This window comes from Staurois parvus, unplaced genomic scaffold, assembly GCF_062004578.1.
Source record: "Staurois parvus isolate SC_StPar_1 unplaced genomic scaffold, SC_StPar_1.0 ptg000344l, whole genome shotgun sequence".
NCBI classification, from domain to species: domain Eukaryota; kingdom Metazoa; phylum Chordata; class Amphibia; order Anura; family Ranidae; genus Staurois; species Staurois parvus.
Genome location: NW_028318140.1, coordinates 2,583,240 through 2,727,418, shown reverse-complemented (window position 1 = coordinate 2,727,418; position 144,179 = coordinate 2,583,240). Strand labels below are relative to the sequence as shown.

The window sequence follows — 144,179 nt, the reverse complement described above, 5'->3', positions numbered from 1 at the left end:
ATATGTTAACCTGTCCATGTAAAAAAATGTACATTGGTAAAACTAAAAGGCAACTTAAAGTACGCATAGAAGAACATCTTAGGGACATCAAATCTAATGAACCAGAAAGTAATTTAGATCAACACTATTCAAGGTATCATGGAGGTAAACTAGAGGGTACAAAGGTTAAAGGAATCTATGCCCTTAACTTCCCGCAGAGAAGGGGTGATTTTGATAAAGAGCTTCTAAAACGTGAAAAACACTGGATATATAAGCTTGATACTCTATATCCTAAAGGGTTAAATGTTGAACGTGATCTCCAAGTGTTTTTGCATCAATAGGGAAGTATAAGAAATTGTATTGGACTATATGGTACTTTCCCCTCTGTGAATAAGATATTTATAAAGCGGTTTCCTCTATGAGTATTGCTGAGGTATAGAATTATTATGTTTACCACTGTGACTATGGCCAGGTATTCTTACGTTTTTCTATAATGACCGCTTTTTTATCTTTTTTTCCAATGAGATGCTTTGCGTGATGTTAATTTGCGTATATGGGTGGGGATCCGCCTGACATAAATGGAGTCTCGAGATATGCATTCTGTTGGTCCTGACGAAGCTGAGTAAGATACGCCCATTGGCGAAATGCGTTGATGTCACACGTCAGTGACATCACTACCGGTCAGACGCATTGGCGCCATACTCCTGGTCCTGCAGGGAACACAGAAATACACGCTCGTGTTGGGTGTTCATCAATCTGCACGTGTACCGGGATGGAAGCGGAGCCCGTTTGTCCATAATCCCGATGCTGGCGGCTGCCTCCGGGACTCCAGGCCTGAATCCAATAACGAGAGAGACTATGCATCGTTCTTTACTCATTGAACGGGTGGTGAGTGGAACACTGCAAATACAGAAAAGGAAATACAACCTTATGGCCACCAATATCTGATACACTTAGTGACAACCATTTTGACTATCTCTTATGTCACTTATTCACTACAGGATGGGGACATCATGCTATACTCCTTAGAAGGTGCACAGCAACCTATTTTTACTATACTGCTGGATATTCCTATAATCTATATAACAGATATATAAGGGAGACATCTAGTCCGCACACTGGTGGTGAAGAATCCCTACATTATATTGTCAGGGCTCTGCCATTTCAACTACAAATGACGGATGCCATATGAAGAAGTCACCATTGTCATTAAGTTTATTCCATAGTGTTATCTCTGGACATGATTGACTATTCATCAGTCAAGAACCACTCATCCCTGCTGAAAATGCCATATATTTTTCTTACATGAAAGTGTGTGTTAACACATTCTAGCATCAGGTTACTGGTGCCTATATTATCAATTAAATTTTTTGTGCTGCATATGTCTCTCTTGGATCCTTGCCCTGAGTTGGATCTTTCACTAGCATACTAGTATTGTTTAATCGGGCTCCTCAGTCCATATTATACTGGTACTAATGTTCACATTATTGCATATTTGATGTACATATAGCCTTTGTGGTGATCATTTTTTGCATACATCCCCTATATGGTGGTGTTTCCTATGTGTCTGTGCTGTATATATACTAGACCTAGTGTCATTATATTTATAGCACAATTGTACTCATGGCCGGTCATGACGTCTTGCTTTTAATCATTTTTGTTTTAGGTCATACTTTTTTGTACTGTCTCATCTTGTGGTGATGGCTAACTGGGGTATTTACCTAAAAGTCTAATATGTGCATTCTTTGCAATAAAGCATAATTTTTGAGAAATTTTTGGGTATCGCTTTCTGTCCATGATGTAACGGCTTTTCTTGTGAATTCCTTTTCACACCTCCCTTTTTTTGAGAAATGCCTGCTGCATGAAACTTTATAATTAACATATAAACAGAATAACTAAAATTATCTCATACATCCCCTAAACCAACAGATCTTCACAATACAACTGTAAATCTACTTTGGTGTCATCTTGTATTCATAACAGTATGCTAAATTATGGGAAATTCACTCTCAGCCAATTTGCAACCTAGGTAAGCCAAGGGAGAGATAACATTATCTGGATTTATCTTACAACATACCTTTTAAGGTCTCTATAACAGAGTTGTACACCGTCAACAATCCATACAAGTGATTGCAGATGTTTGTGACACAGGGAAGCCAGGAAGCTTATATAAATCAAGTACAGGCTGACAGTTCACATGTGATCAGGGACAGATCAGTGGCCCTGGACACTGTGTTACTAAGGCTATTTTCGTGTTTTTTTTATAGCATAAATATGGAATAACATTTTAAGACCATGAATTGCTTATGTCTTGGAAATTCGCTTTAACGAATTTCTCCTTACCGTGAGTACTCGCAGTTGGATGCGCAGAAATCCCCCATAAAGCTGTGCGAATCTTGCTTACCACGACTGCAGCTAAACTACACGATTCCTGCCCATCCAACTACTTTTAGCTCTGTTGAGATGTGGGTGATGGAGCTCCGTTACCCTAGAATGATCAAACGACACTCTCAGGATGGTGTTGCAATTCACATAAGGGCTGGTTTCAGACCCAGCTCTCTGTTTTATTAAAAATACACACATGCCCCCCACATGAATAAAGTCAATCCCCTCCCACCGAACAATGCAATGGGGAGTGCCTATACACAGGATGTACATTCCAATTGGAGCATAGCCTTTCCTATTATCTATCACTGGTCCTCCCCCATGAGTCTTCTGAGGTCAGCAGACTTCCTCCCCTTCCCCCCCCATGAGCCATCTGAGGTCATATTTCCTGTCCTACTAGCTTCTATTGGTATGTCCATTCTCTGCACAAGCACTCCCTAAAAATATCAGTCTGTACCTGGATGGGCCCGATACGATCTTTATTAAAACACATCCATCCGGATACAGTTCAGATTGGTAATGGGTTGTAAGATATGCATAAGCCTACACGCGGAGTTCGTACCGCTTGGCGCCTTGCGTTATGAAGCCCACGTGGTACTATGCTGCTGATATGTGGATACAGGCCCACGGTCTACTGCCAGCAACATTCGCATCGAATGCCGTGGTGGTATACACGCCGGTCTATAAGCGCAGATCTGCCATCTCATCCATTACCAAGCTGAGTACTGTAATACATACATTGTACATGCGCATGGCCCAATTGCAGCCTTCAGAGCTTTAATTAAGCCACACGAGAGACATATGAATAACACGAATATATGACACATTTAAAGTTCGACCAACAATACAAAATTTCCATGACACTTAGAAGCTAAGATTCCCATATTTATTTGCTGCTGGACTTGTCCCTGAAGCTCAGGACAGGAAATGATGCTACAGGAAGTAAGGGCAGGGGAAAGAGGACTTGAGAAATATTTCAAAGATATCCAGGGAATAGCTGTAATCAGATATGTTTGCTAATACTCATACTTCTTCGGCAGGTGTCTCCAAAAATCACAATGTACCTAAAAAATACGGATATGTAAAAATGTACAAATACGGATATGACACCTACTATGGTTAATGCAAAAAATTTTATTAGGTTTCTACATATAAAAAATGTATATAAATTTCAATGTAACAACCTGGTGTTCTCCTTCCCTTCTCTCCCCTATCCAATTACACCCATGTCCCCCCTCCCCCTGACCTACCTATGCAACCTTAACCACTTGCCCTCCTGAGGATTTATCCCCCTTCCTGACCAGACCATTTTTTGCATTACGGCACTGCGTTACTTGAACTGAGAATTGTGCAGTCATGAAACACTGCACCCGAATGAAATTTACATCCTTTTTTCCCATGAATTGAACTTTCTTTCGGTGGTATTTGATCGCCTATCAAATACCTATGTGCTATAAGCAAAAAAACACCGACAATTTTGAGAAACAAACTATATTTTGGACTTTTTGCTATTAAACATGTCCAGTAAAAATTTTGTCATAAATTTAGAACAAAATGTATTCTGCGGCATGTCTTTGCTAATAAAAATCCAAATATATGTAAATTAATTGGTTTACGTGAAAGTTATATCATTTACAAATGGTGCCATAGATAATGGGATTTTTTTTTCTACTAGTAATGGCGGCGATCAGCAACTTTTATCAGGACTGCGGTGGACATTCTGACACTGGGGGGGAACTAACTTGGAGTCACTGACACCCCAGCGACACCAATACAGTGATCCGTGCTAGAAAAACCACTGACACTGTACTAATGGCATTGGACAGGAAGGGGTTAATGTGAGGGGCGATCAAAGGGTTAACTGTGTGCTGAGAGTGTTTTAATAGGGGGCGAGGGGTGTGTTCTTCACTGTAAGCACACTGATCGGGATAGCTGTACTGTGCACAGCCATCCCGAGCAGTGTGCTTGAGCTGACAGGGAGGAAGATTGTAAACAAAACAATCTTCCTACCTGTTGGTGATCGTCGGTAAGCACCGGGCGCCAGCGGGTAATTACCAGATGGGACCCGGTAATTGACATCCACGGTTGCGAATGGCGGCGCAGGTAGGGCACGCATCCGGCACATGCACGCCCACTGCCTGGAAATGCAAAATGGCATGTATATACATGATTCTGCGCACAGGTGCCGCCCTGTAGCAGTATATCTGCTATAGAGTGGTCCTTGAGCGGTTAAATACCCTCTAAATTGCCCCCTTCCCCTTATTTAAACCCTCCCTCGGAGGAAAAAAGATGGACCACTCACACACCCTGCAACAGAGATACTGATGGTAAGAGACTCTGGGTAGTACTATATTGCCTATGAGTTTGGCCAATAGGTAAGCACAGGAGTCCTCCTTGAGGAATTTACCACAGCAGACCGTGTGTATGGTCAGTCTAACATGTACTTGGTCTACTATACTAAGATTCAGTTGCTTGTGTGTAACGTTTGTGGTGAGTTCTGTAATAATTATTGTTACCATCCACAGGTAAGTGCAGTCCAAAGTACCACTTTATTATGCTGTACACCCCACTAGCAGTCTGGCCCAGCATGCATGTGTTGGTGATGTTATCTTGTCGGATGTAACTTATACAGTATGTCTATTAAGGCAGCTGATATGACCTGTTATTGTGTGATCTCGCACAGATCCTCATGAGTTGCTGTGTCTCCAGAGTTGTCAATCTCTCCTCTGCATCCTATAATTTGGACAGTCTTGATGTCCCGGCTGTGTATTACACCCGCTCGCTGGAGTGCACTCCAGCTTGTGATGTGGAGTTTTTGAGGACTTGACATGCTCCATGTGTGGAAAAACAAATGAGTCTGGTGGCGGAGGACTCCATAAGCAGTCTGGAAGATCCTGGATCCTGAAAGACAATTCCATCATAAAGAGGTACTAAAAATAGTTACCTGGGGATGATACTAAATTAGTTAAAATGATACTAAACACACACTATATAATTTATATTGTGCCTTCTATTTTTGTATATGGATGATGGCGCTGTAATTATTTTAATTTAAAAAAATCTAAGTACCCTTTTCTTAATCGATATACAGCTGCCACATGACCCAGATCTTTCCCAGCCTGCCTTTAGGGAAACAGTTGCAGGAGAATCTTCTAGTCCTTTGCTGCTGTTCTCATGATCCAAAAAAAAACAGCCTTTGGGATACTAATTAAAAATAAATCAATAAATAATATCAATAAACTGTTTTAAATTGGCATACAAACAGGGGCAGACTGACAACTCATGGGGCCCCCGGGCAATAGGGGATCATGGGGCCCCTGTGTCCTCATCCACTCTCAAATCACACCCAAAAAAACCTATGAAGGATACCAGGGGCATCTCATGGGGCCCCCTACTGACCCTGGGCCCTCAGGCAGTGCCCGAGTGCCTGAATGGTCACTCCGTCCCTGCATACAAATATATTTGAAAACACATCTTTGCTATTTTGTGGAAATAACGTGTGCATATATTTCTGCCAGTCACATACAACCCTCCAGCCTATGTCTTAGAAAATGTATGTACATGTATTATCCTGCCCCCATTGCGTTTAGCTGGTTATTCTCCTAGATTGTAAGCTCTAAGGAGCAGGGCCCTCTGTTTCCTTTTGTACCAAATTGTATTGTAACTGTAATGTCTACCTTCATTTTGTAAAGCGCTGTGCAAACTGTTAGCGCTATATAAATCCTGTATAATAATATTGATAGTAGGCATGTAGGTGGAGAGAGGGCTTAGGCTGTCATTTACCATTGTGTATACACCCACATGTGTGACTCTATAGTCACATGGGCTACTCAGATTTGATAGGGAGGAAATGTTCAGCATAGAAACTCACTGAAAACTGAGCATGTGCAGAGTTGCCTCTACAGCTGCAAAATCCCTAGCTGAACTGGGGACATGAACAGAAGGTGAAGATAGAGACCAACGTGAGTCTAGTGACACTTTAAGTAGCTTTTTGTGTATCACTCTTGCATATATTATCTATGCTAATTTGCTGGGAAGGATAGACAGTCTGTGCTTGTGTATATTGTATGCATGTTTTTTAATACTTTGTTGGTCTTGTATTGTTTCCTAAAGATTGTATGTAGTTTGTAGGTGCAGCATTCTTGTGTAGTAAAGCAAATTAATACACTACAGAGTGTTGAATTGCTTCCCTGGGTTTACTGCAAAGAACTGCAAAGAACCTTAAAAGACAAAGCAAAACAGACAGAGTTTGCATCCAGGACTGCTCATCTGTCCCTATCAGAGATAACTTCTAGCTATGCATTTACATGTATGCAAACAGCAACAGCACCTGTCAGTCTGTCATTGATTTGTGCAGGCTTCCTGGCCATGACTGACTGCAAACACCTGTAATCACCACTTCAGATTTATAGTTATTTTAGGGAGAAAAGCCTAAAATATAGGTCAAATATACAGAGAAAATGTTTAGAATATATGACGCATCATTATATATTTTCAGTCCAGCACTTTAATAACTATAGACAATACATTACAATTGTGCTGTTAAATACATGCAGTAGTATGATTATTTGCTATATTTTATTGGAAAAAACCTTTTTTTATCCACAGTGCCGTGGACCATTGCCCCTACACTTTTAATATATTGATTTTAAAATCAGCAACCCTATAGAAAGGAACATTGGAACCTGTGAGCAATTTATAGAAGTGCTTTCTTAGCCTCCGATGTATATATTGACCTTGAGAATTCATCAGTATTTGCACACTAAATACACATTTGTCTTTCTGTATGCAATTGGATAAAGTTATTTTGATTTCCACACATTTCCCCTTCGACATCTGTCTTATATACTATGCACATTTTAATGTTTACTTAGGAAGATGCACTTATATAAACAAATGTCAATATTCTATTCTAAGGCCCTATTATTTTCATCACGAAGAAAAAACAGGTTATTTTATGTATGAATTGTACATACCCCTGTATATGACCTCCTCATTACATAGCAAAAAGGAAAAACAAGCTATATAAAAAATAATTTAGAAAGCTCCATGAAGGGAATAAACTGCATAGGGCTGATTACAGTATTTCATCACGGTCACAGGACATTTGAGTGAATTCATAAAGGGTTTCATAAATACCCTTTAGAATTGTGCTGGAATGCAGCACCAAAAGTGTTGGTTCATGTTTCAAATTCATTTCTAGGTGCTCACCTTCCTCAGTGCTCTCCCTCTCTCCCCAGCCACTGCACCCATCACACTTACAGTTGTGTCCAAAATTATTCAACCCCCACTGAAATTGAGTGTTTTGGCCAGTTTGACATTGCTTTTGATCATTCAGTCATCTTGCTTACATTTACATTAAAGAGGCACTTGTAGGTCAGACAAATATAACATAACAGTTATAATGAAATAACCACAAATGTCTTTTCTGTGCTCACAGCATTATCAGTTTTATTCAACCCCCAAGTGACATTCAATCTTAGTACTTAGTACAGCATCCTTTTACAGTTATAACAGCTTTTAAACGTGAAGCATAGCTTGACACAAGTGTCTTGCAGCGATCTACGGGTATCTTCGCCCATTCTTCATGGGCAAAGGCCTCCAGTTCAGTCACATTCTTAGGCTTGCGCACTGCAACTGCTTTCTTTAAGTCCCACCAGAGGTTCTCAATCGGATTTAAGTCTGGTGACTGCGATGGCCACTCCAAAATGTTCCAGCCTTTCCTCTGCAACCATGCTCTAGTGGACTTGGAGGTATGCTTGGGATCATTGTCCTGTTGAAAGGTCCAACGTCTCCCAAGCCTCAGGTGTGTGACGGACTGCATCACGTTTCCATCCAATATCTCCTGGTACTGAAGAGAATTCATGGTACCTTGCACACGCTGAAGCTTCCCTGTACCTGCAGAAGCAAAACAGCCCCAAAGCATGATTGACCCTCCACCATGCTTCACAGTAGGCAAGGTGTTCTTTTCATCATAGGCCTTGTTCTTCCTCCTCCAAACATAGCGTTGATCCATGGGCCCAAACAGTTCTAATTTTGTTTCATCAGTCCACAGAACACTATCCCACAACTTTTGTGGTTTGTCCACATGGCTTTTGGCATACTGCAGTCGACTCTTCTTATTCTTTGGAGACAGCAAGGGGGTACGCCTGGGAGTTCTGGCACGGAGGCCTTCATTACGCAGTGTGCGTCTTATTGTCTGGGCTGAAACTTCTGTACCCACATCTGACAAATCTTTTCTCAGTTCCTCAGCAGTCACACGGGGACTTCTCTCCACTCTACGCTTCAGGTAGCGCACAGCAGTCGAAGTCAGCATCTTCTTTCTGCCACGACCAGGTAGCGTTTCAACAGTGCCCTTTGCCTTGAATTTGCGAATGATGCTTCCTAAGGTGTCTCTTGGTATGTTTAACATCTTTGCAATCTTCTTATAGCCATTGCCCTTCCTGTGAAGAGAAATCACCTCTTCTCTTGTCTTCCTGGACCATTCTCTTGCCTTCACCATGTTTGTAACCACACCAGTAAATGTCTAGAAGGAGCTGAGTATCACAGTCATTTTAAAGCTGCCTAATTGGTGCTTATTATGCTTGATTGCTGCTCGGTGACATCCACAGGTGTTTTCAATACCTGATGGAAAGCACCTGTATGAACCTCTGTTCTTCAGAGTGGTAGTCTTTAAGGGGTTGAATAATTGTGGCAATGAAGAAACCACATAAGAACCATTTACTACTGTATTACATAAACAATTGATGTCATTTTAGTTGCATTTGGGTAGTTACAACGTCCTTGTAGGATTTGATTCTGAATACAATTCCAAATGTACACTATAGTCCCTAAACCCCTTTACAGCATTGGGGGTTGAATAATTTTGGACACAACTGTACATTCGCATAGCCAGCCAGACCTGATGGAGAACTTGTCTCTCGATTCCTCATTAGGCACTGCCCACACAGTGACACATCATTACCCAAATATGGGCATTGTCATGTTTTGGTAATGACATCACCACTATTCCAGCCAATAGCTGAACAGGGCTGGGGATACAGCGCTGTGTGAGAAGCTGTCATGTACATGACAGCTTCCCAACACCGATATGCCCCATGCTGAGTACTGGTGTGCCTTTGTACACCAAATCAGAGCTGATCTTAATCATTACCAGTTTACCAATCTGTGATCTAGTGCTAAATCTTTAACCATCTTAATACAAGACACTTTCACCCCCTTCCTGCCCAGGCCAAGTTTCAGCTTTCAGCACTGTCACACATTGAATTACAACTACACTTTACCCAAATTAAATTTTGATCAATTATTTGAGACAGATAAAGCTTTCGTGTTCAAACAATTTTATTTTTTAACATGAAACAGTATAAAATAATAAGCAAAAGTATGGGTCATTGAAGGTGTACATTAATTGCACAGTAAGAAACCCAATAATACAAAGTCAGGCATCACTAATAAAGAGGACTATCAAATGGCAGTTAAGGCCTAACAAAATGGGGGGGGGGGGGAGACAGATAGAGCTTTCATTTGGTGGTGTTTAACCTCCCTAGTGGTCTGATTATGTCCATATTTCTGTGCTCAAAGCGGTACATTGTTTTGCATGGAAATATGTATTTTTTTTATTGTACGCCTGTAATTTTTAGGAATAACTAACTGAAATCTGTCCGAACAAGAGTCTAGTAAACATCCCGGGTATGTTAAAATTTGAAACACGAAATAATAAATTATAATTTAATAAATAATCATAAAAAATAATAATAAATAATAATAAATTTAATTCAATAATATAATCAAACCAAAAACACTGAAATTTGAAATATAGCGCCAAGTTCGCACTTTACTGAGCAAAGTCGCAGAATCGTTTTCAGTGTCTGATGACGAATTTCCCAATGAATCATTATCACTCAATTCTGCAAGTGGTTCTGATTTACTATCGCTGTTTTCTAGCTGGTCTAAAACCCGCTTTTGACATAAAGGGACGCTTTTTGGACGCCATGGACTTTTCTAAGTTTCCAGGCAGAAAGAACAGTCAAAATGCAGACAGGGGACAGGACAAAGCACTAAGAACAATATGTATGTGAAATGGTTTGAAACAGCAATGTTTTACTATGTAAAATTTGTTTAGAAAAAAATGACATTTTTTAACATTTTCAAATTTCCTGCTGGTTCCGGTGCACGCACGTCCCGATGTCACAGGGACCGGAACACAGAAGCCGGATGCCGTCATCGGCTGGAGGAGATGGCCGGGCACGCTGCAGGGGACACATCGCGGGAGCGAAGGACAAGGGAATCCCTATGCAGCGCCGCATGGTAAGCCCGAGTGTAGCTCGGGGTTACCGCTTTTGGTACTGAAATTTTACCCCGAGCTACACTCGGGAATACCGTTAGGGAGGTTAATTATAACACTGATGACCACTGTTATAAGCAATGTTTTTTTATGAATGGCATCCAATCATTGCCAGTGTGTTCTATTGTAATAGCTGTGACTGGCCACAGCTATGACATGCTACAGCTGCACTGTGATTTGCCCTGTCTGTACCATGTGATCACTGTGACCAATCACAGAGATTATCACAATAATATCACAATAGTACATAATCAATGGCTATGAATAAAAGCCATTCATTGAGTACAACTGACATGTGATTGTGGTGATTAGTCACAGCGATCACATGGAACCGGGGTTGACCCGGTACAACAATCTGTTATCTGCTGTGACCAGAGGGTGACAGATAAAGCCACAACACAGTCACTGGAGTGTGCAAAAGGTACATGGTGTCATATGACATCCACCCAGGATGGGAAAGCTCCAGATATTGTGACCGCTGTGATTGGCTATCACAGGGGTCACAAGATCGGAAGCTCCTGATCACAAATATGTATCTGGAGCTTCCTGTGAAATCTTAGCTTCTGTGCTAGGAGCACACAATGAGAGCACTCTCAGCACAGTAAAGCTGTTTCCAATGGACGCAAATATGCAGCCACCTGCCTAGTTGATGCATATAAGCGGATGGCGGATGGGAACACGGTAAGGGAGAATATGATAACCTTGTAAACTGTACATAAACTGTATTTTTTGTTGAAATGGTGCAAAGATGGTTGCTATAAAGTCTGTTGATGGGCCAAACACTCCTCTGTTTGATTCCTGTCCGCACATTCAAGCCTAATGAAAGTTCGACTGAGAACTTCGAACTGGGACAATTCACTAAGCAGTATCTTACTGCATCCGAGTATGAGGTAAGATACCACACAGAATATTTAAAAAAAAAAACTAAAATACCGCATTAGTTATTTTATTACATCAGGTGGTATTTTAGTAGAGAAAACACGCTTTAACGTTTCAGCTGTCAGTGCAATACATTGTGGGGCATAGCGGGTGAACAGCCCATCGAATGCCCTTACCATTTGTGTGTTCACCGAACAAGCAAACAGCCAATGTTCATGTCCAACTTACGTTCGACTCGAACATCAAGCCCAACACTACTTCACAGTAAGATCTGAAAATGTGTAACAGACATACGCAGATGATATTTCAAGTCAGCACTGTTGATTGTCTAAAAAAACCTGGATGTGTTTCTAAAGACACAGAATATAACTGCCTACTAATATTTATAAGTAACAATGCCACAGATTGGTGGTCCAGAGAATATCCAATTGCCTTAGAGCAGGGGTTGCAAACCTCAGCACTCCACCTGTGGTGAAATTATAAATCCCATCATGCCTCTGCCTCTGCAAGCCATGCCTGTGGCTGTCAGAGTCTTGCAAAGCCTTTTGGGATTTGACGTTTCACCAGTTTAAATGCAGTTGTTACCTACACTAGGGGATCAGGAAGGCATTCTTTCCTTGCTGAAAAAAAGCTTTTTTTTTGTTTGTCTTCCTCTGGATCAAATGTGGGTTTAGGGATCTGTATATGCAGAGGTTTTATTTATTTATTTATCCCCTTTTCTATGGCTTGAACCTGATAGACTTGTGTCTTATTTTCACCCTATGTTACTATGTAATAAAAAGTTATACTGAGTTTGTTTTTAAAGACTGCACCTAAAAGAGTCTGATGTTGCCTTGTTCACCTTTCTCCTGACAGATCTCCCTGCTTGTCAGCTGCCAATATCCTAAGTAAAGAAACTCTTACAATATCTGTAGCAAAAGGAATTAGGTGCTTCCTTTTGCTAACTTGAAGTGTGTGGGGACACATTTGGGTGCTTGCAGCCACAGGGGGATTTATATATTTTTTCATTTTGGCAGTGCATAAGAAACCTCCCTTCTTTCTTACTATATCTGGTTGCCAACTGTCAGTGATCAGTAATTTGTACAGCTGTCAGTAAATGTCTGTTAGAGAAGTTGTATATCAGTAAAAATCAGTCCTTTTTTTCAGGCAGGTTAGTGTTGGCTGAGCAAGCATAAGAAAGAGCCCCTTGGCAGCTTGATGCAACACCAGCAGCCACTTATCCAAGGCAGAGTTTGGATTATTTTTAAATAAAAGCAGGCTGGAGTCAGCAGCCTAAGTAGCAGGCGGTCGCATATGCTGATCCTGATCCTCGAGTTCCAACTGTGGAGTGATCTCAGCTGTGCTCCACCTGGCTCCTCTCTGCAAAGATAGGGAGTTGGAACCCAGTGCTTGTCTTGCGGCAAGAACTCCTGAAGCCTGTGCCCATGGGCCTCATAGCTACACTACACTCTCCTCCTTAACCTATCCTGCTCTTCTGCAGCTGCAGTTCTTTATCAGGTACTGTCAAGGAGGAGAATTTGGGGGTGGGAGTAGAGCACTGTACTGGGGAAGGGGGTGATTTTGGGGAAAAGAGGTCACCCCTGTACTTTGCACTCTGCATGCAGTGCACCCCTGAACCCTGCACTCTGTACAGTATGTAGCACACACTTGAACCCTGCACTCTGTATGTAAGGCATACTTGAACTCTGCACTTTGTATGTAGCGCATACTTGAACCCTGCACTCTGTATGTAGCGCATACTTGAACCCTGCACTCTGTACGTAGCGCACACTTGAACCCTGCACTCTGTACGTAGCGCACACTTGAACCCTGCACTCTGTACGTAGCGCACACTTAAACCCTGCACTCTGTACGTAGCGCACACTTGAACCCTGCACTCTGTACGTAGCGCACACTTGAACCCTGCACTCTGTATGTAGCGCACACTTAAACCCTGCACTCTGTACGTAGCGCACACTTGAACCCTGCACTCTGTACGTAGCGCACACTTGAACCCTGCACTCTGTACGTAGCGCACACTTGAACCCTGCACTCTGTATGTAGCGCACACTTGAACCCTGCAATCTCTAGTTAATGCATACTCCTGGTATTTAATGCCCCTTTAAGAACCACCCACTGTTAGTGTAGGAGGTGATACTGCTGCCTCTTGAATGTTTTTTTTTTCACAGTTGAATAGGAATATTGCATTGAAAGGCATGGCTGATATCTCTTCCCCAGAGCTCTGAGGCAGAGGGATTCCCTCAAAATTTGTCAGCCTTGTCCTGGTCATATGTGGCTCCTTTCAGGTGTTACAGAGTCTATTGGGTCTCAGTGAAATTACCTCATGTGGTGACACTTATTGTGTGACCATTTACTGATATGTTCGTGAGTATAATTTTATCCAGTTTTTAATAAATTGATCCTTGGATAAAGCACTAGGTTGGTGTGCTCTCTGTTTGTTTATGGTGTCGCAACTGCAAGCCAAGCATTTGACCTGTGGGTGCTGCACTGCCCCATTGAGCTCAATGGGCAAGCTTGACACACAATGCTCTCTGTGAAACTTGACATGTTGAGTTAAAATGGCCACATCATGAAGTTAAGCACCTCTTCCTCTTCTAGGCCAGTCCCACTATTAGAGGTAATCTGGTCATGCCCATTGCTCTGTTTGGCATGCATAACAGAACCTGTTTTTCAACTGTATCCCAGCTGGGTGGCTGATAATTTGTCATGTTTTGTTGACTTTTCAAATGTAAACCAGGCCAATTACCTGTTATGGTATTGTCAGACTTTACAGATTGTGTATATACTGTTTAAATATCGATTGTTTTAGTTTCTAATAGGAGTTCTGTTATTTTTTTCCGGTTGTCAGTAAAAAATGTGCTCTGTCAGTAAATGTTCTACGTCCTGTCAGTAAAAAAAGTTGCTGGAGGTTGGCAACCCTGTTTCCAGTCTTTGTTTGTTCCTTTCTTGAGGCACAACATTTGTCCTGTCGGATCTGTATCCACCCAAAGCGCAATAACATGAGTGGAGTAGCTATCATCATGCAATTAATCTTTAAATTAACCCTTCGCTTACTCAGTTTTTTAAAAAAATATATTTTTCGTAACGTTAGCACTCCTATGCTCTAAGCTACTTGCCATCAGGCTAAGGGCTCATGTACATATGGCAATTGGAAAACTGTTCTGAACGATGGAAACTGACTGCTGGTAAACGTAGGTTAAAAAAACGTCAGTTTAGCCGCTTTTGCATACCGCGTTTATGCACGTTTATGTGTGTGACGGGCGCGGCGTCAAACCCCAGCCCTTCTCACTGAACTCGTGACTGAAGGACTAGCCAATCTGAAACTGCGATGTCACGTGCGTAACAATGCCATGCCCAGCTGCACCCTGCACAATGATTTTCCAGCTAATTGGACCACAATCGGTGTGCCTGCAGCCTGGGAGCATTTGTTACTGGGTCAGGTTAATTACGCAATTAACCCTTCACACTGCCACCACCTCCTTTTTGTACAGAGAAAGAGGAAACTCACCAATACACTAGGATGATTGGTTACTCATCGGTATACCGCTATCTCCACAGACAGGTTATACAGAGAGTTATACACTCATCGTAGAGCTCTTCAGCGGCAGGGATTCCTAAGTTACATTCAAGAGCTATAGAAACAGTTCAACACTTTCAGAAAGTAAAATTTATTACTAAAAAGGTCAAAAGGGTGCAGTAGAAATATTTACAGAAAAAAAGATGTAACCAATATATATATATATATATATATATATATATATATATATATATATATATATATATATATATATATATATAAATATACAGAGCACAACAGCACAACAGCACAGCAAACAGATAACAGAGAGAAGTTTAAAGGGTTAAAGTACTTGCCAATCAACTTTGGGTTAAGCAATTTCAAGTCTTATGAGCTCCAGGATGATTTGCTTTCTTGTCTCTACTGCTAGTTTTGTTGGGACATGGCAGGAGATTCTGCTAGGTGTTAAAACGCAGAAGGTCTTCACTTCTTTGTCTACACACAAAGCATAACAGCTTCTTTTCCTACACAAAATCAACTGGTATCTTCTAATACCTTATTTGGCAAGAGGATTGTATAGACAGCCCCTTAGCAAGGTACGCTGAACCCATTCCTGAGGGAGGGGGGAAAATCGGAGGAGGGAGACTGATTTGTTTTGGGGAGAGATACCAAAATGTAGATGTTTGGAACAGAATGGATGTCCGTGCCCATCTCTGTGTGCATGATTGTGACACCTCCCCCACTCAGGTGGTTGCATGGGAGGGAACTACAATTTCCCTCCTGATGCAACCGACCTCTGTCCAGAGGTTCACCTTGGGTTGACAGGGTGCCATTGCACTGCGGAAGAACCAGGTTCCCTCTGTTGTGCCGACCAAGTGAGTGGTCACGGGGGAGCACCAGTCAGCTGTGACTATCCAGATATCGTGGCGACTGCCAGGGTGCCCACCTGTTCACATACCACTTTGACTCAGGGGGGGTCATCTCCTAACATATTGAGATGTAGCTTTTTGTCAAGGTAGAGAATGAGCTTTCCCTCTCCCATCTCCTCCCTCTGAACCAGGACTACATCTGACCCGAAGGTAGTGGCACCTATGGGTACCGGAACTGGACAGGCAAATTCTGGAGATCGCTGCCAGGATGGGTCCACAGGTACCTTCGTCCAAGATGAACAGTCCTATTTACCTGCTAACGTCCAGGACACCAGTTCTGGCAGTTTCCTGTCTGCTAGGTCAGTCACGGGTCCAGCTGAGCTATAATAGTTGCACCCAGGCATCTTACCGTAGCCAGCTGCATCCAAGACTGACAAAACCTACTTCTTGGACTGGGAGTAGGCCAGACCATAACTGTCTCAGTCTCCCCATCCTACCGGTGGTTCTCCTTCATACCCGTGGTTCCCAAAACTGAACTACTGACATGCCCCTCTGACAGTTACCATTCTCAACTGTCAGACTAGGCACGGGCAGTTTGCTCCTGACTAGTGACAGGGGCCCAAGTTGCTCTTCCCAGACAGGGCCGAACACCACAAGGCCCCTAAAGTGGGCAACTGCACCCAGTCCCATTCCACATTGTAGGCCATTCCTGATGCCTGGGGAGGTGGTTGGTGCATTCTCAACCCCAATTAGCTTTCCCAGGAATTCAGGCAAGCCACATGGGGTGGTGAAGGCTGACTCGTCCTGAGCCTCCTGGGTTAGAGATGGTGGCCCAGACCCTCTGCTCAGGTCCATGATGGTTAGACAGCGGGCCCCTTCCGGATGCTTCATTACCCCATGGCTCCTGGGCATGGGGTAGGCCACAACCACAGGGCTGGCGCTCAGTTTTCCAAGGTCCTCACAAAGTCTGGTCATCTGATTCTGTTCGGGGACCGAGACTACTGGGGATGCCCAGACTCTAGCTGACCCCTGGATTCTTGATAGCGCCATTCCCACTGTTTCTTTGGCCCATTCAGTCTGCACCTCCTATGAGAGGAGGTTGGCTGAAGGCATGGGGGAAAGATACACCCAGCCGTCCAACTCATGAACAGCACGGTGAGCTCTCCCCGGGTTTTCCTGAACTCTGACACCATCTCTCATAGGCCTTGCCAGCAGCTTCTGTACCTGAATGGAAGGGAGAGGTTATTGGAGCTGAAGGCCGCAGCCTCCTCTTGGAGATCCGCTGATCAACTCCAATGAGGCCCCTCGCACTTCCAATCCAGGTGTGCTGTCACTGCCTAGGGCACATGTTTTTCTGCCTAGTGACACACCAGGACAGGTCAGATCATATGACATGCTTTCAGTCTCCCTGTCAGGCCTTGGTTTACCCTTCTCAGCAGGGCAGCTCACAGCTATCTGGCTGCTGAGGTCCATGTGTGAACTGCTTTCCAGTGCTGCCTTATACATGGAACTACAAGTCCCAGCCGGCTGTCCAGTACCATGCCCGGACAATGGCTGACCACTTATCAAGGGAGAATCCTCGGAGACTGGGCAAGGAACAGGCCTATCCAGACCATCTCTTTGCTGAGCCCCCAGAGATTGTACCTCTGCCTCCTTCACAGCACTGTGGGTGACCCCAACAATGAAAATTCCTCATTTTTATCATCATGACCATCATCATCATTAGCATTACCAACATTATCATCAACGTGATTGACATTATCCATATCAGCATCATCGTCATCATTATCCTCATCGTTATTGACATTACCAATATCAGCATCATCGTGATCATTATCATCCTCATTATCAACTGTTACGTTTATAATATCAATGACACGCGTTCGATACCTCCCCATGCAAGGGGATTTCTTCTGCATGTGGACAAAGGTATCTGCCAAATCGGCTGCAGCTTTAGCAGAGGCTGATTCTCTTTCTAAGACAAACTGTCTGACGTCTGCCGGGCAGATATGCAGGAGTTGATCTCGTATCATGAGATCTTCTAAAGACTCGTAGGAGGCCGCTTTCAGTCCTTTAGTCCACTGTCGGAATGTGATGCGTAAGCGACTCACCACATCCGTGTAAGAGTCCCCAGGTCCCTTTTGCATGGACCTGAACCGCTTGCGGTACACTTCCGGGGTCATCTGGTACTTTGGGATGATGGCATATTTTAAAGCTTCATAATCGTCGTCCTGCGCCTCTGGCAATTCAACAAACGCATCCAGGGCCTTGCCTCGTAGCCCTGGTGTCAGGTACTGAGCCCATTGAGTTGGAGGCACATGGTACTGATGGCACGTTTTTTTTAAATGACAGTAAATACGTATCAATGTCACTATCTTTTTCCATCACTGGAAACTGGGCTGTGTCCATAGCCAGAGTGGCGTCCCTGTGCTCTAGGGACCCGGGGTTCTGCACCTGTCGCTGTGGCTGGAGCCTCGCCATCTCCAGCTCATGCTGACGATCAGCTTCCCTCTGCACCGCCTCTCTCTATGCCCAGCGTTCCGCAGCTTCTCTGTCAGCCGCTGCTTGGCGTTCCGCCACCTCTCTGTTAGCCTGGCGTTCCGCAGCCTCTCTGTCAGCCTGGTGTTCCGCAGCCTCTCTGTCAGCCTGGTGTTCTGCAGCCTCTCTGTCAGCCTGGTGTTCCGCAGCCTCTCTGTCAGCCTGGTGTTCTGCAGCCTCTCTGTCAGCCTGGTGTTCTGCAGCCTCTCTGTCAGCCTGGCGTTCTGCAGCCTCTCTGTCAGCCTGGCATTCAATGAACCGCAGGTATGCCTCAGGATCTGTCTCCTTAATGCATTTCAGGGCTTCCTGCATCTGAGGAGAGTCTCTGCTGGTTACAGGCACTCCGGTGCTGGCCTGCTCAGGTGGTGGTGTGATGATAACATTTGGTGATCCTCCAGTGTCAGTCTCTGTATGCCCATCCTGCGAGACCATCTCTGAGCCATTGGGATCAGATGTAGCAGGAACCCCGTCATGGTCAAGTTCCCCCGAGTTCTGGTCTGCTCGGATATCATACTCCAGTAGGTTCCGAATCAAATCTTCACAATTTTTGCGACCAACGACCATTCCTCGTGAGGCACATTTCGCCCTCAAATCACCTTTGCTCATTTTCTCATACTCTGCTGCACCAGGCATAATTGCAAGCAAAGATAGAATAGAAAGTAGAAAAAGGAAGGAGCTGTTGCTCTCTCTCTCTCTCTCTCTATCTCTCTCTCTAAAATATGCACCGCTTGTTTCTAAGGACTGTTTCCACAAAGGTTACAATCCTTCAGTGCAGGGCTAATTTCTAACACTGCACTGAAGCTCTTAATGCAACTATTGCATGTACGCTGCCAGCCAATATGTGACGGGCGCGGCGTCAGACCCCAGCCCTTCTCACCGAACTCGTGACCGAAGGACTAGCCAATCTGAAACCATGATGTCATGTGCGTAACAATGCCACGTCCAGCTGCACCCTGCACAACGATTTTCCAGCTAATTGGAGCACAATTGGTGTACCTGAAGCCTGGGAGTGTTTGTTACTGGGTCAGATTAATTATGCAATTAACCCTTCACACTGCCACCACCTCCTTTCTGTACAGAGAAAGAGGAAACTCACCAATACACTAGGATGATTGGTTACTCGTCAGTATAACGCTATCTCCACAGACAGGTTGTTAGGGATCCGGGTATGACCAGAAATGTGTGGACTGACACAGGGAAACGCAGGCTTCAGGTATAGTAAACAATATAATTTATTAAAGGTACAACACAAATACAAACGCACAATATAATAAAACCAACTGATAACAGAATGTACACAGACAAGGGCAGTCAGGGCTGGTGAGGTGGAGTGGTCAGGCAGGCCGAGCCCACAGCACGGATTTCCTCAGGGCGCGGGGTCTAAGTCCCAGCCTGCTGTTCACCGGGACCCCTGATGGTGGGGATGGACTTGGTGCAGACTGGAACCAGGTCGCGACCCCTGAGTGCATCCGGCTGTGGTAGAGAGTACTGGCAGGGGAGTGCGGGAACGGAGTCTGATGGGAAGAGGCAGGCAGACTTACTGAAGTGATCTGTGCGGGATGGATGGATCGTCGGGTGAAGTGAGCGTAGTCAGGCAGGCCGGGTCGGTATCGTGCGGGCAGCGAGGTACAAGGAGCAGGCGGAAGCGTAGTCAGGAATAGCCGAGGTCAGGACAGGCAGAGTTCATGCAGAATCAGGATTAAGCAGAATCAGGATCAGGCAGGAAGCAGACAGGATGCAGGTACAGGGGCTCATGGGAAACAAACACCAAGGCCCTGAACACAGGCCTGGCCATTCCTTAAATACACCTGTGTAATTAGTTTCAGGTGATGGCTCATTGTAGGAGTGAGCCTCTGGTTGCTGAGAGCACCTGCTGGCCAGCCCTGGTACTACAACCCACAAGGCAGGAGAGTCCCACCACTATTGGCGAGTCCATTCCTGACACAGGTTATACAGAGAGTTAAACACTCATAGTAGCGCTCTTCAGCAGCAGGGATTCGTAAGTTGCATTGAGGAGCTATAGAAACAGTTCAACACTTTCAGAAAGTAAAATTTATTACTAAAAGGTCAAAGGAGTGCAGTAGAAATATTTACAGAAAAAAGATGTAACCAATATATATATATATATATATATATATATATATATATAGAGCACAACAGCACAGCAAACAGATAACAGAAAGAAGCTTAAAGGGTTAAAGTACTTGCCAATGAGCCTTGGGTTAAGCAATTTCAAGTCTTATGAGCTCCAGGATGATTTGCTTTCTTGTCTCTACTATTAGTTTCGTTCGGACATGGCAGGAGATTCTGCTTTCTCTCGGTCTGCTAGATGTCAAAATGCAGACGGTCCTCACTTCTCTGTCTACACACAAAGCATGACAGCTTCTTTTCCTACACAAAATCAACTGGTATCTTCCTACCACGGACAAGCCAATACCTTATTTGGCAAGAGGATTGTATAGACAGCCCCTTAGCAAGGTACGCTGAACGCATTCCTGAGGGAGGGGGAAATCGGAGAAGGGAGACTGATTTGTTTTGGAGAGAGATACCTAAATGTAGATGTTTGGAGCAGAATGGATGACCGCGCCCATCTCTGTGTGCATGATTGTGACAATGTGCGTTTGTGTTTAGAAGCGTTTTTAAGAGATAACCTCAGGAGACCTTCCCAAATGTCCAGAATGCATTGAAAAATAGTAAAAAATGTACTATTTCAGACATTTTGAGAGGAATAGAGAGAGCAGATGGACAGAGAGCAGTATGTGTTGAGATGAGCTGTCTTTTCTAGTTGTATTCACTATGGATCCCATCATGAGCATAATGCGGCACAATTTTTTCCATGTTTTCCTTCACGCAAAACCTGGAACTGACTGCGCTGGTGTGCTAGGTCCATTTGAGTACCTGGAAAACTCTTTGCATGCATTTCTGATGATGAAAAAAGGCTCTGGACAGCATCTGGACATGGAACAGTTAAAAAAAGAGTCTAAACGCAAATGCTTATAAATGCGGTTAACCGCGTTTACATGCATTTACAAGCGTTTGGAGTTTGAAACGCCGGTAAAATCTACTCCTGAATGCAAGTTTAGTGCATTCAAAAAAACGACTGTAAACTCAACTGCCTGTAAATGACTGTAAATGAAGATGTGTACATGGACACATAGGAAAACATAAAGGAGATTTCAGGGGCTGCTGAAAAAAATGCAGAAAAGCTCCTGAACATCAGTTTATCAGCTGCAGTGTACATGAACCCTAGCTACAAAGGCAAACACAAAAGCAAATAAACTAATATAGGGAGATGTAGATATAGATACTTTTTTTTTGGATCAACACGACCAATCTTCGTGAATGTACTGGATCTTATTATCTTTTTGAAGCTTTTAGTTTGCATTAAATGTCTCTAGCTAAATGACCTGCCACATTATTTTAGGGCTAACATACAAACAACCTCTGCTATTTACTGATAAAATGATATTGCTTTCTTACATTGTCATCGAGAGCAAAGTGCTTTCTTAGAATGGTTATTATCCAGTCCGAAATACTTCATCTTCCTACAGCAAACTTTTCTTTCTGACCTATTGTTCACCATTTCAAGTATACTTTTCATTCTACGGTTTAGACGTAATGTAATTAAAATAGCTTGCAAATTCTGTAACATGTTAAAAATAACGATATCCATGAACTTTGTCTTTGTAACATTTTACTTTATATTATTTTGCTAAATGTAAATGTTCCGTTTACAAGTGATAATTCAGTATTATCTAAAGCAGGGGTTAGTAACCTCATCCACACAAGGTGTATTTTTTAGATCACACATTGATTACACAATCAGTGCTCCAGTGAACAAACAGCACGCCATAGTCGTACCATTAGATTTTAGTTTTTGTACTCATATTTGTACTGCTAATGGCAGGGTGAACTCAGTTATTATTTTTATCATCATATCATTATTAAACTGTTGCACACACAAAACATATTATATGTATAAATTGATATCTCAGATCAGCCCCAATGCATGCCCCTTCAGTGTACGTTCACACAAATGCGGTAACTGGCACTCTTTTGCACTGAAAACACCAGTCACCACTTCGACGCATAGGGTTTGACTTACTAAAACAGGATAGTGCAAAAGCTGGTGCAGCTTTGCATAGAAACCAATCAGATTCCAGTTTTTTGTCAAAGCTTAAAAGTGTTACTAAACCCACAACAGTAAAATTAGTCTGTAGTAAAGCATGCTTGTTATACTCACTGTGGAACCTAAGGGGTAATCCTTTGCATTATGTAAAAAGACTGTTTGATTCTGTCTTCTCTATGATCCGCCCCTTCTACTGTCCCCAATCCATCTGCTGATAGTACAGAGCTCTAGGATTCACTCTGCATATGCATGCTCAGTTTAGTGTGTATTGCTAGAGAGTTTGTTTTTCTTTGAGAGAGTGCATCTGATCAGCAAAGGGATAATCAGAACTGTCCAGACAGAGTGTCAGGAGTCATGCAGCCTCAAAGGACAATCAGAGCAGATGAAAACTCCTCCTACAAGCTTTAATTAGTGATCAGCTGGACACTGATAAAAGTCACGAGACTGCTTGTCACGGTATAGGGGCCCGGCCAATTATCAATTCCTGCTTACTGATCCGAAGTGTCACGATATGAGTTCTCTGCCAGCCCAGTTATTAATCCCCAGGTACTAATTCCTTGTTTCTAATCCCTCCTGGCCATAGGGAGAGCATCCTCCAATTAGTATTCACTCCTGTGTGCCAAAGGCCCCTAGCTGTAATTAACTTGCCCCTCCACAAAAGGTCCCAAATTCAATAAGTATATACACCACTAATTAGTGCCTTACCTTTGTACTAATGTATTTTCCCCCACTGTTACACTGTTTACAGCTGCAGATTGAATTATTGTGTCCATCTTGTTCAACCAGTCGTTTGCCTAATTCTAATATCCTCCCCACTAATTAGTGCCTTACTTTTGTAGTAATGTATTTCCTCTACTATTACACTGTTTACAGCTGCAAATCCAATTATCCTGTTTCAGTATCCAGCCTGTCCAACAGGACTTTTCTGTTTACAGCTGCAAATTAAATTACTGTAGTTCCATTCCTGTCTATTCTCTTCATTGTCACCTGCTAATGACACCCCTCCGCCTCTTGTCCTGCTCAGGGGGTTTAAGAGGCCAGTGCTGGTCTCTCTTGTTGTTCCAATCTGCCTACAGTCACTAAGAGGTCCCAGCTGCGGCGAGACGATAGTGGCAGACTCTGCCTAAGTCCCATTGGAGCAGGGGGACCCCAGAAGCTACATCGGCCCTGCCTGCAATGCCACCAGCATTGCCTGAGACTACCACACCGGCTCTGCCTGAGGCTACCACACCAGCTTTGCCTGAGGCTACCACATCAGCTTTGCGTGAGTGTATGTTTCCCTTGTGCTATCTGACTGCTTATGAACTGCCTCTTGGATTACAAATTGCTGTAGAGACTTTAACTTTGCCCACTGGGCTGGATTACAAGTATTTTGGACTCTCTCTCCCTGCACTACTCTGCATTGAGTGACATTGCGAGTGCAATGTCCTGGGTTTAGTAACACTTTAATTGAACAAGCTGGAGTTAGAAGCTGATTGGCTACCATGCACTGCTACACCAAATTTTGCACTCTCCAGTTTTAGTAAATCAACCCCATAGAAAACAATTGCCGTGTGCCCGGTTCTCTCTGCAATGCAGCCCTGAGGTGCAGTGCAGTGAGATACAAAGAAATGCAGACATAATGGCGTTGATTTACTAAAGTTAAATATACTGTGCACTGCAAGTGCTGCTGCTTTAGATCTGAGGGGAAGCTCTGAAATGAGGTGAAGCTCTGCTGATTTCTTTTATCCAATCATGTGCTGTTTTTTTTATTTTTCTTGCATGTTCCCCTCAGATCTAAAGCAATTGTACTTTCAGTGCACTTCCAAGTGCTCTTGGAGTGCACTTGCAGTGCACAACCTATTTGCCTTTAGTAAATCAACCACAGTGTGTGTTATCACACTTCACTGGATATAACCATCTTAGTGCAACACACCACACTGCTATTCAATTAATGACTTTGTGCATATCAAATAAAGTTGCCAAAAACATTTGTGATGTGATAAAACGCATATCACACCGCCCCCTTCCACACACAACTGCAGCCCAAAACAGACAGCTGCCCGCACAATAAGCTGCTTCAACTTAGTGTGTGGGCAAGTGTGGATGGGCCCTTAGACCTCAGATCAGCCCCAAAACCCATACATTTAGACCGCAGATCAGCCCAAAAACCCATACATTTAGACCTCAGATCAGTCCCAAAACCCATACATTTAGACCTCAGATCAGCCACAAAACCCATGCATTTAGATCTCAGATCAGCCCCAAATCCCACACATTTAGATCTCAGATAGGCCCAAAAGCATAAACGCCATACCTCAGTTCAGTTCCAATTCATGTACCTTCAAAACTCAGATGAGTCCTAATGCATGCACTGTCATGCCTCAGATTAGCCCCAAAGTATGCACCTTCACACCTCATATCAGCACCAAGGATGTCCCTTCAACTGATGTGTCCACCTGTTAACCTTAACACAAGTAAAACCACACACTAGATGGACCAGACACCTGCCTTATGCCCAGCAGGCTGAGTAGCAGCCTGGGTGCTGATAGCTAGCAGGGCCAAATTGTGGTCAGAGCCGAGAGGCTCTGCAGACCAGCTTTATGAGATTTCCCCCTGCTCTAGGACCTTAGATAAATATCTAGAAGCAGTGGCCAGAGATGAGGAGTGGCTGGTCTGTACTCTTAGAGGATCCTTTCCAATCCCCAACAGGAGGTATGGCAAGGGGCCAAGACAGCTTTTAAGAGTAAATGAGCCTGTTCAGCAGCAGGAGAATTCGGGTGGAATATGGAGAGAAAGTGAGGCTGGAGAATAGGAGCCTGGGAGGGGGACCTGGTGGGACGAGGCTCACCTCCAGGCAGGAATTTTGGAAGTAGGAAAGCTTGGAACTTGCCCATCCCTCTGAGAGAGGACTACCTGTGTGGCAGGGAAGGAGCAGCCCAGCTAGAAGGCCTGGTAGAAGTCACTGACCCACCAGCAACACAGGAGAAGGACTAACTGAGTAGACCTGCACCCCCTGGGCCAGATAGGAGAAGGAGCACTCTGGTGGGAAACCAGATTAGCAACTACCCAGGACTGCAAGTGAAAAAGTGTTGCGCTGCTCAAACAATAATGATGATGTGAAAACAAACAATGAAATAATATAAAGACAATTCCAAGGTGAATAAGTCCACTTAAAAGTGAAAAAAACTCTTCAAGAAATCCAAATGGAGAAGAGCATCTTCCTACTGGTGACTTGACCCAAAACCCCAGTTCTGTAAATCCTCAATTTGAGTGCATGAACATATAGATCCAGGTAATTAAACAGGACAGATAGGCATCTCCTCTTTTAGTGAGGGTAACACATAGCTTTCTCCTCTTTGGGTAGTCCTCCTCTTATATACCACTGCTGATCCTCCAGTAGCACCTGATAGCAATACAGCTGGCTCTATTTGGTAAAGCTCGACATCCACAAAGATGAAAATAGTGCAGCAAGCTTCTTAAGATAACATGAAGTTTATTAAAACATATATACACTCACATGGTAACCAAGATATATCACAGTAAAAGCAAAAAAATAGTCAATATAGAGCAGTATCCTGCCTGACTAAACAGCATTCCAGTGCTGACTTCACCTGGCTCCTCCCCACGCATAGCACTTGACTTAATCACCAGATTAGCAACTATCCAGGACTATCTTACTGTAATGTGGCAGGCACTGAATCCCCTGCTCAGGGATTTCCCTTGGGTAGCTGGATGAGAGGAAGATTCATCTGAGGTCTGGGATGGTACAACTGGAGACACTGGCTAGCCTTCCAAGAAGAGGATTTGTTGTCCTCGGTTTCACAGTTCCATTGGGCATCCCATACACCCCTAACCCTATCCAAGTTCTAAATCCCCTAATAAAACTCCAAAACAAGCTAAAGGACTTGTTACTGTGCTACACACGTGTTCCCTGACCTGCAGGCAAAACATACTGCTCTTTTTCAGACTTGCGGGGGGCGCCAATCATTTCTATTGGCACCCCCATGCATCGAAAAAATGCAGCACATTTTCAGATGCATGCAGCCATGTTTTTAAGAAAGTGTCAGGGACTTTTCCCTGCATTTTCCATATCTGAATGGGCTGCTGTGTGGATGTAGAACCTGAAAATTTTTTAACCTACTCTATGGGATGATTTTCCCTTACTTTGGAGAGATTTCCACTCACTTTCTATTCCAATGCCAGGTAAGAAAGAGAAATCTCTCTATGGAGACAAAGGAAGCAAAAGACCTGACATTGTTTCTACTACTTCTATTAAAACTAACTCTTTTCAGGAAAAAGTTTATAAACAATGGAAGGCACAGGCAAACCCACTCTAAAGTACACTAACACTGCCAATACTCCTACAGCCCACCTACTAAACATTACAATAAACCTGGATTGCTTGGCTATATAAGGTGTGTCCAGAAAATAATGAGAATGATATTTTAAAAATTCTTTCATTGAAACATTTTACAGTTGTACATTGTCTCCTTCAAAGTATGCACCTTGTAAGTGTACACAACGCTCTCAGTGATTTTTCCATTCTTCATAGCATTCTTCATAGCATCCCTGGAAGTCTTCAAGTGGGATGGCGTTAACAGCCTGCGTAGTGGCTCCTTGGATGTTATCCACACTACCAAATAGGGTGTCCTTTCAAACCCTTCTTCATCTTTGAAAATAGGAAAAAGTTGCAAGGAGCCAAGTCAGGTCCGTAGGATAGATTGGGAAGCAACATGATGTGTTTTATACCAAAAACTCTCTGACGGCCAAAGTACTGTGACTCGGTGCATTGTTGTGAGGGAGGATCCAAGTTGAGCCAATCTTAGGATGCGCACAAAAAATTATTTGCCTCAAGTGACCAAGAACTTCCAGGTAATATCTTTAATTCACAGTTTGCCAGTAGATACAAATTCCTTATGGCAATTCCATGTGACTAAAAAAAAATTACCTTGGATGTTTGATTTGCTCATTCAAGCTTTCTTGGGGCAAGGTGATGTGGGTGAGTGCCATTCTGAACTTTATTTCTTCATCTTGGGATCGTACTTAAACACCCATGATTCATCTACTGTGATCACTCAACTAAAAAAATCAGGCTCTCTTTCCAAATGGGCCAACAGGACTTGGAAAATGAGTTGACTGTGTTCCTTCTGATCAGGTGACAAGTTCTTTGGAACAAGTTTTGCACACACTTTTCTCATGTTTAAATTCTGAGTCACAATATCATGAACAATTGACTTGGTAATTCCCCTTTCCTCTGCAAACATTCTAATAGTGAGCCATTGGTCGCGGTTGAAACCAGACCTCACTGCATCCACATTGTGTTCCATTTTTGACGAAGAGAGGTGCCTTGATCATTGTTTGTTTTCTCACCCTTCCTTGAAGGCCTTGTGCCATTGGTACACTTGTGCAGATGATAGCCCAGCTTCTCTATAAGCTTTCTTCACTATTTCCAAAATTTGCACTTTTACCCAATTTCACACAAAATTTTGTCACGCACTACTGTTCCAAACTCGCTTGCAAATTTCTTAATACAAGGTTGAACAGGGTGTCACAAAAAAGAATGTCTCAACTCTGACAGGGCTGAAATGCAATTGATCAGTGTTCCCACCCCGAGTGTCTATGGCAAGCTTCTCACTTCACACAGGCCTTCTCGAGTGTAGAATCTTCTGTATCATTATATTTTGGACACACCTCATAGATAGGAAGGAAGGAATATACAGATAGGATGAGAGGAAGCAAAGTGCTGCAGATTGTGTCAGAGAAAGGGAAACTGGCAGGAAACAAGAGAGAAAAGTTGGGACACTGAAAGGTGAATTGTGTTTATAATGTAGAAGCGGGTGGGGATACACACTGCAACATTTTTGAGCCTTGAGTGCTAGAAGACCTTTTCCTGGCACTGTAGCAGAACATTGGATTGTTTGTATGAAATAGCAAAATAAGTTTAGCAACCTGCTAGTTAGGTGCTAGCTAGGTGGGGTAAATTTCATTCTTAGCTCCTCTGTAATCAGTGGAGCAGCTTGTGATTGCTTTATGCTGCACTGAGTTTCACAGGCTGTGGGTTTGACTGCTCCCCCTTGCGTCTAGATGATTATGAAAAGTAGTGGGCTGGGAGAGTAAAATCAAAGCCTGAATATTTCATAGTCCCAGCCAATCCCTGGGGAAGGGTGTCCAGTAGGTATCTAGGAGAGTGCATAAAAAATCTGAGCCCTGGAGGAGAGTGGTTCTGGCCCAGGAGGAGAAGATCCTAGCCTGAAAGGTTGCTACCCCTGCTAGTCCAGCTGAATTTCTTCATTTGCTCATTGAGGTCCCAGCTGTGTTAGCTATGTCTACTGAACTTTGTTGGAGCTGATTGAGGGATTTTTCTGAGGATCAGGTTTGAAGAATTCACAGGAGACATGTCTGGGTGATTTTGGAAGGAGGCATCCAAAAACTAGGACATAAGGACGTTTGTGAATACAGATCACTGTGTGAAATCCTAGTGACAGTAAGCTGCTGCTCTCTCTCTTGTAATAATGTCAGCCTGTGCTAAAAGGTTACTCTATACTCCATTCAAGTTCAAGTTTTAATAAAACATCAGAAAAAGGTTATCCCTAGACTGATCATTGAGCCAGAAGAGTGGCTGAGATTGTGTGCATGGCTGCAGATACACCAGCTTGGGAAAGAACATTGGGACCATTCAGAAGGCCCTTTTCGGGAGTGAACGCCACATAGGCAAGACTAATAAATAACCATTGATTTCTAATACTGGTAATATGGAAAATGACTGCTTTAATATCCAGGGATATTGGACACAGGTGGTGATATTTCTGCATGACACAATGGGGTTTATTTACTAAAGCTGGAGAGTGCAAAATCAGGTGCACTTCTGCATAAAAATCAATCAGCTTCCAGATTTTATTGCCAAAGCTTAACTGAACAAGCTGAGGTTAAAAAACTGATTGGCTATCATGCACAGGTGCATTCTGAATGAACCAGTTTTAGTAAATCTCACCCAATGAGTTCCCTAGTAACCCTACACCCTAAACAGTGCTTGTCAGGACTTTACCCTAACTGTGACATAGTTAAGTTCACTGAAACCTTTCTATATGAAGCCCTATTTCTATATGAAGACTGGACCCCCCCAACACACACATACACACTTGTCTTGATAGTTTGTGAGACCCTATAACCTACTAGGTCGTGTCTTATTTACTGTCATATGCATTTCGATTGGTTGGTTGATCCTGTCAGGAATATAGCTATGAGATAACAAATAATGGAATATGGTAATATGCTGTCCATTGTACTGTTATGCACTGTATCATTGGGGGATTCTTTCACTCCCTTTCCTAATTTTCATATTACTGTATGCAGTATGTACTGTGTAATCTCCTATGTTTTATACTACAATAAAGAATATGATTTTCAATGAAATTACACACTCAGTTTAAAATAGAAATGCAAGGCAAGATTTATATATATATATATATATATATATTCTAAATACCCCTTTCCCATGGAGCTGTGGAGCATGCCGGGGTGGGGGGGGGAATTTCAGCAGAAGGCAGAGAAACAGGAGTACATTGATCTTCCCAGTGAAGCGTTATATAGGGGGGCATGACAGCACAAGTCTGACAAGTGGAGTACAAGCAGACTGTGCTCCCAAGTAGAATTCATGAAAAATGAACACATTGGGATGGATGTGTTTCCATGCCTAGCATGATCACATGAACAGTTTGAAATAGAAAATCGGGGGGGGCACTGCAAAATCACCAGATAATCCAACACAAGAATCTATGCTACAAAAGTGCAAAAACATGAACAGACCTTGACACCACAAACAGAAAACACTGATAAAGCCATCAGTACATCAACCGAAGCACACAGTAGGGAATCTATAACTCACCAACCCTGTATAATCATGGGTACATACTGTAGTTGTAGAATTATTTTCTGCATGCCACATACTGTAGTTGTAGAATTATTTTCTGCATGCCACATACTGTAGTTGTAGAATTATTTTCTGCATGCTGCATACTGTAGTAGTGAACATTTCAAGGACTTTTGTAGAAGCAACTTAACAGCAGTGAGAAAAAAGCTCACTACAGCAAACTGGGCCATCCAAATTGGGATTGCATGTGCTCACATCCACATCATAATAAAGTACTATGTGCAATATATTCTGAAGATCCCTTTTCAAAGTATTTCTAATTCATCCAATATAATATTAAAACCAACTCCTATATAATAATACATACATTGTCATTGGATATGAACAACTCCAATTTGCCATGGATACATAAATAATTATGAATCCGTAGTAACTTTACCAGTGTATGCTTTGGATTTCTTTTTCTTTGTAGCAAGGACTTAATCACAGTGAGAACCAGTTCAGTATGATCTACAATCTACAGTATATTACTTCTCTGTCTTGGCCAGTGATAGGCAGTCTGCTTAGTTTTGTGAGTCTTTGAGAGTTTGTAAAATGTACAAAAGTATAAGACATTTTTATGATCACATTAGTGCTGAGCCTCATAAAAGATGTAATAGCAACAGATAAAATAGTGTCAGTGGCAATTTATAACCCCAAGTTCCTTCCATTACCTTTTTTTTCTGCAGAATTTAATAGGCTCAGTTCACAAAAACTTATAGATGGAATATATAAGCTTACTGGCCATTATTTTCTTTAATTGATTTCTCAATTCAATTCACTAAAGGCTTTGCTGGAGGAAGAAAATGAATCTACAGCATAAATATAGTACAACTGCATTATTTTTCTAGCACTACTCCAGGAGGAGCAGCTTTTATTTTTGCTTAGGTCTCCCCTTGCTTCACCCCGCAGCCAGGCACAAAGTATTTTCCACAGCCAGGCACACACACACTTTCACTCGTTGTCTCCAATGACCACTCTAGGGGATGTTTATTTTTGGAGTTTTATTGTAGAACTGGGGATAGGGATTGGGAATTCAGTAGGATACTCTAAAATTAGAACTATTCACAACTGACGTCTAGCTGATCTATTGTTTGAGCACTGTTGAAGTCCTGGCTGAAAGCAGATAGCAGACTTCACTTTAAATTATAACAACAAGTAGTTTAGGAGTGAGTAAAGTCCCTTTAGCGGTAGTAGTAGTTGCAAGGCTAAGCTACTCAGGTACAGGCCAGTTACGGCAGACTGTGGCAGTCCAAATAGAAAGTGATAGTAATAGAAACTGAGCAAAGTCCTTTGCAGTAGCCACGGTTGGACAAGCTCTTCAGAACACTAGCCAGTGTTTCCTTTTTTTCTCAGACCCATGCTGACTATCAAGCACCAGAGAGGTAAAAAAAAAGCACACTATGGTGTCCGTTTATGACACAGAGAATAGCTGCGTTTCAACAGATCTCAGCTATTCTCTGGTCATTCACAGTTTATGACACTCAGGAGATCATGTCAGCCCTTCACTGGAGATCTGTGTTCTCCCTCCAGATTCTCCAGCCCAGAGCTGGAGAATCGGAGGGACCGCAAACTAAGCAGAGATAATTTACCTCTGCTTAGTAAACTGATCTTTTACTGTAATCTCATGAGATTATAGTAAAATCAGCCGTTTTCCAGAGTTTGTAGACCGTTCTCCAGCGTTTGGAGACCGTTTTCCCTTCATTCGGAGAACTGTTTCATAAACTGCATTCACAGGAGAACTGTGTTCTCCGAGAATACTGGAGAACTGAGCAGCGATCTATTACCGCTGGTTCATAAATGGACACCAGAGTCCACAGAATATCTCAGTATCTGTACTCGCAAGTCCAAGGACTGATTGTCATCCTTCCCTTCTAGATTGTAAGCTCGAAAGAGCAGGGCCCTCGATCCCCTCATGTTTTGCATTGTATTGGTATTGTTCTGTCACATGTTCTGTCCCCCTTTGTAATGTACAGCGCTGAGTGAACTATTGGCGCTTTATAAATACTGTATAATAATAATAATAAAATCCTCCTTCTAATCTTCCAAGTGACTCTCTTTCCAGTGGTATCAGACAGATCTTTGACAGACAGCTCTCCTCAGTCAGCTTGCTGTAGAACCAGGGTCACTCTTCCTAACCTCAGGTCCTCAGGTCACCCACCTGAGGCCCTCATGACAGCAAGTGCCAGGTAGGGCAAGCCTGCCTCCAGCCTTGCTTGGTGTAATCCTCTCCAGGGAAAGATGCCGAACCCATGTGCTCACAGAACATAAATACCACTCCCAGCATGCAGTGGGGCCACCCTCTCCTTCAATTGGCCAGCACTGTATCCATATTCATGCTGCTCATTTGTCTTGTTCCCCCCCAGGTTCTGGAAGGCTCTAGTTGCTTTCAGAAGGCGGACAAAACTCAAGGCAAACTCAGCAGCACCAGAGCATCATGAGCAGACCTGACTAATTAGTTACAACACTCTGTTAAGCAGAGAACCCAATTAGATTTTCCTAACAGTCTCTTTGTTAAGTACTGTAGAGAAACACAGCTATACTTATCCTAACTACAAATCCTAGCACCTAACTTACTGATTTTAAGGATAATTTAACTGTAAAAATTAATCAGGAAATGCACATTGGTTACTATCCAAAGTGCTGTTAGCTTTCATCTGAAGATAAATGTGAGTTTCATTGAGAATTCTTTGAGGTGATCTGATAGATGAGTTTTTGGGGTGATACAATATTGATGGCTTGGAAATAGACACTGGCACTCCAAGATCCAGCTCAACCAATTTCTTGGTGAGGGCACTTTGTAATGTTCATTTGATCATTAAACATTTCGTCTGATCTCTTCTCACTAACAGACTTGCAGACATACTAACAGACATACTGTTAAGATATACTGTATATCAGGTCTTCAACAGTTGAAGCGCACTTAGGAACTGAAATGTCTTCTTGTCAATATACTGTCCTACACATTTTTCAGGTCTTAAACTTGTAAAATCCAAAAACAAATAGCACAAAGTAGAACTTGCATGATTGTGACATGCAACAAAGTCTGTCATTTTCTAATCCACTATGTGATATTGTTCCTGCAGCACCACATTCAGTTACTGAGAAATCAAGCTGCAGCAGAATAGAAAACAGAGGCACAGGAAGGAGTTAAAACCTTAACAGACTTATTTAGACAAGATAACTATCACACTTGCATAGACATAGCCTGTCACCATCAGTAGCATCCACAGAGGCACAATGTAACAATAGCCACAATATTTTATATAACACAGGAAAGAGATGCTAAGCCCTAGTTCAGGTACACTAAGGCTCCTTGTACACGGGACACTTCTGAACGATGAAAACTGACTGCATACCGCATTTAAGCACGTTTATGAGCGTTTGCATTTAGAAGCGTTTTTTAAAGATAACCTCAGGAGACCTTCCAAAATGCCCAGAATGCACTGCAAAACAGTAACAAATTAACTATTTCAGACATTTTGAGAGAAATAGAGAGAGCAGAAGCAGAGAGAGCAGTATTTGTTGAGATTAGCTTTTTTTGTGGTGTTTGGATGTGTTCCAGCTCATTTCTGTGCAGAAATTATTGTCGCAGTGTTTAACATATTTTCTTTCATGCGAAACCTCAAAGTATGGTGTACCAGGTCCATTTGAGTACCAGGAAAACGTTTTGCATGCATTTTTCATGATGAAAAAGGCTCTGGACAGCATCTGGAAATGGAAGAGTTAAAAACAATTTCAAACACAAACGGTTAGCTGCCTTTAGCCGTGTTTACATGCATTTACAAGTGTTTGGCGTTTGAAGCACTGATAAAATCTACTCCTGAACGTAAGTTTTCTGTATTCAAAAAATGACTGTAAACTCAACTGCCTGTAAACGACATAGTGTACATGGACACATAGGAAAACATTAGGGAGAGTTCAGGGGCTGCTGAAAAAAACACTGAACAGGTCCTAAACCTGAGTTTATCAGCTGCAGTGTACATGAGCCCTAAGACCCACTTCAGGAGCTCTCCGAAAGCAGCATCCGCAGCCACTTTCTGTGAACTTGTGGCAGATGTCTGTAAGTTGGGGCAAGGCAATGCATTTCAAAGGTAGCACCCTTTTTGACAAGCCTTCCTATAATTGGTGACATAGAGATTTTTTAAATCAGAATGAGGCTGATGGAGGCAGTTCCATACCTCTATAGGGCACTAGCATACTATTCAAAGTCACAGTTTTATAACTAACACAACAGAAGTGTACCGGTGATGGTGGACTATAGGGCACAACAAGACCACCATGGTATAATAACTATAACGAATAATATATATATATATATATATATATATATATATATACACACTGTATATATCTCAAGGGACAAAAATAAGTGAATGCAAAATGTTCTATATATAGGAGATATTAGAATAAATGCTATAATGGGCCGTACATACTAAAATATCAATTTGCCTAATAAAACACAATGGTGAACTACAAAGTACAGCATAACATAAAACGCTTTGTAGATACAATAATATACAGTACTTATGTGTAATAAAGGAATTATTCACTATGTAAATAAATGATATCACTAAAAATAATAACACTAAAAATAGAATATATCTCTAGAAATGAATTTCTACAGTGCTCAGGTTGGGTATCAGAAAAGGTCATAAGCATAGCATATCATTAAGCAGAATTTTTCTTTTGTTTTGGCTCATAACAAAAAAAAACATTTTTATACGAAGAAATGTTTAGATAACAAGATTCTAAAACTAATTCTATGTTGCAATTTCCCTGACTATGTAACAGAGTATAAGAGTTTCCTGTAGAGCTCTACAATTGTGCTGACATATATAACCAAATCTACTATATTAAATAATGGTAAAGATCTGGCCCCAAGATTTATATATATATACTGTATATAAACACATATATATATATACATACATTATATCGCCAAAAGTATTGGGACACCTGCCTTTACATGCACAGGAACTTTAAAGGGTATGTTCACCTTTGAGACAAAAATAATAAATGTGCTTAATTTTGTCTAAAAAGTGAACTTATCTTTTAAAGTTTGTGTGTATGTAAAAGGCAGGTGTCCCAATACTTTTGGCAATGTAATGCATTTTTTTGTAGGTAAAAAAATGTGCATTTATTATTTTTGTCTGCAGGAGCCTAAAAACCATTGCACCACTGATCAGTAGATCGCTGATGTCATGCAAGTCTCCTGCAGACCTGTCAGAATATCTGCTTGCCTTACAGGGATGTACAAGCAAGTATTCTGACAGAAAGAATGAATGAACTCCAGTGCTGAATGAAGCTACACAGCGCCGTGGTAGTTGATTGAGAACTACAAGCCCACAGCTGCTAAGACTGTCGGGACTTGTAGTCTCTCATTCATAGATGACTGTGAATGAGTGACACGGCCATGTGGGCAAAGCTCCGCATGGCCACATTTCTAAAAAATTTGACAGCTAGCGAGGGGGGAGAAGATCCCCACTAGCTGTCAAAGCAGGGATCAGGGAAGAGCAGGGGCTGGTCTGAATGTAACATGTTACGTTACACCCAGAATATGGGTGTCACACGTTACAGGTTACGAAAGCTGAACTTATCCTTCAATGGCATTCCAGTATTAGTCCGTTGGGTTCAATATTGAGTTGGCCCACCTTTTGCAGCTATAACAGCTTCAACTCTTCTGGGAAGGCTGTCCACAAGATATAGGAGTGTGTCTATGGGAATGTTTGACCATTCTTCCAGAAGTGCATTTGTGAGGTCAGGCACTGATGTCGGCCAAAAAGGCCTGGCTGGCAGTCTCCACTCTAATTCATCCTAAAGGTGTTCTGTTGGGTTTATGTCAGGTCTCTGTGCAGGTCAGTCAAGTTCCTCCACCCCAAACTCGTTCATTCATGTCAACAAAGTATTGAGCAAAGGCTGTGAATACTCATGTACATGTTTTTTTTTGTTTTTTATTTTTAATAAATTGCAAAGATTTCAAAACGAACTTCTTTCACGTTGTCATTATGGGTATTATTTGTAGAATGTTGAGGAAAAAAATTAATTTAATCCATTTTGGAATAAGGCTGTAACATAACAAAATGTGGCAAAAGTTAAGCAAAGAAAATACTTTCTGGATGCACTGTGTATATATATAAATATATATATACATATATATATAAACTGTATATAGTCAACAGTGTACATGTAGTAGATATTTTCAGAGGAAAATGCTTACCTCAAGATCCTCATTTAATCCTAATGAGTTGAGAGTGGATATCCAGAATGTTTCTCTATGGCATCATTTCTAAAACCTTTTTTTGCGAAAAATCCACACTACATATTAGTCTCAATGACCCCTACCCTTAAGCCTTCAAAATCCTCTAGAGGGCTATAAAATCAAACTAAAATCCTTTATTAATAAATCACAATCTGAAAAAGTTATTGACAGGTGAATCTGCCTTTTACAAGAAATTTATCAAAACACCATATCATCTGCTGAAAATTCATAAGGAATTCAAAAATTCCCCCAAGTATGCTTAATATAACCTCAATGAACAGCTTAACCAATGGGCTCCCACGATATATTGATCACTTTTTGCAGCTGCTTGTCCAACCCCTCCCCTTTTGCATCAGGAATTCATTACACCTTTTAGAGATCCTTCATAACTTTTCTGGTTTTATAAACTGCTGTGTCACCAAGTATGGGCAGGCTTGAAGGTGTTACCTTTGAAATGTTTTTCCTTGCCCCAATGTACAGCAGTCCACCATGAGTTCACGGAGCTGCTGCAAACGCTCCTATCTGACAGCTCCTGAAGAAGATCTAAGGCCCCTTCCAGAGGTGGACTCTGCCAGTAGGCTGCTTGTTCAGTTGGGGATCTGAGCAGACGGATGGCTGGTCCATGTCCGCTCCACTTACACAGATACAACCCGCTATCCTCTATCCGTTTACACCCAACTGCCATCCAACCTGATCCACTAGACGGAAGTGGAACAGATCCCCATCCATCTGTTTTTATTGGATCAGGTTGGATTTAGGCGGCTGTAAATGGAGACATGTCCGTTTACACCCGCTGCTCCATAGATTAGAATGGAGGGTTCGATTGGGTCTGCCTAAAAAACTGACAGGCGGACATTATCAGTGCACGTGTGTGAAAGAGGCCTAAGTGTGCCTGCATCAGGGCTTAGCAATACCATCCTGTGCTGCATAGGATCTCCTAGTTGTTGTTACAGTGTGCCTGGTAAAACAGGTCTTTCTTTCACCCATGTATGTGATAATACCTCACTAGTATTCTTGAATCTAAAATTAGGTCATGAAGACTGTGAGATTGTATCTAAAAATCATTTTAAACCATCAAATTCATACCTCCACTCACAAAGCTGTCATCATCACAAGTGGATTGGCAATACACCTAAAAGTAATTTCTGCTGTCTCAGAAAAAACTGCACTGGGGATGAAGAGTATGTAGCCCAAAGCAGAATTTTAATTGACACATTTTTAGATAAGGGTTACAAAAAAAGACTGTAGAGGATGCATACCTTAGATGCCTTGTGCCATCACCTAACCCTGATGCTTACAATGGAGAAAATGTTTCTGATATTACATTTAAAATTATTTTGAAATTAAAATATTGACAAATGGAAAACATTATTATAAAAAAACATTATTAAAATAAAACTGGAGCATACTCATACAGGATCCTAAATTAGGTTCTAGCTGATCAGCCAAACCATAATTTGTGTACCGAAAAACTCCTACCATTAAAAATAAGATAGTAAGCTAAAAGCCAAACCAAAACGTGTGTACAGAAAAGCTCCTAGCATTAAAAACAAGATAGTAAGATAAAAACCATAAGCACAAAAAAAATTTGAAAATCCCTTTACTACATTTTGTAATTTTGTGGGTATGTACCAGCGCAAAAAAGGAAATGATTGATGTGTAAATTTGTGCAACATGGGTAGAAAGTGTTTAAGGGCGACAAAGTCTTTTATTCCATGGCTTTTTAACTGCTGTTCTGAATTTTTCATCTACTGCCTTTCCTGCCCATGTGGCCTTAGATGTTGGTCAAACCAAAAGAACTGTATGATGTAGGTTTGGGAAACACTGACTGACTGATTGACTAATCGGACTGATCGAACAGAAGAATGTGCCTAGACATTTTGTACTTAAAGTTACTATACCCAGGACCCTGCATTCACTATATCTGGTCTTCACAGTACACACAACATGGAAATGCAATTATTTTAATAAATAGAAACTGCTAAATAAGTTTCCTCATCAGCAATTAGAGCAGTCTTCAGACTTCTATCAGTGTCTGGCCAAGCACTGATTAAAGCTTGTAGGAGGAGTTTTCATTCTGCTTTGACTGTCCTATGAGTTTTTTTTAGCTTTCCTCTGGATCAACTGTGGGTATAGGATTATAACTTTTTTTTTTCTATGGTTGAACTAGATAGACTTTTGTCTTTTTTCAGCCAGACTTACTATGTAACTATGTAACTATGAGGCTGCATGACCCCTTGCCCTCTGTCTGGTAAGTGCTAATTGGCCCTGTGCCAATCACATGCACTGTCCCAAAAAAACTCTCTAGCAATACACACCAAACAGAGCATGTGCATAGTGTCTTCTAGCACTCTACTATCAGCAAATGGATTGGGGACAGTAGAAGGAGATGCTCAGAGAGACAGGATCAAACAGCCTTTTTACACAATACGGAGGATTAACCCCTTAGGTTCCACAGTGAGTTTAACAATCATGCTTTACTGCATATACAGACTGATTTTACTGTTGTGGGTTTAGTAACACTTTAAATATAATAAATCTACAGAAAACTTAAGAGTATGTGTCACTGAGTCTATTCCGAAGTGTGGATCTATCGCAAAAAAGATTTTATAAACTATGCTATAAAGAAACATTTTGGATCTTAACTCTCAACTCATTGGCCCCTAAAGGGGTAAATGAAGAACTTAAAGAAAACACCATTCTCTGAATACATCTACTACATGCACACTGATATCATAGGTTACTAGTTTATATTCATATGCTGTATATGTCTTTCTGGGCCAGATCTTTATCATTATGTATTATGCTAGATTTGGTTATTTACTCTATGTCAGTGTTTGTGAAAAATTATCCTGCTCTTCAGGAAACACATTTATTGTGTTATATAATTTGAGGGAAATTGCAACATAGAATTCCCTTGTTATATAAACATCTCTTTGTATAAAAATGCTTTTTTTGTTATGAACCAGAACAAGAGGAAAATTCTGTTTATTGATACGCTACTGTATGTTTATGACCTTTTCTAATTACCCAGCATCAGCAATGTAGAGGTTTATTTATAGAGATATACTTTATTTTTAGTGATAGTATTATTTTTGGTGACATAATTTATTTACACATTAGTTCACACACATAAGCATATATTTATACACTGCTCAAAAAAAAATAAAGGAACACTTTTTAATCAGAGTATAGCATCAAGTCAAGTAAACTCCTCTGGTATTGATCTGGTCAGTTAAGTAGCAGAGGCGGTTGTTAATCAGTTTCAGCTGCTTTGGTGTTAATGAAATTAACAACAGGTGCACTAGATGGGCAACAATGAAATGACACCCAAAACAGGAATGGTTTACAGGTGGATGCCACTGACATTTTTTCCCTTCTCATCTTTTCTGACTGTTTTTCACTAGTTTTGCATTTGGCTAGGGTCAGTGTCACTACTGGTAGCATGAGGAGATACCTGGACCCTACAGAGGTTGCACAGGCAGTCCAAATACTCCAGGATGGCACATCAATACATGCCATTGCCAGGTTTGCTGTGTCTCCCAGCACAGTCTCAAAAGCATGGATGAGATTCCAGGAGACAGGAAGTTACTCTAGTAGAGGTGGACAGGGCCGTAGAAGGTCCTTAACTCATCAGCAGGACCGGTATCTCCTCTTTTGTGCAAGGAGGAACAGGATGAACACTGCCAGAGCCCTACAAAATGACCTCTAGCAGGACACTGGTAGGAAGGTCTCTGACCAACCAAACTCATAAATAGACTTCATGAGGGTGGCCTGAGGGCACCACAGAGCTCAATTGGCATTTGCCATTGAACACCAGAATTGGCAGGTCTGCCACTAGCGTCCTGTGTGTTTCACAGATGAGTGCAGGGTCATCCTGAGCAATTGTGGCAGACGTGAAAGGGTCTGGAGAATGTCATGCTGCCTGTAACATCATTCAGCATGACCGTTTTTGTGGTGGGTCATTGATGGTCTGGGGAGGCATATCCACAGAGGGACACACAGACATCTACAGGCTAGACAATGGCACCTGACTGCCATTAGGTATTGGGAAGAAATCCTTGGACCCATTGTCAGACCCTACACTGATGCAGTAGGACCTGGGTTCCTCTTGGTGCTTGACAATGCCCGGCCCCATGTGGTGAGAGTATGCAGGGCAGTTCCTGGAGGATGAAGGAATTGATACCATTGAATGGCCCCCACGCTCACCTGACTTAAATCTAATAAGAACACCTCTGGGGTATCATGTTTCATTCTATCCAACACCACCAAGTTGCACCTCAGACTGTCAAGGAGCTCAGTGAACCCCTGGTCCAGATCTGGGAGGAAATACCCCAGGACACCATCTGTCATCTCATTAGAAGCATACCCTGACATTGTCAGGCATGCATACAAGCATGTCAGGGACATACAAACTGCTGAGTACCATTTTGAGGTGCCACAATAAAATTTCAGCAAAATGGACTAGCCTGCTGCATCATTATTTTCACTTTGATTTTTGGGGTGTCTTTGAATTCAGTCCTCTGTAGGCTGATAATTTTAATTTCTATCAAACGATGGGGAATCTTTACGTTCCTAACACATTACTCAGTCCATATCAGTATAGATGTCCAGCATGATATTTTTCCCCATTGAGATCTGATTTTTTTGCAAAGTGTTCCTTTAATTTTTTGAGCAATGTATCAATTAAACTCATATTTTATGTTTCTACTGTGCTTTGGAGTTCTCCATTGTGTTTTTATTATGCCATTTATTATGTTAGTATGTTTGTCCCATTGTATTTATTCCAATATCCCCAATTTATGACAATATCTTTCTCTTTTTAGATATATTGTATATACAATATATTCATCATAGTTAGTATGCCATGGTGATCTTGTTGTGCCTTGTAGCTCACCATCTTTGGTGCTCTTCCATTGTATTGGTTCTAAACCTGTGACCCTCAATAGTATGCTAGAGCCCTGTAGTGTTATGGTACCGCCTTATTCAGCATCATTCTGATTTTAACATTCCCCTTGTAAGGCTTGACAAAGAGGGTGCTACTGTTGAAATGCATTGCCTTGCGCCAATGTACAGCCATCTACCATGAGTTTGTAGAGTGGTCACCAACTCCACTATCTGACAGCTCTTGAAGTGGGTCTAAGTGTGCCTGCACCAGAGCTTAGCCTGTACTGCATAAGATCTCCTGGCTGTTGTTACATTGTGCCTCTGAGAATTTCACTGATGGTGACAGGCTACTGTTATGTAAGTGTGATATTGTTCTTATCTCAATAAATCTGTTCATCTTTTAACTCATTCCCAGCCCCCCTGTTTGTCTTCTATTCTGCTTAAATTGGTAAAGCAGACTTGGAAACTCAAATGTCTTCAGTCCATTGTCTTTGTGATATACCTAAACAGGGGCGGACTGACCATTTGGAAACCCGGGCACTGCCCGAGGGCCCGGGGTCAGTAGGGGGCCTCATGAGATGCCCCTGGTACCTTTTTCATAGGCTTTTTTGAGTTTGGGCAAGGACACAGGGGCCCCATGATCCCCTATTGCCCTGGGGCCCCATGAGTTGTCAGTCTGCCCCTGTACCTAAATACATAATATGAATTTTCTGTTATTCACTCTCTTCCTAGAGTGACAAAACCACATGAACATGTTCAGCCTGGATCATCCTGTCAGCATTTCCATTGAGCTGAGGTTTTCCAGGAATAGTGTTTTGGACTACATGAGGTACCTCTGCCATTGCATAGCTAGACTTGCTAGGCATTCCCCACCCCAGCAGTCTTTAAAGTATTAATGATCTGTTAAAATTTTGCACTCAGCAACCTACTTTTGCATATCCCTGTTTATTGCCCTAACATGGAATTAGTAAATATGAATACAATTTCCACAAAAACTTACAACAATACCTAGCAGCTAGCATGTGTTTTTAAAACTAAAAACTTAAGTTTCTCACACAAGACTTGGGTCTTTGGGAGCCAGTTTCCTGTGACCACATCTTTTAGTCGGTGCAAACATCAACCACAGATACTTATTTTTTATGCTGTTCTGTCAGTTTCCTACAAAATTCAAGGCTTGGATCTTGAAAGAAAAGACACAGTGGTGAGCTCTGCTGATTGCAGTCCTGTAGTTCTGACAAAGCTGGCCCTGATAACCACTTAACCTCTGGAAGGTTTTAACTGGCAATTGCTCGGTCATTCAAACACTGTACCCAAATTCATATCATTTTATTTTCACACAAATTTTCTTTTAGTGGTATTTAATGGCATTTAATCACTTGCTGGGTTTTTTATTTTTTTGCTACAGAAATGCAAAAATACCCAAAATTTTGAAAAAAATGTCATCAGAGTAATTCAGAGTCGCCCTAATGAGACTGTAAACTCTGGGGGGAATGGGGGTGGGGGGGGGGCGGTGATCAAGGATGTGTGTGGTTTTTTTTTTTTCCTTTTTACACTGTAATTACTTATTACAGTGATGATCACTGTTATAAGCAATAGTTAACTGTCATGAATGGCTTTCCATTCATGACAGCTTTCTTACTGTTGACATGCTGTGATTGGCTACAGCTTATCACAAAGTACAGGGTGGCAGGTATCATGTGATTAGCTATAGCCAATCACAGCATTTCAACAATAAGCAAACTGTCATGAATGTCATGGAAAGCCATTCATGAGTTTGCCTACATAATATGATGTTATCGCTATGATTAGTACCGAGCACTGTGATATCCGATAGACAAAACAGTGGAAACAGCAGTCACAGGATTCCACTGCTGCATGGGGTCGCACCAATGCGCATGTGCTCAGCAATGTATAGATATGTCACTGAGGCTGTAGTTGCCACCCGCTCACAGTACATTTACTGAAAACAAGTTGGCAAGAGGTCAAAACCTGAAAACCCTAGTCAGAAGTGCTGGCTTGCAAGGATTGGTGTTACACAATAAGACAGCAAACTTAAAGTGGTATTAAACCCAGATACAAGCATTTATTATATTCTTATTCCAATGTTTAGATACGGTAACTGTATTAGTTTTCTTTTTTAGGCTTTCTTTCTATTATTTTCATCTGGTGATCTGGCCAGTAACTCTATAGTTATTCAAAAGAACAAGCTGTTCTAAAGATGTCGCAGATAGAGGGTTGAGGCAAAGCATTTACCACCAACAGGGGTGCTTACAATGCTCAGCTTTTATCTATGTACAACCTTAAGCACAAAACTGACAAAACTGTTGATGTAACTGCTTAAAAAGTGCTAGCTAGAATTTGGCTAGAATTTGTTAGTGTATCTACTAGTCCATCTAATACTCCCCTCCCCCAGACTGACAACGCTGTTGTCCAAAAGTACCCCTGCGCTCCTTCAGGCAGAGTGTAGGCTCTCTAAGGAGGTCTGTTACTGTGTTACCTCTACAGGAGGTGTGTTACTGGCCAGATCACCAGGTGAAAGCAGAGGGAAAAAAGCCTAAAAAAAGTAAACTAATGTAGTCATCACATCTGAGGATTGGTAAAGTGCAATATATTACATTATTGGTTCTGGGTTTAAACATTGCTTGAGGTGATTGTAGCCGTATTAGTGCATTTGCGGCAGAAACAATTGAGTACTGTCCGTGATACTTTTTTTATTTGCACTATTATTATACTTATTATTATACAGTATTTATAAAGCGCCAATGGTTCGCTCAGCGCTGTACATTACAAAGGGGGACAGAACATGTGACAGAACAATACCAATACAATGCAAAACATGAGGGGATTGAGGGCCCTGCTCTTTCGAGCTTACAATCTAGGAGGGACGGGATAGTGGTACAGGAGGAGATAGCTGTGGGAGATGGAGTGGTAGGAAGAGTGGAGGAGGTCAGCAGGTTAGCAGTGTTAGGATTTTGAATTTGATCCGTTGCGCAATCGGAAGCCAGTGGAGGGATTGGCAGAGGGGGGTGGCGGAGATGGAGCGGTTGGAAAGGTGAATGAGTCTGGCAGCCGTATTCAGGATGAACTGAAGCGGGGATAGCCAGCGGCGAGGCAGGCCAGTGAGGAGGGAGTTGCAGTAGGCGAGTTGTGATATGATGAGGGAGTGGATGAGCTGTTTAGTGGTTTCTGGGGTTAGGAACGTGCGTATTTTGGCGAAGTTGCGGAGGTGGAGTCTGCACGAGTTTGTTAAAGATTGGACTTGGGGCTGGAAGGATAGGTTGGAGTCCAGAATGACACCAAGTACTCTGGCCTGTAGGGCGGGTTTGATGGTGGCGTTGTTGGATGTGACGGAGAAGTCAATGGGGGGTGGTGTCCGGGCTGGGGGGAAGACAAGAAACTCGGTTTTGGAGAGGTTCAGTTTAAGGAAGTGGAGCGACATCCAGTCTGATATGTTGCTCAGTAGGTGTCCAGTGATTTAATGTAATGAATTAGTACTGCTTTGACCTGAAGAAGGGGACACTCCCCAAAAGCTTGTCCTCAAAATTGTTTTTTAGTGCAAATAAAAAAAGTAGCACGGACAGTACTCAATTGTTTCTGGGTTTAAACATTGAAACCAGGGGTGGACTGACAACTGATGGGGCCCCCGGGCAATAGGGGATCATGGGGCCCCTGTGTCCACTCCCACACTCAAACCACAGCCAAAAAAGCCTATGAAAGGTACCAGGGACATCTCATGGGGCCCCCTACTCACCCCAGGCCCTCGGGCAGTGCCCGAGTTCCCCAATGGTCAGTCCGCCCCTGATTGAAACATAGAAAAGTGATGGCAGAAAAAGACTGAGTGGTCCATCGAGTCTGCCCGTTTTCTTTTTTGTTGTTGTTGTTTTGTTTTGGGGTTTTTTTTTGGGGGGGGGGGTTTGGGTTTTTTTTTTTGGTTAGCTTTTTTGTCTGAGTATAGATCTATGCTTGTCCCAAGCATGTTTGAAGCTATTTACTGTTGACTGGCTCACTGCCTCTTCTGGAAGTTTATTCCAAGCATCAACTATTCTTTCAGTAAAATAGTACTTTCTGAGATTAGTTTTGAACTTTCCTCAAGTTAGTTTAAGGTCATGACCCCATATTCTTGATTTTGGTTTCATGTTGCAAATACTGCCCTCCTGAACCTTATTCACCCCCTTCATGTATTTAACGGTTTTAATCATGTCTCCTCTTTCCCTTCTTTCCTCCAGACTGTACATGTTAAGTTCCTGAAGCTGCTCTTTATATGTTTTATCCCCCAGACCTTTAACCATTTTTTTTACCCATTTCAGGAATCATTCTATCTTATCAATATGTCTTTGTAAGTGAGGTCTCCAGAACTGGACACAGTATTCCCACTAAAGATCTATGTAGGGGAATCGGGACCTCTTTTCTTCTGCTGGTGACCCCTCTAGTGATGCATCCTAGAATTCTATTCCAATTCCCCACTGCTTGGCCACACTGTTTAACACCGCTTTAACCCCCCTGGCTGTATTTCCGAGTGTAGCTCGGGTTAACTTTCAGTACCAGAAGCAGTAACCTCGAGCTGCACCCGGGATTACACAGCAGAGTTGCTCTGGGATCCTTCAAGCACTTACCTTGTCCTGCGGTCCCACGATGTCCCCCTGCAGCGTCCCTGGCCATGTCGTCCGATCGATGCCAGCATCCGTCTTCCGGGTTCCATTCTCTGCGAGCGTCGGTATGTACGTGATGTACGGGGGATGGAACCAGCGGGAATTTAAAAAATGTGACATTCACTCAATACACTAATATCACATAGTATTACATTACTGTATCAAAACATTTCACATACATTTTGTCCCTAGTGCTTTGTCCTGTGCTCTGCCTGCATTTTTACTGTTCTTTCTGCCTGGAAACTGAGAAATGTCCATGGCATCCAAAAAGCGTCCCTTTAGGTTAAAAGCGGTTTTAGACCGGCTAGAGAACAGCAATAGTAAATCAGAACCACTTGCAGAATTGAGTGATAATGATTTGTGGGGAAATTCGTCATCAGACACTGAAAATGATTCTGCGACTTTGCTCAGTGATTTGCGAACTTGGTGCTATATTTAAAATTTCAGTGTTTTTGGTTTGATTATATTATTGAATTAAATTTTGTATTATATTATTATTTTTATGATTATTTATTATATTATAAATTATGATTTCGTGTTTCAAATTTTATCGTACCCGGGATGTTTACTAGGCTCTTGTTTGGATAAATTTCAGTGAGTTATTCCTATGAATTACAGGCCTACAATAAAAAAACAACATATTTCCATTGAAAACAATGTACCACTGTGAGCACAGAAATACTGATGTAATCAGACCGCCAGAGAGGTTAAAGGATAAGTTCACCTTTGGGAACAGGTTACATGTTCCACCTGTTTTTAGGGTGGAACATGAAATATGCTGCCATAGATGTAGCCGCTGCTTGGTACCCCCCCCCCCCCCCCCACTGACAGTACGGGGAGAAGTGTTTAATGAACTACCACAGTGCTGTGGAGGGCCGTGGTAATGCATTGAAGCCTCTTGGCAGTATATTTGTTTGCTCGTACATCCCGTATGGCTAGCATTTTTTGACAGGTTTGCAGGAGACTTGCATGGCATCAGCAATCTACTGATCACTGCGTGCAATGCTTTCCAGTCTCCTGTAGACAAAAATAATAAATGCACACTTTTTTACCTGCAAAAATGTATATTTTTTGTGTAAAAGGTGAACTTGTCCTTTAAAATCAATACTGAACATTTTTTTAGTTGATATGCAAAGTACAAAATCAAATTGATGAAGTGCTAACAAACATATGAAGCCTCCTCTCTGTTAGCTTTTTTTTTGTACAATGAAGGAAAATGATTTCATTTTCTACAGCTTTGACTTCTGGTCTCTCAATTTGTTCCATTTTGTAATCCTTTACATATGCCTTCATTGACATCTACTGGACAAAATGTAACATTACATGACAAAAAAAAAAACCACACACACCTCTCTCCTCTGGTGTTAGGCAGATTGGCAAAAAAAAGCAAAATATAGCAAAAAGGCAACACTTGTATTTTTGGTACAGTTCCATTGAAGTCTATTGCACAAAACCACAATCTGCTGTGGGCAACAAAGTCCCTGACCCTTTCAAAAAAACTCCCCAGCTCGAAAAGCATTGATGTGAACTGGATCCATAGGAAGTCATGTTAAATGAACTGTAGTACGTTTCTACAAACTGGAAAGTGTAAACCTAGGGTAAGAGTAGGTGAAAAAGATATTATTTTTCAGCTGCACTGTAAATAGGTAGGATAGGTAACCTGCAATATAATGCTAGTTCTTTGACCACTCTATAATGATAGCAATCAGAAGTCATTCATCTTCTGGCACAGTGACAGAGTAACTGCAAACGTTGGTCCATGATGGATGATCCATGGCAAATTGTAGAGCTAAATAGCCTGTTTCATGTAAAGCAGCTCATGTAAATCCACTAAAAATATCTTTAAAAAAGAAAAAGATTATAAACACATAAAAGAAAAAAAGACCTAAAACCCCAACTGAGATGTAAATGGTACCAATAATTATAGTATAATAATAAGAATAGTCCTGAAATACATTTCATACGTAATTAAATAAAAAAAGGTGAAATTTGTATTTTCTCTCATCATAAAAACCATAACATTTATGTACAGAAATACATTGAAAAAAAATAAAATGACGGCACATTTATTTGTTTATATCCTTAACCTTCCTATTGTAAGTAGTATGATAGACTTATGTACAGCGTTGAGCAAACTGTTGACGCTATATAAATCCTGTATAATGATAATATTAGACCTTAAACAGATTTGCCTTAAATGTTTGCACTTGGTGGGGTTGTATAGAAACTTCATGCACAAAATTATTCTCATGTACTCTCAAGAAAATCTTAAAATGTTTGATCAGAAAAAAAAATTGTTCATATAAAATGGATATAGAATTAATTTTATGATTACTGTAGTTTTTGCTCCATAAGACTCACCTGACCATAAGACGCACCTAGGTTTTTAGAGGAGGAAAACATGAAAACAAAATATTCTGAACCAAAGGACTGCGGGCATAGTACAGGAGATGACCATAGACTGTGGATATACTACAGGAGATGACCAGAGACTGTGGATATACTACTGGAGATGACCAGAGACTGTGGATGTACTACATTAGATGACCAGAGACTGCATACATAATACAGGAGATGACCAGAGACTGCAGACATAGTACAGGAGGTGACCAGAGACTGCAGACACAGTACAGGAGATGACCAGAGACTGCAGACACAGTACAGGAGATGACCAGAGACTGCGGACATAGTACAGGAGATGACCAGAGACTGCGGACATAGTACAGGAGATGACCAGAGACTGCGGATGTACTACAGCAGATGACCAGAGACTGCGGACATAGTACAGGAGATGACCAGAGACAGCAGACCTCTGGGAAGCGGACGGGAGGGGAGCCGGTACCCAAATTTGACAGGTACCCACTCCCACTTCCGTGGAGTTGTCCTCCCTCCCCATCTTCTGGGACTGCCGGACCATTCCCAAAGTACAGCGCTTCTCGGCATGCGCAGTGGGCACCCTTCTGTGAAGCCACAAGGTGTCACAAGGGTGCCTAAGCTAAAGATGCTGGTGCCGGGGAGAGAAGACATTGAGGATACCGCTGGACCGAGGAACAGGTAGGACCGAGGAGCAGGTTCTGCTGTACAGAAGAGCGGTATTCTAACACGGCAGCAGCGGGAATACCGGGCCGGCCGCTCCATATTCACTCCATATAACGCACAGACAGTTCCCCCCATTTGTTTGGGGGAAAAAGTGCATCTTATGGAGCGAAAACTACAGTATTTCTTTATATTTCTTTGTACCATTAGAGTAGGGTTATATGTTTTTCTTGCTTGTATTTAACAGGGATAAATGGACCATTATCCTATTTTTACCTGTACAGATCGCCGGTGCCATGCAGGACTCCTGCAGATCTGTCAGTATATCTGCTTGCCCATACAGGATGTACGAATATACAGACAGGAAGAAAGAATGAACTGCCACAATGGTTCACAGCACCGTGGTAGTTCAATGAGGACTACAAGCTGACAGCCGCTACAGCTGTCGGGACTTGTAGTCTCTCATTCACAGATGGCTGTGAATGAGTGACATGGCCATGTGGATGGGGCCCACATGACCACTTTTTTAAAAATTTGACAGCTAGTGAGGGGGAGAAGATCCCTTGCTAGCTGTCAAAGCGGGAATCTGGGAGGATCGTGTGCTGATCTGATCTTAAGATGTTACATGTTACACTTGGAATATGGGTGTAACATGTAACATGTTACGAAAGGTGAACTTATTCTTTAAACTTCAATCTGTGCTCACTTCACTCATCTAATCATGTGCAACTAAAACCATTTTTAATTCCTCTTGCATGTCTCCAGGCATTTCAGTTGTATATACAGTATATATCTTCACATAATTCATTAAGCTAAATGAATGCTCAGTGCTTCTTTAGTTAATAACCCCCAACTTTTATCAAAGCATGAAGTTGTTTCACATGAGGTTGCTATGTGGAGGTGGGAATAGAAACAAAAACCTGTCTAAGCATTGACTGGTTAGCCTTAGGAGTGTGAATGCAGTGGGTAGGCGGGGGAGAATAAATGAATCTTAGATTACCACATCCTCACACTCTGGACTCAGTAGTACCAAAGAATACAGTAAGAGAGAGCTTACTAAAGATGTAGGTCATCAGAGCCATGCAGAAACCTCGATCTAGACATTTCTTATTCATATTTTGTGTTAAGGAACAAGAAAGGCTAAGGCTGAATTCATCTTAATCCATCTTAACCACTTCAAGTCCTGACACTTTCACCCCTGTCCAATCCAGGCCAATTTTCAGCAATTGGAGGAGGAGGGCCACCAGTTTGACACCCCTGGTCTATATCTTAACATTTTGACTCTGCCTTCAGTGCATTAGGCCCCATTCACACTTCATGTAACGGGAAACATGATTCGGACCTCTGCTGTAAATTTGTTTCTGACCAGACCTCTGTGAATTTTAATTCAGTACCCCTGTGATCAGGGTCACTGATAAGGGGGTACCCCCGGCCATCCTGTTCCTGTTGGGGGCCCGGCCTCATCAGCTGCAGAGGGGGGCCCGGGCAACTGACAAGCCCATCTGCAGCTGCAAAATTCCAGTGTTAGCCTCCTGTCTTCTATCACACAGTGGCTCAGTGTTGTGATGTTAGAGGCGCTCTTGCTCTGCTCCACAGGTCTGACACTTTCATGTCTCCTTCTGTTTACATTATTTATTTATTTCAGGTACTTATATAGTACTGTCAATTTTATGAAGCGCTTTACATATATATTGTACATTCACATCAGTCCCTAACCCTCAAGGAGCGTACAATCTAAGGTCCCTAACTTACATTCATACACATACTAGGTTTGATTGCAACTTTGTTTCTCTCCTCTCCCCCAGACTGCTGATCCTCTTGTTCACTGCTACAAACCTCTCTCCTGATACAACTTGACCCCTTTCCCCCCCCCCCCACTGTCATCACCTGTTCCCTCTGCAAATCTATATATCAATCTATATATCAACTCTTTTTATTTAACTATTTATTTACTGATCTAGTTAAAGTGAAGTTCCACTCATGCTGTCAAATATAAAAGTCAACAGCTACAAAAACTGTAGCTTTTTTTTTACTTTTAAAAAACAGCCACTTACCTGTCCCTTGGTTCCACGGTGTGTCTCCCGCAGCCCGTCATCCTGTATTCCAGGAGGCCAGCATCTTCAGTGTGGGCAATCGGCTGTGATAGCTTGCGGCTTCCCAGCCAGGTACCCACTGCACATGCGCGAGTAGCACTGCACTTCATGAATGGTCCTGTAGTCTTCTGGGACCTGTCACGTGTCCCAAAAGACTACGGGGGGGAGGACACCTTTAATTTCCGATCACCTTCGGACCGGAAGTGGGAGCGGGTACCTGTCAAATTCGGGTACCCACCCCCCACAGGTGCCAATCCTTAATGGGGAGCAGTCCTTAAAGCGGAACTTCCCCTTTTGGGTGGAACTCCGCTTTATTGTGTCTCATTTCCTATCACCTACAGCTCAGATCTCGCATTTTTATAAGATTCCTAATTGTATCTCACCACTAGTCTGATTGCCTTCACAATTCACAATGTGTTTCAGTTGCTTTTTTTTTCTGCATCCAAAATGCACAGAAAGTAAGTGATATGGTTGTCAATATCATAGTTCACATCAGCATTTGCAGTTCCAGTGAGATCCAGTTGCAGATAAAAAAGTAGAACAGGCTGCATTTTTTCTGCACAGAACTGTACTGGAACACGGTAAAACGCATGAAAAAATACTGGAACGCATCAAAATGCACTAAAAATGCACTGGAACACACATATCCCTTATTAAATTGAATAAAAAGAGAGGGAAAAAGTGAACTGGAATGCATAAAAAACGCACTGGAACATGTAAAAAAAAAAGCACTGTAATGCACTAAAAACATGTCAAAAATGTGCATGCAAAAACAGATCCAGAGCACATCTAGACTGTTTCTATAGTGTGAACTGGCCCTTAGGACTTGTTCACACCATTTGTGGTGCATGCAAGAGCACGCATTTTCCTGCAAAGAAAAGCAATGCCCTTTGCAGATGTGCGCAGGTACCATGAATACTTAATTGTACCTCCACACATCTAGTAAACACAGAAGCATTCACAGCCACAAAAACGCATGGCACCACACTACTGTGCGGTTAGGTGCAACACACTTTTACAATAACATGCCTGCAGTATTTTTGCATGTTCCCACATGTTAGGCAGCCCATTAAAATTAATGAGTTGAGGAAAAAAAAGTAAAAAATGCCCCATTCACACAGGTCCTCTGGCCTGTACAGCATGGATGAGTGGGTTGTTTATGTGGCTAGAGCCACCTGTTACACTATGGGGACACAGCAGCTGTATGAACACAGGTTTTAATCTGACAGGTGTGAAGGCGTGGAGAAGTGGCCCTAAATGCTCACTGTCTGTGTTCAGGGCTGTACACCTGCACCCATATGCTTGTCAAATTATGACCTGCAGCATTTCCATAGTGTAACATAGGTTGCCTGCAAACGGCGATAGCCACAAAAACAAACCACTGATTCCCACTCTACAGGCCACAGCACCCATGTGAATGAGCCCCAAGACCTCAATTACACACAGCTTTATTTATGAACTCAGTACAGTTTTATCATTTAGATTTCACAGGAATGTGGTTGGGATTATGTCCATTAATAATGGTTTTAATGTATTTTTACCAAAAATATAATTTTGATATTTTGATATTTTCTCTGGTGGTATGGGGGGGATGGGGGGGGGGGCTGTCAGGTAGGCTGTATGGGGCCCGATATCTAACAGCGGCCCTGCCAGTGATATAGGATATGCTGTACCCTGGAGCTAGCACCACTTCCAAGGATGAAGATGGGATCCTTAGCTGGGAGAGCAAACACATATCTGAAAGTTGTAGTGTTTAGGACATATTCACACTGGATGCAGGCGGTCGCATCACTGGCGCATGCACTCTGCAGGGACAGCATACCTGTTCCGTCCCTTCAGAACTGTGTGCCATAAACCGTGACTCCAGTGCGCATGCGTGGGAGTGATGCCATCACAGTCTTGGCCATTCAAAGGACTGGAGCCCGGGAAGATGGCAGGAAGACTGGGGAGAAGACAGAAGCCGTCTGTGGTGACAGTGCACTGCTGGAGGGCTTGGTTCTAAGGTAAGTATTTCATAATGTGCTAGTACGCAATGCATACTAGCACATTATGCCATTATCTTGCAGGGGATTTTTTAATGAAAAGCAGAGGTTTACTACCTCTTTAAGGGAAATGCTATTGCAGCCTTATATTTTTCCTATTACATGTTTGCTTGAAGCTGAGTAGGTGGTGGAAACAGAGATTGAATAGACCAGTGGTAAACTACCCCTTAAAGCATATTTTATCTTTTGCAGTATGGAAATATTTCCACTATATTTTATTTAGTTGTGTATTTCCATTCACACAGCATAACTTAAAAATATATATATATTTTTACATTTTAGATGTTCCTAAGGTGTCATTGCTGATTCTTTGAATTTCTGTACAGTCTCAAGTGTATTTGTCCTGACACTCTCCCTCATTAACATAAGTAATGCTATGTTAATGGAAACATGTAACAAATATATACTTGGATGCTATGCAAATTTGGCTGCTTAACTGCTTCCATACCGGGCACTTTTACCCCCTTGCTGCCCAGGCCATTTTTCAGGTTTCAGCGCTCTCGCACTTTAATTGACAATTGCACGGTCATACAACACTATACCCAAACTAAAACTTTATAATTTTCTTCACACAACTAGAGCTTTCTTTTGGTGGCATTTAATCACCACTGGGGTTTTTTATTTTTTGCGAAATTAACAAAAAAAGACCAAAAATTTTGAAAAAAAAACCACTTTTTTCTTTGTTTCTGTTATGAAAGTTTGCAAATAAATAATTGTTCTTCATAAATTTAGGCCAAGATGTATTCTGCTACATGTCTTTGGTGAAAATAACCCAAATTAGGATGTATTATTTAGTTTGTAGGAAAGTTATAGAGTTCACAAACTATGGGATATATCTGAAAATTGATCAATCCTGAAGTACTGACAGCCACTTTCTTGAGGTCCAAGAATGTCAGAACAGTACAGATATCCCCCCAAATGACCCCTTTTTGCAAAGTAGACAGTCCGACGTATTTAACAAGAGGCATGGCGAGTTTTTTGAAGTTGTAATTTTTTTGTCATAATTTTTCAGAAAATTAAAAAAATTATTTTCACTATTTTTTTTTTACATACTGTCACCAGTGCAGTACAGCATCATCATATAACTGGTATGGCGGTGATCAGGGACACTGACTGGTGATAGTACGAAAAAAAAATTATAATTTTTTTTTATTATTAGTTTTAATTTTTTATTACATTTTTTCTCTTTTTTTAAAGTTTTTTTTTCATATTTCACTATGACCAAAGTAGTATAATGTTACCATAGTAACTTTGGGGAGGTGATCAGTATTTTTTTTTTTTTTTTACACAAGAATTCACTTGCTATAAGCAAGCATTTACCTGAATGACATCGATTCATTCAGGGTTTTTTTTTCTGCTTAGCTGTGATTTGGCCATGGCTAATCACGTGACACAGCTGGAATGTGATTAGCCCAGCTTGTGCATGTGATCGCTGTGACCATTCACAGTTCGACACACTAGTATACAATGGATGGCATGAAAGGAAGCCATCCATTGTATACAACTGTCATGTGACCTGCTGTGATTGGTCACAGTAGGTCACATGGTACTGGAAACGGGACCGGTACACAGATCTGTCATCGGCCGTGTCTGAGGTACACAGCCTGTGGCAGATCATGCCACAGAGCGGCCCTGCGGGCATTCAAACTGCGCATGCCTGAAAGGACGCCATATGGCGTCCACCCAGAGAGACGAGCTGCTCGCTGACATCTGGCTATAGGCTGGTTAAATGGAAATACACTTTAGGGAAGTCAATCTATGAATTGGTAATGAAATGCTTACCTATAGTCCCTAGTAACATGATCAGTGAGCATTGCTATTGATAATTCTGAACCATAACGACCTATTTCAAACAACAGAATGTATTATAATACACAAGAGGACACACAGCATAATATATTTCCTTCCTATGTTTAAAAGCTATCATTAAGATTAACAGAGTGATGTAATCTATTATGGCAATATTTCTTGTTCTCAAGTTGTGAACTCACAGTTGTTTTTTTCATTTCATACATCAAAAACTGTAATAAAAAAAAAAGTTATATATTTTTCTAATTGAAAACTCTTCGACCTTTTAAAAATCTATGAAATGCAGGTTTTTGAATAGCCCTAATCTATCATGCCCTATGTTCTAGCTACTAGTTTACCAGCAACTTTAAGACTAGTGAGTAGAACATAATTTCATATTTAGGGTCATTGATAGGACAAAAACATTTTTTTTGGTCTGGAAAGGGTGGGGTGAACCTAGCTCTTCTGCTGCCTGTGGTGAACACCACAATGGAACTCCCCTCCATCCACCCCCACCCCAACCACATAAAATAGACTTTTGTAACATTCGAACATAAAGTGACACTAAACTCTGTTTCTATTGAAGTACAGTGTGTATTCTTAACTCAAAAAAGTACCTTCTATTGCTCCCAGTTTCCTCCAAATCTCTAAATTCCTTTTTTTTCTTTTTTGCTGCTGTTATTCCTTTTAGAGGGTGGCTTTGTTCGTTCTCCATGGTCCCTGTGTATGCAGCAACATAGACACCCTCTTTTTCTTGCTCCTGAGATGGACTAGTGAATACAGAGTATGGGGTAAAGTGGATCTTCACCCTCAAATACATTATCCCTCCTCTTCACCCTTCCTTTGGTCCTCTAAACAAATAGGGCTGTTTATTTTTCTTTATTGCCCCTTTTTTTTAACTAAATTGTTTGGCCCTGCGTCCTCTTGCACGTCATCCTCCTAGGTCAATAACTTGCACTGTCCTCCCTTTGCCTCCTGGAATGCATGTCACATATTCCAGGAGGCAAAGCTTTTCAGTCATTAAAAGAGGCGGGGGGGAGGGGGGGGTCATAGCTGCGCATCATCGGGAGGCATGCTGGCTGAATCCAGAACATCTAGCAGCCTCTTGACGACATCACACCACATAGTTACATAGTTAGTCTGGCTGAAAAAAGACAAAAGTCCATCCAGTTCAACAATTTAAAAAAAAAAGTTATAATCCTATACCCACAGTTGATCCAGAGGAAAGCAAAAAAAACCCAGCAAAGCATCATCCAATTTGCTCCTGCAAGGAAAGAAAAGTCATCCTGATCCCCTGAGAGGCAGTCGGATATTCCCTGGATCAACTTTACCTATATTTTAGTATCCAGTTATATTCTGTGTATCTAAGAAAGAATCCAGGCCTTTTTTTAAAGCAATCCACTGAGCTGGCCAGAACCAAGTCTTGAGGGAGTCTATTCCACATTTTCACAGCTCTTACTGTGAAGAAACCTTTCTGTGTTTGGAGATTACATTTCTTTTCTTTCAGACGTAAAGAGTTCACTATATGAACCACTGATGTATTTATACATGGAGATCGTATCCCCACTTAATCTCCTCAAACAGCATGGATTTGAGTGCTGCCAGAAGAGAAGGGGAACTCAGCTGTGCAATGTAGAATCTTCTTTAGTGGTTGAGTATCTGAAATGTGCAGAACACACCACCTGGTAAATAGGGTTTTAAAAAAAATGGGAAGAGAATGAAAATCTGCTTTAGGAAGGAGAGCAATAAATGCATAGAAGTTGATGACAACAGGCAGGGAGAACAAACTGGCACAGATGTTCCTGCAGCTTCAGCCTACTGCCTAGTTGAATATATCCCCCAGCCACTCCCCAGCCATGTGAGCACTGCTGCATCGTCCGCAATCCCTAACATCACATGGCCCCATTTGCTTACATCTGTTATTGTGCTATTATCTTTGAGTCTTTTGGGGGTTTTTGGCGAGTGTTGTTCATTGTGATTGGCAGGCACTTATATTGCTGGATGTACTGTAGGATGTACTACAGCAAAAGTGACATTTACCAAGAGAAAAATTACATTTCATTGCTGAGTACTTTATGCTTTGTTAAAAACGGCATGGGGAATCCCCAAAATACTTACCAGGTTCCTAAGGGTCTGGTATGTATGTGGGGAAAGGGGGGGGGGGGGTCCAGGTCACAATTTACAAGGAAAAACAAGCTGGCAGGAAGTTATTTAACAGCACTTAAACAGCATTTTTTTCTTTGTAAATGTCTGCTGCTCTAGTAGGTTGCATGAATCCTAGATGCACCACTTCGCATGCAGGTTTAGCCCCCACTCAAGACAGGATATTTAAAGGAGTAGGGTATTTATAATGTTTCACTTTAAGCATTAGTAAAATCGCTGCTCTTTTGCATTAGTACATGTTCCTCCAGTCAGTCCCCAGCCCCTCCATGCCATTTGTTTGATAATCCCTAGCCTAACAGACAAGGAAATAGCTATTATTGATTTTAAAGGTTTGTTTCCTATTTATTTTAATGGGTTTCATATTTGGTATCCAGAAAGAGACCAGCGGGGGGTACCGGCTAAGTGTAGCATTAAAACCAAAGTTTTATTGTTAAATATACTGTAAGTGGCAACTCACTATGGAATAAAACATAGGTCGCTCAGCATGCAAAGAACCCCATGTAAGAAGTAGTAGGCTATGGAGGATACTTCTGTGGCTGGGGCCACTCAAGCAGCCACCAGCAGATCGGAGAACACTGGAGACCAAAAGTGGAAGCTAGGCAATCATGGCAGAACGAATGGGAGATGACGTCATGCCAGGGTGGACCTCCACCAGGGGGTTTAGTAACGTGTTTCATTTTAGAGCATCAAGTTTCTTTGTCAAAACATATAGATGCACAGAAGAGTGAGAATGCATGCCACTGGGAGAATCCATAGAGCTACAAGCTCCATCCAGCCCATAAATACATAATAAATATATTAGATGCAAAATATAACCATTTTTACAAAGCAATAAAATATATATTCCCTTATTAAAAAGGTGTTTTGGATGATTTGAATGACGAAAAAGCGGGCACGTGGAATGAGTTAACCCTAGAGGTACAACTCAAAAAGGAAGCAGTAAAGCAAAGGTAGAAAAAGGATCTAGAGAAAAAACGAGGAAGTGGATGTAATTAAGGGGGAATATAAATAAAGAACAAAAAAAGAGAACTAAAGGACAAAGTAAAGAAACTTGGGCTAAAGTACCTGCATGTATATATACTATGTGAAAACTTAGAAACAAATTTGAATATAAAATATATGCAAATAGTGATAATAAAAAAGAACACAAGGAAATATATGTAGACGAAACTGGGGGCCATCCATGAATATAGGCAGAGAGTATGCACTTGGAGCCCTGAGGAAATATAAGCTCCTAGGCCAAAAATATATACTGAGGGTCCCAACAATTATAGACAAGAGGAATTCTAAGCTAGAGTGCTCTGATGGTAGACAAAGAGTACGCTAAGGCAGCATACTCTAAGGGTACTGTTAAGGATCTGGGTGTGACCAGAAATGTGTGGACTGACACAGGGAAGTAGCAGGCTTCAGGAACACAGGCATAGTCAGGCTGGAGAGGTGGAATGGTCAGGCAGGCCGTAAGGCACCGTCAGGCACCGCCCGGCGGGATCTCTAGTGACCCACAGAACAGGATTCCCCAGGGCGCGGAGTCTAAGCCCCAGTCTGCCTTTTCACCAGAGCCCCCGATGGTGGGGATGGACTTGGCGCAGGACTGAGACTAGGTCACAGCCCCTGAGTGCACCCAACTGTGGTAGAGGGGTCCATCGAGGGTATGTACCGGGGGAAAGCCTGATGTGAAGGGGCTGGCAGGTTCGGACAGTAGTGACTGGATCCGTGCGGGATGGATGGATTGTCTGGGTAGCATCAGGCATAGTCAGGCAGGCGAGGTCAGCAACGTGCGGGCAGTGAGGTACCGGAGGAGCAGGCAGAGAATAGTCAGGGTCACAAGCTGGGTTCAGTAACTCACAGGCAGCACGGTACAGAGGATCAGGCAGAAGGATGGTCAGGCAAGCCAGGGGTTCAACAGGAGACGGTCAGCAGAGGTCAGGATCAAAGCAGGGTCAGCAACTAGGCAGGAACACAGGATACCAGGTACAGAGGCTCATGGGAAACATACACTAAGGCACTGATCACAGGCCTGGTCCTGCTTAAATACACCTCCTGCAATCAGCTTCAGCTGATGGCTGACTGCAGGAGTGAGCTTCTGGTTGCTGAGAGCACCGGCTGGCCAGCCCTGGTACTGCAGCCCACACGGCAGGTGAGTCCCACCACCAGTGGTGAATCCATTCCTGACAGGTACCACTAAATTAAGTAAACACATATACGTAAGTTATAAACACAGAAAGGAATAAACTCGACAGTGGCATATCTCCCCTCTCCCCTAATACGATGAAAGAAAGAGTATACAGTATGTGCACAGTACAAGAGTACACATGTAAATGCATCTATATAAAAATATATATCTATATACCCTATTTTGTGTATGTAGGGATGAATATTACCCTAGTGAGGGGAGAGAAATTGGGTCATTATAGAGATTCCACAGTGTAATAAAAAGGAGAATGAGGGGAGCCTGGAAGCACTTATGATATTTTGTTATATCATATATATATGTGCTAATTGCAATATCTTCAATGAGACCTGCCAGAGCCAATGTATCCAGTGTGTATATCCAGTTTCTTGTTGGCACAGTTTTATGAACCGTTCTGCTGGTGGGTTGTCACTAGTGATGGATTCAATAATCCACATCTGCAGACCCTGAGAGGACTACTTGTGATGTTCAAAGAAATGCTATGGAACGCTATGTTTTTCATTACCCTCCTCAATGAATCACCAATGCTCGCTGAATCATTTACGGAGGGTTCTGATGGTTCTCCTAATGTATAACATCCTGCATGGGCAAAAGAGGCAAAAAAAACATAATTTTTTTGCGACAATAGTCTGGTCTATGTGGCCTAGTTCCAGCTCTAGAAATGCCAAGTACTGGGTCTCACACACTGAAAGCCTAAAATCATGTGTATTGCAATATTGGACAAACTATTTAACTAAAGACTCTGGCCTATCCCAGAAGATTACTATATCATTGATGTAATGCTCATAGAAAATGTATATATGCCACAAATGGGTTGTGTTGCCATATCTCTCTTGCCTCCCACAGGCCCACTGTAAGGTTGGCTTAACTGGGAGCAAAAGTGGCCCCCATAGCTGTACCTGCAGTTTGCAGATGGTAATCCCCATCAAACAGAAAGTAATTGTGTTGGAGGCAAAACCTGATAGCTTCAAGAATAAAATTAGATTGTTTGCGGTTAAGCATAGGTTTTTTGAGTAGAACGTGTTGAATGGTCATGATACCTATATCGTGTGATATTGAAGTATATAGTGAACAGACATCTAATGAGACTCACAAACATGTGGGTTCCCAAGAGTATGACTGTAAATATTCTAGATGTACAGCATTATGAATATATGAAGGCAGAGACTGCATCAGTGGTCAGAGAAAATGATCAATATACAGTATAAAAAAAAACTTCTTGGGATGCTGTTTGTGGCTGCAACTGTTGAATGGCCAGGTGGTTGGTACCTTACAGAAGTATTTGTGGAAGAAAGCTGCTTCTGTTTTTGTTATAACATCTTCCTCTAGTGCTCCAGCAACTAAGGTGTTAGCCTCCATAGTGAACACAGGGAGTGGATCTTTACACAGTTTGATATAGGTGTTAGGATCAAACAACAGGTGCTGGGCTTCATGTAGATAGTCAGTTCTATCCTGTAACACAGTACTCCCAATACACCCTTATCTGCCAGCTTGATGATTTTGTATCCAAACTTATCTAACTTTCACCAAACCCTGCTTGAACTGAACAACGTTGACATTCTTTTGGTGGTATTTAATCACCACTGCGTTTTTATCTTTTGCTAAACAAACGAAAAAAGACTGAAAACTGTTAGAAAATTTTGCAAATAAGAAATTTTTCTTTTTCACTGATGTGTGCTGATGAGGCTGCACTGATGGGCACTAATGGGCTCTGAGGCTGCATTGATGGGCATTGATGAGGCTGCACTGATGAACACTGATGAGGCTGCACTGATGAAGAAGCACTGTTGAGTATTAATGGGACAGCACTGATGGGCACCGATAGGGGGCACTGATAAGCTGCACTGATGAACACTAATGAGCTGAACCGATGGGCATTGATTGACACTGATGGAGCTTTCATAGGATTGCAGGTTATCAGCTTTTCTTTCAGCACACAGTGACAGCCAGAAAGAAAATGCCAATAGCCGGCATTTGTTTACATGGGATCAGCTGCGACTACAGACAGCTGATCACATGGCAAAGGACTGCTGTGAGTTGTCGTTCACCTTGATCTGTGATCCAAATGACACAGCGATCACAGAGTGCGCCCCATGTTCACTCAGGGGGCATGCAAAGGGGCTGGGCTGTAGTGTGGTTGGCAAGTGGTTAATAGAAAGTGATCACGAGGTAAAAAAAGTAGTGGTGTTATCTTAACTACTATTTTACAACATACTATATTAGGTATCTTAAGCATCTGCAAGTTATGATGATACAGTGAGATTTCTCTTTGAGATGAGTAAAAATGTTTATAGGTGTAGGCTCCTCTCTTTTGTAGGAAGAACCAACCAATATTGGTCACATATGTTTTTTTTAAATTGCAATGTGATCAGCAGGTGTGCTATGCTATGAGAAAGGGTTTGTCCCTCAAAACATGTCAGCATTTCCGTCTACTCTTATGTGATACCTAAGCTTTTGTATGGGTTTTTACCAGCAACTTTTGGGTCTATCACTATTTATGCTTTCAGCCTTGTAGTCATTTGTGGGTATGTTTTTTGCACTTTGATTTTTTTAATAAAATTAATTTAGGTAATGTAAGAGGCCTCTGTGCATTTTTTGTCATTTTTGTCATCTTAACAGAGGGAAAGTTTGAATAAACACATTTTGAGGAGTAATAACTTTTCCTACCACACACTTATCATGAGATACAGTGCATTACAACACATAACATCATGACATAATGGATCTGTTGGCCCCATGCAAATCCAGAAGTGGCAGCAGCTTATGATTATATGATAATTAATTATTGAAATATTTTAATATATTATTAAATTATATTTAATATAAGTGAGGTTGGATGGAAGAATGTGGCACGCTGTGTTGGCAGTCAGGCCCCTATTATATTTAATTACTGCCACTCCTCCAGTGCACTAATGGGGCCTGAGTAGAGGTACTCCCCTGGGAAGAGTGCTGCACTATTGTTTTGGTAAAATAAAAGTATAGGGTGCCACTTGCTGTTCAGTGATCTTTATTACTATTCTTCTTCTTTTCCTTTGTTACTTTTTTTTTGGATGCCTTATTTGGTTAAATAAAGAATTTGCAAAAAAAACTAAAAGTATAGGACTATCATGTGTTTTGAATTCACAACATTAGTCAATCTGGAGAACTACAGTGTCCTAAAAGTGTACCTTGTGTCCTTCCCTTTAGTGGGATACAATCTGTGATACAACATTGACTGTTACATAAGGTTTTCTTTAAAATTTCACGTTTTACTGAAAGATGTTTTGTAGTGTTCACATGCAGTATAGGCTGAATGCTTCCATTACACTTTTCCCCAATGTTTAAAGTGTACGTTTTGAAACAGCTTGAGACGTTACAAATCTAAGTCTAGGTTACATAAATAGAATAGTTAAGCAGAAGACCTATTAAAAAAAAAAAAGAATGAAAGCGGGATATGAGTGTTGCAGTAATAAGAAGCAGAAAGTGTGACCTTTGGAAGGTACTTTTTGATTTTGACTGTGCAAAAATTTCATGTAACAAATACCACAGCATTTGTTGAACCATTAGAATAGTTATTTACCATAGAGGAGTAAAGATGTGTAAGAGATGAATAATTCTGATACAAGATAGGGTTATTGTTCTGATACCATTCTGATACTTAAAAGGCTTGAGTAAGGACACTTACTGAAAATCCTACATCTGGTAGATCCCACATGATTCAGACTTTCTTGTCCACATAGTAGAGTTTATATATATTTTAGTGATAACAATTAGTAGAGTTTTTATTTTTATTGTTAACAAATCTGTTACTTAAAAATATAAGTGATTGAAATACGATAAGTAGGTATATCTTGAAATATATCTGTTTTTTTTATCTGATTTCATGATGCATTTGCTCTTTTGTACTGTTATGGCTAGAAAAGTATTGCCCCAATCACCATTTCAAACGCCACTTAATTAGTGGTTAAAAGCTGAACTCCAGGCAGATATAAAAGACACATATTAACATTATCTGTATTCGTTATTACATCAAAACAAGTATTTGTTAAACATACAGAAAAAGACTTAGATTCACTGTTTAGGTAGGTTACTTTAGTAAAATTGCTTTTTTTTTCTTTTTGAGTATACAATTAATGGCACACTTAAAGTATACCTGTACAACAAATGAATATGGATTAGGGTCTAATTTAAGAATGATCTTACATCATGTCTAGTTAAGAAGTAGATTCAACTGTACTATAGTTTGGTCTACAGATTGACGTGGGACAATGTGTTATCTCATTAAAAAAGTAATATTTTATGTTTACATTCTGTGAGACATACATTATTTTCTTTTTTTTATAAATCTAAAATTAAATAACTCAACAAAATGACAGGCATGCAATAGGTGTTGAAATTTAATGAAGGCATAATCAAATCATTAAACAGTTTTCCTTCTGCAGTGTATGAAGAAGGTGTAATGCAGTTTAACAACATATTTTTGGCTCCAGCATCTTGTAGTTTAATTGTTCTCTAGAGATGTAACACTGTCTGAGAAAGTTCAAACTTTTATGAGTAGCAACCTGGTGATCATGTGACACTACACCTATTAAAACAGGATCAGGTGAGGCGGAGATCACAGCTTAAGATCAAGAGTTACTTCCTTTATGTTATATTTTATAATGTCAGTGAAATGTGCATGGATGTAAAAAATAAAGATGCTAATTATCTGTCAATGTCCAACGAAAATGTTAAGTTTATATTTCCCAGATATGAAAAAAATGTGAAATGCAGATATAACTAAAAGTTTAAATTAAATAATTAAATGACAGATGGATATTATCATAGTTGAGTTATGTATACTAGACTGATATCAAAACATTACAAAAATATTCATATGTATATAAAGGTAACATTGCCTATGAAAAAAATGAATTGCTATGGCTTTCACCTTGTTGATTGCAGCCATTTTTGGCAATGGAAAGGACAGCAATGATAGCTTGTAGTTTTCCATAATGGGATTAGTGTACAGGAAGTAACCTGTTTTTCTAATTTTATTGTTAATATCTTCTATCTCAATATTTTATTGAAACTTGTGCTTTATATTCAGCGATTCATTCATGAAAATCTACAGTGTGTGTTTCTCAATGTATGGACAGTTCAGTCTCTAATTTTCAAACATACCTAGTTGATTAAACTTAAACTGTAACTGAAAAAAGTGAACTAAAAAATCTTACCTGGCCATGCTAGCAAACATTGTCTGGCATCCTCTGGCTTAAATCTGCCCCACTTTCATCTCTCAATATTAGTCAATTGAAGGTTTTAAGTGTTGCAAATGGAAATACAGCATTTTTTGATCAGATGAGAGAACATTGATTATATATATTTAATACATATACCATCATTTGTATACACAGGTATTCACACAGACTAAATATTAAACATGGATTTGGGTTATTTTTACCAAAGAAATATAGCAGAATACATTTTGGTCTAAACTTATGGTAAATTAATTTAATTTGTAAAATGCTGTAACAAAAACGAAAATGGTTTTCTTTTTTGTTTATATAGCAAAAATATTTTTTTAAAAAACCCAGCAGTGGTTAAACACCACAATAGAAAGCTACAGTATATCTCTTTATCTTTAAAAAATGATATAAAGTTAATTTGGGTACAGTGTTGCATTACTGAATGACTGAGTTGTCATTCAAAGTGTGACAGCTTTGAAATCTGAAAAATACAGACAGACCCCAGCTGTACATCACTAAAAAGAAGAAAAAGAAAATATAAAAATACATAAAAAGCACACTTAAAAAAAAAAACTGTTAAAATATTCTTTTTTCATCTTGTATATTGCAGGGATTTAGATAAACTTTGTTCCAGACTCCTACCTGTTTCTGAACAGTTAGCAGTCTGCAGGGTGAATCTAAATGGGGTTGATTTTTTCACTACTAATCAGCTGATGCACTTGCTGTGTTCTAAAAAGGAAAATGAAAGGTCCTTTGAAAGTGATTAACCCTTTGGAAGTCTTTACCAAAATTAATTTTATGTTGCAAAGGATGTCTGAAATGTGACTTGTATTTTAGTGCAAACTGTAATGGTCATGCGTACCTGGCACCCGAATAGCTGTGTGTGTAGCAGCCATTTTGTTCACATCACAAGTCTCTCATGTGATTTTGTCATAAGAAGGTATAGTCACAGTGACCTTTCCCCTAACACCCAATACACATCTCAAGGCCCATAAAAGTGTCTGCCCTAGCTGCTTCGGTGAGTAGTGAGTTAACAGACATTGGGTCATAAATAGCTTAGTTGGAAGCAGGGGCAGACTGACCATTTGGAAACTCGGGCACTGCCCAAGGGCACGGGGTCAGTATGGGGCCCCATGAGATGCCCCTGGTACCTTTTTCATAAGCTTTTTTGAGTTTGGGCAAGGGCACAGGGGCCCCATGATCCCCTATTGCCCGGGGGCCTCATGAGTAGTCAGTCCACCCCTGATTAGAAGTCTGTAGAATGCACATATCTGTCTCTCAGTAGAAGCCATCATCATCCTACTATATTTCATAACTTTGGAAATGATGATCGTATAGCCAGAATAAAGTCATATTCACCTTTATCAGTTGCTGGGTAGCATTTTGATTGCAAACACCGCTATGCTAGGAGGTACCAGAGTGGATTAAGCCTCCATACCCCTCCTATGGGAAACATCTATCTGAGACCTGCCATCTCTATATCCATTTCAAAGCTAATTTCATGCTGGACAATAATAAGCAGGGTAGCCGACTGTACCCTGCAGATATTCAGAGACATTAATACTTATAGAAAAACTGTATCTGGGACTTGATCATAAAAGTATTGACATCCCAGCAATCACCCCTTAGACTGGTTGATTGGTAAGATGGTTTCTGTCAACATCCCCCTTGATGTTAAAAAAAGTGGAATGCCACCACACTTTGACTGCTGTTGTTTAACATCAAACCAAGGAACACCTAACTGGACTTGAGAGAGAGCCACTGTACCATATTTGCTTATTCATTGGACTCTGCTGAAACCAGTACATTGTTAGAGAGGGGCCCCCCCCCAAAAAAAAAGTCAGTATTTGTAGCTGCTGACTTTTAATATTTGGGCACTTACCTGTCCAGGCATCCAGCAGTGTCCTCACCCAAGCCAATTCCTCAACTGGCTATTGGATGCTGGAGTCGCCATCTTGACTAAGGGAAACCAGCAGTAAAGCCTTGCAGCTTCAAAACCAGTTTCCTACTATGCATGCATGGAACTTTGTGAATGTGTTGCAGTCTTCTGGGACCTGCGAAGTGTCCCAAAAGGCCGCGGGGGATGGTGGGGGGAGCCGAAATTATGGGTCATTTCACTGTGGTAAATTGAGCTGGAGGTGGGAGCGGGTGCCTGCCAAATGTGGCAGCGGAGAGGGGGAGGAGTCAGACTAGCAGAGCTTCCCCTTTTGGGTGGAGATTTAAGTATTCTCACACTCAACTTCCCTTTATTTATTTGTTGCATTGTCGCCTCTTTGTTACTTTGTAATATCTTTGGGTTATTTTGTAAATATTTTATTTGCATCACTGTCTCTAATGCCCTAATGCAAACTAAAGAATCCCTGTCTCTAGAAGAGCACTATTTTTTATGATAGATGTCTGAATATACTTGCCTGTGGTGACAGTGTGTGTACAGACAGTTTTTTTAAAATCATAATTGTACTGCTAATATTGTAAAAGTTTCCAATTCTTCAATAAAAGTCAGTGGTGGTAGTTTAAAGAGTTAATTGCTTAGCTAACTAAACCCAGTGACAATTGCTCTCAATCTGTTGGCACCTAGATTGGGGTCCTGAGAACGCCATTGTTGTATAAATGACAGTATGGTGTGAGGTTGACCAGTCTTTTGTCACAAGTTTGTGATGAGAGCAGTGGTCGGATACCCACGTTTGTCACACAGACTTCTGGGAAAATCAGTAAGCCAATCACACAAGCAGGAAATTACATTCCTGGGGGGGGGGGTGTATGGAATGTCTCCAAGGTGCCATATTGCAGTTAATCCTACAGAAAATGACAGTGCTGTAGAATTAAAGATATTTTTTAATAACATTCATTTACAATATGGCCTGTGTAGCAACTATATCTGCCATATTATTTTTTATTTCCTATTTTTCCCACAAAAGTGGAGTTACGCTTAAGCTACATTGAGCTGCAGAAGAGGGTTAGCATTAGACACTCACGTGTGAACACTCCAAGGCTTGCAAGCCAATGTTACCTGTAGATTAGGCCCCTTTCACATGAGCAGACCGATTGGTTCCGCCTGTCCATTTTTCAGGCGGACCCAATCAGTCCATCCATAGACTTCTATGGACTGGCGGGTGTCCGCCATCATCTGATCCTGTACACCAAAAAAAGATGGATGGGGACACGTTCCCCATCCATCCAGCCAATTGGAACGGATGACAATTGGGGTGGAAATGGATAGGCAGTCCATTTCCATCTGACCATTCCATTGATTTCAGCGGGCAGTGTCTGTGTATGCAGAATGGACAGAGACCTGTCATCCACCTGCTCAACAGGGATCACCAGAGAGATCTCCTGCTGAGCAAGTGGATCACGCTGACGGATCCACCCCATGTGAAAGGGGACTAACGGATTTGTCCATCAGATTGACAAAAATCTTTATAACAGAGAAACATGTATCTCACTCTCCCTTTCCATTTTACCCCAGCTAATTCCCCATCATACACTGAATACCCCTGCATTGGTTCACTTTGCTTCATATTGCAATCCACCACTTCTCTTCTTATTATGATAAAGAAGTTAGAAGCCACTGTGAAAATCTCTATAGTTAGACTCTTATAGCTAGAGAAAAGCAGGTCATCTAGTGAAAACAATTTCCTATTGAACAACATTTCTATCTGGGCCATAAAACAGCAGAGTTCAGTTTTCAAAAAAAATTTAGATTTTTATTATCAGAAATAGAGATGGTAATTTTCCAGCAAAATTGTCAGCTTTTGTAAAGTAATACAAAAAATTGGACAATATATTATTTAAGTGTTTGTTTTAAGTATCTGTTGTATACCACTGGGTTGAGGGTATATTTATTTTTTTCTTCGTCAGATTTTTCATGTGCTTGTGCTATGGTTGTCTGACAATCATCAAACATTTTTTGAAGATCAAAGAAGCTCTAATATTTAAGTCTATTGAAAATGTTGCTGTAATAAGTGTTTACCCTATGAGTGACAAACATATTGCATTTGACTTATAGCTTAAAAAAAAAGCAGCTCATCATAGCAGTTTAGACAAGAAATCATCCAAGCCAGAATCCTCATGAATGATATGAGCTAAGAATTGTTAGCTGCTCCCTAATGCAGTCACCACTTGTATAAATCTCTCATACATGAAACACTGATGATGTTATTTATGGCTTTGAGGCATAAAGATCAATGCAGTTAGAAAAAAGACTGTTATATTCATCATTTTATGCATTGCCATGAATATTCAGTGTTCTCAAATATATCTGATCTTACTCATAACATAGTCAAACTGTATTTCATTCCCAAAAAAAGTGATCAATAGAATAAAAACAAAAAAAATGCACAAAATAATTTGTTCCAAAAAAAAAGAAGCCAGTGATTATATTCAGTTTATTTCACAAACATCTACAGTAGGTAAGGGAATCCATTAGGAAGTAATTTACTGCTGATAATGCTGAAATTACTCAATAAAACCAAGTAACACATAGCCCTAGTTCACACTGAATGAGGCTTCACTTCAACTGAAGTAGCTTGATTTCAAAGCTACTGGTCAGGGCAATTTCATGTATGGCTTGCTGTTATCCGTTGCACTTCTTGCACAGATGCCAAGGCAAGTCGCACATGAAATTGCCAAAAATAGTGTAGGAACCTTTTTCAAAATTGGTGCAAGTCAGAGTTGCGACAATTTGAATGGTTCCATAGGTACAAATAGGGTGTGACTTGTCATGTAATATTAAACTGTCAAATTGCATGACAAATCGCATTGGTGTGAACGGGGGCCTAAAGTGGTTTTAAAGATAAAATTTTTTACCTTAATGCATTCTCTGCATAAAGCTCCGTTCGCACTTTTATGACTCCAAAGTCGTATTACTTTGGAGTGCAACTTTGATGCAACTTTGGATGGGTGCAACTTGCATACAACTTTGGCTTTCGTTAATGATAATGGACAACTGTTGCATGTATAACATTCAGGTGCAAATTTCATACGACTTTGAAGGGTGTACATTGCAGTGTATGGCACTAAAGATGCATGAAAGGCATACCAAAGCAGTGCATGAACTACTTTGAAGTAGCTACACTTTTAAGTCATTTTAAGTCAACAGTTATCTTTGAAAAACAGGGGGTAGATGTGTCATGCAACTTTAGTGTCCAAAGTCGCATGACCAGTTGCACATGTGTGAACAGAGCCTAGTTAATAAACATTATAAGAGCAGCTCTCTCGCAGTCTGCCAACCAAATATTCAATCTCAGTACAGTGTAGTCAGTGCATGTCTGCAGCAGCTTCTCTCCCCTCTCCCAACTATCACAGGCTTGGCTGAGAGCAGTGGGAACCATTGGTTCCATTTGTTGTCAGACAAAAATGATGAGCAGAGAGGGGGGGCAGGCCTAACAGGGCTATGTGTCTGAAAAGACACAAGCAGCTTGGCCCGCACAAGTGACCACCATAGGAAGCGGCTTCCAACAGTGGGCACACGCCAGGGGTAGGAACCAGGAGTGCTGGCCGGGGGCCTGAGAAGAGGAGGATCAGGGCTGCTCTGTGCAAAACGATTGCACAGAACAGGCAAGTATGATATGTTTGTTATTTTTATTTTTTTTAAAAATGAAGCTTTGATATTACTTTAATCTGGCACTACATTACCCTAGAATGGACATCAAAAGTTTTCATCTATATTTTATGTGTTCCATCTTAGCAGCTGTGCCCACATCAAAAATAGAACAGTATAGCCTTTTACATTATGGGGGCAAAACTTGTCATTTCTCACTATGAAATGCAATACCAAGATTATTATTTTGCAGTTGTTTTTGGGCCATTCGCCCATGTGTGTTGTGTCAATACACGCTAAAACCTGTGTACTAAAGAGTTGTGCCGCAATGCATTGCAATGCTGCTGCTCTATGTGTGGTGCACTGTGATGTTATTCATTCTGAGTGGCACCGTACCACATTGTACAGTAGAATACAATGCATCATAATACACCAGTACACATTTACCATGTGTTGTGGTTCACTCACATATATCGCCCAAAACAATGAAAATAGTACCACTCAGATGTCCTTCAAACCAGCAACAGTTGGATAGGCATGTGGATAGAATGGTGTGTGACAGGATCGCTTTGTCAGGCTCCAGTAGACTTCAGCAGAGAAAGACACCTACGATTAAAATGGTTGTAAAGGCTGAAGGTTTTTTACCTTAATGTATTCTGTGCATGAAGGTAAAAACCTTCTGTGTGCAGTAGCCCCCCCCCCAGCCCCCATCAATCTATACCTGAGCCCCTCTGATCCAGCGAGGGGCAGCCTCTGCTGTCTGGGGACTCTTCCTCCTCATTGGCTGAGACAGCAGCGGAAGTCCACTGGCTCCTGCTGCTGTCAATCACAGCCAGTGGACAATGAGGAGAGAGTGGGGGGGGACAGGACCAAGCAATGGCACTGTGCCTTATGGACACATAGAGCAGCAGCTCGCAGATGAGCACGTATCATTACTGCCAGGGTGAGTGGCTTTGCCTGGGGGTACTGGGGAAGGAAACAGGAGTGCCGGCAGGGACCAGAAAAGAAGGGGATTGGGGCTGCTCTGTGCAAAACCATTGCACAGCGCAGGTAAGTACAGTAGATATAAAAAGTCTTCACACCCCTGTTAAAATTTCAGGTTTCTGTGATGTAAAAAAAATAAGACAAAGATAAATATTTTCAGTACTTTTTCCACCTTTAATGTAACCTATACACTGTACAACTTAGTTGAACAATAAACTGAAATCTTTTAGGTATAGGGAAGTAAAAATAAAAAGCTAAACTAATATGGTTGTATAAGTGTGCAAACCCTTAAACTAATACTTTTGTTGAAGCACCTTTTGATTTTATTACAGCATTCAGTCTTTTTGGGTATGAGTCTATCAGCATGGCACATCTTGACTTGGCAATATTTGCCCACTCTTCCTTCCAAAAACACTCCAAATCTGTCAGATTGCGAGGGAATCTCCTGTGCACAGCCATCTTCAGATCACACCACAGATTTTTGATCGGATTCAGGTCTGGGTTCTGGCTGAGCCATTCCAAAACTTTCATCTTCTTCTGGTGAAGCCATTTCTTTGTTGATTTGGATGTATGCTTTGGGTCGTTGTCATGCTGAAAGATGAATTTCCTCTTCATGTTCAGCTTTCTAGCAGAAGACTGAAGGTTTTGTGCCAATATTGACTGGTATTTGGAACTGTTCATAATTCCCTCTATCTTGACTAAGGCCCCAGTTCTAGCTGAAGAAAAACAGCCCCAAAGCATGATGCTGCCACCACCATGCTTCACTGTGGGTATGGTGTCCTTTTGGTGATGTGCAGTGTTGTTTTTACACCAAACATATCTTTTGGAATTATGGCAAAAAAGTTCAACCTTCGTTTCATCAGACCATAACACATTTTCCCACACGCTTTTGGGAGACTTCAGATGTGTTTTTGCAAAATTATCCGGGCTTGGATGTTTTTCTTTGTAAGAAAAGGCTTCCGTCTTGCTACTCTACCCCATAGCCCAGACATATGAAGAATACGGGAGATTGCTGTCACATGTACCACACAGCCAGTACTTGCCAGATATTCCTTCAGCTCCTTTAATGTTGCTGTAGGCCTCTTGGCAGCCTCTCAGACCAGTTTTCTTCTCGTCTTTTCATCAATTTTGGAGGGATGTCCAGTTCTTGGTAATGTCACCGTTGGGCCATATTTTCTCCACTTTATGATGACTGTCTTCACTGTGTTCCATGGTATGTCTAATGCCTTGGAAATTCTTTTGTACCCTTCTCCTGACTGATACCTTTTAACAATGAGATCCCTCTGATGCTTTGGAAGCTCTCTGCGGACCATGGCTTTTGCTGTAGGATGCAACAACGCAAATGTCAGGAAAGACCTACTAGAACAGCTGAACATTATTTGGGGTTAATCAGAGGAACTTTAAATGATGGCAGGTGTGTACTGACTTCTATTTAACATGATTTTGAATGTGAATGCTTAATTATTAACACAGCTACATCCCCAGTCATAAGAGGGTGTGCACACTTATGCAACCACATTATTTTAGTTTTTTAGGTTTACTACCCCCCCCCTAAAAGATTTAATTTTTTTTTTCAACTGAGTTGTACAGTATATAGGTCACAATAAAGGTGGAAAAAGTTTTGAAATGATTTATCTTTCCCTCACTTTTTTACATCACAGAAACTTGACATTTTAACAGGGGTCTATAGACTTTCTATATCCACTGTATAGACATGTTTGTCATTAATTTTTTTTAAACAAATCTTTAGTGTCTCTTTAAGCCCTGAAAATTAGTTCTATGCTGAAGCCATCTGTTATCCTTTTTATTTAAATGTATGCAGCAGGTAGTAGGTGTCTGTGAGCATGTGCGGGTAAATGCGTATAGCCACGGCTTCTGTCAACCTGTCATTGTTTTGTACATGCTGCTGCCCATGGCCGTGCACAAACACCTGTGATTCCTGGGTGCAAAAAATGATGCTTCTTTATGAAAAAAGAACTACAGGCAGATGCACAAAAACAGCAATTCATGTAGGTAGGTATGTGTTTATTTAAAATTAAGTATATTTTTGAAAGTACCTAGTGTGCATACCTGAATCTGACGTTGCATCTGTCTCTTGCTAGGAGATGGATAGGAGAGGAATAAGCAGCACAATGCATTGATCTGTTTTGCTGCAGTGTCTAAAGAACATGCAGGTGAGAGACCAAGATCAGAGCTCATCATTCTCCTGCTTCTCTTTCACTCTCCAATCACAAATCAGGTCTCCAGGTGTACTCTTTTTTTTGCACCAGGGCCCTAAAGGTTCTATTTAAACCTCTGGCTTTTACCAAAATACACAGTTTCTTTAAAAACAATAGGCCAGATTGCTAGAGGTTTCTAAAGAGAGAGCACAACAGAAGCTGTTTGCCTTTAGGCTATCTAGCTCTAATTGACACTTCCTATCGAGAAATAATAATTGGGACACTGGGAGCAGAATGAGCCTTTAACTTATATAGAGAGCAGAATGTTTCAATAAAAGAATTAAGGAGAGCCTGGAAAATGTATGAAAAGGAGCCAAGACCACCACCTCTTGAGAAGCAAAAGGCCACTTGTCCTGCAACTTTTAATGTGCCTGGGATTTGATTCTTTCACAGTATCTCTAATAAAGATGACCGAGGGCAGCATATTTAACTTGTTTCTGAACATTCCTCTTGTATGATTGTGCAGATCCCAGAGATGGTGACGACAAGCTGTTTGAACTGTTTGAGACAAGACAGATATTGCTGGACTTTTCCAAATAAGAGCAGTCCAGTAGCCTAACCAGAAATGAAGCCCAGTGCGATATTCAATATTACTGAAGGAGCTACTGAAAATGTAATCTGTGACTTGAACAGAGTTATTCTGTAATTAACACAATAATTTTATTTAAGGGCAATTTGCTTAAGTCCTCTCCATTTATATGTCTAATTAATGTTTTAGAGGTCACTTCAGAAAAACAACATCTGGCATACAATTTATGGTAACATTTTGACTTTGAAATGCTTTACGCATGCAATATTACATGCTGTACTTTCATTTATTTTTCCTTTTCACCACCTCAAACACGTGGATACAACTGGACCATTTACAATTCACTCAGGATCAAACACTTTAAACTGCCTTCTAAAGTTATTATTTCTTTCCCATTCATTTCCTTTAAAATCCCCTTGTGTGAAATCAGAAAAAAAGGCTGTCAGGTGACAATAAATTAACCATAATGGCAACAATCCAGGAGCAATGTGTTTATAACAAGAGATTTGTTATTTGTGGCATTTGGAGTCATCAGTAAGAACTGGAAATGCCGTTGTTTAACATTTAAGTATTATCAGAGTTTGCTATCCATCAAATATGCAATATTCACACCTTAAATTGTCAATAAATGTTATGCTTATATTTTTTTTTTCACTCCTATTTTTTTTTGATACCCCCATTTGTTTTCTCCAGTGGTAGTATATTTTTTAGCCCTGACCTTAACGCAGCTGTTCTGCTACAAACAAATGGGTTCTTTTCTGTATGATGACTGCCCAGTGTTCCTGTAACATATTGGTATTTTGTTATTAATACGGTGTTTTTACAGATACTAGCCATGTGTCCTGTCACCAGAGATGTTAATTTAGGCAAACTACAGGCTAAATCCTATTTTCTATTTTCTCATAAAGCCAAGCTGTGCATGCTTTGTTGTAATTAAATAAAATAGAAAAGAGACTTTGTATCAAGAGAGAATACACTTTATTGTCCTTCTTAAATACGACAACGAGCTTCCAGTCAATGCCATGGCCATTTCAATTGCTTCTATAGAAAGCTGAAATTGCTCCCAAATGATCTTTTAGTAAAAGTAAACAACTGGAAAAGCTAAACAAATGCAAAATGAATAGAGGTGATTGAAGGCAGCTTAATCTGCATAAAGCAGCCGGTTTATTTAAAAGGAGACTATATTGGTTCAAAGTTATTTTATTTTACTTTTTTATTTTTATTCATGTTGCAAATAGTTATATAAATCTTCAGCATTATGTGCAAGTTGGATCACTTTGCAATGGCAGTGAGTATGGTAAATGGCCGTATTTAACATTATTCTTCAGGGATCCCAGGCACATATACACCTGATTGGTTGATACCCCCCTTTTTTAGGAGTACAATAGGTGCTCATATTTAACATTATTCTTCAGGGATCTCAAACACATATACACCTGATTGGTTGATACTCCCCCCCCCCTTTAATATAGGCTCAACAGAAGTAAGTGACTGGTCCAATGGGTTTATACTACTAGTAGCACTGCCTTTTTCCATGTCCTGTATTCTGAGAGACAAAGCAACCTAATTATGATTTCATCTATAATAATAAGGCTGCGAAGGATGGAAATGTCACAAGTTAGCCTGCAGTTTCTTGCTTGTGTATTCTTACCTCCTTGCTGTGTAGGCCATGTACAGGGGTGGGCTTCCCTGGATACAGTGAAGTCACAAACGAGGAAAGCAACCCCAACACCAGCTTTTGCCACAACAGACTTTTACTTAGATGTGGCAAGTAAACACAACCACAAATGCTGGAAACATACAATAAATTTACATACACCCAGCCCAAAGGCAGAGACCCTTGTGCTGCACAGCACGGCCCCTTCTGATGATGAAGGTACAAAGAGTAGTAATTTACCTACTGGCGGGCACAAATAAGCTGCCACACCTTACCTGTTATTACCCTAAAAGAGCAGGAATCAGTGTATGGGTGTACGGTATGGGCTAGTCTGCGGTGCAGCACAACAGCTTACAATCTTACACAAATCTACAGTATGCCCTCTCCCATAACGGGTCCTGTAGCTTGTGCCTGAGTATTCCTTCTGAGCAAAACGCCAGCCTGGCTTGAGTTTGTAGGATTTTATCAGCTCTCCAATGTGAAATGTCACTTTAAGTTGTGGAGTCCTTACAATGATCAGTAACAACACTTGTGGCCTGACACAAACAGAGACCCTAACTAACTAACTATCGTCCTGGACTTAGTCTCAAGGCGCCAACACTGAAATGAGGTGCGTGCACAATCTTACCGACCCGGGTCTGCTTTTCATCTACTGGTGACTCTAAACAGAACAAATGTCTCTCCAACAAGCATGCGGTCTCGTCGTATATGTTTCTTAGTTCCTCTGCTCTCGTCAGCATTCCTGGCAGCAATCTTATCAGCTTCACTTAGCTGCAGCTCTGGTTATGGAGGGATGCTCTCACACCTGGATGTCATCAGATTCTCAGCTCACACGGCCCCCCTTATTCACCATTCTCCAGAACATGGCTGCTCTCTCTTCTTCCTGTTCTCTCTCAACGCTATGTGAAAACTCCACCTCTTCATGAATATAGAAATATCTATGCAGTCTAAGGCTGTGTTAGAAAAAACAGTGACATCTTTTGGCTAAACTGAAGAATATCAGTCAAAACATTTAATTTACTCCACACAAGCAGTATTCAAACAATGAGAGCTGTTTCCCCATCTCACAGCTGCAGTGCTGTTCCTGATCCCTTTCACATGTGTGGTTTGTCTGTGCTCATCTATGGGTGTCATCTGCTGTTCTCTGGGTTTTATTTCCTTCCCTTCCATCACTTCTTGGCCCGCCTCCTTGTTTGCCTGCCTATATCAGACATGCTCAGTCTAGGCCACTTTGTCTGAGCAACTTCTTAGATGTCTGAGTTCCTGTGTGTTGCTGTTGCCTGTATCCTGCATTGACTACTCATGTACCAACCCCAGCTTCATTCTCTGGCTGTGCTTGTTTTCCACCCGTCCTGACCTCGGCTAGTCTATTGGATTTCTGTTTGTCTCCTCCCATTGTACTCTGCTCCCGCGAGCGGTCTCCACATCCTCAGCTGGGCTTACCTGGGGGCCATGACCTGGTTCCAGCTTGCTGCAAGTCCATCCCCACCATCAGGGGCTCTGGTGAAGAAGCAGGCTGGGGCTTAGACTCCGTACCCTGGGGAACTCCAAATTGACTATTTACACAGGCTCACTACCACAGGTGCTTGACAGGAAAGTCTATACTAAGACAATATAAGGTGGATGATGGGCCATGATGTTCACCCCAAAAGCAAATAAATATTGAGTGTAAATAAAAATATTACAACGTATGTATTGTTCTATTCAGCGTCAGTTCAACAACTTATATAAGGACATTACTTCCCTAAATATTTATGGGAATTATTGGATCCTTACACTTTGCGTAATAACATGAGTTTTAAGTTATCAGAATTAAAGTGGTTGTAAACTATTAAATATATTGAGGGAAGTGACTAGCCTCAGGTGATACACAGAGAGGAAATAAATCCTCCTCTATAAGTTGTACTTGTCTATCATCAGTCTTCTCTTCTCTACATCTAGTTAAAGTGCTGAATTTATAATGCTTGTCTAAGAGTTTAGAAAAAGGGGTGGAGAGCTGAATTACACACTGCAGAGCTCTGTGAGGAGAGCTCTGAGAGCTGATTGGGGGTAAAGGACACACAGGTAACAGGTATTGCGCTGAGGCTGTAAATCTGCTGGAGGTCCCTCCCCTGCCATCATTTTTCTTTTGGTGTCAGGAAAACTTATAAGTGATTCACGCTGACAGCAGAGGAACAAAGCAGCAGACAGAAATGACATTTAGTGCTCTTAATTAAGAGAAGTACACACTATAGAGGGATTTGCTTTGTGCTTTGTTCATATTTCATGTCTGAGGTTTACAACCACTTTAATTATTGGACCACAGAAAATGCATTTATGTGGTACTGGAATTGTGGACTAGGTATGGTCTTCACTCCCATTAAATCCCATCGAGTGTTATAACTCTTGTAAGTTTTTTTTTTAATTTTTTTCCATCTGTGTCCCCATTGGAAGACCTCCCTTCTATTGCTTTTATGGGGACAACCCCAAAATTCAAACTCTTTTAATTTCACTTTCAATGATAGTGGTAAACAGGACAAATAGAGAGGGTGAATCTCCCTAATGTGGACAAAGTCAGCAATAAAAACCTGATGGGTGTTCTAATCCACCGCCACTCTAACCAAAAGTAAGACTTGCTTCGGTTTTTTTTTAACCACTTGCCCTCCAGAGGATTTACCCCCCTTCCTGACCAGGACATTTTTTGCGATATGGTGCTGCATTATTTTAATTGACAATTGCGCAGTCATGCAACGCTGTGAATTAAATTTACGTCCTCTTTTTCCCACAAATAGAGCTTTCTTTCGGTGGTATTTGATCACCTCTGCTTTTTTTATTTTTTGTGCTATAAACAAAAAAAGACTGACAATTTTGAAAAAAAAACAATATTTTTGACTTTTTGCTATAAAACATATCCAGTGCTATAAAAATCTAATTTCTTCATAAATTTATGTCAAAATGTGTTCTGCTACATGTCTTTGCTAAAATAAATCCCAATACATGCAAATTAATTGGTTTATGTGAACGTTAAAGCGTCTACAAATGGCAGCATATATACTGGAATTTTTTTTTTCTTTACTAGTAATGGCAATATTGCAGGACTGTCTGGGGTCAAAAAGACCCCAAATTTCTCGTTACCTCTATAAGCAAAATATTATTAAAAATAATTGATTTTTTGCTTTAACCTCCCTGGCGGTATTCCCAAGTGTAGCTTGGGGTAAAATGTCAGTACCAAAAGCGGTAACCCCGAGCTACACTCGGGCTTACCATGCGGCGCTGCATAGGGATTCCCTGCAGAGCTTACCTTGTCCTGCGCTCCCACGATGTGTCCCCTGCAGCATCCCCGGCCATCTCCTCCGGCCGATGCCGGCATCCGGCTTCTGTGTTCCAGTCCCTGTAACGTCGGGACGTACGGGCGCCGGCGCCGGCGGGAAATTTGAAAATTTTAAAAAGTGTAATTTTTTCCAAACAAATTTTACATAGTAAAACATTGCTGTTTCAACCCATTTCACATACATTTTGTCCCTAGTGCTTTGTCCTGTCCCCTGTCTGCATTTTGAATGTTCTTTCTGCCTGGAAACTGAGAAAAGTCCATGGCATCCAAAAAGTGTCCCTTTAGGTCAAAAGCGGGTTTAGACCAGCTAGAGAACAGCGATAGTAAATCAGAACCACTTGCAGAATTGAGTGATAATGATTCGTGGGGAAATTCGTTATCAGACACTGAAAACGATTTTGCGACTTTGCTCAGCAATGTGCGAACTTGGCGCTCTATTTCAAATTTCAGTGTTTTTGGTTTGATTATATTATTGAATTAAATGTATTATTATTATATTATTATTTTTTATGATTATTTATTAAATTATAATTTATGATTTTGTTTCAAATTTTATCATACCATGTTTAATAGACTCTTGTTCGGACAGATTTCAGTGAGTTATTCCTAAAAATTACAGCCTACAATAAAAATAATACATATTTCCAAAATAATGGTACCTCTTTCAGCACCAAAAATCTGAAATAATCATACCGCTAGGAGGTTAATAGGGAAAAAAATTTGTTACATCAGCCCCGGACCAGAGGTGACGTCATGATGTCGCTCAGGTCCTCCAAGGCCGAAGAAGCGATGAGAGATGACAGATTCTCTCATCGCCTCTGTGACCAGCCAGCTGCACCAGCAGATTATTTCTCAGGCGTGCTGGTTTTAACGGTTAGCCTGAGAAACACCATCCACTCCTGCTGCTATTGAAAGCATTGCAGTGGCTAATGAGCCACTCAGACAGCTTTTATTATAAAGCTGACCACCGGCTGAAAAAAAGAAACTGGAGTTATGACTTATCTTCAGCCATTACCCTGATAAACCACATGCTAACTACAATGTAAATATACTGTACATACTGAGGGCGGCAAGTGGGTGTTCAGTATCACCTTAAAGTTTATGTAAACCCTAAGTTTTTGCAATTTTTTAAATATATAATTGAAAGTATTTTGTTATCTGTTAAACAAGTTAAAGCGGAGTTTCAATCACACTGTAAAAAAATCAAAGTCAGCAGCTACAAAAACTGTAGCTGTTGACTTTTAAAAAACAGCCACTTACCTGTCCCACAATCCTGCAGTGTCCTCCCTTCACCAGTCGTCTGGTATTCCAGGAGGCTGGCATCTTCAGTGTGGGCACCCGCTGTGCAACTTCCGGTTTCACAACCGGGTGCCCACTGCGCATGCTTGGGTAGCACTGCGCTTCCTGAATGGCCTCGTAGTCTTCTGAGACCTGTCACGTGTCCTAGAAGACTACGGGGAGGGAGGGGAGGAGGACAACTTCCATTTCCGATCGCCTAGGTGATCACAGAAGAAGTGGGAGCAAGTACCTGTCAATTTCGGGTACCCGCTCCTCAAAGGTGCCAATCCTTAATGGGGAGCGGGGGACCAGTCTTTAAAGCAGAACTTCCCCTTTTGGGTGGAGCTCCACTTTAAAAACAAAACCTGGTATTCTACTAACAATCCAGTGAGTTAACAACTTCCTTGACACCCTGCCTTTGTTGTACATTGTTATCAGCCCTGTCTGAATTCTCTCTGTGGATTACTCAACCCACCCCACAATGTTATGGTGATGAGGAGAGAGGGAGGTGTTCCATAGTCCTAACACACTTTGTAGGCTAACAATGCTGCTCTCCCATAGACACGGTATGGTGAATGAATGTTATCATAGGGCAGAAAGCATGTTACTGGCAGGATCACCAAATGAAAATAAAGGAAAATGCAGCCATCACATCTAAGGACTGGTACAACTACAATATATTTTACACTTTATAATACACCAAGTTTATGGCCATGAGCATCTGTTTTAAGAAATGTATGTGATTAAAAAGGTAGAGAATTTAATCGCCGTTGGGTTTTTTATTTTTTGTGCTATAAACAAAAAAAAGCAAATTTAAAAAAATGATAAAGTTTTTCTTTGTTTCTATTATAAAATTTAGCAAACAGGTAAATTTTCTCCTTCACTGATGTGCATTGATGAGGCTGCACTGATAGGCAGCACTGATAGGCGGCACTGATAGGCAGCATTGGGCACTGATAAGCAAGACTGATGAGGCAGCACTGGTGGTAATTTGTATGAGGAGGCACTGATGATGCTGCACTGATATGCAGTACTGATGGGCACTGATAGGTGGCACTGATGGGCACTGACTGGCGGCACTGACTGGCTGCATTGCCTGATGGCAATGATGGACGGCACTGATGAGCAGCACTGATGGGCACTAATCGGTGTCATTGCTGGGCGACACTGATGGGTGTCACTGCTGGGCACTGATAAGCACCACTGCTGAGCACTTTTGAGGCTGCACTGATAATCAGAGCATTGATAGTGCCCTGATATCAGTGCAGATGTCCTCTGTGACACTTGCCAGTTATCAGAACTGTTCTCACGCTGTGACAGCGCGAGGAAAGTGCCACCACGAACCAGCAACTGTATTTACTTTGTGTCATTGGACACAGTTAATCACGTGGTAAAAGGCCGCTGTGATGGCCTTTTACCTTGTCATGTGATCCTTGGATGCCCGCTGCTGGGGGCATGTGGGGGGCGTGTTCTGGGAGGATATAATATGAACTTGACAACCACACTATAGCTGTCATTCGGCTATAGCCTGGTTGTCAAGTGGTTAAATAGCACATTGTGCATCAATTACCTTTCTCCACACTCTTAATTCCAAATATCTCTTCCTAAGTCTTCCTGCAAGTGCAATGGTCCCCTCACCGCTCCTGTGAGTTCTCCTGCCATCTGGAGCCTCTGAGAGAGGACCTGACCACTGGAGGGGTCACCCCCATCAATAGGTGATCTCCACATTATGAAGGAAGTGATGTTGACACCCAAAGAGGGACCCCAGTAAAAAAAAAAAGAAGCAGGAAGGATTGCAATGTGACCGTGGCTTCAGTAAGTAAAATGTGATTTGGACAGGCTTTTTTATTTTTTCACACCAGCAGTTAGTTGGGGGGGTTGCTAAAATCCTTGAGTTGGGATTTAACCACTTGTGGACCGCCCACCAGCAATGCACTGTGGACGGGGAGCCCATGCAGGCACATGCTCTCACCCAGTGTCAGTTAGTGTCAGATTGCCTGCCACACTATCACAGTCTCAATGCCATTAGTAGTGTAAAGAAAAAATTCCAGTATATATACCATAGTTTGTAGATGCTATAACTTTTGCACAAACCAATCATATGTACATTTTTGACTAAATTTATGAAGAAATCTGTACCATCTCCAAGATATGCCCTTTCCTAACCAATGACACCAAAAAGTTTCTAACTCACTTCCTGGTCATCTCCAGCCTTGACTACTGCAACTCCCACCTCACTGGCTTACCTTTACATAGGCTAGCCCCCTTCATCATGAATGCTGCTGCCAGGCTCATCCACCTTACCAACCGATCAGTGTCTGCTACCTCTCCCTGCCAAACCCTTCACTGGCTTCCACTCACCCGACTAATAAAATTCAAGATACTTACAACTTATAAAGCTATCCACAACTCAAATCCCAGCTATATCACTAACCTTGTCTCAAAATAACAACCAAATTGTTCTCGTCATTCCTCCCAAGATCTTCTGCTCTCTAGCTTTCTTGTCACCTCCTCCTATGTGTGGCTCCAGGACTTCTCCAGAGCTGCTCCCATCCTCTGGAACTCCCTTCCCCAATGTACTTGACTATCTCCTACTCTGTCCTCTTCTAGACGATCCCTAAAAACTCATCTCTTCAGAGAGGCCTATCCTGCCTCCATCTAGCAACTGTACATGTATTTTCTCAATCAGCCTATCCCCCACAGTTATTACCTTTAGTATCAATTGACCCTCCCCCTTGTAAGCTCTAACAAGCAGGGCCCTCTGTTGCCTTCTGTACTAATTTGTATTGTACTTGTACTGTATGCCCTTATGTTGTAAAGCGCTGTGTTAACTGTTGGTGCTATATAAATTCTGTATATTAACCGCTTTCCCACCACCCTATAGCAAGTATACTGCTACAGGGCGGTAGGGGTGCGCAAAATCACGTATATATACATGATTTTGCAATTCCGGGTAGGCTATTCGCAGCTTCGGCTGTCAATCACCAATAATTTTTACTTTCAGCCTTTAAAACATAATCAGTCTTTTTTCATTTATATAATAAAAAAAAACCCAGTGGTGAACAAATACCACCGAAAGAAAGCTCTATTCATGGGAAAAAAAGGATGTAAATTTCATTTGGGTGCAGCATTGCACGACTGCTCAATTGTCAGTTAAAGTAAAGCAGTGCTGTAACACAAAAAATGGCCTGGCCAGGAAGGTGGGTAAATCCTCTGGAGGGCAAATGATTAATATTACTACAAAACAATAATTTAAAAAAGTGTTTTATTAAATATGTTTTATAGCTGAAAGTAAAAATGTTCAGTCTCTTTTCATTTATATAATAAAAAATAAAAAAACTCAGTGGTGATCAAATACCACCAAAATAAAGCTTCATTTGTGTGAAAAAAAATTATACATTTTGTTTGGGAACAGCATTGCATGACCGCTCAATTACCAGTTAAAGTAGCGCAGTGCCGAATAGCAAAAAAAGTGGCCTAATCATAAAGGGGGGAAAACCTTCTGAACATGAATTGGTTAAATAAACTAAAATTATGGAGTTGCTTTATGTGTAACAGAGTGGGTACTCTTTATTCCTTCAATGAATACTCACATACACAGCAGTTTTACTATAAATCGTAACTCAAGTACATTTCTAGAAGTAGACAAAATGATTTACTTGTTACCGTAAACAGAGTCATAATCATTGACATTTTGTGCCCTGTTACAGTTGTTTCAGTCTGCAATTGGAGGACTTCCTCTAGTGTTTCCCCCTTAGACGTGGGTGTGTGGGTGTTCACTTGTTTATACCGAGCAGAAGGGAATCCTTTATACACATATACAAAGTTTATGTTCTGTTTAATGTGAAAAAGATGTGGGTAGGAGCTTAAGTAGTTAGTAATAACACTACTGGTAGATATTTATCTAAAGGTTCCTTAAAGGGGGTTTTCTTAGTGCGGGGGTGCTTTGATTCAATAGGTACCTTTCCAGCAATTACTTTATCATAGTATAAGTATACTATAATAGTATAGTGGTTACTTCTACCGAAGACAGGATGGAATATATAACTGTAAGTTTAATTTATCATATACATCTTTTATTTGATCTTTAGTTTGTTTACATTGTAAATCTTGAACAAATTATTTATTTATGTGTGCGATTTTCATACTAAACATTAGGAATTCTATTCTTTTATGCTCAATGCATATCTATACAATGTACATGTGCTTGTTGTTATCATTAAAGTTTGAAGCTCATGCGTTATATGCAAGCTTACATTTCCAATTTAATGCAAAATGTCCACTCACACATAAAATGTGATAGATACAGTACATATTATCAAGGCTTTTTTTTCAGCAGGAATCAAACATACTTCTACTATGTATTCTAAGTCAGCAGTTGCAATTAAAATTTGAAAATTGCCCTGAATTTTATATATTTGTTTTGTGTTAACAGAACATTATTAAGCTTGGTTTTAGAGTCCATTTTACAACTAGTGCCATTAAGGCAACATTTAAAAGGTTTTGTTGAAAACTGAGAATCAATACTTGTCTATGCACAAAAATAATATCTGAAAAACGTGCACAGTTCTGCATTTGAACTTTGTTAAAAAGATACAAACTGATGTCCAGGGGCGAACTGACAACTCATGGGGCCCCCGGGCAATAGGGGATCATGGAGCCCCTGTGTCCTTGCCCAAACTCAAAAAAGCCTATGAAAAAGGTACCAGGGGCATCTCATGGGGCCCCCTACTGACCCCGGGCTCTCGGGCAGTGCCCAAGTTTCCAAATGGTCAGTCCACCCCTGGTTCCAGCACATCTAGCACCTCCAGCACTGAATGTTTGTAATGGCAAGGGGTGTTGAGGTGTGCTGGAAGGTCTATTGATGCTGGCTGTTGAGGAATCTATTGTCACTGCAGGGGATCTATTTTTGCATGGCATTATATTGGTGCCGGGGGATCAATTTTTGGTGGAAAAGAACTACTTTTGAGAGAGGGGTCTATTGTTGCTGGCTGTTGGAGAATCTATTGATGCTGGCTGCTGGGAAATCTGTTGTTGCTTCTGGGGGTCTATTGTTGCTGGGCTGGAATTTTGTTGCAGGTGTCAATTGTTGTTGGGGAATGCTATTGTTGCTGGGTGGGGTCTATTGTTACTGGCTGTAGGGGATTTATTCTACTGCTTTCCTTGTTATCATTAACAGATTCCATACAAATTACTTAACACCACAAAATGATATTTGGCTCTGTATTCTGTTAAAGGAGCAATACTGGGAGGGGGGTAGAACCAAGGGACGATGCTCAGAGGTGGGTAGGGGGGCAGAAACAAGGGGATGACTTAGAAGGAGGAGTGGGTCCTGTATCTATTCTCTGAGAAAAAAAAGCCCTGCATATTAGGGATGAGAAGAGTGATATTGGTGGAATACATCTCACCCCAAAATTATGGAAATTTGTTTCTCCCCACCTATCTTCCTGTTTACAATGTTTTATATAATTTTATAGATTTTTTTTGTTGTTGTTGAATGGCATAGGGCTTGGATCTCCGGCAGGCAGTCAACTCAGAGTCTCAATGGGTTCTCACAGAGGTCATCTCTAGTATAGATCACTAGAGATTCCTGTTTGGTTGCTCTTTAATCACAGCTCTCTGTTTTTATGAAGATATGTGGCATTAGTTGCAATTACCTGACTCTTTCTCCTTTCTTAACTGAGTCTGAGACATTGCCACCATTGATGTGAATATGAATTGTATTGCTCATATTATTAATCAAATAAATAATTTCACCAAAGCAGAAATGGTCAATGCTTAGGTTAATTTTCTAGAAAAAAATCGATTTAAAGGGTTTGGTTCTTTGGGATGCAATGAAGTTAGTTTTTTTTTATATAGTGTACTTTGCATTTGTATTTTAACGTTTTTTGTGTTTGTTAATTGTGCACTGTTCCTTTAATCTAATTTTTTTACTCTTATTTTCACTGTATTTTTATTTAAAATATAGACGTCAATGAGGGAAAGTTTTTGAGACAAGGTCTGAGACAGTTAGAAAGAGCTTCCTGGACTTTCAGGAGCCATCTAAAGCTGAGTGTATCTTTACAAACCACCTAAAACCATCAATTTAGTTGATTCCTAAACCTGCAGATGAAATGGTGTAGGCCAGCTGCAGATTTTGAGCTTTTGCTCATGCGGTGGGGTATGTGGAAATTGTAGCTGCTAGGTACTTCATCAAATTATCATAAGAGAACACTTCACCATTTAGTTCTTTGACCTCATTTTGAAGGAAACACAGCCAAGTTATCTGAAGCTACCTGAAAGGTTAATTAAACCCTAAGGTTACAACATCTGTTATATATAAATGTGCTTCCAAACAGAGGCCCATGTGAGTTAATAGGAATTTTAGTATCTATTCACAGGAGACCTTCATTTGACAGAACCCAGCTCAGGGGTGTCAAACTGGTGGCCCTCCAGCTGTTGCGAAACTACAAGTTCCATCATGCCTCTATCTTTGGGAGTCATGCTTGTAACTGTCAATCTTTCAATGCCTCATGGAACTTGTAGTTTGGCAACAGCTGGAGGGCCACCAGTTTGACACCTGTGATTCTTGCTGGATCAACCAAACTTTCAGGAAGCTTCAAAAAGCTCAGCTCTGTCTTTCTAAGAGGAGGGCTTGCTTTCACTTGCAACCGAGAAAGCAACTTTGGTACCCTTTTATACATAAAAGAGCAACTTAACAATTGCTCACAATGTCAGTTACTTTGACTTTCAGTGCTACAACTCTAATTGCATTGCTGATATGTACCAAGATGGAGATTGTGATTTTAGTTAATTGTGAAGAGTAAATGTGAAAACTGATTAACACAATTGTCTTATAGCACTAGGGTCCTAGATCCAGTTGCCAATGGTAATGCTTCAATGTTGGTGTCCTCCAACAGTGCAAAAGCATACTAGTAGATATTTTTTTTTTCCTTAAAATTGGCTCAATGGTGTGTGTGACTTAATCACATGAGTTATTTTTCATTTTTTTTCTTGGTTTTCAAAATAACAAATGTATTAATATGGACATTGGAAAAAGTTTAATTCAGCATAACGCTTTTTCTAGTTAAATAGTACATTTTGTATAGAGGTACTGTATATACATCAAACCTAACAGAGGGGACACTGAGGCAGAATGAGGGATGGAGGGATATGGTCTCAAAAGAGGGACAGTCCTTCCAAATGAGAGACAGTTGTGAGCCATGCCATTCCTGTGTATTTAGCTAAATATCAATAAAATAAGTAAATAGTAAAACAATTTATAGGAATCATTTCCCACATACCTGAGTTTACCACAGTACTTTTGATCTTGGAATACCTTTAAATTATCCTCTAACAGATTGAGATTCATTTAAAAAGCACCTGCATACTGCTCATGCACCAACGTAATTGTCACATCCTAGGAACCTATCAAATCAGAAAAACTGTGTAATTACTTATGATACCAAGTTATAATACATAAAACTTTCAGGGGGAAACAAAGTATTCTTAGTGATATTGCCTTCCAAAAATGACATTTGTTTTCTTTCTCTCTCTCTGTATACATAATTTTAAACTTTCAACGCTGTCACACTTCGAATAACAATTGCGCGGTCATGCAACACTATACCCAAATGAAAGTTTTATCATTTTTTTCCACACAAATAAAGCTTTCTTTTGGTGCCATTTAAGCACTACTGGGTTTTTTATTTTTTGACAAATAAACATAAAAAACTAAAATTTTGCAAATAAATCATTGTTCTTCATAAATTTAGGCCAAAATTTATTCTTCTACAATTCTTTGATGAAAATAACCCAAATCAGTGTTTATTATTTTGTCTGTGGGAAAGTTATAGAGTCTACAAACTATGGTATATATCTGATATATATATATATATATATATATATATATGATCAATTCGATGTACTGACAGCCTCATTTAATTTCTTGGGGTCATAAAACATCAGGACAGTACAAATACACCCCCCCAAAATGACCCATTTTTGGAAAGTAGACAGTCCAAGGTATTTAGTAAGAGGCAAAGCAAGTTTTTTTAAGTTGTAATCTCTTGGAAAATGTAATATTTTTGGAAAATGAAGAAATTAAAAAGAAACATTTATAAACCATAAATAGATACTGTCACAGGATCTGCTTTCAATTTCATTGGCATGGGTGTTACGTGCTGATACATTTCAACAGAGTAGTTTTCTGTGTTTCCAGGATAGATGTTTGATTGACATCATAGTTCACTATCTGTCTCAAAAAAATATATACAATTCATTCATACACTGTTGCATGGCGGAGTAATCATCACTGGAAACTGAAACAGGCCTGTTAATGAAGAAGTAGTATAAGTTAGCACACAAGGGGTTAAATAACATGCCTGAGTGGTGCCCTAAAACTGCATATGAAGCTGTGCACCTGCAGGATGTACTAAAGCAAAAGTGACATATCCCTGCCTTTTGTTAAAAATGGCATGGGGACCGCACAAAATCGGAATCTGGAAGAATAAGTGTCCTAGGAACTAACGAGAGCCCTAAGTGGTGGTAGTAGTACCTCTACTAAATGTATGACTTCCTGCACAGCAGGAGTTTTATTTTTTCAGATAAACAAACCAGTTAGTTTTCAAAACAGTAAAATAATTAACGAGCGCTTGGAGATAAATGGTAAGCAGCTGGCATAAAAGGTACAAACCCCAAACCTTCACACTATAAATAATAATAACATATGCAGCGCTACAAAGAAGTAATCAATGAATCATAAATCTAAAAATATAAATAAAGACAAAAAATAAAAATAAAAAGAGTGGTGGGCTAAAGTGCTTAAGGTGATTAAGATAAAAAACAACGTCCTCAGATGATGGTTCAATTGTCCCAATAATGAGGTGCAAAGGTGGTCGACTCCGTGCTCAAAGGTGTGTAAATATTATGCACTCACCAGAAAGCACATAATGTGCGCATTTGAGTTGTCAGACCACTCCTGGTACTAGAAGGCTGAAGCAGTGCGGGTCATCTAGCAGGCTGTCACTCTGGTAGGGATGCACCTTCCTCCAACCAGCAGGGGGACACCAGACATCCAGCAATAATTGGCATAAAGCTAATCCTGACTCCTTGAGTTACTTAAACCGACTACAACTGCTAACAGCAATATAATTTGTCCTTTTATTACAAATTTTAATACCCAATATAAAGATGTCTCAAAGATCATTAAGAAGAACTGGTCCATCCTTCTAAATGACCCATTATTGGGAAAAATATTACCCAAACGTCCAGAGATCATCTTTCGTAGAGCGCCCCCTCTCAGGTTGTCTCTAGCCCCTAACATAGTGAACCCCCCAAAAACCTTAACATTTAATCTTGGTCACAAGGGCTTTTATCCTTGCAACAGATGTATGATTTGTGTTGAAAATGGTATACACAAGAGACCAGTGAAAACCTTTGTGTCTAATACCACCAAGAAGACATATGAAATCAAAAATACCATTACTTGCAATAGCACACACGTTGTTTACCTATTAGAGTGTGGCTGCGGTAAGCAATATGTTGGGAGGACGACAAGGAGGTTACGTGACAGACTGTGTGAGCACCTTAAAAATATTAAAAAAGGTTTCAAGGACCATTCATTATCTTTACATTACCAGCTATGCCATAACAACAACCCCAAATGCTTGAAATTTGCTGCTATAGACATTACTAAGCCGCATTGGAGGGGTATTTACAAAAAGAGATCTGTTGCAAGGTTGGAAACCAAGTAGATTTATGAGCTCCAGTCTTCTTCTCCTCAAGGTCTTAATATAAATCTAGATATTAATTGTTTTATTGATACAAGTTGATATATCTAGTCTATTTTTTGATCTGTATGTTTTTATTCACTGCTTTTTGTTTTTATTATGCATATATTATAAGGATTATGATTTTAACCCCAATTTATGTGTCTAATTCATGGGTTGTGTATTTTAACTGTAATATACATTATGACTTTTTATGGCATCAATAGATGGATCTATCTACATGTGGATCTATTTACCATGTGGGTTATATATGTTATATACAAATGCTTTTATATATTATTTGGAATGTAAGTTATCCGGCTCACTTGTTAGTTTTTGGTCATGATTCTACTATTTATAAATATTTATTCATTTTTACTCGCTATCAATTATATCTTAATTTGTATTTACTGTGTATGAATCTCAAAATGATATTTTGTATGCACCTCCACTGTTAGTGATATTTGGCCTGGGGGTTCCCCCCCCCTTTATAATCTCTAATGGAGTGGACTCCACTATAATGGAGTCTGGGGCATTCCTATAAAAATGGAATACTGCAGCAATATGAGCAATACCGTTCAGCATCCTTACTGCCAGTATCCATCCTACTACGGAATACCTTTTAGCCTCCTGGATACAGGTTTAGATAAGGAGGAGATGCGAGATTATTTTTACAAATAGACATGACAATCGTCTATCCTGAGCCGTGATAACCGATAAAATGGCCGCTGCTGTATGCACTGCGCATGCGCGAGCGGGCTAAGATGGCGTCACCGGCTTATTATGCTTACCGCGCATGCGCGGAATTCACTATATATATCCTTGTCCGGCTAGTGCTCGCTCCCTTTGATAACGTGCTCGTCCGCACGAAACGCGTCAGCTGGAGCCTAGCCGGTGACATCACGCCGCTCCACACCTTGTGGAGGCCGGCGGCCATCTTTGTTTCTGGGATACCCTGTGAGTTGCTTTCATTATACTCCAATAAAAGGTTTTTTGAACATACTACACTATCAGTGCTTTTTTGGGGTGGGCTGTTTGGTCGAGCCCCCCCTCCCCTTTCTCAAGGTGGATATCCTGTATGAGTGCCCTGGTTTGAGGAGTCAGGATTTAGCTTTATGCCAATTATTGCTGGATGTCTGGTGTCCCCCTGCTGGTTGGAGGAAGGTGCATCTCTACCAGAGTGACAGCCTGCTAGATGACCCGCATTGCTTCAGCCTTCTAGTACCAGGAGTGGTCTGACAACTCAAATGCGCACATTATGCGCTTTCTGGTGAGTGCATAATATTTACACACCTTTGAGCACGGAGTCGACCACCTTTGCACCTCATTATTGGGACAATTGAACCATCATCTGAGGATGTTGTTTTTTATCTTAATCACCTTAAGCACTTTAGCCCACCACTCTTTTTATTTTTATTTTTTGTCTTTATTTATATTTTCAGATTTATGATTCATTGATTACTTCTTTGTAGCGCTGCATATGTTATTATTAAACCAGTTAGTTTGCCCGCTCAGCAAATAGCACAGAGTTGGAGGCAAACTCGAACCTCGTTCCTAGGGTTGAATAATGTATAACATTAAATATACTTAGGGTGTGACAAGATCCCTTCATTTCCCCCAGATGTCATTTAATAGAGCTGATGGTGATAGAATTTTCATCTGTTCTGCAGGTTCACATATTGATGCATGATTTAGTTTTTTCAAAATATACTGTCAAGCTAACCTTTCAATCTCAATGATTCTTGGTTGACATACTGTTTGCACCATTGCAGGAAACCACAGGTGAAGAAGAATTGCATGTATGGAAAAGAGGAAAGGTATTGGAAAAAGGGACACAGCACAGGAGAACACAGAAAAAGTGTGGGGGGGGGGGGGATAATACAGGATGGAGGAGTACATTATGAAGAGATGCTTGAAGTAAGGATGAGAAGCAGTACATGGAAGATAATTAAAGTAGAACTAAAGGCACAACTTTTCTTTTTCATTTTGGATAGAGTAAGGGAGGGTTATAACACCTGCTGGATTTTTTTATGTTGCCATCTGTGTCCCATTCGGGAGATTTACACTTCCTGTCCCATAGCTAAAACAGGAAGTGGGAGGAAATCCCTGCAAATTAAGGGAATCCCTTGGGATTCCCCCAGGTCACCAGAACTAGTGTCCCCATTGGAAGATTTCCCCTCTATTACTTTTCTAGGGAAACCCAATATTTTGGATTTACTTTCACTTTCAACAATAATGGTAAACAGGACAAATGGAGAAGCTGAATCTCCCTAACTGGGGCACAGACAGCAATAAAAACCTGCCAGGTATTCTAATCCATTACCACTCTATACTGTATAAAGAGGAACTGTAGATGAATGGGAAAATCAGTATAGAGGCGGCTGGAAGGCAATGAGAATAGCAGGATCGGTATGGGGGATGTGGGGGCACTGCAGGTCAATGAGAGGAGCAATATAGAGGAGAGTTACACTTGCAGTTTAGATCAGCCAAATACATTCCAGGCGTATGAAGATAAAAAGTATTCAACATCTTACAGTTTGTCTGTCTTTCTAAAGCAGTTACAACCTGATAACAAAAGCCTGTTCCTTTCCAGCAGCTGCAGAGTGGGACCCTTTTTCTTTTGTGGGGAAGCAGTGATCTCTCTGCAAAGGTCCAACACACCAACTAGTCAGACCTACAAATCTGCAGTCAGCAAAGCTCATACTATCTACTGATATCTACTATTCTCTGCAGAAAGATGATTGCTTCCCCACAGAGAATGTAGGTCTAATTCAGCTGCATGCTGCCAAGAACATAGGCTTTTTACTCATGATGTAGCTGCTTTTACTAGAAAAAAGATATTTTATGTAGCAAGAATATATTTAGCTGATTTAAATTTATTTAAATGCCGTCTAATATTTGCAGAACATTAGATAGATACTGAAGGAAGATAGATAGATAGATAGATAGATAGATAGATAGATAGATACACTGTATTGCCAAAAGTATTGGGACACCTTTACACGCACATGAACTTTAATAGCATCCCAGTCTTAGTCTGTAGAGTTCAATATTGAGTTGGCCCACCCTTTGCAGCTATAACAGCTTCAACTCTTCTGGGAAGGCTGTCCACAAAGTTTACAAGTGTGTCTATGGGAGTTTTTGACCATTCTTCCAGAAGCACAAGTCTGAGGTTAGGCTCTGATGTTGGATGAGAAGGCCTGGCTCGCAGTCTCCGCTCTAATTTATCCCAACGGTGGGCTATCGGGTTGAGGTCAGGACTCTCTGCAGGCCAGTCACGTTCCTCCACCCCAAACTCACTCATCCATATATTTATGGACCTTGCATTGTGCACTGGTGTGAAGTCATGTTGGAAGAGGAAGGGGCCACCCCCAAACTATTCCCACAAAGTTGGCAGCATGAAATTGTCCAAAATATCTTGGTATGCTGACGCCTTAAGCGTTCTCTTCACTGGAACAAAGGGGCCAAGCCCAACTCCTGAAAAACAACCCTACACCATAATCCCCCTCCACCAAACTTTACACTTGGCACAATGCAGTCAGGAACATACCATTCTCCTGGCAACTGCCAAGCCCAGACATGTCCATTGGATTGCCAGACAGAGAATCGTGATTCGTCACTCCAGAGAACACATCTCCACTGCCAGTGGCGGTGGGCTTTATACCACTGCATCCGATGCTTTGCATTACACTTGGTGATGTAAGGCTTGGATGCAGCTGCTCGCCCATGGAAACACATTCCATGAAGCTCTGTACACACTGTTGTTGTGCTAATCTGAAGGCCACACAAAGTTTGGAGGTCTTTAGCTACAGCAGACAGTTGACAATTTCTTCAGCATGTGCTGACCCCGCTGTGTCATTTTACGTGGCCTACCACTTCATGGCTTAATTGCTGTTGTTCCCAGTTGCTTCCACTTTGTTATAATACCACTAACAGATGACCGTGGAATATTTAGTAGCAAGGAAATTTCACGGATGGACTTATTGCACAGGTGACAACCTATCACGGCACCACACTTGAATTCACTGATCTCCTGAGAGTGACCCATTCTTTCACAAATGTTTGTAGAAGCAGTCTGCATCCCTAGATGCTTAATTTTATACACCTTTGGCCATGGAGGTGATTGGAACGCCTGAATCCAATGATTTGGAGGGGTGTCATAATACTTTTGGCAATATAGTATAGATAGATAGATAGATAGATAGATAGATAGATAGATAGATAGATGGGCTATCCTGTACATTATACTAAGAACTTCAGAAAACTAGACAGTCTACTTCTGTATAAAATTAAAAGTGCAGCAGCTACCTCAAGATGGAGTAATATTTAAAGCAGAACTATAGGCAAATTTTTTTTCATTTTGGATAGAGTAAGGGAAGGTTATAACCCTTGTCAAATTTTTTTTTGTCATCTGTGTCCCATTTGAGAGATTTCCCTTCTCTTCCTGTCCCACAGCCAAAACAGGAAGTGATAAGAAATCCCTACAAATTAAAGGAATCCCTTGGAACCCCCGGGTCACAAGAACTAGTATCCGCATTGGAAGTTTTCCCCTCTATTACTGTTCTGGGAATAACCCAAAAGTTGGGATTTTCCTTTACTTTCACTTTCAGTTGTAATGGAAAAGAGGACAAATAGAGAGGGTGACTGTCCATAATGAGGACATCAATAAAAACCGACAGGGGTTCTAATCTATCTTCACTCTACCCAAAACTAAAAGAAATGTTTTGCCTTTAGTTATACTTTAAAGGATGAGATGAAAGCTTTATGTTCATTGGCTCTAGAGATAAACCAGCATTATGTCTGATGTGTAAGCCATCAAAAGACTGTTATGACCAGAAGTTGCAATGCATAAATATCTGCTAGAATTCATGGCTACCTAGACACATCTAGAGTTAGAATATCTCAAAGATACACATTCATACTGATACTAGTACAATGAAATGTGTCATTTTTGTAGCCACTGTGCAAAGGAGAAAAAAAGAATTTTCGAATGTATGGACTGAATACAGATGAAGAAACTGTGCACTCGGAAAGGTAACTCTTTTTAAAGCATATCTATAGAAAAAAAATGAAAAAATTGGTCTCAGGTGGTTCTACCCCTAAACAATGGGTGGGGCCCCACATCCAAAATATTCAAAAGGGAAGAGCTGAACACGTGGACTTTTGAGGTACCCCAAAGAGTAACACATAAAACATTAATACTTAAAATAGCAAGGGAGAATACCTCAACAATTACCCTTTATTAATACAAAAGTTAAAAACAATACAGATACATCCAAAATAAAGAGTCTAAGCAGTAAATGTGATCACATAATAATTTGATCTGACATTACAATGTTATTGGAGTATCAACTCTTAAAAATATATCTAATTCAGTTCAAGGTTGACTGCAATTCCTCAACATGCTGCTACTGTAAGTAAAATGAATATAAAAAATACATCTATATATACAAAAGGTATATAAAATAACCATAAACAAAGTTACAGTATGTGGTAGAAACTGATGCATACAGTCAAGCTGTATGAAGATGGATATGATTCCAATGTGCTCGCATGTGTTAAACATCAAATTAAACAGGATGGAAAAAGGCCCAAGAGGTCATCCAGAAAAACAGGGTATCCCCCGGGTGTGGGGGGCACACATCGGGACCCTCACTGACCCTCAAAAGCAGGGGTGTCAAGCTGGCGGCCCTCCAGCTGTTGCAAAACTACAAGTTCCATCATGCCTTTACCTTTGGAAGTCATGCTCGTAACTGTCAATCTTACAATACCTCATGGGACTTGTAGTTTGGCAACTGCTGGAGGGCCGCTAGTTTGACATCTGTGCTCAAAAGAATAGGTATATTGCATATGATTACAGTTCACCTGACCCCCTTCCCCTTTTATTAATGTTTAGTATACATAACTTCTCTGGCTGGTAATGCAGTGGCCCCAGGGGCTGTTCCATGATGTCCTGTGCTCACCAGATGCCTGTTGAATAACATTGGGAATCAGTAAACCCAGAAGAGGAACCCAATTGTTGAACAGACTGCTTAGTGTAGGTAGTATCAGATTATAGGGAAGCATTGCTCCCAGAGAAGTTTATTTTTAACACTTGGGAAATTAAGTTTTAATTTTTCAGGTGAAGCTGATAATGAAGATGATAGATAATTGTACAATGAAAGACAATCAGGACTAGCTAAACAGAACTACACTATTTTGGTAGATGAGGTATATATCACAAAGTGTATGTTTTTCAATTATGCTTTTTGTTGTTTGCCTGGGTTTCTGCTTTCATTTTGTTGTGTTCAAAATATGATAGTTCGGAATCACATGCTGGATGCTGACAGCCATACTATCCCTATACTCGTGTCCCTCGGCTAGAGTACTAACAGACGGAACACTATCTGACCCCTTCGACATCACAAACGGTAGTAGACAAGGCTGTCCACTTTCCCCGATAATATTCGCACACCTTATTGAACCCCTAGCCTCCAAACTCAGAGATGACCCGTCATTTACTGGCATCAAACATCTCAACGCAGAGCATAAAATCAGCCTTTTTGCAGATGACATCATTCTGATGGTGACCAATCCCATCAAATCCCTCACAAGCATTCGTAACCACCTCCATACCTATTCAACAGTCTCCTACTATAAACTTAATGAACCCAAGTCTTCAATACTAAATCTACATATATCACTCCAAGACCAAAAAATATTGTCTACACAATTTCCATTCTCCTGGGAAACCCATAGTATCCCCTATCTAGGAATTAGATTAACCGCAACAGCAGACCAACTATACCTCGCAAATCACAACAAACTCCTTGAAACCATCCCCCATGAAATTTCTACTCTCTCCACCTCAGAGCTCTCCAAATTGGGTCGAGTAGCGACTCTGAAAATGTACATACTACCCAAAATCCTATATATATTCTGCATGCTTCCAATACCGGTCCCAAATGCCTTCTTCTCCAGATTGCAAACAATCTTCACAAAATTCCTATGGAATTCCAAAAAACCCAGATGTACTACTAACCTTCTCATACGCACCACAAAAAGAGGAGGTGCAGGTCTTCCCCACATAAAATCATACTACAATGCCTCTCTACTTGACCAAATATATTTTTGGTGGAACCCCTCGAAAGAAAAAATTTAGTCCACATTGGAAACTCTCCCATTCCACCCTCTTGACCCTCAAAACCTCCTCATAATACCACACACAGCCCAGCTTGAACATCAAATGAAACACCCCTGTATCAAAGCCACCCTACAAGCTTGGCATAACCTTCTTGCCACCAAATTCACTGACATTAAACATATCTCTACTCCACTCAATTTACGACACGTCCTAACACCCTCCTTAAACATAATCCAATGGACATCGCAAAGTATAGTTCACATTACTGACCTCTATAATGACCGAATCCCACACTCGTTCCAAAGTCTCCAAACTAAATATAAGCTCCCATCTACTGAATACTTTACCTACCTAAGAATTGTATATTGCCTAAAAACAACGAAAATACCTTACTCTACAAAACTTCCAATTACCGCCTACAACTTCTATACAAAAACACGATACCCCGGCAAAGGCATTTCCACCTTCTATACGTTTCTTACTAATCTACAATTCACCATACAATCTACCTCCCTAACAAACTGGGGTAAGATACTTTCAGAACAATCACTACACAATCATGGGAAAGAGAGTTCTACATCACCCATAAATCCACCAGATGCAAAACCATCCCCCTTCTTGCTGGAGACAATGTGGTGAAACCGGTTCAACACTGCACATCCTCTGGTCCTGCAAAACAATTAGATCCTACTGGAATAAAGTCTTCAACTTAATTTCTGAAATATATGGAACCCAGATCACCCCAAATCCTTCTTTAGCACTTCTACACATCGGAATCGAACAAATTCCACCTAACTCCCGCACCATCATCACCCATACATTTTTTGCAGCCAAAATTAACATCACTAGATTATAGAACACCACCAACGCACCCTCTCTCACATCCCTGATCTACAATCTCAATTTCCAATGTGACATGGAAAAAAGACTAGCATTAAATAACTCCTCTCAACATAAATTTGACCCTCAGTGGGCTCGATGGTTTCACAATCCAAATTGCTCCATACAACTTTGATAAATACATCACAATTGACTCCATTAACTAATCCCAGACTGGTACTTCTTCCCCCTCCAAGTTACATTTCCCCCCCAATCCCCCCTTTCCTCCCCTACCTTTTCTTCTTCAATACTCCCTTAATACCCCATACACTTAGCCATGTTCAACACACTACCTAGAATACCTCTGATGACATTTTATTAGAGACCTTTACATTACTCCCCACTTCCGGTGGGGTATAATAATCATTTCTAGAATGTATTACAACTATTTCTGTTGAACCGTATACCTTTACCCTGTTTTGTCTTTAAAATCTTCAATAAAAATTATTGAAACTAGAAAATATTATAGTCCAACCATATATATATATTCACTTGCAAATAGGTGTGAGAGTGCTGAACTTAATGAGGATATCAGAAGACAGATTCAGCAGAAAAATATATTTCATAAAGCGGAAGAAGCTTTGCTTGTTTCCAGAACTCAGACCCTATACCAAAGGAACTTACGCCACCCTGAAATACTCACACAGGTAATGTTTTATTTTTATGTACAAAAAGTTTCAGTGACAAAAGTATTTTACATTGTATGAGGGCTTTTTGTATACACAAACTTTTACTAAGGCCCCATTTGCGCCTGCGATTAGGGCCTTCTGTGAATTCATGCAGCAAAAATCTGTGGATTACTGCACCTGGGGTCATAGATTTGTGCCAAAAACTATGACAACTCAGCCTGTACAAAGCAGTGACAGATTCACAGGAGCCAGAGCTGTCCGCCACACTTCATGTCTATTTACACATCCAGCAGTAAACTGCAATTAGAGAGAGATGGCTGGCCCTCGACACAGACAGATTGCATCCAGGACTGGTTACCTGTCCCTAACCACAGGTAAACTTTGGATATGCAAATACATGCAAACAGCAGTGGGCTGTTGTGGCTCCAATCAGCCTGTCATTGCTTTGTACAGGCTGGGCAACCACAGCTGTTGGCACACACCTTTAAATGTGGATTCACACGTGTTGTGAAAATTGAAGTTCTGTTTTCACAGCTAATTGACAAAGTAGTTGTTTAGCAGTTCAGTTCAGGTTTAGATCAGGATCAGGTCAGGCTTACATCAGGGTCAGGCAGGGGCGGACTGACAACTCATGGGACCCCCGGGCAATAGGGGATCATGGGGCCCTTGTGTCCTTGCCCAAACTCAAATAAGCCTATGAGAAAGGTACCAGGGGCATCTCATGGGGCCCCCTACTGGGGCAGTGCCCGAGTTTCCAAATGGTCAGTCCACCCCTGGGGTCAGGTTAGGTTTACATCAGGATCAGCAGAGAAAACCATGCTGATATCGTGTTCACAAACTCATTAGATGTGAGATTCAGAAGTGGTTCCCATAGAAGTCAATGAGCCTGTAATCCACACCTGAACCAGACTGCACTGCTCAGAAATCGAACAGGACTCTTTTTCAATCCACACTGAATTTGCACTGCCAGTGCACCAGACGTATGTGAACAGGCACCATATGAAGCAATGTTATTTCACGTCATTCAGATTAGATGTGGTTCAGATCACATCCAATGCGCATATATGTGAACCACCTCTGAGTCCTGGTGCAGATATCTGCAGATTATTACTACAGAAAAGGTTTGAATGGGACCTAATAGTACTTTGTTTCTAGTTTCACTCTGTAATTGTCACTAACTAACAACTTTAAATAAATCACACTATCATGGTCTCTCTATCAGACAATTTACTGAACAGCCCAAAATGATGCACAATACTATTTTGGGATTCCCAGTAACCCATTTCCAGTTTCTTACCAATTGTTTGTAGGAGCCCTGAGAATAGAAAATACCATTCATTTACAGGATCTGTTTGTACTGTGTTGAATCTGATTGTTTTATTTTTGAATACAAGGTACTTTGGTGTCATTAGGCCCTGATACCTAGAGCACTAACCTTGGACTACATACTGGATGAACAATTTCTCCTGGCCTGTGACTACTCTACACAACCCTTTCCATAATACAGATTAACTAGACATCTATACTGCATATGCAATGTACATTTTAAATTAGTAGAAACTGATAACAGCAAAATCTGAGAGAGGAGCAGCAAAGTAGAGATTAGAAAAATGGATCAGATACATCAGTCCAGCACAAAGTTTATGGTAATGTGTACAATGTACAAGTACCAAGTACAAGTAAAAAGTTTAACATAGAAGTTGAAAACACATAAATCCCTTACTGCTCATCATCTGCTGTCAAGCTGTTACCCCACGATGAGAGTTCAATGCTGGTTTCAATATAATTCGGTGAAGTCACTATTTTCTCTGGGTCCATTCAAGTTTTATCCTGTGTTGACCCCTGAGGAAGGGGGAGAGATGTTCCCCTGAAACACAATGGCTATTTTTATATGACTTTTATACCAACAGTTAAAAATATCTTGGACTCGTGTCTGTTTTTTGTCTGATGCTCCTTTGTGTATTTCTATGGCTTGAGCTACTGTTCAATGCCCATCGAGGAAAGCCTTGCTGTATGGGAGCTTCCCTGCCAAAGTTATTGAGCTTGTTTGAAGTTTTCCTTCATATGACTACATGTGCAAGTCTAAAAGCTCCTAGTGCCTCTTTCAATATGCTGTTCTGAAGTAAAAATAAAACTGAGGAAGACTGCGGCTTTAGAGTTGCCTGAAGTAGCTTACACCCATTGCTGGCATTAGATTAGATCTGAACATCCACCAGGTAAACAGAAGACCAGATGGCAGCCTTACAAATTTGGAAAACAGTTGCCTGATGTCTAAAGGTCCAAGATGCACTAATAGACCTAGTAATGTGCATCTTAACAGGAAAAGATGGAACCTTGTCCTTAAGACCATAAGCTTCAACAATTATCTATCTGAGCCACAGCCAAAATGATGGAAGGAGATGCTGGTTCCTTTTGTGTGAGTGAGTGTGCAAAGGGGATTACTCCTGGTGAGTTGAAATTGAATCCTTTGAAGAGCCAACAAAACTAAATTTGGATCCTACAGAGATACAGGCGGTTGTTCAGGAAAGACCCCCTGTACAAAAGTCTTAACCAAAGAAATAGAGGATCATTTTAGCTTCCAAGGGCCAGGATTAGTTCATTGATGTACTCAAAGCCAAATGTTGATCTAAACTAGAATACAAAAAGGTTGGGACTTATCCCACACAGTATTTCCTGGCGTCAAACCTTCTTTTCTAGCACCAAACGAAGTAAGCCTTTCACATGCAATGGTAGACCTTACAAGAGGTAGATTTCCTAGTTTTTAAAAGCCTGGGAATTACTAACTCATATCCTCAATCCTACAAGCCGTCAATCCAGCAACCATGAAGCAGGGTGATGAAATGAACCTAAAGATAGGAGATCTGATCTATCTGGAAGAGTAAATGCTAAAGCAGGTCAGAGTACCACATCTGCCTGAGCTATGAGGATCATGGAATACCTTCTTTTGTGATCCTGCGAAGTAAAAGAGGAAAGAGTTTCAGAAGTGGAAAAGCAAAGATGACACTGTACTGATCCCATGGAGCTACTAGAGTATTCACTGCTTCTGCAAGAGGATCTCTGCAACTGGAAACAAATCTGCACAGTTTGGTATTGAACTTAAAACCCAGGCGGACCACAACTGTCTCCCCCACACTTCTGGGTGTAGGGACCACTCCCTCGGCTACAGACACTGCTGGATGAGGTAATTTGTCTATCAAATGTCGACATCTGAATGTGAACAGTGGTCAAGAATAGAATCATTTTTACCGCTCTTGCGAGAGAAAGACCTTTGGTTTCTCCCAGGTGATTACTGTACACCACGGCATTGTCTAACTAGATCCTGATATGATGGCTTTTGAGATAGGATGTTCAAATCTCTCAGAGCTCCAGAATGTTGATCAAAAGATTAGATTCTTCTGTCGACCAAGTCCACTGCACAATGTTTCTAGGACTCCTCCCCTGCCCTTTAAGCTGGTATCCATTTTGATGATATTTCAAGACAGTGAAAGGATTGCAGAATCAAAGAGTTAGATGGGGCATCCATTAACACTGAAGAGGAATTGTCTTCAGGCTTTGAGGATTTAGAGGCCCAAAGTTTGTGTTTGTACTGGGCTCCTTGCATAGTATTGGCTTTGGAGAATCTTGGGTGATGTCTTTTGGCTTCAGAAAGGGAAGGCTCTTTTCTGAGCTAATGATTCCCAGGACCCCAGAGGAATTGCGGTTGCAGAGGAGTCTCGTATCCAGAGGAGGGATCCTTTCCCCACGCTGTCTGTCTGGTCCATTTAAAGGGGGTTCCTGCAGATTCTTGGTTAATATACCGTTCAACATATTGCACTTTAATTATACGCATCTGGTGAGTGCGCATTTTTATCAATCTCCCGCATGGATAAAGCCACATGGAATAATCTGACACCACCTGTGCAATAGAACCCGTTTGCTACACTATATGCCTTCACCACCTTATGAACACTTTTTGCTTTAAGACTTTCACAGTTGCACTTATTTTATTGTGCCAGTCATAGCTCTTCATCCACTTATATTTGCTATCACTAATATCAGTTATTGATTTATTATCATCATCACCAATAATTATTATTATTTATTATTTAATATTGTTTCAGTCTTACACTATGTCACTTTGTAGCGCTGCACTGGTTTCTGTTTGTAAAAATATTCACCTATTACCTGATAAATGTTATGGCACAGTGCAATATGCTTTATATTCACTATATATCAAATCAAGAACCCATTTATGATGGCTAGCACATAGCAATATGTATTTTGCTTTCCTGTAAGTGTGTATAATAGTTATACTATAAATATCATATGAATAATAAATTAGAAATCCAGAAGACTTCTTTCTGTAAAATAATACACTATCCCCAAAATATTCTTTTGCGCTTGCCTTGTTTCTTACCTGAACCTTTGTTTTTTGAAATTGTTGCAGCCTCAAAGAAATAAAAGAAATATCACATAGAAATATATGGCAGGAGATAGCATTAGCCACAGAAATGTGTTTGTGACATCTTGGGAAGTCCCAGTCCTGCCTACATTACATGCTAAGAGGCTAAAAGAAAAACTGCAGACGTCATATATTTTTATTTATTACAAGACTCTCTTGCACCCTGCTAAATTTTAAGAAATAAGTGACTAGGTATGACATAGCATTTGATGAAGCAAAGGTAAGTGCAAAATGTTTGTATGTAACATTGTACTAGATGGCTCAATCTACAGTGAGCAGATATGTAAGGTAGTTGTTTAGGAGTTTGATATTTTGCATAGAAGGCATAATGAGCATAAAACTTCAGGATTATGACTTTGAACACTGTTTTTGGTGATTTTGAATGCAATTCTTACCTACTCTTTTGTGTATGTACAGTATGTCAGGGGCGGACTGTCCATTTGGAAACTCAGGCACTGCCCGAGGGCCTGGGGTCAGTAGGGGGCCCCATGAGATGCCCCTGGTACCTTTTTCATAGGCTTTTTTGAGTTTGGGCAAGGACACAGGGGCCCCATGATCCCCTGTTGCCCGGGGGTCCCATGAGTTGTCAGTCCACCCGTGTCAATTACATCTACATATTTTTGGGGACGTTGTGGTTTTAAACAAGTAAAGAACTGAAAAGAGGACATAACTTAAGGACTCATGCACATAAGGATTAAAAAATGCTTTTACGGGCCTTTGACTTTTTTTTTCTTATTCAAAGTTTTATTGAAAGATTATCATATGCATCCTTAAAATATACAGCACCTCCATGCAGGGAGGGACAGTAGTTAATTGTCAATAGTTAATGATATGCAACAAGGGACAGTACATCAATTATTCAAGATATTGTCAGAGACTGCCAGTCTCCGACTGCCTGCTCTGCCCCCCCACTCACTGGAGCACTGGGATGTGTGGGGGTGAAAGTATATGGCTCAGGCTGTCAGCGAATCACTGAGAGGCTGAGTCGGGTGCCACTCCAGGCTCCTGGGTGGATCCTATCCATATGGTTGCAATCTCTCCCGAGCCTGGACCAGTTTTGTGACATCAGCCGACAGCAGGCTCTAGTAGGCTTATGCCACCTACGTAAAGTCAGAATTGTTTAAAGAAATATGGTGGTTCACTACTTAAGGTTGATTACTGTGATTGATAGACTGTAATTAAAAGTAACATATTATATTTTATTACACTGATAAAAGTATAATTTACCTTCATATCATAAATAGAAGTAAGTAGTTTTTCATTCAAAACAATTGATATCTTAACTTTCTAGAACACCATGGTACTGAGATATGAGCTATTTTAATGTGGACCTTTTCTGCTTTACAAAAAAAACAATTTGGCGTGCAACTCTGCATGCTAATATGAAATCGTCTTATATTTCTTAGTTAAACAAACATTTTTTTTGCTTTTATTTACAATAGCTGTTTTTCTACTGTGTTTTGTGGCACCTGGCCTAACGCTTGAACGTTAATTAATTTCAGTGGCCAAAATAAATTATTTTTCTGGTCAATTAAATGAATTAACACCCAAGTGTTTGACATGCCTAAACGTGCCTAAACGCGTTTTACCCATATACAAGTTTTTTGCTAACACACTGCTGCCAGGAGGATAGGCATCTAGTAGAGATGAGCAAAATGTCCAGTGTGCATGAGGCCTTAAAGTAAAACTGAAGTCTAACTTTTTCCCATTTCAGATAGACTGAAGGAGGATTATAACCTCTGTTGGTTTTATTTTTGCCATCTGTGCCCTATTGGGGAAACTTTCCATCACTTCCTGTCCCATAGCCCAAACATGAAGTGAGAGGAAATCCCTTCACAGTGGGGGAATCCCTTGTCACCAAAACCAGTATCCCATTGGAAGATTTCTCCTCTATTTTTGTTCTGGTGACAATCCAAAATTTGGGATTTTCTTTCACTTTCAATGATAATTGTAAACAGGAAAATTAGAGGGGTGAATTTTCCCAAGGAGGACACAGACAGGGGGTAATTTACATAGTTACACAGTTACTATGGCTCAAAGAAGACTAAAGTCCATTCAGTTCAACCATAAAAACGTTATAATCCTATATCCACAGTTGATCCAGAGGAAGGCAAAAAACCCAGCAAAGCATGATCCAATTTGCTCCTGCAGGGAAAAAAATCCTTCCTGATCCCCCGAGAGGCAATCAGATATTCCCTGGATCAACTTTACCTATAAATGTTAGTAACCAGTTATATTCTGTGTATCTAGGAAAGAATCCAGGTCTTTTTAAAGCAATCCACTGAGCTGGCCAGAACCAGCTCTTGAGGGAGTCTATTCCACGTTTTCACAGCTCTCACTGTGGAGAAACCTTTCCGTGTTTGGAGATTAAATGTCTTTTCCTCCAGACATAAAAGAGTGCCCCCTTGTCCTCTGTGATAACCTCAGGGTGAATATCTCTACACCGAGTTCACTATATGAACCACTGATGTATTTATACATGTTGATCATATCCCCCTTAATCTCCACTTCTCAAGAGAGAATAAATTCAGTTCCTCTAATCTTCCCTCAAAGCTGGTCTCCTCCATGCCTTGTATCAGTTTGGTTGTCCTTCTCTGTACTTTCTCCAGTTCCCCAATGTTCTTTTTGTAAATTGGTGCCCAAAACTGAACTGCATATTCCAGATCAGGTCTTACTAATGATTTGTACAGGGGTAATATGATATCTCTCTCTCTGGAGTCTATACCTCTTTTATTACAAGAGAGGATTTTGCTTGCTTTAGAAACCGCAGCTTGGCATTGCATGCCATTATTAAGCTTGTGATCTACCAGAACTCCCAGATCCTTCTCCACCATTGATTCCCCAAGTTGTACCCCCCCCCCCAGTATGTATGATGCATGTATATTCTTAGCCCCCAAGTGCATAACCTTACATTTATCAACATTAAACCTCATTTGCCATATAGTTGCCCAATTAAACAGTACATTGAGGTCAGCTTGTAAGTTGGAGACATCCTGTAAGGACGTTATTCCACTGCACAGCTTGCTGTCATCTGCAAAGACTGAAATAGTATTCTTAATCCCAGACCCTATATCATTTATAAATATATTAAAAAGTAAGGGTCCCAACACTGAACCTTGGGGTACACCACTGACAACCCTAGACCATTCAGAGTATGAATCATTAACCACTACTCTCTGAATACAATCCTTTAGCCAGTTTTCTATCCACTTACATTTACTAAAGCTGGAGAGCGCAAAATCAAGCTTACTTCACATAGAAACCAATCAGCTTCCAGGTTTTATTGCCAAAGCTTAATTGAACAAGCTGAGGTTAGAAGCTGATTGGCTACCATGCACAGATGCACCAGATTCTGAGTGAACCAGCTTTAGTAAATCTCCCCCCAGTAATAACCACATGACACGGGTTCTAATCTTTCTGCACACTATCCAAATCTACAAAAGAAAAACAAATGCTTTTAATTAAACTATAAAGATCTGGTTTCTGCTTGGTTAATATATCTGTTTGCTTAATTCTACATATTTAACATGGAAAGAAGCACTATCACTAATGTATGCATGATCAGTTTTATTTTGGGCAGGAGTAATGACAGTTTTTATGCATCTTTTACTATATTGAGCTTGCATTGTCTTTCCTAATATGCATACCTGAACTATTTTTAAATTATAGTGCTTTATACAATCAAGAGATCAAAACAATATGTCAACAGAAACATACAAGGAAAGGATACAGAAACTAGAAAAACAAAGAGCAGAGGTAATTGTTCTCACTGCTGTCATGTCAATAGACATATAAAGAATGCAAAGCATTTCATGAAAGCAAAAGAAGGCAATTAATATTAGTTCAACTTAATGGACAGCTTCACAGAAGAGACAGTTTTCTGTTTTTCTTTTCCTTTATTTTTTTCAGATAGGATTCATACACCATATTTTCATATACTCACACTGGTCCTCCTCTTGTCTGTATTGTCAGTGGCAGATTTGACTAGTTGACTAGTCCGTGACTTTGGGGGGTCCATAATCTTTCTATATTTTCCAGAGAAAAATATCAGCCTTTTACATCTCTTTCCTTTAATCAACACTGGCAATACGTTTCATTTTTACTGACCTTGAGAAAAATACCATAGGGATCCACTGATTTGACTGTAAGCAGGGCTCTGCTTGTCAACTCAGTCTTCAGGTACTATATAGGAGAGATTTAAAAAATTCCTATGACACTTAGTGCCATCTAGTGGTCAAAGGAGGTATATCCTGTTTTAAATCAATGAAAAACATTTGTCCAAGGCAGGAAAGAGCCTAATAAAAAATGTTTATGCCACATTCGCATAGAACAAATGTACATGCACTTTCACTGGGTGAAATGCTATGCAAATTTTTACAAATACACCCCCTAGAATACTTGCTTCTTACTTTTTTTTTTTTTTTGCTGTATTGCTGTAGTGTCCATTTTGTCATAATTGAAAATAATTGAGCCAATGAAAATATTTCTTATGAAACTTTTTTTTGCATTGTAGTTACTGGAAGTAAACAAGAAATGGGACAATCAATTTAGAAACATGAAACAGGCTTATAAAAACAAGGTACGTTTTTGCAAATTTTTTTTTTATTTAAACAAAGGGGTTTATTTACTAAACCTGGAGAGTGTAAAAGCTGTTGCACATGTACATGATAGCCAATCAGCTTCTAAGTTCAGCTTGTTCAGTTAAAGTGATTCTAAAAGCTTATTTTCTTTTAATAAAAAAATAGCAAACATGTCTATACTTACCTGCTCTGCGCCATGGTTTTGCCTGGATTCTCCTCTTCTCAGGTCCTCCCACAGGCTCTCCTGGTCCCTCCCTGCTGTCGGGTGCCCCCACATCAAGCAGCGGGGGTACACGCTGCTTCGTGTGTCCATTCACACAAGGAGCAGTAGCTTGGCCCCACCCCCTCTCTCTTCTCATTGGCTTACTGGCTGTGTTTGACAGCAGTGTGAGCCAGTGGCTCCCGCTTCTGTCTCAGCCAATAAGAAGAGGGAGCCCAAGACAGCCGAGACTCCAGTGCACAATACTGGATCGAGAGGGAGCTAAGGTGAGTATTGGGGGGGTTGGGGGTGATGCTGCACACAGGTTTTTTACCTTCATGCATAAAATGCATGAAGGTAAAAAAAACCTTGAATCTTTAGAACCACTTTAACCACATGCCGCCCAGCCACTGTAGAAATACGGTGGCAGGGCGGCACGGTTGGGCAAAACCACGTTTTAAAACGTGTGTATTTAAAACAGGTTGGGGGCGCGCGCGAGGTGCGCCGCCGCCCTACCTGTCCCACCGATCACGGCCGCGGATGTCAGTCGCCGGGTCACAGCCGGTCGTTACCGGCTATGTCCCTGGCATTAGCGGCAATCAGTGACAGAGAGCACAGCTGCAGTAGCTGTGCTTTCTGTCAGTTCCCTGACAGCTCCTGACACGCTGATCAGGACAGAAGAGTTTATCTGTCCCGATCAGCGGTGTTCCCTGCAGTACACATAGCCCCCTAGTAAAACACTCCCCTCACACAGTTAACCCTTTCACTGAATAATAAAGCTAACCCCTTCCTCCCCAGTGCCATTAGTACAGTGTCAGTGTTTTTTTTTTTTTGCACTGATCACTGTATTGGTGTCACTGGGGATGTCAGTGACCCCAAGTCAGTTCCCCCCCCAGTGTCAGAATGTCCGCCGCAGTCCCGCAGTCCCGCCATAAGTCACTGATCGCCGCCATAAGTCATTGATCGCCGCCATAAGTCACTGATGGCCGCCATAAGTCGCTGATCGCCGCCATTATTAGTATAAAAAAAATTTAAAATCCCAGTATCTATCCCGCTATTTGTAAACGCTATAACTTTCACGTAAACCAATTAATTTACACGTATTGGGGTTTTTTGTAGCAAAGACATGTCGCAGAATGCATTTTGGCAGAAATTTATGACTAAATTTGATTTTTACATTTTTTTTTACTGGACATGTTTTATAGCAAAAAGTCCAAAATATAGTTTTTTTTCCTCAAAATTGTCAGTCTTTTTTTTTTATAGCGCAAAAAATAAAAAACGCACAGGCGATCAAATACCACTGAAAGAAAGCTCAATTTGTGGGAAAAAAAGGATGTAAATTTCATTTATGTATCGTATTGCATTACCGCGCAATTGTCCGTTAAACTAGTGCAGTGCTGTATAGCAAAAAAATAGCGTAAGTTACAGTATCTATACCATAGTTTGTAGACGCTATAACTTTCACACAAAGCAATCAATATACACTTATTGGGATTTTTTTACCAAAAACATGTAGCAGAATACATTTTGGCCTAAATTTATGACGAAATTTTAGTTTTTGAGTTTACTATATATTTTTTATAGCTGAAAGTAAAAAATATTGTTTTTCTTCAAAATTTTTGGTCTTTTTTTGTTTATAGCGTGAAAAATAAAAAGCACACAAGTGATCAAATACCACCGAAAGAAACCTCTATTTGTGTGAAAAAAAGGATGTAAATTTCGTTTGGAAGCAGCATTGCATGACCGCGCAATTATCAGTTGAATTAGTGCAGCGCCGAGTAGCAAAAAGGGGCCTGGTCATTAAGGGGGGTAAATCCTTAGGAGGGCAAGTGGTTAAGCTTTGACAAAAAAAACTGGAAGCTGATTGGTTTCTATGCAGAGCTGCACCAGATTTTGCACTCTTCAGTTTTAGTAAATTAACCTCATCTCATGACACTTTGTAAAAGGTGCTCCTCTTCTATCGCATGCCATGAATTTTTGCTGATTTATCAGTACCCCCTCCAGCAGACAAACATCATAAATAAAAATCGACCCTTATACTGAACCACCCAATCCTAGATTTCAGTTACTTTGAGAGTCTTTCTACAGCCTATACACTAGTGTCTACAAGTGGTGTATTGGCAGTACATCAACTGGTGTAAGATTTAGGCCTTTTTTCCTTTTAGGGGTCTATTTATATAAGTTTTAAATCACTACTTTTTCTATTTTAGGCCAGAGAACGTTTTTATATTTCAGCTACAGACATTTTGATTTTGAATTTCACATTAGTTATAGCACACAATATCACAAATTTTGTTTCATTTTGGACAAAGCTCAATTTTACTAGTTTTTGTCTTCAAATAATTGTTTCATGCTTTGATTATCTTAAAGTGGTTATAGAGCTCAGATACGAATTATGAACAAAGCATTTCCCTCTGTTGGATTTTAGACACATATAATACTTCTTCTAGTGTCTTGAGGCGATTATGAAAAGAGCCGTTGAAATAAAAAATAAAGTGTGATTTTATTCTATCACACAATGCTTAAAATAACAATGTAAAGCGTATCATGAACAGTTCCATGTAGATAAAACTACTGTAGAAATATCATGCAGAAGTTTAAAGAAAAAGTCACCATTTTTGTCATAGAAGTCCGGCCATGTGATGTTCTGTCCTTCATGCTCTCCTTGTCCTTTCGAGAAGTCGGAAGTAGACGGAAGTGACGATCTTGCAGCATGCACCTGTTGCAGCTTCTCAGACGTGTATGTATGTGTGTGTGTATGCAAGAGTGTCGGTGTTAGCGTGTCTGACCCAACTGTCCCTTATGGACCTTTTATATAGGAACAAGCGTCATACCTAGTGATCTTAATACCTTCTATGGAAATTATTACTGCTTAGCAAAGCAGTTTCATAGAAGAGAGTGGACGCTATATATGTGATGTTTGATGGACAGGTACAGATGCTGATATACATAATACTGTAAGCTGATGATGTAACCTCAGCTATTCATATGATAATAATAATATAACTTAAGAACATATCTTTACAACATATCAACGTATAATCACTAATCTATATATGTATCAATATTAGAAATGTATACTAAATACACACAGATACTATTAAAATACATAATGTAATAGTAAGTCTATAATGAGTACTGCTAATACCCTTGACATTTTACTAGAGACTTCTAACCAGCTATGCCTAAATATAGTCTTCAGCTGGTTTAGCTGGTCTCAGCTTAACTTATTCATATTTTTCAGTCTCAGCTATATCTGAAGAATTGTAATACTATTGGCTTAAGGCGTCCATTCAAACATATTAATATTAATTATGATTAATCATAAAAACCAAATATTTTGCAAGCTTGCCATCAATATAATTGCCCAATCATAAATTTGATTTGATTTCTTACACCCTCATTAGTGTGTACTTTCGATTAAGAGCACTGAGTGCCCATTCACATATATGCGGATTGGATGCAGTTTGAACCGCATCCAATCTGCATGACATGTGAAAAAACATTGTTTCCTATGGTGCTTGTTCACATATGACTGGTACACAGCGGTGCAGATTTAGAGCAGAGTCAGTGCGGTTTAAAAAAAAAGAGTCCTGTACGATTTCTGAGCAGTGTGGTTCAGTTCAGTTGCGGATTACAGGCTATTGACTTCTATGGGAACGGTTTCTAAACCAGACATGCGTGAACAAGATAAGATCCTGAGCTAATCCTGTCCTGAACCTGATGTAAACCTGATTAGAACCTGTGAAGAACTACTGTATCAATTAGCTGTGGAACCTGAGCTTCAGTCCGCATTGCACATGAGTGAATCAGCTCTAAGTGTAATTTCTGTCTGCTGCTTCATTCCTCAGCTATCAGCATGAATCAATTCTAATAATTTGAGACCAAGAAAAAAAAGGTGACAGGGGAGGGACATCCAGCAGATTGACAGCTTCAGCTCTGTCCCCGTGAGCTGTGTGGATTGGAGTGTGTCACTTCCCTCCAATCAGCTCTCTTCACTGAACTCTGCAGAGTGTACCTGCGGCTCTCCGCCCCTGTTTTTTTGAGCTCTCAGACAATCTTGAATAAGTCTGTACGGATGTAGAAAAGGGAAGACTGCAGATAGACAAGTACAACTTATGTAGAAGGATTTGTTTCATCTCTGTGTATCATCTGAAGCCAGTCTCTTTACTGGGTATATGTAAGTGTTTAAAACCACTTTAACCTCCCTGGCAGTATTCCCGAGTGTAGCTCGGGGTAAAGTTTCAGTACCACAAGCGGTAACCCCGAGCTACACTCGGGCTTACCATGCAGCGTTGCTCCGTGATCCCACGATCACTTACCTTGTCCTGCGCTCCCGCGATGTCCCTCCTGCAGTGTTCCCAGCAATGTAATCCGGGACGTACGGGGGACGGAACGGCGGGAAATTTGAAAATGACAAAAAGTGACATTCACTAAAATCACATAGTAAAACATTACTGTATCAAACCATTTCACATACATTTTGTCCCTAGTGCTTTGTCCTGTGCCCTGCCTGCATTTTTACTGTTCTTTCTGCCTGGAAACTGAGAAACGTCCATGGTGTGCAAAAAGTGTCCCTTTAGGTCAAAAGCAGTTTTAGACCAGCTAGAGAACAGCCATAGTAAATCAGAACGACTTGCAGAATTGAGTGATAATTATTCGTAGGGAAATTCGTCATCAGACACTGACAAACGATTTTGCGACTTTGCTCAGTGATGTGCGAACTTGGCGCTATATTTCAAATTTCTGTATTTTTGGTTTGATTATATTATTGAATTATTTATTTTATTTATTATTATTATATTATTATTTTTTATGATTATTTATTAAATTATAATTTATGATTTAGTGTTTCAAGTTTTATCCTACCCAGGATTTTTACTAGGCTCTTGTTCGGACAGACTTCAGTGAGTTATTCCTAAAAATTACAGGCCTACAATAAAAAAAAAACATATTTCAATGCAAAAAAATGTACTGCTTTGAGCACAGAAATATGGACATAATCATACCGCTAGGGAGGTTAAAGCAAACATATTTGAAAAATAAAATAAAAACAATTACTTTTTCCAGTTTGATCAGTTCTTTTAAAATAACAAGTGTTACTGTCAGTGCACAAAATTTAATTTACATTATATTTATATGTTAATGATATAAAGATATTTTTACTATTTTGTATAGTTATGTGAATGTTTTTTCCAGGAAGTTTTCATCTGTTAAAAGCCAGTTCACTATTTTTCTAGTTCACCTGCTTGTAGCTCACATCTTTTTAAAGGATAAGTTCACCTTTAAAAAAAAACATAAATCCACATTATTTTGCAGGAAAAAAAAAAGTGCATTTATTTCTTTTTTTTATTTGGAGTGTGTAAAGCACTGTGCCCTTAATCAACAGATCAAGGATGCAATGCAGGACTCCTGCAGACTGTCTGTGCAATGCAGGACTCCTGCAGACTGTCTGTGTAAGCTGTCTGCTCGTACCTCATATGGGCAGGCAGTTACACAATGACAGGAATAATCAATGGACTACCTAGAGTGCTCACAGTGCTCTGATAGTTTATTGAGGGGAAGGAGGTAGGGGGAGGGATCTGTGCCCAACATGGTCCTGTGTTGATGACCCCACCCGGCGGTGGGAGCATCTGAGCTTTGAATGTCTAGTCCATGACCAGCCTTGCTTTCTGGGACAAGGTTGGGTTGGGACAGGATTTCGAAATCCGTTAGTGTCCAGTACAGATCGGGACAGTTGGCAACTATGACAGTAGTGTGAAGGAATACCCACATATTTTATTATTGTTTAGATTGATTTAAGAGGCTCTAAAATGTTTTTTCATTTTTGCTAAAATGAGTAAATGTTAGATCCTGCAGTCTGTGTTCCCACTGTGGAGATTCAACACCCTTCTTGCAGTGTTGACATTCAGAATATTGCTAAGAACTGGAACTCTTAATGCCTGTCTCGGAAGGCCTTTCTCAATATATTCTGAAGAAGAAATCACTAGGGAGTCAAAGTATCTGTCACTAACCGGTATTTATTTACAATGTTATTGATTTAGCTTGCAGAATTGAGATTGAAACTATCATTGTGTGAATGCAGCACTGGAGAAGAATACAAGGATCCAAAGAAAGATGAGAGCCAACATTACTGGAAATATCAGCATACCCTACAGGTATTTTTTAGCTTTTTTACTGAAATAGCATATACATTAGAAACTTTTTTTCAGCTGCTCCTAGGGGTGCCTGGCAATTTTTTTTCTGCCTCCAAACCATGCTAGACTATTTAGCTACTTGCGCCAAAAAATAAAAATAAAAACAGTAGAAAGTATTAAATCAACAAAACATGAAACTACCAAATTTCTTTTAATTTGCAAAAATAAGTGCCATTATATAGCTCTGACAGATCCCAGGCTGGAATTCTTTAGGCAATGGGGGGAGATAAAAAGCTGTGACAGCAGGCAGCCCACACACACAGAGAACACCTGAACTGAGTGATCCCACACAGTGACAGATCCGACACAACTCACCACCACAAACACTGACACAGATCAGCAAGCCCAGCAGGCACTAGAAGAGAAGGCTGTGGGATCGTGATGATGTCGATACACACTGACACATTGCACGTGTCATGGATGGCTGGCCGGCTCACGCTCACACAGAGACATCAGAGTCAGACAGTACCTTCCTCCGCAGGTGCAGCTCCACCTCCGCTGATGAATGGGAAGAGAAGGTTTCAAACTCCACAGTGATCCACAGTGATCAGCAGCTGCCAGTTGGCTTGTAATAAGGCACTGTGTCTGAGAGGAACACTGGAAGGAGCAGCAGCTCAGCTGCTACACTGGCCCCAGACATCCGGCATCTTCCTCTGTCCTTTCTTCCTCCCCCTCTGTCGCCCCTCCCCTCAGCGGAAGGATCATTCATGACATGCCTCACACAGAGAGAGCGCCGGCCTGTGCTGCGCCCAGGCTCCCCTAGGTTGCAGTGCGTCCTAAGCAGCTGCCTAGTTTGCCTAGTGGAACAGCTGGCCCTGCTCCAAACACCTCTGCAAGTTAATGAGGAAAGAACAAAGAGAGGGCGCACAAGCCTAGTGCATTACCATAAAAAATGTTTAATAAGAAATAAAATAGGTGCTGTACTCACAAACGACAATAAAGTCAAGGCACATCATAAAACAACAGCTGGGTCAACACCGCGCTGAGTAACAGTCCATAATGGGGAATGTAGACATCCAATAGGCTGACACGTTTCGAGGACTTGTCTCTTCCTCAGAGCCACTGCAAGTTAGCCTATGTGTCCATGCAAACATAGGTGTTTAGAGAAGTTTAGAAGCAGGGGAGTTTAGAGACAGAAGAAACCTTTGCTGTCAGTGCATACCGGTGCAGCAGCCTTTTGGTAGAAAAAATGCTTTGTAAACATGTGCAAACACATCTAAACATGCATAAACATTAGATGAGTTTGGCGCTTGAGCTTTAAATTATTTCAATGGTCACAAAAAAAAGGCCTAAACATACCTAAACACCATCAAGTGTTTTTTTCTACCAAAACACTACTGCCAGGAGGAAAGGCTTCTAGGAGATTTGGCAAAACATCCTGTGTGCATGAGGCCTTACTGGTATGTAAGATGGTGTACAGAGAAATATGCATTAAAATTATAAACAGCTTGATAAGGTTTTTCATTTTTTTCAAACCACAACTGTTGGTTTTAACCAAGCTCTGCCATCCATACTCCATGCCCTTCTCCATTTAAACATACCAAATTAAATCTTGTAGACTATGCAGGATTAGTGAGTTTTTACATCATTCTTCTCTGTCATTGATTGATTCTTCACTTAGAGCAGTTGCAAATGTTTTTTTTTCTGCAATAAAAAACATGACATACTTTCCTGCTCTGTACAATAGTACTGCACAGAGCTGCCCTGAACCTCCTCTTCTGGGGTCCTGCACTGGCGCTCTCTGCTCCTCCGAGTGCTGTCCATAGACACACAGAGCGTGGCTTGGCCCTGCCACCTGCAGGTGAAAGGAGCAGGAATCTATGTCTTCCACTGCTCTCAGCAAAGCCTGTGAGATCAAGCAGAGGGACGAAGAGCTGTTGCAGACAGGACAGCACTGGAATGAGAGAAGACTCCGGTAAGTGTTTAAGCGGTGATGCTTGAAGGATCTGATATTTTTTATGTTAAATGGGTCTAAAGGCTGAAGGGTTTTTACTTGAATGCATTCTCTGCATTAAGGTAAAAAAAAACCTTCTAAGTGTAGCCACCCCCCTATACTTACCTGAGCCCTGCACAAGAGCAGCAGCCGTATCGGCTCTTTTCCTCCTCATGGGTTCAAGGAGAGCAGTGGGAGCCATTGATTCCTGCTGCTGCCAATCACAGCCACTTAGGAGGGAGCAGGGCTGGGCCAAGCCTTGCTCTGTGTGTCTATGGGCATACAAAGCCAGCTCAGGTGTGAGCTCACACAACTGCCCCCCTAGCAAGCAGATTGCTATATTGGGCAGGAAGAGGAGCCAGGAGCACTGGCGGGGGACCCCAGAAATGGAAGAATGGGGCTGCTCTGTGCAAAACCTTTGTACAGAGCAGGTATGTAAGACATGTTTTTTATGCTAAAGAAAAACAAAGGTTACATTCACGTTAATACATTGAATCCATGAAAGTACCACTTTAATATAAGTAACACTACTCTCGCTGACTACCAATAAAAAGGGAGGTACACTGAGCAGTAAGGGGTACACAGGGCATATTGACCATTCAAGGGGTACATTGACCACCAATGAAAGGGAGGCACACTGAATGGCAAGGGCAGGGACACTCAATACCAAGGGGTACACAGGACATATTGACCATAAAGGGGGCACACCGACTACCAATGGGGAAAAACATTACTGACCACCAGCATATAAAGAGGCACTTACCATCATAAGGTGGTATTAACCCTTGACCACTGAAATCTGCAAGCTGTTCTGTGCATCACATAGTCCTGACCCCTGCACTTTACTAAACAATTTAGGGTCTCAAGAAATGTGATAGCTAGTCAGAATATCATGTCTTCTTTTTTTATATTGTTTCATATAGTTAAAAAAAACAGAGGGTGTTCATTAAAGAAAACTCTATTAGTCTAAAACCTATTACTGATAGGTGGCGCACATGTCGCAAGCCAATCCAGAAACCATTAATCAAGATGGCAGATAACAGTGTAAGTGTATGCATGGAACAGAGTGTGGTATCTACCTCAGAGACATGACAGAAAATAAGGGGAATTTTTTTTACAACGTGGACATAAATAGCAATAAAAACCTAACAGTAAGCTCCTTGATGACAGGGATTGATATGAATGTACAATATATACAGTATGTAAACTGCTGCGTAAATTGACAGTGCTGTATAGGTACCTGTAATAAATAAATAAATAAATAACAGTGGCACCATTCCTTCCCCACTCTACTTAGACCATGCTTTGTAATTCATGTAGCCTTTCAATTGCATGTTTCCTTAACAAGTCATTCTATTTACTAAGAGAACCCTGCATACCACTCTAAAGCTGGCTATACACATTAAAATACCTCTTGTTCTGCCCCATGAGGTCATGTACTGAATCTAATGTGGTGACTATTGTTTTCTGCAGCTGGCATCTGTGGCTCTCATAACACTCGATCAGTGCCTGTATCTCAGTGAATGTAAGCACTTTTCAGTTGAGAATTTTCTGCATGGCTCTGTTGACAAGTCAATTGAAAAGCTGACCTTTGTCCAGCCAGGTGGTGTTGACAGGGAAATAGCAGGAATCAGACAAAAGTAGATCCATATATGGCTAGCTTAAAAAAGAAAAATGGCCAAAGCCACAGGAGTCACAGAAGTAAGATTATTTCTGTAATCCTGAAACCAAAGTGAGCTAATATCAGGCTATTGCCCACTATTAGTTGACAGGGTAGAGAAGTGCCAGGCTCTGGAAGGATCGTGACAATATTGTTGGGATTCACCCAACTGCTTGATTGACAGATGGCTCAACCTTTGATTGCATAGCTGACCCTGGTGCCCCCTCCCCAGTCCAACACTTCATTGAGCACTGGAGGAAAGGAGCAGAGAGGTGATTTACAGCAAGGGCGGACTGACCATTCGAGTACTTGGGCACTGCCCGAGGGCCCGGGGTCAGTAGGGGGCCCCATGAAATGCCCCTGGTACCTTTTTTATAGCCTTTTTTGGGTGTGCTTTGAGTGTGGGCAAGGACACAGGGGCCCCATGATCCCCTATTGCCCGGGGGCCCCATGAGTTGTCAGTCCTCCCCTGACTTACAGTCACCATTTTCTGACTGGATCAGGCCTAGAGCTGAGCGATCAGTAGTCATGTGATTGCACAGTTCTCGGTCTTCGAGCTGGTGTGGAACTTGGAGGGCAATGTGGATGTTTGTTTTTTTATGTCTCATACTTCTTTAAGAGTCTGTATTATGAAGAACGATCAATTATGTGAAACAGTGAAAAGAAAAACACACTGAAATATGACAGGCTTTCATGTAATTATAGTTATTTAGGTAAAAATGTGCATCCAGATCAACCAAATGACAAAAATGAAGAAAAGGAATGTATTTTAAAGCTGACAGGTAAAAAAGATCTATTTTTATTTATCTACCAGTCCCAAGATTTGCTTACTCTGGAAATACAAACCATTAAGAAGGAAAACTGGATGTTGAGGAAACAAAACTATATTCTTTACAAAAGAAAAGAGTACTACAAGGATGAAAGAGACCATCTTAACAAGGTAATAATGCTGTGACATGGCTGAACCTTAAACAGCTGACATACACTCAAGAATATGGTACATACCTGTAGATCATTACCACTTATACTACTTTTGTAGTTATTTTATTTGTACATTCAGGTATGTGATCTTATACTGTAAATGTGGAAGGCAATAGCTATGAGCAGATTTTGTCAACCTTTTTAACATAAAGGAACCCTAAAAATAAGTTTCATGTCTCGGGAAATTTAATAACAAATTAAAGAATGTAGCATATGTACTGGACACCCAAAGCAGATCATTTTGCAAACACTCCACATTATTTTCAGGAAATTAAATTAGTAATAATAATGGCCAGAAAATAAAAATAAAATTGTAATGCCCAATGACGTTACTGTTCAGTGTAGAAATGACCCCAACTTTGGAGAAATGACCCCTTATATTAAATAAATGACCCCTTACATTGCTGCCTTACATTGGAGAAATGCCCCTTAGTCAGTGAAAAAGTGTCTTCTTACATTGGCCATCAGTTTGGTGGTTCCTTACATGGGTGGCCAGTGGAAGAAGGACCCCCTTATATTGGAGGTCGGTGGGAAGAATGCCACCTTACAGACTGCTAAAAAGATGATTGGTGCCAGTGATCACAGAGAGACAGACATTGCTCTTTGCTCAAGTAACAACTACCAACCTTAAGGTTCCACAGAACTGTGGTTGGGAAAGGCTGGCTTGGAGTATGTTAATTTTGTTTATTTAAATACACTTTAAAGTAATTCTAAAGGCTTATTTAAAAAAAAAAAACAAACAAACATGTCTATGGTTTTGCACAAAGCAGCCCAAATCCATCTCTTCTCGGGTTCCCGCCGGAGCTCCTGGTCCCTCCCTCCTGTCGGGTGCCTCCACAGCAAGCAGCCTGCTATGGAGGCACCCACTGCTCCGTGTATCCATTCACATGTGGAGCTGCAGCTCAGCCCTGCCCCCTCTCTCTTCTCATTGGCTCACTGGCTGTGATTGACATAGAATGCCTGAAGGTAAAACACCTTGAGCCTTTAGAACCACTTTAAAGACTAGTGAAAATAATTTATGGTCAAAGCCTCTATCATTACTTTCCTTTTAGTTTTTATGCATGGTACCTTGTAACTAGCCACTTTACCACCTGCAGTGGGATTTTAGGGTTGGGTTTTATACTAATATTATGAATGTTGGTATATGTATAGGAACAACCTTCAGTTCTCCATATGACATATTCCCCAATTACCAAGGTGGGAGACAAGGGCTCTAGTGCTATTTTGGGGGAAGCAGTGACTGATTTAAGGGATGCTGAAACATCTTGTGGTACATCCTGTTCATTGCTAGTCTAAATGTTTTATCTCCTATATACATTCATTTTGAATAAAATCTTGTTATTTTATTAGCTATGGCATCCATTAAATGTAATATGTTATGTGAGTTTACATGACTTTGGCAGATCTGCAAACAAATACACATAGCAGAAGAAATGCCCTGTTTGTTCTGTATTTGTACACAGAAGAGACATAATATGTGTAAAAATAGTGTACAGAGGAAGCTAGTTAATAGTAGCACACAGCTTTTCTAAAATTAAAAAAGAAATCCCCAAACATGGTAGGCGGTGTCAACCAAAATCTATCAGTAAACCACAAAGACTTCCTCAGGAAACACTCTGTACTTGCTTGAAACAATAATCCCTATACACTTCCTTCATTATGTATAATCTGCAGTTTTGCAAAGCTGAGCTATTTTCTATTGTGCTTCTCTACGGTTTAACATGGCAACTAAAGATAGCAAGCGGTACAAAAGATAAAACAATGCATTACAAAAGAAAATGAAAAAGGAAACTTTTTACAAAAATGGATAAGAAACCAAAACAGTTTTATTTAACTGTACCAACTTTATTCCTTCTAAAAAATCTAGTTTGCAAAGTGCTAGCAGATATTTAAAGGAAACCTTTCAGAATGGAGATATGGGAGTTGCAAAAACAGCTGGTTTCTTAAGGTGCATACTTCACACCTGTCATACCTATCCTTCTTTGACTAGCATTAGTAAACATGCAGGTATAATTTCTCCCTGATTATGGTGGCATCCCACATTCCCCAGTAAATACACATATCCTCAAAACAGCAATTTAAAGTTCAGGCTATTTAGCTTTTCTTATGTGTAGCACCCTCCTAGTATACAGTAGGTGCTAGAATGTACAGTATATAGCTAGATTAATGTAGTTTGCTCTTCTGCCTAACAGGGGAGCTAATAGGTAAATTGATCCTTGGCATTCTGCCTGCTGCAATCTATTAGTCAGGACTGTTCCTGGTGCTGTGGTGCTGTTTACGTTTGCCTAGAACTCCTCCTGCCATTTGGAAACCACTAGAGCTTTCCAGAACATAGGTGGGAGCTAGACAAATGAACAACATAAATATGAATACAGCTCTGGCCAATTACAGAGGAGGGTGGTCCCACTGCATGCTGGAAGCTGTTATTTATATTTTGGGAGCACATGGGCTCAGGGTCCATCCCAGAGTAGATTGCATCAAGCCAGGGTTGAGGCAGGCCTGTTTCCGCTGGCAACTGCTGCCAAGAGGCCTCAGGTGAGCAACCTGAGGGCCTGAAAATGGAACTAAAGAGTGGCCCTGGTTCTCCTTAGCTGACTGAGAGGGAGTTCGCTGAAGATCTGTCTGGTAACACTAAGAGAGGCTGCAGGTTGCTCTTTAACCAGTTGCCGACCGCAGATAGCCGAATGATGGCTGCACTGCGGCCAGCCAGTTCTGGGAGGGCTTCATATAGCGTCCTTCCAGAACACGCTCTCCTGCGCGCCCCCTGCGCGTCCTACAGACAAAGCTGATCCTGTGATGTGGTAAAAGGCCAATCACAGCGGCCTTTTACCACGTAGAAATATAATAGAAACAAAGAAACTTTTTTGTTTTGTTTTTTTAATTTATTGCACTTTTTTTGTTCATAGCACAAGAAGTAAAACACCCAGCGACGATTAAATACCACCAAAAGAAAGCTCTATTTATGTGAAAAAAATGCTAAAAATATCATATGGGTACAATCTTGCATGACCGCGCAACTGTCATTCAAAGTGCAACAGCGCTGAAACCTGAAAATTGGCTTGGTAAGGAAGCGGGTATAAGTGCCTGGTAGGCAAGTGGTTAAAGGCCTGTGAGTACAGACATCTGTGGGATCTCAGGGACTAGTCCTGGTAACCCCCCTCTGCTGTCCTCTAGTGAGCTAAAGGGCCTAGCTAAAGAGATCACTGGCTAGTGATCCAAAAAGCCATGTCTACCTGCCACTTACTGCAAGGGAATTTGCTCAAGCTTCAGGAAAAGTTTACTATCTGCTCCCAGCAGGGGTGGACTGACCATTTTGAAACTTGGGCGCTGCCCGAGGGCCCGGGGTCAGTAGGGGGCCCCATGAGATGCCCCTGGTACCTTTTTCATAAGCTTTTTTGAGTTTGGGCAAGGACACAGGATCCCCATGATCCCCTATTGCCCGGGGGCCTCATGAGTTGTCAGTCTGCCCCTGGCTCCCAGCAAGGGACTTCACCTAAGGCTCCATCTTAGGACAACTAGTGTCCTCAAGTTGTGCATAGTTTTGTTTTAGTGTATCCAACTGCAACCCCCTAACCCTATCCAAGTTCCTCTAAAACTACTAACCAACACCCCTAGACTAGTCTTTGACTCCAAGGAGCTAAAAGTGTAGCCACCTGGCTGCAGAAAAATGCCTTGTGCCTGGCTGTCAGCATAGTAGTGGGGAATACTCAGGCAATAGTCAAGCAGCTCCTACAGGGGTAGTGCTACATATAATATTCTGATCCATTTTACATTTTTTTTTAGTGAAAAGAAAGAAAATGATAAACAGTTTGGCGTTACAGTCAGTTAGAATACAAATGGCATGGATACTGCTTGCCCTTACTATGCAAATTAACGATAATATCTACAAATCTTCAGCTTGTTCAGTCAAGCTTTGGCAATAAAACCTGGAAACTCATTGGCTTCTATGCAGAGCTGCACCAGATTTTGCACCATGCAGTAAATAACTCCTCTTTCTCACCCTGCTCTGCACATGCTTAGTTGCTCTCTATTTTTCGGCACAGTACCAAAAATGCAGAGGCTGATCTGCTTACAGACTAAAGACTTATGCTGCTCAGAGGCTCTGGGCTTCAACAAAATGACAGCCTCCAGCAAGAAGAAACATGAACAATGCTGGAGACAATTTACAGCACGCACTCATTTTAGTAGCCCATTTAGTAGTCCTCATGCACACTGAACATTTTTACAGCTGCTGTTTTTGGTATTTGACGTTTTTTTCTACAGCCAGTAAACTCCCCAGCATGTGATCCTATGTGTCCATGCACACACATAGACTGTAATCAATGTTTTTTTGGCAGGAAAAAACACCTAGGACTAGTGGGTTTCTAGAGGAGTTTTTTAGCTGTAAAAACGCTCTAAAGCTGAAAAACACATCGAAACACAGTAAAATGCGGAAAATCACGGCAAAACCAGCATTTTTGGACTCTAAAAAAACGCAAACGTGAAAAAAAGTGTTAAAACGCTGCTAAATGCTAATATAAAAATGCTAAAAAACACTGAAAAAACACAGCTAACGTTACCAGCGTTATTAAAACAGCCAGTGTGCATGGAGCCTTAATGCAGAATGTTTGTTCCTTGCTAAAGAACATTATTTTTTATCAAGTTGTTATAGGTAAAGTTCCGCTTTAAGCCTAGGTGTACTATACAACATGTCCTATATCCAACACAAGTTTTTACTATACTTTAAAGAGAATTTTTTTTGGGGGGAGTTTTGGAGAGTGGGGAATATTTTGAAGCTCTATCTGGTTTTATTCCTATTTACCTGTTAGGGACATTTACATGCACTTCCTCTCCAAGTGACAAGTTTCTTCAGTTTAACCGCTAGCCTACAGGGCACTTATACCCCCTTCCTGCCCAGGCCAATTTCCAGCTTTCAGCGCTGTCACACTTTGAATGACAATTGCGCGGTCATGCAACATTGTACCCATATGAAATTTTTATCATTTTTTTGTGACAGATAGAGCTTTCTTTTGGTGGTATTTAATCACCTCTGGGATTTTATTTTTTCTTAAACAAACCAAAAACCACTGAAAATTTTGAAAAAAAAAAGTTTTTTCTTAGTTTTTGTTATACAATTTTGTAAATAAGTGATTTTTCTCCTTCACTGATGTGAGCTAATGAGGCTGCAGTGATGGGCACTTATAGGCTGCACTGATGGACACTGGTAGGTTGCACTGATGGGCATTGACAGGCATCACTGATGGGCACTGAAAGGCAGCACTGATACATGACACTGATATATGGCACTGATAGGCAGCACTGATAGGCGGCACTGACTGACACTGTTAGACAGCACTGACTGGCACTGTTAGGCGGCACTGACTGGCACTGATAGGCGGCACTGACTGGCACTGATAGGCGACACTGACTGGCACTGATAGGTGGCACTGACTGGCAGCACTGATATGTGGCACTGATTGGCATTGATAGGTGGCACTGACTGGCACTGATGGGTGACATTGAAAAGCAGCTCAGATGGGCACTGATATGTGGCATTGATGTGCACTGGTATGCAGTGATATGTGGCACTGATGGGCACGTGTCACTGATGGGCACTGGCACTGATGAGCACTGACAGGTGGCACTTCTGGGGCCACACTGATCATCAGGGCACACTGATCATCAGTGCCCTGATGATCAGTGTACATGTCCCCTCCGCAGAAAGCCGATTACCGGCTCTCCTCTCGAGCTGTCAGCGTGACAGCTCGAGAGGAGAGAAATGCAGATAACCGGCATTTCTGTGTTTACATGTGATCAGCTGTGACACAGCGGACCGGCGATCACCGTGCTCCCTGAGCCACGCATGTGCAGTGAGAATGGTAGGACGTCCTATCAGAACGAGAGAACCACCTTGCGCCCATCATTGTACTATAGGGTGGGCGGAAGGTGGTTAAAGATAAGGGGAAATCTCTCTGACAGGCAATCAACTGCAAAAAAAAAAAATGTATTAATCTAGTGGGGTAATACTATAACCTTCATCATTTCCACTTGTCTGTAGACACTTCTTGAAAGTGAGGAGATGTCCTCCAGTAAAACCCAACAGGGCTACTTATTTAAGTTTAGAAAATGTATTTTGTTTGGAGTTATACTTTCATCTCATTTTCATTTTGAAAATATGTAAGTGGCCACTGATTTTATTCTAATGCAGCGTTGTTTTAAGGGATAACTATGATTTCTGTCTTGCCAGGCAAACTCTATGCAAAAGGGGAGCTGGATTATCATTTCTTGTGCCACTTCCTCTACCTCCTACATCAGTCAAATGGCTAAACTTAGCATCACACTAACAAGATCAGCCATTAGAGCCACAGAAGTCACAAAAAGAGGCTCAACAAGATGGTTTGCTTACTCTGTATCATTACACACAAAACCAAAATGGCTAGGACAGAAGAGTTTGATTCTAGGTGTATAGCAGCTGCTTTCTCTGGTCTATTCTAAAGATCTCAAACCCAACAATCAGCAAGTAACTGCTGTTACTGCACATTCACTTGCTGGCCAATTAGAGGACAAACATTGTTGTGGGGTTGCATCAGTAAGACATAGCTAGATTCCACTGCTCTTAATTCTGTGCAAGACGTCTGCCCATGTATGCATGTCCGTAGTAATGAGTTCTAGTCATTATACAGTTTTGACAAAAAATGGCAAGATAAATATCTGTTCATTCTCATACTTTGTGTTAATAAATGGTTTCTTCCAAAAGACCCAATATGGTTAAACAAAGTATACACTATGTCACTGCCAATAAATCCCACAAACTGTATTCTCCACATATGTATAACTGAGTATGTATAAATTTTAAAATTAGTATGGAAACTAGATCTTCACTATTACAACAATCCTCAAACATCCGCTAAGTACGATATTGTGGTATTAAATTTCTAAATTGGAAAACCACAGATTTTATGTAGGATGTAGTGTTGGATGAGCATTCAGAGTTCTGCTCTTGTAGCATGCAATTCCTGTAATTTGGTCATAAAAGTGATATTCCTGAAGACAACCCAGCATTATGGGATTGTGTGCATTCTATGGCGTATTTACACTATATTTAAAGTTTTCCATTTTCAAAAACGAATGGAAACCACCAAAGCTGTAGAGTTCTGCCATAAATTAGGTATTTTGTGAATTGAAAAAAAAAATTGGAAACAGATCTCTGCTTATTTTTTAAGTTTCCTAAAAAAAAGTAAAAGTTTCTATGGTGCATCTGACAACAATTCTAGGTATTTTTTGATTGGTAAATTGCAATGCTTAAGACAGTCAACTGCAAAACTATAAAGTGTTCTCTATAAAATGTTCATGGAAACAGCTGTGCTAACCTGTCAGATGTTGCACTATTAGTACAGACCTCAATAAGAACTGACCTTTAGTTGACTGATAGCTTACATTACGATTGTAATCGCCTCAAGCACATTCAATCTCCAATGTGGTTGTTCTCCAGGGTCCCTCAGCAAAATGGAAGCCAGTCCTTTTGGTATACATAAACTGACTTTTTACCTTTTGACCTAGTCTTCTTAGAGATTAAGGTTCTAGTGTTTTTTTGGTTATTGACTTGTAAGGCAGGAGAGCTGAGAAGGTTCTTGTGGTATTTTCTCCTTTAGTCAGTCAATTACTACATCTAGTGGTATTTGCACTTACTCTGCTTTCAGCAGGTTAGCGTCTTCAGAAGCCTCCAAATCGGGGAGACTCCTGCACTGTATATTCTCCTAAGGTAAAAGCCCAGGAGAACTCAAAACAGCTACCAACACATCCTTCTAGGAAAGTCCATGTGGCAAAAATCGTGCTAAATATTTAACAACTCCCTAGCACACATCACCAGTCCACCAAATCCTGGTGAGTGACTGCATTGTTAAATTTTCATAATACAAACTGTTGCTTTTTCAGCACAGCCTGCTGGAACTTGCTAGGCAGCATTTGGAAAAGCAAATAGCACGTTGTGTCTCTTTGGTGCGCATTTCCAGCCTCACACCTACAGATTCCTCAAACATTTAAAAAAAGGGATTTAGAAAAATACTAAATCCTTATACAAGCTAGCTGTAAGCAGGTATATTTGCAGGTGGGAGAAGAAACATCTTCTGAATGCTTTTCCCTACCTGGGTAGTGAGAGTAGGATTTGGTGTCAATTTGGAACTACAATAGATTAAAATTTCATATAGTTATAGATAAAGTTAAAGTTTCACCTTTCACTAATTTGTCTCTCTAGCCTGGTCCCTTTATACATTTCTACTAGTTTCATACTCTTGCCCTCAGGAGCTCTCCCGAATCTTGTCTTTTCTCTGGAATTCTCTCCCATTTAAAATGTGGCTCTTGTATGTCCTATTTCAGTTTTGGCCAAAAAAATAACATCTTTCCAAAGAAGTCAAAATGTGCTTCACTTGGCCATAGGTGCACTCTCCTCTCAACAGCATACCCTACCATTTTTCCCTTCCTAGCTGTTTTTTTTCCTGCTCTCCTTTTTCTCTTCTTCTATTTCCACTCAATTCTTTTCCTCTAGTCTCCATGGAAAATACGTGCCCATATATGCCCATCTGGTTGTTCAGCCTACATGCTGAAGTATATCCGGCATTCTTCCTGTTCAGACCTCAATGTTAGCTAATGGGTGCATTCTGAGTTGGATGCCAGGTTTCAAGTTCTGATAATGGGATGTTCTTCACATACTACCTCAACATCTGAGAAGATGTTAAATTGTGTTCCCAACTTATTCAGATGTTTCGTTGCTTGTTGTCTTACAGCTTACGGATAGATGTAATGTCTCTAGTCTGATAGGCACTCACTGTTTTTCCTTTGTATTTTTCATCATACAAGTAGCTCTATGATTATGCACATTCTCATGTACGAATGAACTGAAGAGCAATTTATATCTCTCTGGATTGTTCTGAATTACTAAGGTGTATAATCAGTCTGTCATTTCTCTTTGCAAAATAAAAATAAAGAATTTATTTTAAAAATGTTTTTCACTCAGCTTAAAAATGGTAGTTGGCATAGTTATGTTGTATATAGGTTTTAAAATGTATTTCACGTTTGCAGTTAAGGTTGAGGAAAACCAGCTATATGTTTGTTAGGTGTTCCCATTCATACAGCACACCTAATTATTTTGTTATATTTCTTACCTTTTAGATGCTTTTTAGCAGAGGGTGTCATAGCTAACTGCAAGCATTTATGCAACAAATTCAGTGATCTGTCCCAATAGAAGATCCTAGGACAGGCTTAGTTTCATTTCATTAACAATCAATGCAAGAAACCCAGCTTCTAAATATTTAACCCTTTGCTAGGACAGACAGTGCTCAAATCTAGTGTACAACTGATAATAAAACTCTGCTAGCACAGTAGACAGAGTTAATTATGGCAAACACATCTTCATAGCCCCTGTCCCCATAAATAAATACAACTAAGTAGGATTGTTTTAGTGCTGGAGTTTCAAGAAAAGAGCATATAAAATGGTAAGTGGCGATTTTTTAAATATTGTTATGCTATGTGAATGAGAACATGAAACAAATGAAATATAAAGTAGGTGTTATCCCAATTTGCCTACAAAAGTGGAAATATACTTTAAAGTCAATATATTGGTGTCAAGGCCTCTTCTCCCATATTCTCATAATTTAAAAATACATTTCAGCCATAACTTTACCAAAAAAAATTGCCTATGCAGGTAGCAGGTGTCTGTGGATAAAAAGAAGCTGTACAGCTCTGACTAAAGTTAAATAATGTCCTTGCTATACTGTAGGTGTAGGCCGGGCATTAGCTCTCCTATTGAGTAGTTCAGTGTTTTTCCCAGACATTGCTGTACTGCACCAGTCCAGCCCTTTTTTCTATAATACTGTGACACTGGAAGACACCGTCAAGTAATGCTGGTTCACCCTTCTTGTTGCCTTGTCATCACACATAGAAAATTGTTAATATTTGAAAATTTCTCATATTCATCCATCTGCTTCAAACCTGCCTTGGAAAGAACATTATACAACACAGACTTCAAGAAGTACCTTCGTACTCACTCACAAAGGAGCTGTGGGTTATTCCAGAGGTGATTAAATGGGATTCAGAAAAAGGTAAAATGAGTGGCCTTTATAACTCTATCGCAGAGTCTACTATACATTGAGTCTATACTATAAATTACTATGTCAGCTATTCATACCACAGTTGTTTTATATTTGTTTTAATATCAGCCTTTGTTTTATACTGCTCTATGTTCATGAGTTGTTTCCTTTCAGAACCTTGTGAAAGCCACTCAGAAAACCAGGGAAGATAAAGCACAGACAAGAATAAAAATTCCAGCAAGAGACTTGGATTATGAAGATTTGAGAGCAGAAATTGCAGCTCTTTTGCAGCAGGTGAATCAGTTTTCGTACACAAATGAATTCAGTTTTGACTCATGTGCCCTACGAAACTGATCTAGAGCATTCCTACACTTTGCAAAATAATTTATTTACTCTCTCTGTATCAATGATTTGCATTAAAAAATGATAAACGCTAAAATATTGCCAAGATTTTTAGACCTATGAAACCTCATCAGATGTTAAGCTTTTTTAGGTATGCATTATATATGTTTATTAATGTATGTGAGCATACTGTTTATGGAAAGAAATCATCTGTTGTGCAAGGGTGTACTCAGAAATAGCCATCCTAAGGAATATGGAAAAAAAGTAATATTTAACAGCAAACAGAATAATTTTCTAAAATAAAGGTGTAAAAAGCTAAAATTTAGTTTTGTACAAGAATCCTTAGAAAAATAACATTTAGCTTTCAGAATGGAAAATTACTGATGTCATAAAATGCCCCTTTGTGCTAAACGGCCCTCACCATTATAATTTTTAGGGAATAATAAAGTCCAGTTTTAGTAGTCACCAACAGATTTCCAGGAAGTATTTTTATTCGATCTAGTTCATATATTCCACATTACCCATGCTGTTTATATTACCAATGCCTCAGCAACATTAACTTTTATTGCCGATCACAACAAAGGTTACAATGTAAAACTTGTAGGGTGCCACCAAATCCTGGCTGTTCACATATATTAACTATTTATTAAAATTTATATTAGCACAAGCAATGTGCATACTTTAAACAAACCCCACTGATTTCAAGTGAGAAACCTGCCCCCTTCACTTTCTTTGTGCAACTTCTGCTTTGTAAAAGCTGCTTTACTTCCTGATGTCTTGATAAGTGGTTCAGGTACCTGGGCAATCTAAAGCACAGTGTCGTGTGAACAGGGCCTGGAGCATTTCTATCTGCTGCTTTTATTGTACCTTCTACAGTGCACTGTACACTTGAACATGGATGTTTTGTCCAACACTACCAAAACAAAAACAAAAATCCTAACTACTGTGAATGAGGGATACTTTGGGTACCATCCAAGGGAGGAACTTTTGGCCTTGGAGATATACCCAGCCAACTAGCACTTTCATGATTTGGGTAGATTTCTGCTGTTGGCTAAATAAAGTGCACCATGTGCAAAGTGTGCCATGGGACCTCACCATAGTGGACATGGTGAAAAGTGGGTATTTCTAAAGTGTGTGGATACAACTCCCAGCATAAACTACCTTTGTGGCTCTTGGCATTTTCTTACCAGACATCTCAGAGCTGCAAAAAAGTTCACACAAGAAGACATTTCTCTGCTTAATCATGTGATTGCTGGTCTGAACATGGTAGCTATATAATGTACACCCCATGTTATTTACTGAAGGTCTTATTCTGGTTGATGTCTTCCCCCAGCCTTGCCTATCTCTGGTACCCTTAGAGCTGAGCTGAGCACAGCTGGAACCAGATAGGAATTGAGTGGATTCAATATACCCCTATCCTAGGGAAGCTAAGCAGCAGTCTAAATGCAGTATTAACTCTTCCTTGTTTCGTAAATTCAAGCATAGCCACAACATTCAATACACATAGCATGCTGTATGTAAGCACTGCATACAGTGAAAAATCAGAAAAAATATTAGGAAAGTAAAAATGTGGTCAATATCACTTTCCTATTACTGTCTATGTTACCATAGTATAACACTTTCCTTGCAAAAATATAATAACAATGGGAAGTCAGGGAGATCTGGCAGTGATTACAAGGAAAATGTGTACGTTTCATTGTGCAGGGAGCACATATTCCAAAATGATGAAAGAATGCAACATCAGAAAAATCTCTTTTAATCTTTGTAAATCAACAAACTACAGCTGTGTAGTACATTTAGGACAAGGAAATGAAGGAAATGACAGTTTCAGGTGTCTCCAGTGAACTAGAGAAAAGACCAGGGATGCCTGTTTTTGCAGTATATTCTGGTGCTACATTCTTACATTATTTTGGAATATCTAATATACAGTGAACTGTAGCCTGTTTCATGTGTGCACAGTATAGTGGATTTATAAGCAGTTCACTATTGACAGAATATATACTGTATATTTATTGTGAGGGATTAGCTCAGCAGTGGGGCATGTGGGACTCCATGGATGAAGTTTGCAACACTTTAAAGTGCAAGTTGACCTGTTCAGAAAAAAATAAATGGTGAACTAACACAGTACATCCCTCCTCTCCTCAGTGCACAGAAACTCGCTTCAGAGTGGAGCCAAATTCCTGCAAATATCCTCCCATCCTGGATACAACCAGAAATTTTTATTGGCTTGATCCTGGGCTGTTCTTTTAGGTATAAGCCCTGTCTAGGGTTAGAGAACCTACCTTAACCTAAACGTGACCATACACTGCTCGAATTTCATCCGATTCCTACTAAATTGGTTGAAATTTGCAGTTTAATGGTTGAACTGGATGGACTTTTGTCTTTTCAGCCAGACTAAATATGTCACTGTTTGGGTATTTAACAGCTGTGGATTGCATTTTAAATTCAATTTTACAGCTTACCAAAATCCTCTACTTGGTGCAGGAAGAAGACACGTCATTATTAATGCAAACGTTTTGTGTTATTCATCCAATGAAAAATGTGAATTAGGTGTTTAAACAGAGAACTAACAATGCCTGAAACCTTTAAAGTGTTACTAAATCCAGGATCCTGCATTCACTATATCTGGTCTTCCACAGTACATAGAACATGGAAATGCAATTATTTTAGTAAATATTTTTTTTTTTTCCTCAAAAGATTTTTATTAGAAAAAAGCAGACAGAACAATACATATACAGACGTGAATCCAAAATTGGACATGGCACTGTATGTCGCCTCCCGTGTTTAGTAAATATAAACTGCTAAATACCTTTTCTCAAAAGAAGTCTTGTGACTTCTATCAGTGTTCCGCCAAACACTAGCTAAAGCTTGTAGGAGGAGTTTTCTTTCTGCTCTAGGAGAATGCAAAACTCCTGACCTCTGTCTGCATGTGATCAGCACAGGGCCAATCACCACTGCTCACTCTCCCAAGAAAAAAAAAACCCTCTGGAGCAATACACACCACACTGATCATGTACAAAATGCCTATGGTTCAATCTGTCCTATCAGGAGATAAGAGGTGGTTGCTTAAAAAAAGGGGAGGAACAGAGGAATTAGGATCAAATGGCCTTTTTACACAATGCAGAGGATTAACCCCTTAGGTTCCACAGAGAGTTCCACAGTGAGTATAACAAGTATAACAAGCACGCTTTACTGCATATACAGGCTGATTTTACTGTTGTGGGTTTAGTAACACTTTACCTCTTTTACATTCTTCTACATGTAAACATTTTCTTTGTTATGTCTTCAATATGTGATATAACAGATGAACATACTGGATACTGTATACTGTGCTGTGCATAAGCTACTAAGATAGAAGAGGCAGGGATACAGTAAAGAAAACAATTATGGTATTTAATGGTCTATTTTCACGCAATTCATACAACTTTGACCTAAGATTCACACTTTTTTATATATATAAATCCAATTAGAAAATGTGTGAATTTAATGTGAATCTTGTGTGAAAACATTTAAAAAACACACCTTAGTGGACTTATGGGATATGAAATATCCTTGTGATCCAACCACTCTTCCAAACATACCTTCAAAAAATAAATTGGTAAGATCTGTGCTAGATCTCAATTCTTTTCAATTAATTGTTTTCTACAGAATATGTGTGCTGCACAAGGATAAATACTTTAGACACATAATGGTTGATTTACTAAAGGCAAACTGGCTGTTCACTTTGCAAGGCGAGTTGTGCTTTGTTATGGCATTTTGTGCAGAGCTTAGTGAATGTGGCAAATTTTCACTTTGCAAAGAATACCCAATTAAGTTCAAAGAAATTAAACAAAAAAGATTTTTGCTTGCACGTGATTAGATGATGAAGGACAGCTTCACCTCATTCACTAAGTTCTCCGGCAAATTCCCTTGCAAAGTGAACAGTCTATTTGCTTTTAGCAAATCAACCCTATGGCATACCAAATGTGGTGATTGTATGGGAATTCAAAGATAAATTAAGAAAGAATGAGGCCATAGGCAAGGCAAAAGCTTCGCTCCCCCCCCCCCCCCCCCATCACCTCAACTGATATTAAAAGGCATTGCATACGGCACAAAGAATCTGCATGCATCAATTGCATCAGACACCATGTGCCTATGGGTGTATAATTTGCACAGATGACCTGCTGGTCCTCCCTTAGGAGAATACAAGTTGTACCTGGGCTCCCTACACATTTGTCAGGTTCAAAGCTCCTGCCTAGAGAGCCTTGTGAATAATGCAGCTCTACCTAAAATTAGGGTCAGAATAGGGTGGAGCCTGCAAAAAAAGTGCAGGACAACCAATTATGGTCAAATGTAGGTGGGGGTGGTCAGATTCAGAAAGGGCTTAGCATGTCCCAATTTTTAGCTTTATAAAGTTGAGAAGTATACTGATGGCATATTTCACTTTTTTCCAGCTCAAGATATATGAAGAAGATTTCAAACAAGAAAGAGCTGACAAAGAGAAGCTACGTAAAGAGAAAGAAGAACTACAGCAAACTAACCAGCATTTAAGACTTCAGATTCAAACAAACAATAAAGTAAAGAAAGTGTAAAGAAAAAGAACCAAACTCCCAGGTCAACTATTCACATTTTAAAATTTTAACAAATGTTATTATAGATCCCTTCCTGCTTTTGTTAGGCAGAAGCAATATCAGTTAATCTGCTAAAACTGTTCAAGCTGAGTGCCAAGACAAGATTTCTGTGTGAATGCTCAATCAGATTCAGTGATGTCTGAAATATTGCCATTGCAACATGCTTCTATTAGGTTTCAGTACACTGCTCCCTTCTTCAAATTTGTGTTAGATGAAATACTGTATATTAAAATAAATATTTTTCCTATTGACAATGTGTCTTAATTCCAGATCGCAGCTGATAATGCTTTTAGGATTTCCATGATAATAAGTGTAGTGTTATGCACTTGGGGGTTAAAAATATGCATGCACCATGCATACTAGGGAGAGTACAACTGTGAAAGTCAATGGTGGAGAAGGATCTGGGGGTTTACATAGTAGATACTAAGTTTAATAATGGCATGCATGGCATTTCCAAAGCGAATAAAATCCTCTCTTGTATTAAAAAAGGTATAGACTCCAGAGAGACAGATATCATTTTACCCCTGTACAAATCATTAATAAGATCTCATCTGGAATATGCAGTTCAGTTTTGGGCACCAGTTCACAAAAAGGATATCGGAGAAATGGAGAAAGTGCAGAGAAGGGCAACCAAACTGATAAGAGACATGAGGAAAGATTAGCTGAACTGAATTATTCTCTCTTGAGAAGAGGAGATTAAGGAGGGATATGATCAACATGTACAGTATACATACATTAGTGGTCCATATAGAGAACTTGGTGTTGAGCTATTCCCTTTGGGTCATCACAGAGGACAAGAGGGCACTACATCTGGAGGACAAAAGATGTCATCTCCAAATATTATTATTATTATTCAGGATTAATGTAGCGCAGGGGCGGACTGACCATTTGGAAACTCGGGCACCGCCCGAGGGCCCAGGGTCAGTAGGGGGCCCCATGAGATGCCCCTGGTACCTTTTTCATAGGCTATTTTGAGTTTCGGCAAGGACACAGGGGCCCCATGATCCCCTATTGTCCGGGGGCCCAATGAGTTGTCAGTCCGCCCTTGATGTAGTGCCAACAGTTTGCTCAGTGCTTAACAATATAACGGGAAACAATACAGCAACAATGCAGTTCAATACAAGAGGGTTAGGAGCCTGCTCCTTGGAGCTTACAATCTAACTACAGAAAGGCTTCTTTACAGTAAGAACTGTGAAAATGTGAAATACATTCACTCAAGAGCTGGTTCTGGCCAGCTCAGTAAATTGTTTTTAAAAAGGCCTGTATTCTTTCCTAGATACTCATATAACTGGATACTAATATTTATAGGTTAAAATGATCCAGGGAATATCTGATTGCCTCTTGGGGGTTCAAGGAGGATTTTTTTTCCCCTGCTGGAGCAAATTGGATCATGTTTTAGTGGGGTTTTTTGTGCTTTCCTCTGGATCAACTATGGGTATAGGATAGTGCGTGGTTTTCTATTTGTGTGTCTTTTTTTTTGTCCTCTGTTGGTTCAACTGGATGGACGTGTATTTTTTTCAACCAGATTAACTATGTAACTATATAACTGTGATTAATATAAATATTTTATATAATTAATCTATACATTAACAAAATATTTCTTAGAACAAAACTATTTCATTCCCTGGTATATTTCTTCAAGTACAAAATAGTACAGTGATCCTCTGCTTCCACAAAGGTCTCACAGGTACAGATTATCTATACTTACATTGGTCCTAGTCAATGTAATGGGACCACTGCCATTAGGCTATAAAACCATACATGGAGTTCAGCTTTACCTTTAAAATATTGACTGCTGGCTATATAAACTTGGGACTTCAATGCCATGATTTCACAGAGCATTTTCTGTCTCCACCATGCCCCACAAGTCTATCTCAATTTGTTTATTCCACATATTGGAGAATACATTCAGGAGCATGTGACATTATCATTTGACTTTGTCGAAATTCATAGAAACTGAGAATCATGGTGGGGATATTTCACCAGCAGAATTCCGGACATAAAAGGCCAGCCTGGGATTCACCTTACCAGCAACCATGTAAAGATGACATATATATTTATTACAGGTACTTATGTAGCACTGTCAATGTGCATTCACATCAGTCCCTAGCCCTCCAAGAGTTATAATCTAAGGTCCCTAACTCGCCTTCATACAGGGGCCATTTTAGACAGGAGCCAATTAACCTACCAGCATATCTTTGGGGTGTGGGAAGAAACCCACACAGGCGTAGGGAGAAGATATACGTAAATTCCAGGCGAGTAGCGCTGTGGTTGGGATTTGAACCAACAACCCTGGAGTTGCTAGGCAGATGTGTTAACCATTTAGCCACTGTGCTGCCCATATGTCAGTTTTATGAGTGGTGACCTTTGATATATCATTGGAAAAAATATTTTACAATTAAATAGAAAAAAACATTAAACTATGGATAACATTTTATTGCATTTTAGCATTATTTACTCTACTTACTTGAATCACCAGTATGTAAAGACAGCTTGATATTCCTGGAGGGATTCAGTTGACTGTGTGCTAGCATATACATCATTAAATGTCTGTGATAGGAATAATAACTTATCATTATAAAGTTACATCCCACAGACTGGATGTAAAATGACCTCTTCCAGTAAATAACGAGCTCTCTAACAACAATGTATGCCGTTTTATATATGTGGCATAACTAACCAAATTGATCCCACTGAGAAGGACACTGCATGCAAGTTATTTATGAGAGGTTAGAAGCAGCATGCTGTCTTATTGCCTCTTCTTTCCTATGCTATTAGCTCACTCTTGTTTCCTGTCCTTGTATTTCTTTCATCCTTAACTCTCAGTGAAAATATTTCTCCTTGTATTTATAGTTTACAATCACATTATATTCTTTTATTCAATAAAGCATTAATTAGGCTGCCTTTAAACTATAGCATTTTGTGAATGAATGCAAAATTGAATAATTTTGCGCACATTTTTGTGCGCATCAAAATGTGTGTCCCCTCTTACAGTGCCAATCATTGTTAGTGGCACCCCAAAAGAGGTAAGCAGACAATCAGTTTTTCCTGTGGAAACAATTGTGCTGCTAAAAGAAGTATTGCTAAAAACTCAAAGCTCAAAGTTCAAAACATACATGAGCAACGGTGGTGGATTAATGTACTTGAAATGAATAAGCTGCCCTATACTTGTATCACAAAAATGCACAAAAAACAGACATATGAGCATATCATAGTGTGAATGGTACTTAAGTAAGTTATTAAGTTATCTAAGTAACTGGAGATATTCCATATGTAGCATTTCCTGTTTAAGTTAAAGTGTTGCTAAACCCACAACAGTAAAATCAGTCTGTATATGCAGTAAAGCATGCTTGATATACTCACTGTAGATCCTAAGGGGTTAATCCTCTGCAGTGTGTAAAAAGGCTGTTTGATCCTGACTTCTCTGATCCTCCCCTTCTTCCAGTGTCCCCCACTTATCTCCTGATAAGACATACTGTGTGGAGTCACTCTGCACATGCTCAGTTTGGTAGGTATTGCTAGAGAGGTGTTTTTTGTTTTCTTGGGAGAGTGCATGTGATCAGAACAGGGCCAATCAGCACTCTCCAGACAGAGGTTGGGGCTTCTGCAACCTCCTAGGCCAGAAAGAAAACTCCTTCTACAAGCTTTAACCAGAGCTCTGCTGAACCCTGATAGAAGTCACAAGACTGTTCTAACTGCTGATGAGAAAAGGTATTTAGCAGTTTTTATTTACTAAGATAATTGCACTTCTATGTTCTGTGTACTGTGGGAGACCAGATATAGTAAATGCAGGGTCCTGGCTTTAGTAACTCTTTAACCTTACTGGAGGTATTCCCTAGTGTAGCTAGAGGTAAAGATTCAGCACCACAAGCGGTAACCCAGAGATACACTCAGGAATACCCTGCAGTGCTTCTCCGGGATCTCTTCTTCACTTACCTTGTCCTGCGCTCCTGCGATGTCCCTCCTGCAGTGTCCCCTGCAATGTCCTCTGTGTGCGGGCAAAGCATCAACCAGCCAGCAATACTGACCGTACCAGGTTGATATTTCTGCTGTACAATGTTGTCTCCATTGTTCATCTGTCAAGTGGAGCCACCCTAAAACAGGAAGTGTATTACTGGCCTGATCACCAGGTGAAAGTAAAAACAGCCTTGAAGAAAACAAATGCAGGCACCACATCTAAGGAATGGCATGTTTGAACTGAGAGCTGGGCAGAGTTTTTGTGAGTAGGCTGGAGTTAGTAAGGTCACCTGCCTATCGATCCAGGAAGGGGATTACATACTTGGTACAATTGGAACCCTGTGTATATGGAGGTCCGTCAGTAAGGAGATCTATACTGTAGGATCCGGGTGTGATCCAAAAGCGTGATGCCCTGTAGGGTCACTTATTGAAGGTGAGCAGGCATTTCAGCCATTTTAGGATTTCTTTGGAGTATACACCACATGGCACCAGTTCCTTGTTGAGAGTGGAGCACTATCTTTTTAGTGTGCAGGATTCCTACACCACTATTATTGGATTCAAAAGGACATTTGCTGCTTTGTTATGATCAGTTTTTCACTATAATTGTTTTTTCACTGTATATTTAATATTTGTTTGACTCACTACACATATTTATTGGCTTTGTATTTTTCACTGTGTGTATTGTGTATACACTTTGTATATTGTGATTTGGCACTTGTCACTTTAAGATTATCCCATTGTATGGGATTCACTTTGCTGACACAATTTGGTGTGTATCATCCCTATTTGGGATTAGGTTTTTTTTGTTTTTGCACGGCATATAGGGTCTGAATTTGTGACATTCACTAAATTCACTAAAATCACATAGTAAATCATTACTGTATTAAAGAATTTCACATACATTTTGTCCCTAGTGCTTTGTCCTGTGCCCTGCCTGCATTTTGTCTGTTCTTTCTGCCTGGAAACTGAGAAATGTCCATGGTGTCCAAAAAGCGTCCCTTTAGGTCAAAAGCGGTTTTAGACCAGCTAGAGAACAGCGATAGTAAAACAGAACGACTTGCAGAATTGAGTGATAATGATTCGTGGGGAAATTCGTCATCAGACACTGGAAACAATTTTGTGACTTTGCTCAGTGATGTGCGAACTTGGCGCTATATTTTAAATTTCTGTGTTTTTGGTTTCATTATATTATTTAATTAAATGTATTATTATTATATTATTATTTTTTATGATTATTTATTAAATTATAATTTATGATTTCATGTTTCAAATTTTAAAATACCCGGGATGTTTACTAGACTCTTGTTCAGACAGATTTCAGTGAGTTATTCCTAAAAATTACACGCCTACAATAAAAAAATACATATTTTCATGCAAAAAAATATACCGTTTTGAGCACAGAAATATGGACATAATCAGACCACTGGGGAGGCCACGAAACAATCAGGTTTATTCAGAAAATCAGATAAAAGTATAATAATGATGTGTACAACATTCTGGTCTGTGTTGGAGTTCTCTACTAAGCTCAACCACTCTATACATACACACACACCACAGTTGTGAACTATCCATTATTTAAAGATGGTTTGTAAAAAAAAGGGGTGCTTTGTTACTGTCCATAAAAGTCCATAGACAGGGCAATGCCAGTAAATAAACACCGCAATTCAGGTTCAGCTGGCTCTGACATGTGACATCACAGGCATCAATGTTGGATCCTGGGTGGTGGTGGGTTCTTAAAAGTCCACCTACTGCTCTGTTACAGCACCCCTTGCTTTTTGGCTTGTAATATAATGGCTTTCACATAGCCATAAGCCACCAGTGGCCCTGCTACCTCCTTCCACCATCTTAATGGGGAGACCCCTTCAGATGTATCTGGACTTGTGTATCTACCTGCCATGTCACTCTCTCTGTCCCCCCTTTCTCATCCTTCTCTCCCTCTGCCTTCTCTCACCCCCCTCCCCCTCTCCACCTCCTCTTCCCCCTTCCTCCACCTCTCTCTCTCCCATTTTTCTCTCCCCGACTTCTTTCCCTATCCTCTCCTCTATTTCTCCTCCCCCTCCTCCTTCTCTTCCACTCCTCCTTCCTTCCCCACCCCCCCCCTCTCCCCCTCCATCTCTCTCTCTCTCTCTCTCTCTCTCTCTCTCCTCCCTCCCTCTCTCTATCCCTCTATCTCTTTCTCCTCCTTCCCTTTCTCTGTCTCTCTTTCCTCACACCCTTCTCCTCTCTATCCCTCTCTCTCACTACATTCCCTCCCTATCCTTCTTATCTCCCCCATCCCTTCCCTCTCTCTCTTTCCCTTCCCCTCCCTCTGTCTCTCCTCCCCTCTCCCCCTGCTCCCTCCCTCTCTCTATCCCCCTCTCTTTCCTCCCTCCCTCGCTCTACCCCTCTCTCTCTCCTCTCTCACTCTCTCTATACCTCTATCCTCCCTCCCTCTATCTCTCTCCTCTCTACCTCGCTCTATCCCTCTCTCTCTCCTCTCTCCCTTTCTCTATCCCTCTATCCTCCCTCTCTCTCTCTCCTCCCTCCATCTCTCTCTTTCTCCTCCCTCTCTCTATCCATCTCTCTCTCTCCACTCTCCCTCTCTCTATTCCTCTATCCTCCCTCCCTTGCTCTATCCCTCTTTCTCTCCTCTCTCCCTCACTCTATCCCTCTATCCTCCCTCCCTCTCTCAGTCTCTCTCCTCCCTCCCACGCTCTATCCCTCTCTCTCTCATCTCTCCATCCCTCTATCCTCCCTCCATCTCTCAGTCTCTCTCCTTCCTCCCTCGCTCTATCCCTCTTTCTCTCCTCTCTACCTCTCTCTATCCCTCTATCCTCCCTCCCTCTCTCTAGCTCCCTCTCTCTGTCTCTCTCCTCCCTCCCACGCTCTATCCCTCTCTCTCTTATCTCTCTCTCTCTCTCTCTATCCCTCTATCTCCATCCCTCTCTCTATCTCCATCCCTCTCTCTATCTCCATCCCTCTCTCTCTTTCTCTCTCTCTCTCTTCCCCTCTCTATCTCTTCCCCTCTCTAGCTATCCTCCCCTCTATCTCCATCCATCTCTCTCTCCCTCTCTCTATCCCTCTATCCTCCCTCCCTCTCTCTAGCTCTCTCCTCTCTCCCTCTCTCTATCCTCCCTCCCACTCGCTATCCCTCACTATCCCCCCACTCCTCCCCTTCCCTCTGTCTCTACCTCCCTCTCCCTGCTTTCTCCACCCCCCCCCCTTCTCTCTCCCTCTCTACCTCCCCTTTCCTCTTTCCCCATCCTCTATCCCTACCCTGAAATGTATGTGTGTCATATTTCAGGTTTTCAGTAAAAAAAAGTTGGCAACCCTAAGTCGCACATAGATTCCTATTGGCACATATACTTTGATGAGCAGCCTAACTGGTCAATAGGAATAAGCAAGAGACATGAAGGGGCAGACAAGCTTCAGCGCTATTTAAGAATATTCAGAATGGCTCAGCATTAAGGGCTTGTTCACACTATGTGTGGTGACTGGCAATTTTCTCTACTGAATAAACACCAGTCACTGCAAGGGCACATAGAAAACAATAGTTTTCTATAAACCCCATTCACGCAACAACACTGGTGTCATTTGTGTACTGAATGGCACCACATCACCACACTGCAGCACAGCACACCACATTGCTGTGAGGAGACATGAATGAAGCATTAATTGTTAAAAACAGTTTAAAAAAAAGAAGAAAAGGTAAACCGCGCAAAGAGGTTGCACATAATGCCACGCCCTCACCTCTGAGCACTGCAAGGAAAAACTAACAGCTGCCCATACACTAAAACAAAGTAATTAGCATGCTGGCAGTGCAAACAAGCCCTTGACAGTGACAGGAGAATTGGGAGACAGCTGCAGGTATGTGCAAGTGTGCATACGCACCTGCATCAGTTTTACCAATGAGAGAGTCTTTTCAAGCCAAAATACAGGACATTCACTAAAATATTAAAATAAACTCCTTGGCTAAAAAAGGATTTGATCCTATTTTTTCTAGGGCATGATATAAGTATTGTATATTAATATTTATAATATTTGTTTTTAAGCCAGCAGGTAACGTTTTGGGCTCACATTTTTACAGGCTCCCAGCTTGTGATTTTTTTTACAGACCTCAGTAGCTCAAGCTGAATTTTCAAAACTTAATTGACAGTGACTCATCCTTTATCAAGCAGCTCTGAAGTCTGTCAGACAAGTGTGCCTCAAAGCAGACAGCATCTCCTGTGTTGTTTTTTTAATCTGTTTAAGAATTCTTTTTCACGGAGTACATGTATATTTGTAAAACATAGATTGTGGATACTGCATACAAAAAAGAAAAAAAAATAAACTTTTAAAAATACAACTGTAAAACATTGACCCCAAAATACTATTGTTCTCATAAGATAACGCTCTCCATTGCATACATTATTTCTATATTCATAGATATAAAGAATCTTACTGAGCCTACAAATATGCAACGTGGGCCTCACTTCAAATATATTTTCGTTCTGGTCACAGTTGACTTACTGATTTTGAATTTAAGCATGATCCTTCTTAACTACTTCCATATCAGGCACTTTTACCCCCTTCCTGCCCAAGCCAAATTTTCAGGTTTCAGCGCTCTCACACTTTGAATGATAATTAGCCAGTCATGCAAAACTGTGCCCAAATTAAAATGTTATCATTTTGTTCACACAACTAGAGCTTTCTTTTGGTGGTATTTATTCACCACTGGGGTTTTTATTTTTTGCTAAATTAACAAAAAAAGACAGAAAATTTGGGAAAAAAATCCACGTTTTTCTTTGTTTCTGTTATAAAAGTTTGCAAATAGATAATTGTTCTTCATAAATTTAGGCCAAGATGTGTTCTACTACATTTCTTTGGTGAAAATAACCCAAATTAGTATTTATTATTTAGTTTGTAGGAAAGTTATAGAGTTCACAAACTATGGGATATATCTGAAAATTGATCGATCCTGAAGTACTGACAGCCAATCTAATTTCTTGAGGTCCAAGAATGTCAGAACAGTACAGATATCCCCCAAATTACCCCTTTTTACAAAGTAGACAGTTTGACGTATTTCATAAGAGGCATGGTGAGTTTTTTGAAGTTATAATTTTTTTGTCATAATTTTTCAGAAAATGAAGAAATGAAAAAAATTATTTTCACAAATTTTTTACATACTATCACCAGTGCAGTACAGCATCAGCATATAACTGGTGTGGCGGTGATCAGGGACAATACAAAAAAAAATGATAATTTTTTTCATTTTTTTATTTTTTTTATTTTTTTATTACATTTTTTCTTTTTTAAGATTTTTTTTCATATTACACTATGACCAAAGTAGTATAATGTTACCATAGTAACATTGTACTATTTTGGGGAAGTGATCAGTATTTTTTTTTTTTTACACAATTTGCTTATAGCAAAGAATTTCTTTGCTATAAGCAAGCATATAACTGAATGAAATCGATTCACTCAGGTTTTTTTTAATTGTGATTAGCTGTGATTGGCCACAGCTAATCACATGACACAGATGGGCTGTGATTGGCCAAGCCTGTGCATGTGATCACTGTGACCATTCACAGTTAGACACACTTGTATACAATGAATGGCATCAAAGAAAGCCATCCATTGTATACAACTGTCATGTGACCTGCTGTGATTGGTCACAGCAAGTCACATGGTACTGGCAATGGGGCTGGTACACAGAGCTGTCATCGGCCGTGTCCGAGGTACATGGCCGATGACAGATCGCGCCACAGCGCAAAGCGCGATCCGGGAAGGACATCATATGATGCCCTCCCGGAGGGACGAGGTGTTCGCCCGGCCGTCATTTGACTATAGAACGGGTGGCAAGTGGTTAAAGCTGAACTTTAGGCATGTATGAAATACAAAATTAATATTCTATAATCAATAATATCATTTAATGTCATTTTTAAATATAAGCAGCAAAAGTACCTGAATATGAACTGGTATCCGCCTCTTGTAATGTCTGTACAGCAATCCTGAAATAAGAGAGACAGAAGCAGCACAAAGAGCCAGTCAGTTAATGTGTTGAAAAGAAGCATGTTGACAGGAGCAGATTGGCAGAGAAATGATATCATCACTGCGCTGCTTCTCCTTGCCCTGTCTAGTTACAGACTGAGGGCAAATACAGGACAACCTGGGCTCAGATGAAGTGGGTTGAACAATAATGGTCATCACACTGAGGACGTCTAGAAGAAAAAAAAAATACTGCATGGGAAATCTCTGGATTTAAGTAACGAAAATTGGCTTTGCTAGTTTATCTTGTAATGGGCTATTCATTTTATCTTTTTTTTTTTTTTATGGCCTGAGCTCTGTTTTAAATGTATAGATTATTGCCCATCTACAAAAAAAGCATTCTAAAATAAGATATTATGCTATGATTATGTATAACCATTTTTGTCTGTATTTGTCCTTGTAGCTGTTGTTACCAAGGGCAAGATGAAAAGTCCAAAATTTATGAGCTGTCACCCAAACAGGAG

The 144,179-nt window shown here is 40.7% G+C and overlaps 1 protein-coding gene across 1 annotated transcript; it reads left to right on the top strand.

Annotated features, from left to right (window-relative positions):
- Positions 1-79,843: 79,843 nt before the first annotated feature.
- Positions 79,844-134,006, top strand: TNIP3 (TNFAIP3 interacting protein 3). The gene is made up of 9 exons (XM_089684309.1): positions 79,844-79,960; positions 95,072-95,148; positions 98,619-98,763; positions 106,856-106,942; positions 107,700-107,765; positions 114,010-114,123; positions 118,570-118,695; positions 128,975-129,094; positions 133,576-134,006. Exons 1-9 carry the CDS (start codon positions 79,844-79,846, stop codon positions 133,711-133,713), a joined length of 990 nt encoding a protein of 329 aa, XP_089540435.1. The 3' UTR covers positions 133,714-134,006.
- Positions 134,007-144,179: the final 10,173 nt, after the last annotated feature.

Coding starts and splice junctions, on each gene's coding strand:
- TNIP3 (XM_089684309.1), top strand. CDS start 79,844: ATGTCGCTCAGGTCCTCCAAGGCCGAAGAAGCGATGAGAGATGACAGA. Junction 95,149..98,618: donor GAAACTGTGCACTCGGAAAG/GTAACTCTTTTT, acceptor ACTTGCAAATAG/GTGTGAGAGTGCTGAACTTA. Junction 98,764..106,855: donor ACCCTGAAATACTCACACAG/GTAATGTTTTAT, acceptor TTTAAATTATAG/TGCTTTATACAATCAAGAGA.